The sequence below is a fragment of the Sarcophilus harrisii genome, chromosome 3, assembly GCF_902635505.1.
Source record: "Sarcophilus harrisii chromosome 3, mSarHar1.11, whole genome shotgun sequence".
Classification (NCBI taxonomy): domain Eukaryota; kingdom Metazoa; phylum Chordata; class Mammalia; order Dasyuromorphia; family Dasyuridae; genus Sarcophilus; species Sarcophilus harrisii.
Genome location: NC_045428.1, coordinates 604,978,190 through 605,119,721, shown reverse-complemented (window position 1 = coordinate 605,119,721; position 141,532 = coordinate 604,978,190). Strand labels below are relative to the sequence as shown.

The 141,532-nt window shown below is 41.5% G+C and overlaps 7 protein-coding genes and 1 long non-coding RNA gene across 16 annotated transcripts; 7 read left to right on the top strand and 1 right to left on the bottom strand.

Moving 5' to 3' along the window:
* The first annotated feature begins 605 nt into the window (after positions 1-605).
* On the top strand, positions 606-10,743 carry LOC100918208 (zinc finger protein 2 homolog). Its single transcript, XM_031964017.1, has 4 exons — positions 606-719; positions 1,658-1,796; positions 5,192-5,318; positions 7,882-10,743. Exons 2-4 carry the CDS (start codon positions 1,764-1,766, stop codon positions 9,951-9,953), a joined length of 2,232 nt encoding a protein of 743 aa, XP_031819877.1. The 5' UTR covers positions 606-719; positions 1,658-1,763; the 3' UTR covers positions 9,954-10,743.
* Positions 10,744-25,746: 15,003 nt separating this feature from the next.
* LOC111720182 (zinc finger protein 93-like) lies at positions 25,747-52,903 on the top strand. Of its 6 annotated transcripts, XR_004233540.1 has the most exons (5): positions 26,274-27,109; positions 30,512-30,638; positions 46,579-46,723; positions 51,195-51,310; positions 52,575-52,903. XR_004233540.1 is itself a non-coding variant. In XM_031964061.1 (4 exons), exons 2-4 carry the CDS (start codon positions 27,077-27,079, stop codon positions 38,377-38,379), a joined length of 1,395 nt encoding a protein of 464 aa, XP_031819921.1. In that variant the 5' UTR covers positions 25,747-25,793; positions 26,971-27,076; the 3' UTR covers positions 38,380-38,475. The 6 variants fall into 6 exon arrangements, 5 of the variants coding, with proteins under 5 accessions (XP_031819921.1, XP_031819920.1, XP_031819919.1 ...); XM_031964061.1 differs by lacking the exons at positions 46,579-46,723; positions 51,195-51,310; positions 52,575-52,903 and adding exons at positions 25,747-25,793; positions 37,145-38,475 and having other exon boundaries at positions 26,971-27,109; XM_031964060.1 differs by lacking the exons at positions 46,579-46,723; positions 51,195-51,310; positions 52,575-52,903 and adding exons at positions 25,814-25,889; positions 37,145-38,475 and having other exon boundaries at positions 26,971-27,109.
* A 491-nt stretch (positions 52,904-53,394) lies between these two features.
* On the top strand, positions 53,395-61,289 carry LOC100924741 (zinc finger protein 665-like). Its single transcript, XM_031963965.1, has 4 exons — positions 53,395-53,736; positions 54,801-54,870; positions 56,730-56,856; positions 58,430-61,289. Exons 1-4 carry the CDS (start codon positions 53,501-53,503, stop codon positions 60,772-60,774), a joined length of 2,778 nt encoding a protein of 925 aa, XP_031819825.1. The 5' UTR covers positions 53,395-53,500; the 3' UTR covers positions 60,775-61,289.
* LOC100926302 (zinc finger protein 664) lies at positions 53,846-97,553 on the top strand. Of its 3 annotated transcripts, none has more exons than XM_031964065.1 (4): positions 53,846-53,895; positions 75,409-75,547; positions 78,147-78,273; positions 80,267-81,730. In XM_031964065.1, the coding sequence occupies exons 2-4, from the start codon at positions 75,515-75,517 to the stop codon at positions 81,397-81,399; spliced, it is 1,293 nt and encodes a 430-aa protein (XP_031819925.1). In that variant the 5' UTR covers positions 53,846-53,895; positions 75,409-75,514; the 3' UTR covers positions 81,400-81,730. The 3 variants fall into 3 exon arrangements, with proteins under 3 accessions (XP_031819925.1, XP_031819926.1, XP_031819924.1); XM_031964066.1 differs by lacking the exons at positions 53,846-53,895; positions 80,267-81,730 and adding exons at positions 73,581-73,819; positions 94,776-97,553; XM_031964064.1 differs by lacking the exon at positions 53,846-53,895 and adding an exon at positions 73,582-73,819.
* On the bottom strand, positions 96,736-101,950 carry LOC116423063. The gene is made up of 3 exons (XR_004233549.1): positions 100,193-101,950; positions 97,743-97,779; positions 96,736-97,025 (listed from the first exon to the last, which is right to left on the bottom strand). It is a non-coding gene; the product is annotated as an uncharacterized LOC116423063 (long non-coding RNA).
* Positions 101,951-102,193: 243 nt separating this feature from the next.
* On the top strand, positions 102,194-110,386 carry LOC100928812 (zinc finger protein 883-like). The gene is made up of 5 exons (XM_031961809.1): positions 102,194-103,108; positions 105,712-105,838; positions 107,884-108,937; positions 108,983-109,142; positions 109,395-110,386. Exons 1-5 carry the CDS (start codon positions 103,076-103,078, stop codon positions 110,052-110,054), a joined length of 2,034 nt encoding a protein of 677 aa, XP_031817669.1. The 5' UTR covers positions 102,194-103,075; the 3' UTR covers positions 110,055-110,386.
* An 8,107-nt stretch (positions 110,387-118,493) lies between these two features.
* LOC116423049 (zinc finger protein 2 homolog) lies at positions 118,494-126,152 on the top strand. 2 transcript variants are annotated; one of them, XM_031964005.1, is made up of 4 exons: positions 118,494-118,600; positions 119,512-119,652; positions 121,301-121,427; positions 123,443-126,152. In XM_031964005.1, exons 2-4 carry the CDS (start codon positions 119,620-119,622, stop codon positions 125,605-125,607), a joined length of 2,325 nt encoding a protein of 774 aa, XP_031819865.1. In that variant the 5' UTR covers positions 118,494-118,600; positions 119,512-119,619; the 3' UTR covers positions 125,608-126,152. The 2 variants fall into 2 exon arrangements, with proteins under 2 accessions (XP_031819865.1, XP_031819866.1); XM_031964006.1 differs by having other exon boundaries at positions 118,500-118,572.
* A 6,186-nt stretch (positions 126,153-132,338) lies between these two features.
* On the top strand, positions 132,339-141,316 carry LOC100921081 (zinc finger protein 260-like). Its single transcript, XM_031964004.1, has 4 exons — positions 132,339-132,386; positions 133,197-133,406; positions 136,679-136,805; positions 138,886-141,316. The coding sequence occupies exons 2-4, from the start codon at positions 133,269-133,271 to the stop codon at positions 140,967-140,969; spliced, it is 2,349 nt and encodes a 782-aa protein (XP_031819864.1). The 5' UTR covers positions 132,339-132,386; positions 133,197-133,268; the 3' UTR covers positions 140,970-141,316.
* Positions 141,317-141,532: the final 216 nt, after the last annotated feature.

Sequence of the window (141,532 nt, the reverse complement as noted above, 5' to 3'; positions counted from 1 at the left end):
AGGGAGCCTCACTTCCCCCCCAACGGACGGAGGAATGACTAGCTGTCCGGGGGGGGGGGGGGGGGGGGGGGGGGGGGGGGGGGGGGGGGGGGGGGGGGGGGGGGGGGGGGGGGGGGCGCAGGTCCCGTGGCCAGGGGCCCCGCCCGGGAGAAGGGGGGCCGCGCCCTCCTTTGTAATTATGCAAATGAATGCAAATGATGGAACACAGAACTTGCACATGCACTTTTCCATCGGGAATTTCCCGTCACATCCGGGGCTTTTTGTTGTACGGACCCACGTTCCATCCCCAGCTCACCACAAAGACTTGGGAAGTTGCTGGGAGGAAGGGGCGGACCGAGCCAGCAATAAAATGAGGCTAGATAGTATTCACTATATCAAAGAAGGCCTAGTGACGTCACTCGCCGCCGCCTCCCCTGGGCTGCAGAGCCCAGGGCATGCCGGGAGTCCCCTGGGGCGCATGCGCTGCTTTCTGGGTCCCGGGTTTCTTTCTGTTCTTCCTTCTGTGCTGAGACTGGGGGAGGGCCGGAGAGCAGGAGGCCGAGTGCGCAGGCGCGGTCTGGGACTTCCCTCTTCTTTCTTAAGACTCCTCCCTTTCCGCCCCAGGTGGGCACCGGTCTTGCGGCGGAGTCTGGACGTCTGGTGTGGGTGCGCAGGCTCCGAGCGTGGGCGGGCGCGCGCCTGAGAGGTGCCGGTGCAAGTTGTGCGAAATTGTAGAAGCTGTGCGTGGGGGCGCGTAACGGAGCCGCGTGCGCGCGCGTGGGGGGTGGGGCTGCCCCTGCGGCCTGAGCCTGAGTGATTTCCCCTGTGGGGGGAGGGGCGTGATTTCCCCTGTGGGGGGAGGGGCGTGATTGCCCCTGTGTGGGGAGGGGCGTGCTTGGGCGTTACTGTGAGTTGGGGGAGGCTCTGCTGAGTGTTTCTGGGGAACCCAGCTGACCCCCTCCCCCACTGCGCCCCCAGTATTGCGGGGCCGCCTCACCGGTCGCCAGTGGGCCTTTGCACGCTTCGGGAAAGGTGAGGGTTCCGGAGCTTTACGTCGTTTGCCTCAGTTTCCTCCACTGCAAGAAGGGGGTGAGAGCAGCCCCTCCTCCTTCCTCCCCAATGAGATCCCTTGTGTAAAGCACTAAATGCAGGGCCTGGGACACAGGAGCGCCCCCTACAGGCAGCTCTGAGGGCGGACTCTGCCCAGTTCCTTAGGCCTGGAGGACAGCGGGGGTGTTGGAGGTGAACTGGCAGGAGGGGGAGGAGGACTGAGGCTTCTGCTCCTTGACTGTGTCCCTCCCGGGGGTCCTGGGACCTCTGTCCTCATTTCTGGGGCCTTGGGCAGGAGGGGTCCCATGTCACAGATGGAGAAACTGAGGCAGGCGGGGACCGAGGGTTGTCCAGGGTCACACTGGCCTTGCAGACATTCGGGGGAAGGCCTTGTGATCGCGACCCCATGGGGCTCTTGCTCCCAGGGCTGCCCCTCCCTGCAGGGCAGGAGACCCTAGTGTCCAGAGTGGGGCTCCTGGGAGGGTGTCCCTGCCCCCACAGGGGACCTCTGCCTCTTTTTGCTCCTGGGCAGCAGCAGCCTCTCCCCACCGTCCCTGCCCTCAGAGCGTGCTCTCTCTCTCTCTCTCTCTCTCTCTCTCTCTCTCTCTCTCTCTCTCGTTGTGGGCAGGTCCGCATCCAGCCTGGGCAGAGAAGTCTGACTCCACCCTCCCTCTCTGGGCTCCCTCTCCCTCCCCAGGGCAGCTGGAACAGGACCCAAGCCCGGAAGCAGAGACATGGCCGCCGGCAGCTGGAGCCCCTCATCCCAGGTGAGTGTGGTCCCTGCCCGGAGCTGAGCAGCCTCAGCCCAGGAAGCATCCAAGAGAGCCCAGGAAGCTTCCTCCTATCAGAGGGAGGGGCCCTGGCAGGGCTGGCGGCAGGGCAGGAATCGTCCTCCTGGCACTGCCCATTTCCTGCCCCCTCAGGCCCCACGGCTGCTCCCAGGGCTCTCTGAGTCCCGTCTCCTTTGCCAAGACTTGGATTAAGTCAATAAATGTTTAGAAAAAAGGCTCCTCTGGGCCAAGCTCCATGTGAACCACTGAGGATCCAGAGGAAGGTAAAGAAAAAAAATCAGGTCCTGCCCTCAAGGAGCCTCCCAGGGGAGAAAACATGTCATGAGCTGTGTCCACACCTGCGCTGGGCAGTGTAGACGGGAGCCACTCTCAGAGGGAAGGTTCAGCAGTTTGGGGACCAGGAAAAGCTTGTTACAGAAAGGGAGAATTTAGCCGAGATGTGAAGGAAGCAGGAGGTGAGGGAGGAGGCCATTGCAGACAGAAGAGAAGCCATTGAAAAGGCCCAGGGACAGGGGACAGAGGGTCCTGGTTAAATATAAGCCAGGAGGCCAGTGTCCCTGGGGCAGAGAGGACGACTGAGGTGTGAGAAGCTGGGGCGGGTTTTGTGGTGCCTGCCGTGTGCCAGGAGCCACATAAAGATCGGGAGTCGGGAGTCGGGAGTTAGGGTTACAACCCTAACCATTGATCCTGTTGTGGGAATTGTCAGGGTCCTTGGTAGGGAAAGCCAGGGAGCTCCGGGTCCAGCCAGAGAGTAAACTGTGGTTAATTTATCCACTTCAGGACATGGAGAGACTCCATGAATGGGGGGTTACATTTCCTCAGATGTCACAGACACAGTCTCTCCTCCTTGCCTGACCTGGGCTTTGGGTAGCATCTGTTGGGTCTCCTAGGTAGTTAGTTAAAAAGAAGTTTTAGCTAAGATCAGGTTAGGACCCAGATACAAAAAGGTACATTTGCTTTGTTTTAAATTATTTTCAATTTCATGTCATGACATTTTGTAGCATTCACCTTTATAAGATTCCGAGTTCTAAATTTTCTCCATCCCTTTCTCTTTTCTCTTCCTAAAATGGTGAATAACTTGATGTAGATGTAAACATGCTGTCATTAAAATATATTTCCCCATTAATCAGGGTTGTAAAAAGTGAAACAGTTCAAAGAGGAGAAAAAAAAAGAATAAAGTAACTAAAAGATACATTCTTCGATCACTTTCAGAGTCCATCAGTTCTTTCTTTAGTATGAGGGAAGCCTTTTCCTTCTTGAGTCTTTTACAATTGCCTTAGATCCTTGTGCTCCTGAGAAGAGCCGAGTCCTTCATAGTTGATCACAACACTCTGGTGCTGATTCTGTATACAGTCTTTTCCTGGCTCTGCTCATTTCAGTTTGCATAAGTTTGGATTTTTAGTTCTTTCTGAAATCTGCTTCTTCATCATTTCCTATTTTACAATGCTATTTCCTTATATTCACATACCACAGCTTGTTCAGCCATTCCCCAGTTGATGGAAATTCCCTCAATTTCCCCCATGTCGCCTCTGGGAAAAGGGGTGCTATTAATATTTTTGCTTATATAAGCCCTTGCTCTCTTTTTGTAATCTCTTTGGAATAATACAGACCCAGAGACGATATTGATAGATCTAAAGATTTGCAGAGTTTGTTGCCCTTTGTTCATAGTTCAGAATTCCTCTCCAGAAAGCTTGATGACCACTTCACAATTCCTCTTCAGTGCACTAGTGTCCCAGAATTCCCACATTCTTTCCAGCATTGATCATTTCTTGTTTTATTAGTTAATCTGCTAGATATCAAATGGTTCGTCTGAGTTTTTATTTGTATTTTGCTAATCAAGAATTATTTAGAGCACGTCATTTTCTTACATCATTTTTGATTTCCTCATCTAATAAAAAGTATTCATTTCCTTTGATCATTTCTCAATTCTTACACATTTGACTCAGTTCTCTGTATGTATTTGGGAAATGTGGCCTTCATCAGAGATACTTGCAGTGAAGCTCATTTCCCATCTTTCTGCTTTCCTTGAAAACTACATCTTCACCAAAAGAAGAAAATGTGAATTGAGAGTTCAGGTGTGAAGTCTTTGGCGTAGATATTTATGTCGGAGCAAGAAAACACAGGAACAAAGAAATAAGTGCTCAATTACTCAGGTAGTTTTGTAACATTTGCTAAGTCCTTTGTGCCTTCTTAGACAATAACAGCACTGGAAGTGAGTGCTCTGAGTTTGCTGAAAGTGATTGGGGGTCGAGAGACATTGAAGGGGAAATGTAGCACATTGATAAAAGAAGAGCAGCATAGCATCAAATGAAGTCAGTGATGTTTTCTTCCAAGTTCACTTAGGAAAACTCTTACTACTAGATGTGTAAAAGTCTGGGTCATAAGATTTGGGGCACAGGATTGTACTTCCCAGAGTTAAAGAAGGAAAGAGATTGGGACTGGATAGCAAAAAATAATGAATGGGAAGCAGTCACAGAATAAGGACTGGGTAGTTTCAAAGGTCTCCCCAACCAGGATAACCTGACCTCTGGATGAGCTCTAGAGGGCTGAGTGAAGTTGGAATCAGGGCAAGAATTAACATCAAAGGCCATTTCTTATTCCTTGGAGGTCGGGCACTTACAACCTAGGTCGGCTGCCTGACCTCTGTGACTTCCTGGCTGAGACCTACCTGGGGAATGCAAGCACAGCACTGGATTTCTGGGAGAGGTAGTGTCCCAATTAATTCTCTCTCACAGAACATATTCCATTAATAAGCTCACTTTATGAGAACAGATAAAGCTTCATCACTTGTTGGAAAGAGTCTCATATGAGCCAGTTGACACCATATTCTCTTTAAAATTCTTTTTCTGCTTCCATCTAGTTTAGATTTCATTTTTGACTCATGGGAAACTTGCTAGATAATTTCCTTGTTCTCTCCTCAGTGATCACTGCTAATGGTTTCTTCCCCAGAATACACAGTATTTACTAGGTTCTCCCAAACTCTTTATAGATTTTTTAAAAAAATAAAATCACTTATGACCCTTCTTGTGGGGATGATTGTTACATCATCCTCTCTCTGTCACCTGTACAGGTTCTATAGAATTCATATATTCTTCCTAATTCCATTGGGAGAAGCATTTTATAGTGAGAGATTTTTACAGCCTTTATTATCCAACATGACTTTCATTTCAAATGGAAAATGCTTTTCTCAATATTCCACTGGGCTCTTAATGCCTGGTTCCAAATGTGGGCTCTAACACTCCTAAAGGTTATATGAGTTTTAGGCAATTCCCATTTCTGCTTCAGTTTCCTCGTCTAAGTTGTTGAAGGTTGTACTAGATGAATTGTGGAGGATCTTTCAGGACTGAATCAAGTGATTTTTGATGGTTTAGGAATTGGTGACATTCAAGGATATTATGGTGGACTTCACCGAGGAGGAGTGGGGGTTCCTGGACCCTTCTCAGAAGGAGCTGTACAAGGAGGTCACGCTGGAGAACGTTCAAAATCTGCTGTCCCTGGGTAAGGACCATTTCCTCTCTTTTTTGTTGTTCATCATCAGTGCAAAATGAGGAAAAACTGCACAAAAGTGATCCAAATCATGTTGCATCTCAGAAGATGCATTGAGTGCTCAGTCATCTGAGGGCACCAAGTCTCCATCCATTTTGGTCCTGACTGCAGCCTTTTTGAGTTATATAATTTACCCTCAGATAGCTGACCTTACTGCCACGTTTGTTAAGTAAACTCCCTGAAAAACTGCAAAAAAGAATGGAGAGTGTAATGTTTTTCTCCAAAATATAATGTTCTCTGGGAGCAGGTTTCTTGGGGAGCTTCTGGAGGTAGCCTTAGTTTCAGTTCAGAGTAATAATCACCTTAAATTCAGCCAGGAGTTAAAATTCAGATCCTTTATTGTTTCCTTTTAAGTCTTGTCTCCTTTCTTGGGTCCCATTAGCTTTCTTAGAGGCCTATCTCTCTCCTTGGTTCCAAGAGCTCTTGCTTGCTAGTCCTTTGCCTCTGCTCCCTCCCAATGTCTCCAGGCAGCACAGGGATGGAAAATGGAATGAATCTGACTCTGCCTCCAAGAGTGGGCTTGTGTGTTAGACTTGTGAATCTCCTTGACTCAATCCTGGTTGAGGTTTCTAGCTTATATATGCTCTCTTAAAGGTGTGACTCTTAAAAGTGTGAAAGGTGTGAACTCTATGAATTCTCATAAGTACTCAGTTCATTAGTGAACTAGAGAACTGTTAAGTACCATGCTAAATTAGGTAATTATTGTCTCTATCAATTCCAGTGACTTAGCACCTTGTAAGAATCCTAACAGGAGAGGGTTCTGGTAAGATGGCACAATAGAACAAGAAATATTTAGCTCCCCAAGAATCTCCCCTAAAACAAAAAATGCCTCACAATTCATTTTGACCAGCAAAAGTGACTAAACTCCAGAAGTTGTCAGGATCCTAACAGGATCTTAGGAAGGACTTCATCTCCCTAGGTAGAGATTTGACTCAAATGAAGGGCTACGCACTCTTGGCAGACTCTGCTAAGTTAGCCAAGAGCAAGCCCTGGAGGCATCTGCTTTGGTCTGGGGTCTCAGCCTCCAAAGTTTTCACCTCTGGTACAGTGAGGGTCAGGAAACTGAAGGAGAAGAACAAAGGGCCCTGTTCTATAGAAAACTTCTCACGTGAAGATCTCATGTCTCAAATACTCAAAGGAACAGGAACAGGTTTCTGATGAAGCAATTAAACCTATTTACAGTCTTATGAGCAAATATTTTAACTTACTATTTTTTTAAGGAAAGGCAAATCAAAAACACCATTTTGAATATCATGTTGGGGACTCTAAAATATTATTGCTGAAATAATGAACTGATCCACCCAATTTGGAGAAAATCTTGAAGTATGACGAGTTATATAAATGTGTATACACTTGCCAAATAAAGGAAAAAAGAAGCAAATTTGTATGTTTTAAAAGATTGATAGCAGCTCTCTTTTTGGTGACAAAGAGCTGGAGACTGGGGGTCCCATCAGTTCATAAATGGCTAAAGAATGGAATATGACCCAAGATCAGTGGTTAATAGCTTCAGCAGTGGTTGATGATGGTGTATTGAGAACTTTATAAAACAGTTCAGCCCATGTCTTCCATTATCATGTCTTTATCATTAATCAATGTAGCTTCATTAGCATTGGTCAGCTTAGATAGGTCTTTGGTCCATAAATAGTCATTAGGGCATCATAAAAGAGCTTTGGATTGTAACACTCAATATAAACATGAACTCTATATATCTACCTTCTTTACTTGGCCCAAAATCCAACATGTCGGTAACCTTTGCTTATGCTTTTGGGAGAGTTAAACAATGCCTTCCTAGAGATGGATTAATTAAAGTACTTGTAATCTTCTAAATCATTTTTTTATTTAATACCTTCTGAATTTCCCCATTATTTTCATCAATCCAATTTAGATGTTTACTTTATTCCCAGATGAGTATATGTTATACTATCCAACAAATCTCTGAAAGTGGTCTATTTTGTCTCTGCTCTACAGTTTTCAACTGTGTGTTCACTGTTTTCCCTCTAAATTAGTAAAAAACTATTCCAGTACAAAGAAGACTCTAATCTACTGGCATTAAGTGTTTGGTAGCCATCTTGGCCTTGGGCCCCTGCCTTTGCTGAATGTGTATATTTCATTGGGAGAAGATAAGTCTCTCATTGGTCCATTACTTTGAGATGCACATCTCACATATTATCTATCTCTTTTTATTAATTAATTAATTGGTTGGTTAATTTTACTTATTTATTGCTGAGGCAATTGGGGTTAAGTGACTTGCTCAGGGTAACAAAGCTAGCAAGTGTTAAGTGTCTGAGGCCAGATTTGAATTCAGGTGTTCCTGATTTCAGTGCTCTATCTACTGCACCACCTAGCTGCCTCCAATCTGTTCCTTTTAAAAAAAAGTACATTGTTTGCACTGAGTACACCTATAATGTTTTGTATATTTAGTTTAGTGACAAGCTGCAATGACTTTTGGTGACAGTGCTATTTGTGTTTATATATGTGTATGTCTTTTTGTGTATATATATTTGTTTGTCTTCAGATATAGAGAATGGGTTCACAGTAAATGAGATGAGTAAAAAGCTGGGAATTTTTGTGGAAGAACATGACCTACAAAGATTCAGGGATGATGGTCCCTGTGACTTCAATTTGAAAGAAATGAATGACTTTATTTTCAAAGTAGACAGATACCCAAAGAGTGATTGTGAATTTTATGAAATTGGAAACGGATTCAGATGGACTTCTCTCCTAAATCACTGTAAGAAAATGACCTCAGGAAGTGATTATCTTCAAGGTGGTGAATACAAGAAATCCTTCACTGAAGAGGTAGAACCATTGGTTCCAGGTAATCACTGGGATATAGCTGTGAAGTGCAGTTCAGACATAAATGGCCATCAGAAAAGCAATACTGAAGAAATGCTTTCCATAAGTAATAAAAGTGAGAAGGCTGTCAGTCAGAACTCTGATCTCCTTACTAATCAACAAATGCATATTAGAAAAGAACCTGATGAACATAATGTATGTGAAACAACCTCATCCTATCATTCATCTCTTCCTTACCACCCTAGAATGAAAAGATATGGATATGATCAGTGGGGGAATCCAGCTCTTGCTAGCCCTCAGAAGGTTTATACTGGAGAGGTGTCCCATAAATGTACTGAATGTGGGGGAGCTTTTTATTATGGATCATTCCTGCTTGACCATCAGGGAATCCACCCTAGAGAGAAGGCTTATTTATGTCTTCAGTGTGGAAAGCCTTACATAGGCAATCACTATGGAAGAACTTTTACAGATAGCTCAAGTTTAGCAAAATATAAGAAAACCCACACTGGTGAGAAGGCTTATGAATGTAATCAGTGCGGAAAGACTTTTAGATCAAGCTCCCATCTTGCTACACATCAGAGAATCCACACTGGAGAGAAACCTTATAAATGTAATTACTGTGGAAAGGCTTTCACACAGAGTTCCAATCTTGGTTTACATCAGAGAAAGCACACTGGAGAAAAACCTTTTAAATGTAATCTGTGTGAAAAGGCTTTTATATGTAATTACAGGCTTGCAGAACATCAGAGAATCCACACTGGAGAGAAACCTTTTAAATGTAATCAGTGTGGAAAGGATTTTAGATGCAACTCAAATCTTGCTGCACATCAGAGAATCCACACAGGAGAGAAACCTTTTAAATGTAATCAGTGTGGAAAAGATTTCACACGAAGTTCCCATCTTACTTTACATCAGAGAAAGCATACTGGAGAGAAACCTTTTAAATGTAATCAGTGTGGAAAGGCTTTCACACAGAGTTCCAGTCTTGTTTTACATCAGAGAATCCACACTGGAGAGAAACCTTTTAAATGTAATCAGTGTGGAAAGAATTTCACACGAAGTTCTAATCTTACTTTACATCAGCGAAAGCACACTGGAGAGAAACCTTTTAAATGTAATCAATGTGGAAAGGCTTTCTTACAGAGTTACAATCTTGCTTTGCATCAGAGAAATCACACTGGAGAGAAACCTTTTAAATGTAATCACTGTGGAAAGGCTTTTGGATTCTCTTCCAGTCTTTTTAAACATCAGAGGATCCACACTAGAGAGAAACCTTTTAAATGTAATCAATGTGGAAAGACATTCATATATAATTACCAGCTTGCAGAACATCAGAGAATCCACACTGGAGAGAAACCTTTTAAATGTAATCAGTGTGGAAAGGCTTTCAGATTCTCCTCCAGTCTTGTTACACATCAGGGAATCCACACTAGAGAGAAACCTTTTAAATGTAATCAGTGTGGAAAGGCTTTCAGATTCTCCTCCAGTTTTGTTACACATCAGAGAATCCACACTGGAGAGAAACCTTTCAAATGTAATCAATGTGGGAAGGCTTTCAGATCCTCCTCTAATCTTAGTACACATCAGAGCATCCACACAGGAGAAAAACCTTTTAAATGTAATCAGTGTGGAAAGGCTTTTACACAGATTGCCAATCTTGCTGGACATCAGAAAATCCACACAGGAGAGAAACCTTTTAAATGTAATCAATGTGGGAAGGCTTTTAAACGCAACTCCCATCTTACTAAACATCAGAGAATCCACATTGGAGAAAAATCTTTTAAAATGTAAAGAATTTGGAAAGAATTTCAGATCCAGTTCCCATCTTGCCAAACATCAGAGAATCCACACTGGAATGAAACTTGTTTTTGATGATTGTTGGGTTTTTTGTTTTGTTTTGTTTTGTTTTTGGGGTAGGAGAGGATAGCAGTGGGAAGTGTACTAGCCATAGGATTGTCCTGCCCCTTGATCCTCTAATCTAAATGAAGTCATTATTACAGTAATGATACATGCAATAGACTATAAGGACTGAAAAAGCATTGAAAACTGTTTTATTGAATTCATTACTACTCAAAAAATAAATTTAACCTTTGCAGATTTGTTTCTTGACATATTTTGCTGTTTTGTGTAAATTTAAAATGTTCATTTGTATGAATTCCAAAATTAAAAAAGAAATCAGATATTGATGGTTTCCTATTGTCATTCTCACCAGTGTTGAAGACTTTATTACAAGAAATCATAAAATTATTTTCATGACATTATTTATCTTTTAAATCTAGCTCTTGAATCAAGAATTCTCCTAGCTACACTTGTAGATTATATCTAACATTTTACTTTTATTTTAAAAAGAAATATTTTTAGAGGAATAAAATCCTTGTACCTCTCTCACGTAACTAAAATACAGAATGACAAAAAAAGCAAATCTTCCCATTATAAATCAATGCAAAATCCCAATATTGTCTAATACCAAAATATATTTGTGTCAGATATATTAGAAGATGCCACAAATCTTTTACATTCTAATCTCTGGCATCTTGCTTATGTCTTTTTTTTTTTTTTTTTAAGTGACATTCATTCAAAATTGAGCTAGAATCACCTTTCCTATTCTTTTTTTTTTTTTTTTTTTTTTGCTGAAGCAATTGGGATTAAGTGACTCACCCAGGGTCACACAACTAGGAAGTGTTATTTTTTTTAAAAAATAATTATTTTCCTCCAGTTACATCCAGACCTATATTTTTACATTTTAAGATATTTGAGTTCTCTCTTATTCTCACCCCAAATGAAGAAATTACACAAGTGAAATTATGCAAAACATTTCCATAAAAGTCAAGTTGTGATGGAGGCAGCTAGTTGGTGTAGTGGAAAGAGCACCAGGCCAAATGTGATGGGGTTCTGTTACCACATACTGGGGAGTTTAGGACTCCTAAAATATATTGAGATTATGGTGAGGTATCTCAAAAACAAATTGTAAGTTTATATGACTTCCAGCTTCAGAGGCAAAGCTTTTATTATGTGTAATCTTCTGATTAGCTTTCTGAAGGTCTTGGGACCAGCCTTTGTTTCAGCAGAATAATCACTACAAGAATGAATAGTCAGGGATAAAGTCCAAAAGTCTTTATTGTCTCCTTCACTGTTAGTCTATTTGCCTGGGGCCTGGATAGCTTTCTGGAAGTCCTTCAGATGGGTCTTAGTCTCAGTGGGAGAAGCAGGAGGACAGGCTAGCCACTATGAAGCTGATGAAAGTGGAATGTCTTTCTGAGGCCGAGAGCTGGAGCTCCAGCCTCCAGTCATCTATCTTCTCATAGTCTATCTCTAGGTCTGACTCTGACCTCTTAAATACTCTATTACAATTAAATGCATTCATCATACTGAGTATAAGCCAATCATTACATCATTAGGGAACCATTTTTTTTTTTTATTTTTTTATTTAATAGCCTTTTATTTACAGGATATAAACATGGGTAACTTTACAGCATTAACAATTGCCAAACTTCTTGTTCCAATTTTTCACCTCTTACCCACCCCCACCCCCTCCCCTAGATGGCAGGATGACCAGTAGATGTTAAATATATTAAAATATAAATTAGATACACAATAAGTATACCTGACCAAAACGTTATTTTGCTGTAGAAAAAGAATCAGACTCTGAAATATTGTACAATTAGCTTGTGAAGGAAATCAAAAATGCAGGTGGGCATAAATATAGGGATTGGGAATTCAATGTAATGGTTTTTAGTCATCTCCCAGAGTTCTTTTTCTGGGTATAGCTAGTTCAGTTCATTACTGCTCCATTAGAAATGATTTGGTTGATCTCGTTGCTGAGGATGGCCTGGTCCATCAGAACTGGTCATCATATAGTATTGTTGTTGAAGTATATAATGATCTCCTGGTCCTGCTCATTTCACTCAGCATCAGTTCGTGTAAGTCTCTCCAGGCCTTTCTGAAATCATCCTGTTGGTCATTTCTTACAGAACAGTAATATTCCATAATATTCATATACCACAATTTATTCAGCCATTCTCCAACTGATGGACATCCATTCAGTTTCCAGTTTTTAGCCACTACAAAAAGGGCTGCCACAAACATTCGTGCACATACAGGTCCCTTTCCCTTCTTTATAATCTCTTTGGGATATAATCCCAGTAGTAACACTGCTGGATCAAAGGGTATGCACAGTTTGATAACTTTTTGAGCATAGTTCCAAACTACTCTCCAAAATGTTTGGATTCGTTCACAACTCCACCAACAATGCATCAATGTCCCAGTTTTCCCGCAAGGGAACCATTTTTCTTGTAAGATTAATTCAATCATACTGAACTAGAGAACTATTAATCACCATGCTAAACTAGATAACCATTGTATCATCAATTCCACTGAGTTAACACCTTGTTTTAAGAATCCTTGTTTCAAGTTCACTTCTCCAGAGTTCTGGCCCATTACAATTATGCTGCTGGTAGCAGGCTAAATCCAGATGAGCTTTAAAGAAAAAGGTATTGAGTAACGGCCAAGTGGGAAGGCACACCATAAGGCACAAGAGGCCATTAAGGCATAACCATGAACGCTGGGGAACCTGACACAGATAAAAGGGACATCTGTGTAAAGTGGGTTGGGTCTGGGGAGAGGGGTAATAACTGGGGAATCAGGAAGGGCCTCTTTGCAGAAGTAGCCTCTGAGCAGAACCCAGAAGGGAGGCAGAGGTGGAAGGCAGGCAGCAACTGGGGCACAGGGACAACCCTGGTTGTGGTACCAAGTAGGAAGATCGATTATTACTGAAGGGCAAGAGTGAGTGGGACGCCATTGTGGCTGGAGCAGAAGCCTGGAAAGAAAAGCTGATGAGGGCCCAATGAGGAGAATTACATTTTTTTTTCTGAGGACATCCAGAAGTTTAAGTCAGAAGGGGATGGGATAGGTGTGGGAGGAGAAGAAATAGATTGGAGAAGCATCAGGAGTGAAGAGCTCAACTCATCTTTGGAGCAATTCTCCTTAAGTGGTGCTAGGCTCCTTCTGAGCTCTTTCTAGGTCCTTGGAGGAAACTTCTGGTGCCTCCTATTGGGAAAATTGAAAAAACATGGATCAGAAAAAACTATGTCTTCCATCTTTGAAACCACTAGCCAGCCCAATCCCTTTTTGGAATCTCTTACTTTTCTTGGTTCTCTGTCTTAATTTACTCTTGACAGGCTTCCTATCTGGTCCTATTTGGTTGGATCATCATCCCTCTCCAACCTCTAACTGAGGAGTTTCCCATTTAGGGCCTTCTACTCTTTACTTTCTAAACACTCTCAATAGTCTCATCAAATCTCATGGATTCAATGATCTATTTTATAAAATAATATGGAACCCATTTACCCATGTCTTTCTCCTTCCTATCCTATTTCTATCAAAGACACCTCCACTATTCCAGTTTCTTAGGTTCCTGTCTTGTAACAGATTGCCCAATCATAGTTCAGTCCCTTATTTTTTAGCTCTGCATAGGGGCTGGAAGGTGAGAGGTGGGGGGAATATTTATTTTCATGAAAGCAAAGAAGTTTGTATGAGATTCTGTGCAGGCTGACAGGTTGTTTGCTCCAACCAATCTGCTGGCAGCAAACTTCACATTGTAAACCAGTTCTAATTGTTCATTGAGGAAGAGATCCATATACATCCAAAAAGAGGTTGTGGAGACTGAGTGTGGACCACAACATAGCATTTTCACTCTTTTGTGATATTTGCTTGCATTTTGTTTCCTTTTCACAGGTTTTTTTTTTCCTTCTTTACCCGATTTTTCTTGTGCAACAATATAACTGTATATGTGTGTGTGTATGTATGTATATGTATACACATGTATATAGATAGATATAAATATATATTGAATTTAACATATATTTTAATATATTTAACATGTATTACCTGCCATCTAGGGGGAGAGGATGGGGGCAAGGAGGGAAAAATTTGGAAAAGAAAGTTTTGCAAGGGTAAGTATTAAAACTACCTATGCATGTTTTATAAATAAAAAGGTTTAATAAAATTTAAAAGTAAAAGAAAAAATAATATTAGCTGTGTAGATTTTGTTTGTTCAAAAACTTCTCTCTTTTCCAAATATTTATTAGGTAAACTATCCCTTATTCTCCTGATTTCCTTATACTGTTCCCCTCCTGCCTAAATCATGTACCCCATTTTGACCTTGTTTTACTCTTGTTTTGATGTGGAGCTACACCAAATATCTGATCTGTTGTTTTCCATTTTTCTTGCCAATTTTTTGTGAAATACTGAGTTCTGATCCCAAAAGCTGGAGATTGGGGGTTTTATCAAACAGTAAATTATTATAGTCATTGATTATTGTGTCATTTATATCTATCATATTCCATGGATCTACTACATCAAAACCATATAGTTCAGATGCCTACTGTTTTATGGTAGAGTTTTAGATCTGGTACTGCTAGGTTGTTGTCCTTTTTTTTTTTTTTTTTTTTTTTTTTTGTTCCATTAATTTTCTTGATCTTTTTGACCTTTTATTGACTAGATATAGTTTGTTATTATTTTTTCTAGCTCTATAAATTAATTTTGGTGGGAATTTGATTGGTATGGTATTGAACAAGTAAATTAATTGACTAATTTAAATAGAATTGTCATTTTCATTAAATTAGCTCAATCTACCCTTGAGTAATTGATATTTTCCCATTTGTTTAGATCTGACTTTATCTGTGTGAAAAGTGTTTTGTGATTTTGTTGAAGTTCCTGGCTTTGTCTTGGCAGGTAGATATACAAATATTTTATTTGTCTAGTTATTTTAAATGGAATTTCTCTTTCTACTTTTTAATGCTGGACTTTGTCAGTAACATATAGAAATTCTGATGATTTGTGTGGGTTTACTTCATATCCTGCATTAAGCTGTTAATTGTTTCAAGCAGGTTTTTGGATCACTCTCTAGAATTCTCTAAGGATACCATAATGTCATCTGCAAAATGTGATAGTTTTATCTCCTCATTGTCAACTCTAATATTTTAATTTTTGCTTTTTTTCTTATTGCTAGAACTAAACTTTCTAATACAATATTGAATAATAGTGAAGATAATAGACATTTTTGTTTCACTGCTGCCCTTATTGGAAATGTGTCTAGCTTATTTCCAATACAAATAATGCTTGATGATGATTTTAAATAGATGCTCTCTATCATTTTAAGGAAAACTCCATTTATTCCCATGCTCTTTAGTGTCTTTAATAGGAATGGATGATGTATTTTCAAAAGCTTTTTCTACATCTATTGAGATCATCATATGATTTTTATTAATTTTGTTATTGATATTGTCAATTGTGGCAATAATTTACCTTATATTGAGCCAGCCCTGCATTCCTGGCATAAATCCCACTTGGTCATAATATATTATCCTGCTGCTAACTTGTTCTAATTTCTGTGCTATTATTATCGTTAAAATCTTCAATATTCACGAGGGAGATTGGTCTGTAATTTTCTTTCTCTATTCTGACTCTTCCTGGTTTAGATATGAGCACCATATTTGTGTCCTAGATGGAATTTAGCAAGACTCCTTTGTCTATTTTTCCAAATAGTTTACATAGTATTAGAACCAATTTTTCTTTAAATGTTTGGTAGAATTCACTTGTAAATCTATATAGTCCTGGAAATTTTTTCTTAGGCATTTAGTATCACAGGATAAAGTAGTCAATAACTATAGCAATCTGTTTTTGACAACCCCCAAAACCCCAGCTTTTGGGATAAGAACTCATTATTTAACAAAAACTGCTGGGAAAATTGGAAATGAGTAAGGCACAAACTAGGCATTGACCCACATCTAACACCACATATCAGAATTCTGTTTCTTTAATCCACTTAGGTACTTGCTTCCATTTTATGGGAAAGTTCATCCCATTCACATTCACAGTTATTATTACCAGTTCTATATTTCCATTCATCCTATTTTCTCCTCTTTCCAACTTGTTTCTTCTTATCAGTGTTTTGTTTCTGACCCACCCCTTTCTTCTATCACCCCTTTTCTCTTCTCTTACCCTTTCTCCTAGTGTTTTTGCCTTCCCTTCTATCCAGCCCCTCTTTTTTCTTTTCCCTTTCTCCTCAAACTTCTTTATAGGCTAAGATACATTTCTACACCAAATTCTGTAGACATGTTATTTGCTCTCTGAGCCAAAACTGAGGAGATTAAGATTCAGACAATGTTCACCCTCTTCCTTCTTTCCTTCTACTGTAGTAAGTTTCTTATTCCTTTTCATATGATGTACTATATCCCATTTTGCCTCCCTTTTCCTTTTTTCTTTATACAATCATTTTTCCACTCTTTAATGTCTTTTTCTTTGATTTCATCATATTAGGGTCCACAGCCTTATTATATTGACAGCCTCTAGTTGTATATGCTCCCTCCAACTGTTCTATTAAAAGACACAGTTCTCAAGCTCGACCAGCTGTATCATTTTCCAATCTAGGGATGTAAACAGTTTAACTTTTAAATAATATTTTCTATCCTGCTTATTTTTCATACTTTTTTTTATGCTCTGTGTTTGAAGATCAGAATTTCTATTTTGTTGGAATCCTTACAAAGTGTTAAGTCATTAGAGTTGATAGAGACAATAATTATCTAATTTAGCATGGTTCAGTATGATTGATCTGATCTTACAAAGAGATGTTATGGGCCACCTTTGTGCTGGCTGGAGGCTGAAGAAAGCAGAGGCAGAAGCAAAGGACAAAGAGCTCTTAGCACCAAGGAGAGAGAGAGGCCTCCAAGAAAGCTAACTGGGATTGGAAAGATAAGAAATAAACGTTTGAACTTTTATCACCTGGCTGTGTTTGGGTGATTATTTTAATTGAAACTAAGGCTGCCTCCAGAAAACCTCCCCGAGAAACCTGGTCCCAGGGAGAACCATCTTACATTATATTTTAAAGAAAAAGAACACCACATTTTGGCGCCCTAACAGGGACTGACGTAAAAGCATAAAAGCCTGTACAGCTTGTCTTCCTTTCCACCCTCCTATGCTCCCTCCAGGGAAGAACCCTCTTGGTTTGAGACCCAATGAAATCTGGCTACGATCCATTATAAATCTTTTGGTCGGCTGTCTTTTATCCACATTGTGGTAGATAACCTTTTCAGGATTCACTTTTGCAATACCAACAGCAAAAGAGACAGCCCGAGTGGTCACATTTATGGGTGTGCCACAAGCCATAAAAACAGATAATGGACCCACATATACTTCCAAACATTTTGAACACTTTTGTGGACAGTATAAGGTTTTGCACACCACTGGCATAGCCTTTAATCCTCAAGGTCAGGCAACAGTAGAAAGAAGGAACAGAGACATTAAGACACTCCTCCAAAAACAAAAGAAAGGGGGAGCCACGGGTAACTCTAGAGAACTTCTAAATTTAGTTCTCTATACCATTAATTTTTAAATTTTTGATAAAGATGCACTGGCTCCAGCAGACAGGTTTTATAATCCACCAGAACAGTGTCCAGTGCGAGCAGCTCCACTATCTTTAGATAATCGCCAGGTGATGTGGAGAGATACAGAAAGTGGTGAATGGAAGAGACCAGATAGGCTTACTGCTTGGGGAAGAGGGTTTGCTTGTATTTTTACAGGTGGAGAAGGAATCAGAAGGGTGCCAACAAGCCATATTCGCCTTGTCCATCAGAGAGAAACAGAAAAGGAAAAAAACCTCAAAACAAAGGAGAAGATTTAAGAAACATCTGACACTGAAAGAGCATGGCTGACAATGAGACTGTTAAAAGAACTTTAAAATCTTCATCTTTCAGTTCTTGAAAACCAGCAGGAATCATTGGATTCCTTGAGATGAAAAATTGTTGATGAGACTATTGCAGTGCTTCAGAGCTTACAGGAATTATTGGATTCCTGGCACATGAACTAATGAACAATGGATTTCTTTTGGACTATTTCTAGGACTTATGGACATGTATAAATTCTCATGTTGATTCATGTTGTTACATTACTACTAGCCTGTGTTATATTGCTATGTGCTTATGTATTTTATGTAATTATGTGTAATGCCTCCCATATTGATGGATTTATGTATACCTGTTTCAAGTGAGTCCCTTCAGAAACCTGCTAATCTGATTTGACTTCCTATTTCCTTTGGTGTTTTCATTTCCCTTCCTGAGATGTCAGGGAGGGCATGACTACCTTCTTTTTATGATGTTTTCATTCCTTTTTTGAGCAGTCAGGGAAGGCGTGATCACCTTCTTTTTGGGGTTCTCACCTCCTTGAGAAGTCAGGGAGGTCATGACCACCTATGTTCTAAATCAAAAGAAAAGGGGAGATGTTGGAATCCTTACAAAGTGTTAAGTCATTAGAGTTGATAGAGACAATAATTATCTAATTTAGTATGGTTCAGTATGATTGATCTGATCTTATAAGGAGATGTTATGGGCCAGAAGAAACAAGGTACTAAATGTAACTGATAGAAACAATGCTTGTGTTCACATCTTTAAAGAGCTCATATAAGCAAGAAGTATTTAAGTACTCATTGGACTTCACAAGTCTGGGAGATTCACAAAGTTAACTTTGTAACTTTGTGAATTCACACCTCCCTTGAAGCTCTTAGGCCAGAGAGCACTCTGGGAGGAAACCCATAATCCAACTCCGGGATCCCACAATCCCACTCTAGGAGAAGGAGCAGAAATAGAGCTTCAGGGAGCCAGTCAAGTTAGTTGCATTGGAACATTGCCAGGGGTCGGAGAGGAGCACTCTGGCAGGAAGCCCACAAGCCCTCTCTTGGAGGCAAGAGAGATTCATTCCATCTTCCACCTTTGTGCTGGCTGGAGGCTGAAGAAAGCAGAGGCAGAAGCAAAGGACAAAGCTGCAAGAGCTCTTAGAACCAAGGAGAGAGAAAGGCCTCTAAGAAAGCTAACCGGGCTTGGAAAAAGATAAGAAATAAGCATTTGAACTTTTATCACCTGGCTGCATTTGGGTGATTATTACTTTTAAAACTAAGGCTGCCTCCAGAAAACCTTCCCAAGAAACCTGCTTCCAGAGAAACCTGCTTCCAGAGAGAACCATCTTACATTATATTTTAAAGAAGAAAAACACTACACTATTTAGTTCTGGTTTTTTTTTTTCCCCCAGTAAATATTAAAACTCCTTTACTTCATTGAAGATATATTAACTTCCCCCTGAAAGATGATGCTCAGTCTCACTGGGTGATTGATTCTTGGGTGTAGTCTCAGGTCTTTTACCTTCTACAATATGGTATTCCAGGCCCTTCAGTCCTTTATTGTAGGAGCTGCCAAATTCTGGGTAATTCTGACTGTAGCTTCTTGATGCTTAAATTGTTTTGTTTTGTTTTGTTTTGTTTGTTTTCTGGCAGCTGGAAAGCATTTTTTCTTTGAGATTGTAGTTCTGAAATTTTAAAGCAATGTTTCTTGGGGTTGTCTTTGTGGGATCTCTTTCCAGAGATGATCAATGGATTCTCTCCATGATGATTTTGCCCTTTTGTCCTAATATATGATGATCTCATGAAGATTGCCATCCAGACTCTTTTTTGGCAGTGGTCTTCAGGTAGGCCAATAATTTTTAAATTGGCTCTTCTGGATCTATTTTCTTGGTTAGTTCTTTTTCCAATGAGGTACTTTATATTCTTGTAAAGCGCAGGCAGGGATTAAAGTCCAAATCCTTTATTGTCTGTTTCCAAGTCTTGTCTCCTTCCTTGGGCCTGGTTAGCTTTCTTAGAGGCCTGTGTCTCTCCTTGTTCCAAGAGCTCCTGCCGCTAGTCTTTTGCCTCTACCAGCTTCAGCCTCCAGCCAACACAAAGGTGTAAGATGGAATGAATCTGTCTCAGCCTCAGAAAGCTTCTAGTGTGCTTGCCCTTTCTGGCCCTGTCAGCTCCTCCTTATATGTGCCACACTGAGTATACACCAATCATATCGCTAGGAAATCATCATTTGTTGGAGGATTAAATCAATGCTAAACTAGATTTAACCATTGTCACCTCGTTTCCACTTAGTACCTTGTAAGAATCTTAACACATTCTATTTCACTTTTTCATGGTTTTTAGGTTTTTTTCACTGATTGTTGATGTCTCATATTGTTATTAGCTTCTGTTCACCTCATTTTAGTTTTTAATGTATGATTTTCTTCATTTATATTTTTTTATCTCTTTTTTAAATTTGACCTTTTCAAGGTGTTATTTTGTTAAGTGGATTTTTTTTTTTTTTTTTTTTTTTTTTTGCATTTGTCAACTGTGTTTTTTAAAGAACTGGTGTCTTTAGCGAAATTTTTTTTTGCATTTGGAAAATTGTTATTTTTTGAGGAATTCTTTAATCTATTTATTAAGTGTCATATGTATCAAATTTTTGAGAAATTACTTTACAATTTTGGAAAAAATAATAACAAAATTCATATGGAATAGCAAAAGATCAAGAATTTCAAGGGAATTGGGGGAAAAAAAACTGCAAATGGTGTCCTAGCTGTACTAGACCTAAAACTCTATTAAAAAGCAACAGTCATCAAATCCGTTTAGTACTTGCTAAGAAAGATAGTCAATCAGTGAAATTGATTAGGTTCACAGGACAAAGTCGTCAAGATTATACTAATCTAGTATTTGATAAAAACCAAAGACCCCAACTTTTGGGATAAGAACTCATTATTTAACAAAAACTGCTGGGAAATTTGGAAAATAATATGGCAGAAAGTAGGCAGTGACCCACACCAATGTTATACATCTGGGAATTTATACCAAAATAAGATTGAAATAGGTTCATGATTTAGACATATTGATATTTTAAGCAAATTAGAAGAAAAAAAGATAGTTTACTGTTACAGGAGTAACCTTCTAGGGGCTGCTGGGGATCTAATTTTCACCAGCAGAATAGATCTTTTCATGTGAAAGGATGATGATACAAGGAAACTGAGAGGCATTTGTGTTCTCTGACCTCTCTCCTCTTCCCTCTGATTTATTTTATTCTCAGTTCACAAGCAACATCTCTGTCAAGAAAGGCTGATTTTCAATTCCTTCAATTGTGTTATTATTCACAGCTGGAGGGGCTGCAGAAAATCAACCTGCTCTTTAATGGCACAGTCATCTTTAATCCTTTACAAGCTTTTTCTGGGCTTCATACTTTGGCATGATCCTCAATAGTTTACATCTCAGATCTGTGGAAAATCAAGGAATTTGTGGCTAAAGAAGAACTGGACTACATTATTGAAAACAAAATGGATAATTTTGATTATACTAAGCTTAAAAGTTTTTATACAAACAAAACCAATGCAGAGAAGATTAGAAGGGAAGCAATAACCTGGGAAAAAATTTTTACATTCAAGGGTTCTAATAAAGGCCTCATTTCTAAAATATATAGAGAATGGACTCAAATTTATAAGAGTTCAAGCCATTTTCCAATCAATCTGCAAGTTCAATGTGCAGTTTTTGTGCAGGTCTGTACCAGTGCAGTCCAGGCCCCAGCTCATAGCCTATGAATCAGTAGCAATCCTGGCAGTTTCCAGAACTCTCAACCCAGAGACACCAAAGACCACTTGGAAGATCATCAACAAAGATTTATGAGTAAGGTTAGAGTGCTTTGGGAAATCAGCAAACCAGAAGTGGGAATGGGCAGCATGGACTGTGGTGGTGGCAGCTTCTGTACTTGGCCCACAGGACATCTCTTCCCTAGCTCCAAGGAAGGCCTCTGTTGCTTTAGCATATTAGAACTTACAGCCACAGTAGAGTGGGGACACTCCTTACAGGTCCAGGGTAGGAAATAGTGCTTGTGGTCAGATTCCTAGAAGGATTTCTGAAAGCAGCTGCAAAAAACCCCTGAAGCATGGGACAGTGTACTCTGTACCCTGGGAAGAGAGCAATACTTAAACAAAGAGTTAAAAGTTCCGTAATAGGCTGGGATAATGAACAAACAACAGAAAAAGATTCTGACCATAGCAAGTTACTATGGTGACAAGGAAGATCCAAACACATACTCAGAAGGTAAGAAAGTTAAAACTCCCTTCATCCAAAGCCGCCAAGAAACACAAGGATTGGTCAGAGGCCATTTGAAAAATCCAAAGGGATTTTGAAAATCAAGTAAGAGAGATAGAGGAAAAATGGGAAAAGAGAATTGAGATTGGTGCAAAAGGAAATTCAAAAAGCTAATGAAGAGAAGAATTTCTTTAAAAGCAAAATTGCCCAAATTAGAAAAAAAATACAAAAGTTCACTGAGGAATAGAATTTCTTGAAAAGCAGAATTGAGCAATTGGAAGCTAATGACTTAATAGGAAATCAAGAAACAATAAAACTAAACCAAAAGAAGGAAAAAATAGAAAACAATGGAAAATATCTCATCAGAAAAACTACTGATTTGGAAATATATGCAGGAGAGATAGTTTATTTCCTTCTTTTTTCTTCTAGAGATGGGGTAATTTAATTATTTACATTTTCCTTGGAATATATACTTATTTTCTATTCTTGTTCTTAAGGAAAGATAATTTAAATTGTTGGTCTACCAAAAAACGATGACCAAAAAAAAAAAAGGACCTGGGCATCTTCATTGAAGAAATTATCAAGGAAAGCTGTCCTGGTATTCTATTTAATTACTACTGAATTGGGAAAAAAATCTACTGACCACCTATTGAAAAAGAACACAAGATGAAAATTCCTAGGAATATCATAGCCAAATGTTAGAACTCCAAAGTCAAGAACATATTGCAAGCATCCAGAAAGAAACAATTCAAGTACAGTGGAGCCAGAGTCAGGATGACAAAAGATTTATCTGCTTCTGCATTAAAGGACTAAAGGGGATGTAGAACTCTGAAAAGGTGTACTTAAGACTCAATATGATTGATGAGGTAATGATTCTCTACCTAATGATGTAATTACTCTACTTAAGTACATATACTCAATCTGCTGTGGTGATATAATGCTGCTATAGTTAGCACTTGAGCAGTAATGGCTACAGTTGCTGATGCTCAGTGTGATGTAGTGATATAATTGTACTGGAGTATTTAAAGGAAGTCTCAGACCCAGAAGACTCAGCTGCAGCTCTCAGAGAAAACAGGCTCCAGACTCCAGACCCCAGATTCCACCACATGGTGACTCTCCTGCTTTCTTCACTCCTCCACTAAAATCAAGGACTTGGGATGATCCTGAGGTCCTCCAGTGAGCTAGTCTGAATATTACAAGAGGGCTTGGAATATAATGTACTAGACAATAATGGAGCTAGATTTATAATCAAGAATTGCCTACCCAGCAAAAGTGAGCCTAATCCTTCAGGGAAAAGGTGAACATTTTTTTTTTTAATTAACTAATTTTTGATACACCCTGCTTTATAAATCATGTTGGGAGAGAAAAATCAGAATAAAAGGGAAAAACAGTGGGAGAGAAAAAACAACAGAAAAAAGAAGTGAATATAGCATGTGTTGATTTACATTAAATTTCCATTAGTTCTTTTTCTGGATGCAGATGGCATTTTCTATTCAAAGTCTGTTGGGATTCCCTTGGATCACTGCATCTCTGAGAAGAACCAAGTCTTTCATCAGGTGATCATTGCACATTCTTGCTAGTACTGTACATAGTGTTTTCCTGGTTCTGCTTGTTTCACTCAGGATCAGTTTGTGTAAATCTTTCCAGGGCTTTCTAAAATCAGTTTATTCACCATTTTTTACACAACAGTAATATTCCATTATCTTCATATACAAGAACTTGTTCGGCCATTCCTCAACTGCTTGCCATCTACTTATTTTCAATTCCTTGCCACTACATAAAGAGCTGCTACAAACATTATTGCACATTTGAGACTTTGGGATACAGACCCAGGAGTAATACTGCTGCCTCAAAGGCAATGCACAGTTTTAAAGCTCTTTGGGCTAGCTTCAAATTGCTCCAGAATGGTGGGATGAATTCACAACTCAACCAAAAAAGCATTAGTGTCCCAGTTTTCCCATTAACCCTTCAACACTTATTATTATCTTTTGCTGTAATCTTAGCCAATCTGAGATGTGTGAAGTGGTACCCCAGGATTGTTTTAATTTGCATTTCCCTGATCAATAGTGATTTACAGCATTTTTTCATGTGACTATAGATGGCTTTAATTTAGTTAAAAATTGTCTGTTTATATCTTTTGACCGTTTGTCAATTGGGAAATGACTTGAATTCTTTTTTTTTAATTTTAAAAAATTATTATATTATAGCTTTTTATTTACAAAACATATGCATAGGTAATTTTTCAGCATGACCCTTGCAAAGCCTTCTGTTCCAGCTTTTCCCCTCCTTCCAATACATGCTTAAAATGTTAAAATATAGGTTAAATCCAATATATGTATACATATTTATACAGTTATCTGCTACACAAGAAAAATCGGATCTAGAAAGAAAGAAAAAAACCTGAGAAGGAAAACAAAATGCAAGCACACAATAACAGAAAGACTAGAAATGCTATGTTGTGGTCCACACTCATTTCCCATAGTTGTCTTTCCGGGTGTAGCTGGTTCTCTTCATTACTGAACAATAGGAACTGGTTTGAATCATCTCATTGTTGAAGAGAGCCCTATCCATCAGAACTGGTCGTCATATAGTATTGTTATTGAAGTATATAATGATCTCCTGGTCCTGCTCATTTCACTCAGCATCAGTTCGTGTAAGTCTCTCCAGGCCTTTCTGAAATCATCCTGCTGGGCATTTCTTACCGAACAATAATATTCCATAACATTCATACCCACAATTTATTCAGCCATTCTCCAACTGATGGGCATCCACTCATTTTCCAGTTTCTGGCCACTACAAAGAGGGCTGCCACAAACATTCGTGCACATACAGGTCCCTTTCCCTCCTTTAAGATCTCTTTGGGGTATAAGCCCCGTAGTAACACTGCTGGATCAAAGGGGATGCACGGTTTGATAACTTTTTGAGCAGAGTTCCAAACTGCTCTGCAGAATGGTTGGATTCGTTGACAATTCCACCAACTCCGTGTCAGTGTCCCGGTTTTCCCGCATCTCCAACATTGGTGAATGACTTGAATTCTCACAAATCTGACTCAGTTCATCATACAATTAGAAATAAGGTTCCTATCAGAAACACGGGTCTGAAATTTTTACCTAGTGTTTTGCTTCCCTTCTAATTTTAGTCGTGTTGATTTGTTGGTGCAAAAACTCGTCTCCAAAAATCTGATGGGCAAACTATGCCTTGTTCTAATAATTTCCATTTTGAGCATAGTAAGGATTTTGCTCTAAAAAGCGCCAGCGCGGGCGGGAAAGTGAAACAAACTTGGGGCTTTTACCCCTTCTCAGCGGGGCTGAAGAAGGCGCTTCCAGGGGGGGCCAGAGCCCCGGGTTTCAGGCGGGAGCTCGGAGGGAGCCTCCCTGCCCCCCACGGACGCAGGAAGGAGCAGCTGCCTGGGGGGTAATGGGGGGTGTTTGAGCATGAGCGCGGGTCTCTCCCGGGCCCCCCCTCACGGAAGGGAGGGATGGGGGAAGGGCGCAGGAGAAGGGGGGACCGAACCCACATTTGTAATTATGCAAATGATCTGACACAAAACTCCACTTTTCCATCGGGAATTTCCCGTCACATCCGGGTCTCTTTCCTGTACAGACTCACGTTCCATCCCCTGCTCGTCCCCAAAGGCTCGGGAAGCTGCGGGAAAGAACCGGGGGCGAGCCAGGAATAGAAGGAATCGGGATAAAGTCTTCACTGTGTCAAAGGTGGGCTCCTAGTGACGTCACTCCCGCCTCCGCCCCTGGGCCGCTGAGCCGCAGGGCATGCCGGGAGTCCTAAGAGGTGCAGGCGCCGCTTCCCGGGTCCGGGTTTATTTCTGTTCTTCCTTCTGCGCTGGGAGAGGGGAGGGGGAGGGCAGGAGGGCAGCTGTGCGCAGGCGCGGACTTGGACGTCCCTTTTCCTTGTAAAGGTTCCTCCCGTTCCCCGCCAGTTCGGGCCGATCCTGAGCAGGGGCGATCTGGCGCCGAAGCGCCGGCTCCGAGCGCGGGAGTGCGCGCGCCCGAGGGTGCCCGTGGGAAAGCAGACCTGCAGTAGCTGGGCGTGTAACGGAGCTGCGTGCGTGGGGGAGGGGGCGTGCCCGAGTGCGCGTGGGGGGGCTGCACCCAGGGCCTGAGCCCCGAGAGATTTCTCCTGCGTGGGCTGAGGGGGGGAGGGGCGGGCTTGTGCCTCCCTTTGACTGGGGGCGGGCGGGCACTGCTGAGTGTTACTTGGGGAACCCACTGAACCCTCCCCCACCGAGCCCCCGGTATTGCGGGGTCGCCTCACCGGTCACCAGTGGGAAGGTGAGGATGCCGTAGCTTTACGCCTGTGCCTCAGTTTCCTCCTTTACCTCCCGTGAGCTCCCTTCTGTAAAACACCAAGGACAGGGCCCGGTATACAGGAAGCGCTCTCTACTTGCAGCTCTTACTGTGAACTTTGCCCAGTCCTTTCTTTTTGCCTGGAGGACAGCGGGGGTGGAGGAGGTTTACTGGCTGGAGGGGGAGGGGGGACCGGGGCTCCCACCCAGCTCTGCTCCTTGACCCATTTCCCTCCTGGTGGTCATGGGACATTTCTGGGACCTTGGGCAGGTGGGGGTCCCATGTTACAGATGGAGAAACTGAGGCAGGCGGGATCGAGGGCTGGGCCAGGACCACACTGGCTTCCAGGGATTCTGATGAATCTTGTCATCTTGACCCCATGGGGCTCAGGCTCCCAGGCTGCCCCTCCCTGCAATGTGCAGATCTTGGTGTCCAGAGTGGGGGTCCAGGGAGGGTCTCCCAGTCCCCACAGGGGTCCGCTCTCTGCCTCCTTTTTGAAATCTCAGCCTCTTCCTGGGGAGCAGCCTCTCCCCACCATCCCTACTCTCAGAGTTTGCTCTTTCTCTCTCTCTCTCATTGTGGGCAGGTCAGCATCCAGCGTGGGCAGAGAAGTCTGACTCCATCCTCCCTCTCTGGGCTCCCTCTCCTTCCCCAGGGCAGCTGGAACAGGACCCAAGCCCGGAACCAGAGATATGGCCCCTGACAGCCTGAGACCCTCTTCCCAGGTGAGTGCGGTCCCTGCCCGGAGCTGAGCAGCCTCGGCCCAGGGGGCGTCCAAGGGAGCCCAGGAAGCTTCTTCCTGTCAGAGGGAGGGGGCCCTGGCAGGGCTGGCAGCAGGGATAGAATAGCCCCCGGGCACTGCCCATTTCCTGCCTGATCAGGGCACCCGGTGGCTCCCAGGGCTCTGAATCCCTCTGCTTTTCCAGGTCTTAGATTGACAATAAATGTTTAGAAATTGGCTCCTCTGGGCCAAGCTCCATGTGAACCATTGAGGATGCAGAGGAAGGTAAAGAAAAATCAGGTCCTGCCCTCAAGGAGTTGGGAGAAACATCTCATGAGCTGTGTCCACACCTGCGCTGGACAGTGTAGACGGGAGCCACTCTCAGAGGGAGGTTCAGCAGTTTGGGGACCAGTAAAAGCTTGTTACAGAAAGGGAGAATTTAGCTGAGATGTGAAGGAAGCCGGAGGTGAGGGAGGAGGCCGGTGCAGACAGTCCTGGTTAAGCATAAGCCAGGAGCCCAACGTCCCTGGGGCAAAGAGGACAACTGAGGTGTGAGAAGGCTGGGGCGGGTGTTGTGGTGTCTGCCGTGTGACAGGAGCCTCATAAAAATGGTCTCATTGATCCTGTTGTGGGAATTGTCAGGGTCCTTGGTAGGGAAAGCCAGAGTCGAGGAGCTCAGGGTCCAGCCAGAGAGTAAACTGGTTTATTTATCCGCTGGAGGGTGTGACAGACTCCATCAATGGGGGGTTACATTTCCTCAGATGTCACAGAGACAGTCTCTCCTCCTTGCCTAACCTGTGCTGTGGGTGGGATCTGTTGGGTCTCAGAGAGTTAGAAAGAAGTTTTAGCTAAGGTCAGGTTAGGACCCAGATACAAAAAGCCACATTTACTTGTTTGTTTTAAATTATTTTCAATTACTTGTCATGACAATTGGCAGCATTCATCTTTATCAGATTTTGAGTTGTAAATTTTTCTCCATCCCTTTTTGGCTTTTCCTAAAATGGTGGCCAACTTGATGTAGGTGTAAACATGCTGTCATTTAAAACTTATTTCCCTATTAATCAAGAGTTGTGAAAAATGAAAGATCAAAAGAGAAGAAAAAAAGAATAAAGTAACTAACAGATATATTCTTCAATCACCTTCAGAGTCCATCAGTTCTTTCTTTAGTATGAGGGAAGCCTTTTCCTTCTTGAGTCTTTTACAATTGCCTTAGATCCTTGTGCTCCTGAGAAGAGCCGAGTCCTTCATAGTTGATCACAACACTCTGGTGCTGATTCTGTATACAATCTTTTCCTGACTCTGCTCATTTCAGTTTGCATTAATTTGGTTTTTAGTTCATTCTGAAATCTGCTTCTTCACCATTTCTTATTGCACAATACTATTTCATTATATTCATATACCGCAGCTTGTTCAGCCATTCTCCCTCAAATTACACGAAATTGCCTCCAGGAAGGGGCTGCTATGAATATTTTTGCACATGTAAGCCCTTTCCCTCTTTTTGTAATCTCTGTGGAATAATATAGACCTAGTGGTGGTATTGGTAGATCTAAAGATTTGTACAGTTTGGTTGCTCTTTGTTCATAGTTCCAAGTTGTTCTTCAGAAAGTTTGGATCACTTCTCATTTCCTCATCAGTGCACTAGTGCCCCAGTATCCCCACATTCTTTCCAGCGTTGATCATTTTTTGTCTTACTAGTCAATCTGATAGATGTGAAGTGGTACTTCTGAGCTGATTTTATTTGCATTTTCCTAATCAAAAATGATTTAGAGCCCTTTATTTTCCTACATCTATTTGATTTTGTCATCTAAAAACTGTTCATTTCCTTTGATCATTTCTTAGTTGAGGAACAGTAATACATTTGATTCATTTCTCTATGTATTTGGGAGATGCGGCCTTCATCAGAGAAATTTGCTGGAAAGATCATTTCCCATCATTCTTGAAAAGTACATCTTTACCAAAAGAAGAAAATGTGAATTGAGAATGCAAGTTTCAAAAGTCTTTATCATAGTTATTTATGTCAGAGCTAGAAAACACAGGAAGAAAAAATAACTGGGTCAGCTAGGTGGCACAGTGGATAGAGCAGCAGCCCTGAAGTCAGGAGGACCTGAATTCAAATGTGGCCTCAGACACTTAAAACTTCCTAGTTATGTAAATCTGGGCAAGTCACTTCATCCCCCCAAAAAAGAAAAGAAAAAAATAAGTGCTCTATTATTCAGATACTTTGGCAACATTTACTAAATCCTTTGTGCCTTCTTAGTAACAGGACTGGAAGTGAGTGCTCTGAGTTTTCTCACAGGGATTGGGGGACAAGAGATACTGAAGGGGACATCTAGAACATTGATAAAAGAAGAGAGCATAGCATCAAATGAAGTCAGTGATGTTTTCTCCAAAATTCACTTAGGAAAACTCTTACTACTAGATGTGTAAAAGTCTGGGTCATAAGATTTGGGGCACAGGATTGTATGTCCCAGAGTTAAAGAAGGAAAGAGATTGGGATTGGGTGGCAAAAAATAATGAGCAGGAAGCAGTCACAGAATAGTGATTGGGCAGATTCAAAGGTCTCCCCAGCCAGGGTAGCCTGATCTGGAGAGGGCTGAATCAGGGGCGAGGAATGTGGTATCAAAGGCCCCTTCTTGTGCCTTGGAGGCCGGGCACTTAAGAGTCCAGGTCGACCTCCTGATCTCTCTGACCTCCTGGCTGAGACCTACCTGGGGAGTGCAAGCACAGATTTCTAGGAGACAGTTAATGTCCCAATTAAGCATTCACAGAACACATTACATTAATAAACTCACTATTTGAGAAGAGATAAAAGTTTCATCACTTGTCTGGTAAGAATCTCATGCCAGCTACTTGAGGCCAGATTCTCTTTCAAATTCTTTTCCTGCTTCCATCTAGTTTAGATTCATTTTAGAATCATAGGAAACTTACTAGATAATTTCTTTGTTCTCTCCTCAGCAATCACTGCTAATGGTTTCTTCCCCAGAATACATAATATTTACCAGGTTCTCACAAACTCTTCATAGAATTTTTTTTTTCATATGTAATCACTTAAGACACTCCTTGTGGGGAGGGATGTCTCAAGAACTTCTCTCTCACCTCTATAGGTTCTATAGAATTCATATATTCTCCCTAACTCTTTTGAGGGAAGCATTTTATATTAAGACATTTTCCCCAACTTTTATTATCCAACATGACTCTCATTTGAAATAGAAAATGCTTTTCTCAGTATTCCACTGGGCTCTTAATGCCTAGTTCTAAGTGTGGGCTCTGATACTCCTAAAGATTTTGAGAGTTTTAGGCAATTCCCATCTCTCTTTCTGCTTCCTCCTCTAAGTTGATGAGGATTGGACTGGATGAATTCTGGAGGATCTTTCAGCTCTAAATCAAGTGACTTTTGATGGTTTAGGAATTGATGACAATCAAGGATATTATGGTGAACTTCACTGAGGAGGAATGGGGGCTCCTGGACCCTTCTCAGAAGGAGCTGTACAAGGAGGTCATGCTGGAGAATGTCCAGAACCTGCTGTCCCTGGGTAAGGACCATTTTCTCTCTTTTCTTGGTGTTCATCATCAGTTCAAAATGAGCACAAAGAGCACACAAATGAAATAAACCGTGTTGCATCCTAGAAATTGAATTGAGCACTCAGTCATCTGAGTGTATCAAGTCTCCATCCATTTTGGTCTTAGCTGGAGCCTTTTTGAGTTACATAATTAACCCTCAGTCAGGTAGCTGATATTACTGCCACATTTGTTAGGTAAACTCCTTGAAAACATGCTAAAAAGAATGGGAGAGGCAAAATAGGACAGGAAACACTTAGCTCCCTAGGACCATCCCCTAAAGCAAAAAACAAATGCCTCAAAATTCATTTTGAGCAGCAAAAGTGACTAAAATGCCAGAAGTTGGCAGGACCTTAATAGGATCATAGGAAGGATCTCTTCTCCCTAGATAGAGATTGGACCCAAATGAAGAGCTAGGCACTCTAGGCTGACTCTGCTAAGTTAGCCAAGAGCAAGCCCTGGAGGCATCTGCATTGGCCTGGGGTCTCAGGCTCCAAAGTTTTCAGCTCTTGCAAGGTGAAGGGCAGGGTGAGGTAACCGAAGGAGAAGAACAAAGGGCCCTGTTCTAAAGAAAACTTGATAGATGAAGATCTCATATCTCAAATACTCAAAGGGATGGGAACAGGTAGTTTCTGATGAAGAAATTAAAACTCTTTATGGCTATATGAGAAATATTCTAACTTATTATTGATTAGGGAAATGCAATCAAAAACCCCATTTTGATATCATGTTGGGAACACTAATATATTGCTGAAATTATAAACTGATCCACTCAATTTGGAGACAATTTGGAATGATGTCGAAAGACTTATAAAACTATATACCCTTTGTCTCCAAAATACAATATAAGGTCTGTTTGCCAAAATAATTAGGGAAAAAAGAAGCAAATTTATATGTTTTAAAAGATTGATAGCAGCTCTTCTTTTGGGTGACAGAAAGCTAGAGACTGTGGGGATGCCTGACCTTTCTAATGGACCCTTACAAATCCCCTTTCTTTCAAAGCGGGCACCGATCATCCCATACCAAGCTACTTGGCATCAGCTATAGTTTGCTTGATCAACAAGAGTGCTGAGTACCATGCTCAAAGAGGCAGGAAGCAACAGACCTCCATGCCCAAGGAGAGAAGATACCAAAGAGGCAGGATGTCAATGAGATAGGATGTCACAATTCTCACAATTCTAGTACAATTGCCACAATTCTAGTTTGTCACAATTCTAATGCACTTGCATACGTGACACTTGTCACAATTCTATTGCACTTGTATACATCTTTTGAAAGAAATCACAGATAAAGGTGCAAAACACAAAGGTGCACATAAACAAAGTCATGTCCTGTAACACTGTCTCAACATTAACAGGTGGGGATGTTGGTTTTTCACCCGCTAATTTAAAAGCATAGTCCTTAAATAGAAAGCATAGGGCAAAGCCTCTCCCTGGGCCATCAGATGGCGAATAGCCATGGGAGAAGCAAACAGGCCCATTGTTCATTTACAGTCTGTTTATATTGCATATAACGCAAGACAGTCCATTCAGCTGCCACACTGGAGCTGTGCCTGCTGTCTCTGGTGTCACGGTCAGGAGGGACATGGCTGCCATCAGCATCTGGAGGGCTGCTGACATCTGGATGGTCCCTCTGGGCTGTTGTCTGGTCTTTCTCTTGGATCCCCAGGTCACAAATGTCTCTGGTGGGGACCCATTCCTCTGCTATTAGGTCTGCATCTAGAATGAAAAGGGAATGTACCCAGGGCCCCAAACCCTGACCTAATTTGGACCTTTCCAAATGCCATCCAAGCCTTTCCACATCACTGTGGGAAGAAAGTTCTTGTCAAAAAGAGAAACAAAAGTCAGTCAATCTGTCACTTAGCTGCACTTTCTCTGTATATCAGAAGTGCATTGCTAAGGTAAAATCCAAAGAATTTTAAGATGTAAAACCAAAATAATTTAAAAATATAAAATCAAAATAATTTAAAAATGTAAAACCAAAATAATTTAAAAATGTAAAACCAATATAATTTAAAAATGTAAAATCAAAATTTAAAAATTGCAAGCAATCACATGTATGAATTGCCACATCTCAGGCATATCCCAAAATTCCCTTCTCTTGTTTAAAAGAGAACATCTTGGGTATATGAATAGTCTGTCCAGTAATGACTTGACTAGTAGGATTATAATAAATGCCAATGGAATGGACAAAGTCAAATTCAATGCAAAAAGACCTAAAGGCCGAAAATTTATAAGCCAATCCATAACCTGTCTTAAATGCATGTGAGATTCCTACAATGGAAATATGGTTGATCACATGCCTAACTGCTTCTCCAGACTGGAGTGAAGCCATAAAGAATTGAGAATGGATATCCACAGTAACCTGGATGCTCTGCCTTTTAAAATGAGTAATGTCCATTGGTCTTAACACATTAAATTTCAAACCATAAGGGTTTTGTCCTATAGGGAGCATAGGAGAGTGAAAAGAAAGATAAGCTGTACAGCCTTTTGCCACGCTCCTAGCTTCCCCTATAGTTATCACAATTTGCAAATATAAGACTCTATCAACCTGATTATAAAAGATATGATTGAAAGTCCACTCTGAAAATGGGTGTGGAGGATATAATGTTTATCTGAGTGCTTTCTCACTTGCTCTTGAAATTCTTTAAAGAGCTGGTAATATATATTAAAAACTACAAATTTTGAGCTGTGGCAATTCTTTGTACCACATCTATTGAATAAGCCGAATCAAAAATTATTTTTACATACCCACATGCAAGGCTTAGAGCTGTGGCCAATAAACTTTTCCATTCTGGGATGGTTTCCCAATAATCAATCACACAATCAATTTGTGCATTGATATGAGAGATATATAATTCACCAGGTCTTGTCCCAATAATTTTACTACTTTCTCAATGGCTTTTATTGAAATTCTAACCACAAGCACTGGGTAAAATTTAAGTTTTTTATCTGATTGTGCTGGGAGATTCACCCACTTCATGCTGTCTCCTTGATGAAGGATTTCTATGGGTGCCTTTTTTATAATAAAATTTGATATTTCCAATACTTTTTTAGTTATTTTTTCACCCATATTAGATGAAATCAATCCAGTCTCTTTTAGAGCCTCTAGAGCTTCTTTTTTAAGCTGGTATTGTGAGTTTAAAACACTATTTCCTCTTAAAGGTAGTACTACCTTACTCTTGGAGATACTTTTCTCACAAGGGCAAGGTCATCAGCCACATGCCTTTGATTCAAAGTAGAGCTGTTCTTTAGGCCATGTGACAAGGCCATCCATTCAAATCCTTTATAAGGCTCAGCTGAATTAATGCTGGGCACTGAAAAGATAAATTTCATATTCTCCTTATCTAGGGAAATAAAATTCTTAATCGTAAAAGATCATTCCTCAAGCAATGGAGGAGGTGGAAGCCCAAGCTGAAGAGCTTCTACTGTCTCCATGTGTCCATTTACTTTTCTTGGATCAATATTATGCCTAATGAAATTTGAATTTTTTCATTTTTTAAGAAGTCCCTTGTCCACTGATTAATGGGGGACCTTTCGACTGTAAAATAAATAAATTTTTCCATCTTATATTTAAATTTCCACTTCCAAGAGGTAACACTATTTTTAGCTATTATAGATCCTTTCCTGCTAGACATATAGGTACTTGCTGTGGTCTTTAACCCATTACTAGACCAGCTGGCACCTCTAATAGCTAGCTGTATTATCTACATCTGTGCCTACCAACCTTTTCAATGGTCTGCCATTCATACAGATAATGAGCAAACTCACTCGGCTATGAAAACTTCGGTCCATGATATCCTTAAATTCTTTTGCCTAAAGTCAAAGTTTGATATTAATACTGAATTATATTTCAGGAGTGTGAATCAATAGATCTGATGTTACTTCTCTTCCTCGGTCATAGATCACACACTATCTATACTAGTGATTAAGACAGAAGTTTCCCAAATCATTCTATAAATAAACACTGTTTTATAAATACTTGTAGGGGGTCGGGGAATTAAGCCAACCTGTGGAAATGAAAAATCCATGAGGTGAGCAAAGGGCAGTTCCAACTCTCCAAAGACTATCCTTGCTATTTTATAGATATAAAATTCCACTCTTTCTAACTGCAATATCTGCTTAGAAACTAACTGAGCTGTGTTTTTAAAATTGTTCTGAATACTATAGCAATTGCTGTCCTCAAGATACCACCAATCTTGCCTTGTGCCATAAAGTCTACTCCATTAACTGTTACTATTTGAATTTGAATTGGCCATTCAAGAGGCCAATCAATTTTTGTAACAGATATATCAGCTCCTGGATCGGTCATTCCTAAGAATGGCCTGTTTTCTATATAAATATTACACATGTTTTTTTCTTGCCCAATCACTTGAGTAAAATTTCACCTCACCAAAAGAATGTAATGGGAGTGCTTTAGCAATTGGATGATCTCCCTTTAAGTTAAATGGTTTCACATATTTTAATAGTATGTATAATCATAGGTGCATAGTCTGAAAGTGCGATTACTAATCTATCTCCAGCTTTAAGTTATACCTCAACATGTGCAATAGTCCATGGGTTAATGTTAAAACCCTCAACTGCATTCACCAAATACTGTAAATATTTCTCATCAAAGTCTGATCCTAATCTATCTAGTATGTTTTTGGGGTCCTCATGGGACCCCCTTAGTGGTTTCTCTGAACCGCAGTATTTCTCTTCCTGGTCCTACAAAATTTTGCCATGTGGCTTATCTTTCCCCAAGCAGGGTCAAAGAATTTTCCACCCTCTATTGGCCACTTACATTTCAATAGTGCTTGCTGACTTCTCTAATGGATCCTTACAATGGAGTATGACTTACAGTCAATGGTTAATAGTTTCAACAGTGGTTGATGATGGTGTATTGAGAACTTTATGAAACAGTTCAGCCCATCTCTTACAGAATCACATTCTTATCATTAATCAATGTAGCTCCATCAGCATTGGGCAGCTTAGATCTTTGGTCCATAAATAAACTTCAGAGCATCATAAAAGAGTTTTGACTTGTTACGCTAAATGTAAAAATGAACTTTATCAGCTTTTATTTCATGGGCCAAAAATCTAACTTGTCAAATCTTTGCTTATACTTTTGGGAGAGTTAAACACTGCCTTCCTAGAGATGGATAATCTAAAGTACTTGTAATCTTGTAAATCTTGTAGTGTTCTCACTTTTCATGTAATACCTTCTGAACTTCCCTTTCTTTTCTTTCTGTTTTTTTTTTAATAGCTTTTTTATTTACAAGTTATATGCATGGGTAAGTTTACAGCATTGACAATTGCCAAACCTTTTGTTCCAGTTTTTCCCCTCCTTCCCCTCTCCCCCTCTTCTAGATGGCAGGATGACCAATACATGTTAAATATATTAAAGCATACATTAAATACAAAATAAGCATATATGTCCAAACTGTTATTTTGCTGTACAAAAAGAATCGGACTCTGAAATATTGTACAATTAGCCCGTGAAGGAAATAAAAAATGTAGACAGGCAAAAATATAGGGATTGGGAATTCAATGTAATGGTTTTTAGTCATCACCCAGAGTTCTTTTGCTGAGTGTAGCTGGTTCAGTTCATTACTGCTCCATTGGAACTGATCTGGTTCATCTCATTGCTGAAGATGGCTAGGTCCATCAGAATTGATCATCATATGGTATTGTTGTTGAAGTGTATAATGATCTCCTGGTCCTGCTCATTTCACTCAGCATCAGTTCGTGTAAGTCTCTCCAAGCCTCTCTGAAATCCTCCTGCTGGTTATTTCTTACCAAACAATAATATTCTATAATATTCATATACCAAAATTTATTCAGCCCTTCTCTAATTGATTCCCCTTTATTTTCATCAAACTCATTTGGATGTTTCCTTTTTTCCCAGATGAGTAAATGTGATACTATCCAACAAATCTCTGAAAGCAGTCTACTCCTATAATTTTCTATTGTTTGTTGGCTCAGTTTTCCCTCTAAATTAGCAAAAACTATTACAGCACAAAGAAGACTCTAATCTGTCATTAAGTATTTTGCTAGTCATGTTGGCTTTGGGCCCCTGCCTTTGCTGAATGTGTATATTTCATTGGGAGATGATAAGTCTCTGATTGGTCCAGTACTTTGAAATGGACATCTCACATATTATCTCTCTTTTTTATTATTATTTTTTTCCCTAGAGGCAATTGGGGTTAAGTGACTTGCTCAGGGTCATATAGCTAGCAAATGGTAAGTGTCTGAGGCCAGATTTGAACTCAGTTCTTCTGATTTCAGGGTTGGTGCTCTATCCACTGTACCACCTTGCTGCCTCCAATATGTCTCTTCTTAAAAATGACTTGGGCTGTTAAAAGCCACTGTTTGCACTGAGAGCACCTATGAAGTTTTGTATATTTAGTTTGGTGACAAGCTGCGATGACTCTTATGTAACATTGTTATTTGTGTTTATATATGTGTGTATGTCATTTTTTATATATGTTTGTCTTCTTCAGATGTAGAAACTGGGTTCATAGTAAATGAGATGAGTAAAAAGCTGGGAATTTTTGTGGAAGAACATGACCTGCAAAGGTTCGTGGATGCTCCCTGTGATTTCAGTTTGAAGGAATTGCATGATTTGAATCTCAAAGTAGATAGATATCCAAAGAATGATTGTGAATTGGATGAAATTGAAAAGAGATTCAGATGGACTTCTATCCTAAATCACTGTAAAAAAATGACCTCAGGAAGTGATTATCTTCAAGGTAGTGAATACAAGAAATTCTTCACTGAAGAGGTAGAGCCATTGGTTCCATGTAATCAATGGGATATCACTGTAAAGTGGAGTTCAGACCTCAGTGGCCATCAGAAAAGTGATACTGAAGAAATGGTTTCCATAAGTAATAATGATGAGAAGGCTGTCAGGCAGAGCTCTAATCTCCTTATTCATCAGCAAAGGAATATTAGAAAAGAACCTGATGAACATAATGTATGTGAAGGAACCTCATCCTATCACTCATCTCTTCCTTACCACCCTGGAATTAAAAGATTTGGATATGATCAGTGTGGGAAAGCCTTTGGTTGGAACTCAGCTTTTAGTAACTCAGAGAAGGCTTATCCTGGACAGATGTCTCAGAAATGTACTAAATGTGGGAGAGCTTTTTATTACACATCATTCCTGCTTGACCATCAGAGAATCCACCCTAGAGAGACGCGTTATTTATGTCTTCAGTGTGGAAATCCTTCCATATGCAATCAATGTGGAAAAACTTTTACAGGTATCTCCAGGCTAGCAAAACATAAGAAAACCCACACCAGAGAGAAGGCTTATGAATGTAATCAATGTGGAAAGACTTTTAGATGGAGCTCCCATCTTGCTAGACATCAGGGAATCCACAGTGGAGAGAAACCTTTTAAATGTAGTCAGTGTGGAAAGGCTTTCACAGTGAAGGGCAATCTTGCTAGACATCAAGGAATCCACACTCGGGAGAAACCTTTTAAATGTAATCACTGTGGAAAGGCTTTCACTCAGAGTTCCTATCTTGCTAACCATCAGAGAATCCACACTGGAGAGAAACCTTTTAAATGTAATCTTTGTGAAAAGGCTTTCATAAGTAATTACAGGCTTGCAGAACATCAGAGAGTCCACACTAGAGAGAAACTTTTAAAGTGTAATCACTGTGGAAAGGCTTTCACACAGAGTTCCTGTCTTGCTAACCATAAGAGAATCCATTGGAGAGAAACTTTTTAAAATGTAATCAATGGGGAATATGCCATCTGGAAGAGGGAGTGGGAGGAAGGAGGGGATAATTTGGAACAGAAGTTTTTGCAAGGGTCAATGTTGAAAAATAACCCATGCATATGTTTTGTAAATATAAATTTTATAAAAATAAAATGTTTAAAAAAATATCTTGGGAAGCAGACCTTATAGTGGTATCTTTGGGTCAAGGGGATGTACAGTTTTATTAATCTTTGTTCATAATTCCAGATTGTTCACCAAATTGAGTGGATCAGTTTATAATTTCAGCAACAATATATCAGTGTCCCCAAAATGATCTCATAATGATGTTTTTACTTTGCATTTCTCTAATCACTAATAAATTGGGACATTTTCTCATATGGCTGTAAATCTGTTCCTATTCTTTGAGTATTTTCCAATTAGAGAACGATTCATATTCTTATATTTTTGACAAATTTCTTTATATGTTTGTGACATGGAATCTTTATCTTAAAAATTATGTATAAAAATGTGTTCGTAATATTTTGCTTGTGATCTTGGCTAAATTGGACTTTTTGGTACAAAAGTTTTTAACTAAATGTATTTAAAATTACCTATTTCATACACTATAATGCTCTCTGTCTCGTATTCATTCATAATTTTTTTTTTTTTGCTGAGGCTGTTGGGGTTAAGTGATCTGCCCAGGGTCACACAGAAACTGTTAAGCTTCTGAGGCCAGATTTGAACTCAGGTCTTCCTGACTTCAGGACTGGTGGTGTTCTATCCACTTCATTGTCTAGCTGCCCCCTCATTCATAAATTTTAAAATTATTCATGAGTGTGATAGTCAATGTGTTCTGAGTTTTTAAAAATTTCTTATATCCCCTTTTACATCTAGATTGACCTTCTTAGTAAATATTATAAGATATTACTGTGTGTTCAATTTCTTCCAATCTGCTTTCTAGTTTTCCCCATAATTTTTACTAACGAATTCTCATCACAAAAACTTAATGCTCTACCTTTTTTAGCACAAGATTCCTATAATAATTTCCCACAATGTATTTTATTTCTCTTCCATTCTACTGACCTAATTTTCTGTTAGGCTATAAAAGATAAGATTTTTAAAATTATTATTATCAGTAGGTTATTTTAATTTTTATTCATGAAATGAAACCAGTATTTCCATAATATAGTGTATATATACATATATGTATGTGTGTGTGTGTGTGTGTGTGTAGTAAGGGCACATGAAACACTTGATATTCCTTTTCAATACACAAAAAAGTTATGTAAATTTCTTTGTATTTTCCTTTTTTCCTTCCCTACTCCCCACCTTCCCATACATATGGTTACATATATATGATCTTCTTAAAATACTCCTATTACTTTATATAGCATTCTCTTGGTTCTGCTTATTTCAATCTATTATTTCATGCAAGCCTTTCCATGACTTTGCTCTAGCACAGTAGAACTCCATCACAATCATATACCACAACTTGTTCTACCATTCCCCAGTTAAGAGATATTTCTTCAATGTCCAATTCTGTGCAACCAGAAAGAGTTGTTATAAACATCTTAGAATATAGAGGTTCTTTTCCTTTTCCCCTAATGATCTTGGGAAACAGATCTAATGTTGGCATTGTTGGGTCAAAGGGCATAGGCAATTTCATAAGTCTTTGGGTATAATTAGTTTACTCTTTGCTTGATCCCATCAAAATTGCACCAACAATAATGAGTTTGGATCCCAGTTTTTCCACATTCCCTCCAATATTTGTCACATTCCCCTTCAATTATTTTAGCAAATCTGATAGTGTAAAACAATCTCAAGGTTGCTTTGAACTAGTTTCTCTAATCAATAATGATTTAGAGCATTTTCCCACATGACTATAAATTGGATTTCTCCATTGGGAAACTGCCCATTTATATCTTTTGTCCATTTATAAATTAGGAAAAGACATCTGATATTCTTATAGATTTTACATAGGTCTTAGTATATTTGAGACATGAGATCTTTATCTGAAAAGTTTTCTGCAACATTTTCATCTACAGATGAATTTTGCTATTATTTTTTTGAGTTCAGTAAAATAGTTTTCTGGTAATTTAATTGGAATTTTAGGGAATCTATAAATTAACTTGGGTAAGATTTGTCACTTTTATTACACAGGCTCTGTCTACCCATGAACAATTAATATTTCTTGAGTTATTTAAATATGATTTTATTTCTATAAAGTTTTTTTTTTCCATTCATGGATTTCCTGGATTATCTCTTACAGTGTTTTTAGGAAATTTATACTATCTATTGTCTTATTATCTCTTCTGTCAGGGCTGTGTTGATAATATAGAGAAATGCTGATGTTTTATGTGGGTTTACTTTGTATTCTAATTTTTGCTAAAATTTTTAAATGTTTAAACTAACTTTGAGTCTTTTCAATTCCTTACATATCAATAGATAGTCTTCAAAAAGAAATAGTTTCTTTTCAATGTCGTATTACGCTTGCTAGGATTTCCAATACAATATTGAATACTTTTAGTTACAGTAGAATCCCTACTTCTCATGTGATTTTAGTAGAAAGGATTCTGGCTTTTGCCCATTACCAATAATGCACGCTGATGGCTTTAGGCAACTATTTTTTTTCATCTTAAGAGAAAAAAAATCCATTTGTACTTATACTTCCAACAGATTTTTAATAGAATTGAGTGTTATATTTTACTAAAAGTTTTTGCTTCAGCTGTTGCTGTAATCCCAAGTTTTTTTTAAATTATAGTTATAATCAATTATGTGAGTAATTTTCCTTCTATAATTCTAGCCCTGCATTCCTGATATAAATTCCAGTTGATCACATTGTATCATTTTTGCAATATATTGTAATCTCCTAGGTCACATTTTAAAATTTTGCACTTATATCTTTACTAAAATTGTTTTATAATTTTCTTACTCATTTTTTATTCTTTCTGGTTTAAGTATCAATACCTACCAGTTTAGTGGTACCCCTTCTTTGCCTATTATTTGAAATAATTTATTTAATATTGGAAGTAGGTGACATTTTAAGTGTTTCATAGAATGTTCACGTGAATCTATCTCGCCCTGATGCTTTTTACTTAAGAAACTCATTTACGGCCTGTTTAATTTCTTTTTGTACAATAAAAATATGTATATATTCCATTTCCTCTTCTTTTAATATCTTGAGAATTTTTGGGGGGGGACTAGTGGAAAATTGGATGTCATCAACCTCACACTCTCTTCTGTAGTCCAGACAGCTGGTGATGATTCAAGATGTAGCTGGTGACCTTGGTGTCTGTGATGTGCAAATATCTAACCTAGATCTAAGCGCTATACAGCCTCTGCTTCCCCTGCCTTCCTGTGAAGAATTCTGAATGGCCATTCTCTTTGACAAAAGGCAGGTTTCTTTAGGAGAAGAGGATACTGAAAAAAATGAAGATATGCAAGAGACTTCTACTATTTTCTCCTTTATCTGGCAGCATTGAAATTTCTGTAAGTTTTCGTCTTGAGATCTCTTTTAGAGGGTGAATAGTACATCTCTCACCTGTCTCCTCTCCTCCCCTCTCCACCCTCCCCATCCCCCCCCCAATCTAGTTTACTCTCTTGTTCCAGAATTTCAGGACAATTTTTCTTAGTAATTTTTTGAAATTGCATCTAGATGTTTTTCTTGTTGCTATTCACAACTCTCCAATAATCCAAGAATTCTTATATTATCACTACTTGATTTATTCTCAATTATCCTTTCTTTTTCTAATGAGATATTTCTGTTCTCTTTTATTTTTTTCATTCTATTGTTATTATTTTCATATTTCTTGATAATGTCATTAACTTCTTCTTGCCCGATTCTATTGGCTAAGAAGTTATTTTTACATAAGTTTTGGGATCTTCTTTTCTAATTGGTTATTTTCTTTTCACAATTTAGCTTGATTTTATTGGATTGCTGTTATTTAGTTACTTACATACTTAGTTATGAATTTTTCCTCAATCTTTTTTATTTGATTTTTGAAGTTCTTTTTAAGTTCCTTTAAGAAATCTTTTTGGGCTTGTGACCATTTGACATTTTTCTTGGAAGTTGGAGTCTCTTTTTTAACTTTACTTTCTTTCTCTGAGTATGAACAGATTAGTTGTATCCCCATAGTAGCTATCTATGGTTAGATTATTTTTCCTTTGCAAACTCGCTTTACTTTTATTTTATTTTAAGCCACTTTTTTTAGTATCAGCTCCTTGTCCTGAGGTATGGGGGAGGATACCCCAGGATTGAGATCCTTCTTACTATCACTTGCATGGCTCTTTCTAGTTCCCAACCTTAGGCACTCCTCCCTACCCTTGAATCCAGGCCAGGGTACCCAGCCACACTGTCCCAGCAAATGCTCCCACTCCCTATGGTCTCCAGCCACAAACTTCAGTAGACTTCTCTGCCCAGATATGGAGACCAGGTTCTTTGCTCTCTTGCAAGTCCCCACAGCCAGTAGGGTCCTTGCTCTTTCACTATAGCACTTACCAACTGTGGGCTTCTTTTTCCTTGGTCACAGCTCTAGCCTGGAACCATGTCTGGTCATCACAGCAGGATCTGGTGTCTAGTCAGAGAACAGGGCCCTTTGTTCTTCAGTTGTCTGAGCATACCCCACAGTGTGTCAGAGGTAAAATCTTGGAACCTGAGACCACAGGCCAACCCAGCTGCCCCCAGTGCTTCTGTTGGCTAACTTACCAGAGTCTGGTGCCTAACACTTCAAATCTCTACTAGGCAGATGAGATCCTTCCTAAAACTCTGTTAAGGTTCTGACAACTTCTCAAGTTTTCATCACTTTTGCTGCTCAAAATGAATTCTGAAGTATATTTTTTCTTGTTTTTGGGGAGATTCCTAGGAGCTAAGTATTTCCTGTCCTATTGTGTAATCTTATGAGAATCCTCTCCCATTTTTTTAAGCATGTTTTTCAGGAGCTTGCCTAACAAATGAACACCATTGAAGTGCTCTAAATCACTTTTGATTAGAGAAATGCAAATAAAAACAACACAGAAGTACATCTCACATCTATCAGATTAACTAATATGGCAAAAACCAAAAATCATCAATGTGAAAAAGTGGGAAAATTGGGATACTAATGTAGTGATGAGGAAATGTAAACTGATCCAAGCTTTCTGGAGAACTTGGAATTATAAACAAAGAGCAAACAAACTATGCTAATCTTTACAGCTAGCATATACCACCACTACGGCTGTATTAATCCAGAGATCACAAAAAGAGGGAAAGGGCCTACATGTGCAAAAATATTTATAGCAGTCCTTTTCCCAAAGCAGTCCAAAATTGTGGAAATTGAGGAAATTCTCATCAATTGGGGAATGGCTGAACAAGCTGTGGTATTATGTGTATAATGAAATAGTATTGTACAATAAGAAATGATGAACAGGCAGAAAAAATTTTTGGAAAATAGTAAAAAACCAAACTTATGCAAAGTAAAATGAGCACAACCAGGAAAAGATTGTATACAGAATCAGCAAAAAGTATGAATGGCAGCTCTTCTCAGGAACATATATAATATGTTTTATAATTTGGCAATTATAAAAGACTGAAGAAGGAAAAGGCTATCCAGAACTGATGGACTCTAAAAATGATTGAATCATACACATCATAATTAATAGGGAAATAGGTTTTAAATGATAGCACATATATACCTAAATCAAATTGTCTACCATTTTAGGAAAAAGGAGAGAAGGAGATGGAGAAAAATTTAAAACTCGAAATCTTATAAACATGACTACTACAAATTGTCATGGTGTAATTGAAAATAATTTAAAACAAACAAGCAAATGTACCTTTTTGTATCTGGGTCCTAATCTGATCTTAGTTAAAACTTTATAGTAGTCTAGGATCAGAGAAATGTAAATTAAGATAACTCTGAGATACCACTACACACCTCTCAGATTGGCTAAGATGACAGGAAAGGATAATGACGAATGTTGGAGGGGACGTGGGAAAACTGGGACACTGATGCATTGTTGGTGGAGTTGTGAATACATCCAGCCATTCTGGAGAGCAATCTGGAATTATGACCAAAAAGTTATCAAACTGTGCATACCCTTTGATCCAGCAGTGTTTCTACTGGGCTTATACCACAAAGATATTTTAAAGAAGGGAAAGGGACCTGGATGTGCAAGAATGTTTGTGGCAGCCCCTTTGTAGTGGCCAAAAATTGGAAACTGAGTGGATGCCCCTCAATTGGAGAATGGCTGAATAAATTGTGGTATATGAATATTATGGAATATTATTGTTAGGTAAGAAGTGACCAGCAGGAGGATTTCAGAAAGGCCTGGAGAGACTTATGATGCTGAATGAAATGAGCAAAACCAGGAAATCATTATAGACTTCAACAACAAGGATATACGATGATCAGTTCTGACAGATGTTTCCCTCTTCAACAATGAGAGGATCCAAATAAGTTCCAATTGATCAGTAATGAACAGAACCAGTTACACCCAGAGAAAGAACACTGGGAAATGAGTACAGAACACAACATGGCATTTCCACTCTTTCTGTTACAATTTGCTTGCATTTTTGTTATTTTCTCCTCAGATTATTTTTATATTCTTTGAAAATCCTATCTTTCTTGTGCAAAAAGATAGCTGTATTAATATGTATACATATATTGTATTTAGCATATACTTTAACATATCTAACATGTATGGGACTACCTGCCATCTAGGGGAGGGGATGGAGGTAAGGGGGGGAAAAGTTGATTTGCATATGTATATAATATATAATAATATATATATAATATATGTATATAATACATATATATACATATAATAATATATAATAATAATTTTTAAAATTAAAAATAAAAACATTATTCTAAACAAAAAACAAAAAAACAATCTATGAGACCCAACAATTCTATCCAAAACATAGCTTATGTAGGGAGGGCTGTCTCTGTGACATCTGAGGAAATGTAACCCCACATTCATGGAGTCTGTCACACCCTCCAGTGGAGGTTTCTCCTCCCCTGGAGCTTTGGAAAGCTGGATCGGCTGATCTCCCTGGGGCTGCTTCTTCATTGGATTCTCCTAAAATTCCGTCCCTCCAGGAATAGCCTTAAATTACTTCCAGGAAAATCTTTATCCCTTGACTAGGAGATAGGTTCAAGCCTCAAATTCTTTTGTGACTTTGCAAAACTGTCCTGGGACTTTTGGGGTTCCATTCAGTCATGGAACCAAAATGATGAGATTAGGGTTCCTGGTGCTCAGGGAGTTAAAGGTGAGGCTAGTGGCAGATTTGGGGTTCAGAGGTTTGGTTCCCCTAAATCCCCTTGGGATTCGATGCATGATAGAGAGTTCTTGGAACCCCGCTTCTGGCGGCGCAGGGGTCCTTCATTAAGGAATTTACAAACCCCAAAAGCTAGACTGGCAAAAAGAAGTTTATTATTGGCATTAGGGAGTCAGCCTTTGCTATGCATGAGCAGAAAGACTGAGTTCCTTAGTGGCAACACAGAGGAGTAAAATTTGTGGTAGAGAAATCAAGACAGAGAGGTATAAAGTCTTGTTAGAGAAATAGGTGAGGATAAAGAGAGGGTAATGCTTAAAGAGAATATTATTCCAGCAGGCAGAGGCTGCTATGCCAGGAAGAGAGAGAGTTTCCTTGGCATGGCATATTAAGTCCTCTGTGAGGATTGAGCCCCAAGTTGCCACTTTTATAAGGAAATCGGAGACAGAAGTTTCAGTTGAATGAGATTCCCTCAATGCTGTCATTGACCCCAGGCCAAGATGAGACCACTTACTGGGAGTAGTTTTGCTGACTCAAAACTTTGAGTCAGCAATAGGGGTCGAAAATCTTGGAACTGAATGCTTCAACTAGTCTCACCAAGATCAACCACTTTATCTTGGTTCCTTGGGGTGCATCTCACAGAGGAGGATTCAAGGAGAATTTCTCCTTGAAGGAGTTTTAGAGTGTTTCAGGATCCCTTCATCAGCAGCAGATGGAGGGAAAGCTCAAAGACAAGGGTCATTGAGACTGCTCCTGATCTTAACCCATCTGGGATCCCAAAGCCTAAAACCTTGGGGGGAGGACATACGAGCAAAGGGAAGGAGTTAGGGAGGGAGGCAAGCCCTCTTCCTGCTCAGGCCCAGCTCACTTCCATGCTGGACTCTCTCTGCTCCCTCCTGGGGTACATAACCTCTCCCCCGAGGATGGGGCAGGACCATTGATTGTCCCAGTCCTGAAAACTCTGTCTCGTTCAGGCAGGTCAGCATCCAGCTCCTGAAAGGAAGGCTCAGACCCCATCCTCCATCTCTGAGGACCGTTTCTCTCCCTATCACAGCTGACAGAGCACCCAAGCCCAGAACCAGAACCATGGCCCATGGCAGCCAGAGCTCTTCATCCCAGGTGAGTGCAGTCCCTGCCCAGAGCTGAGCAGCATCAGCTCAGGTGGAGTCAAGGAGAACCCAGGAAGCTTCCCCCTGCCAGAGACAGGGGGGCCCTGACAGGGCTGACAGCAGGTAGGAATCACCCTCCTGGCACTGTCCATTTCCTGCCCCCTCAGGCCACCCAGCTGCTCCCAGGGCTCTTTGTGTCCCTCTCCTTTACCAGGTCTCAGATCAAGTCAATAAATGTTTAGAAAATAGCATCTCTGTGCCAAGCTCTGTGCTAACCACTGAGGATGCACAGGAAGATGAAAAAAAATCAGATCCTGCCCTCAAGGAGCTTCCTGGGGCAGAGAGGAGGACTAAGGTGTGAGAAGGCTGGGGCGGGTGTTGTGGTGTCTTCCATGTGCCAGGAGCCTCATAAAGATCATCTCATTGATCCTGTTGTGGGAATTGTCAGGGTCCTTGGTAGGGATAGTCAGGGAGCTCAGGGTCCAGCCAGAGAGCAAACTATGGTTTATTTATCCACTCGAGGGTGTAACAGACTCCTTGAAGGGGGGGTTACATTTCCTCAGATGTCACAGACACAGCCTCTCCTCCTTGCCTGATCTGGGCTTCGGGTGGGATCTGTTGGGTCTCATAGCCAGTTAGAAAGAAGTTTTAGCTAAGATCAGGTTAGGACCCAGATACAAAAAGCCACATTTACTTGTTTGTTTTAAATTATTTTCAATTACTTGTCATGACAATTGGCAGCATTCATCTTTATCAGATTTTGAGTTGTAAATTTTTCTCCATCCGTTTCTCTCCTTTCTTCCCAAAATGGCAGGCAATTTGATATAGGTATAAAGTGCTATGCTATGATTTAAAATATATTTCCCTATTAATCAGAGTTGTGAAAAATAAAACAGGTCAAAAGAGGAGAAAAAAAGTATAAAGTGACTTAGAAATATATTCTTCAATCACTTTCAGAGTCCATCAGTTCTTTATTTAGTGTTCTTTATTTTATTTATTTAGAAAAAAAGCCTTTTCTTTCTTGAGTCTTTTATAATTGCCTTAGATCATTGTGTTCCTTAGAAGAGCTGAGTTATTCATAATTGATCATCATACTCTGTTGCTGATTCTGTATTCTATATTTTCCTGGCTCTGCTCATTTCAGTTTTCATTAGATTTGTTTCTTAGTTCTTTCTGAAATCTACCTCTTCATTTCTTATTATACAATAGTATTTCATTATATTCATACACAATAGCTTGTTCAGTCATTCCCCAATTGATGGGAATTCCCTCAATTTCCACAATGTTGCCTTCAGGAAAAGGGCTGTTGTGAATATTTTTGCACGTGTAAATCCTTTCTCTCTTTTTGTAATCTCTTTGGAATAATACAGAACTTTGTGGTGCTATTGGTAGATCTAAAGATTTGAACAGTTTCGTTGTCCTTTGTTCATAGTTCCAAGTTCCTCTCCAGAGAGCTTGGATCACTTCACATTTCCTTTTCAGTGCACTAGCATCCCAGTATTGCCAGATTCTTTCCAGCATTGATCATTATTTTTCTTATTAGTCAATCTAATAAATGTGAGGGTGTATTTCTGACTTGTTTTTATTTGCATTTCCCTAATCAAAAAATGATTTAGAGCACTTCATTTTCCTATATTATTTTTGAATTTGTCATCTAAAAATTGTTCATTTCCTTTGATCATTTCTCAGTTTAGGAATGGTTTTTATTCTTAAACATTTGACTCAGTTCTCTATATATTTGGGAGATGTGGCTTTCATGAAAGATAATTGCAGTAAAGCTCATTTCCCATCATTTTGCTTTCCTTGAAAAGTATATCTTTACCAAGAGAAGAAAATGTGAATTGAAAGTTCAACTATGAAATCTTTAGTATAGCTATTTATGTCCGAACAAGAAAACATAGAAAGAAAGAAAAAAAAAAAACAACTGCTCTATTAATCAGATAGTTTGGTAACATTTGCTAAGTCCTTTGTGCCTTCTTAGACAGTAACAGGACTGGAAGTGAGTGCTCTGAGTTTTCTCAAAGTGATTGGGGGACTAGAGATACTGAAGGGGACATTTAGTACTGATAAAACTACTAATACTTATCAGGATAAAAATCCTGATAAAAGAAGAGCAGCATGTCATCAAATGAAGTCAGTGATGTTTTCTCCAAAATTCACTTAGGAAAACTCTTAGTACTAGATGCAAAAAGTCTCACTCATAAGATTTGGGGGACATGATTGTACTTCCCAGAGTTAAAGAAAGAAAGAGATTGGGACTGGGTGCAAAAAATAATGTGGGGGAAGCAGTCACAGAATAAGGATTGGGCAGATTCAAAGGTCTCCCCAGCCAGGACAGCCTGACCTCTAGATGGGCTCTAGAGGAGTGAGTGAAGCAGGAATCAGGGCAAGAATGTGACATCAAAGGCTCCTTCTAATTCCTTGGAGTCTGGGCATTTAGAGTCCAGTTGGCTGCTTGACCTTTCTGACCTCCTGGGTGAGACCTACCTGGGGACTGCAAGCACAGGACTGAATTTCTGGGAAACAGATAGTGTCCCAATTAATCTTTTCTCACAGAACATATTCCATTAACAAGCTAACCTATGAGAAGAGATAAAGCTTCGTCACGTATCTGGAAAGACTCTCATGCCAGCCAGTTCAGGCCAGATTCTCTTTAAAATTCTTTTTCTCCTTCCATCTTGTTGAAATTTCATTTTAGATTCATAGGAAATTTACTAGGAAATTTCTTTGTTCTCTCTTCAGTGAGCACTGCTAATGGTTTCTTCCCCAGAATACATAGTATCAGAAAATCCACACTGGAGAGAAACCTTTTAAATATATTCAACGTGGAAAAGCTTTCATAGCTAGAGCCAGTCTTGCTTTGCACCAGGAATTCCACACTGGAGCCAAACCTCCTAAGTGTGGTGATTATAGCACAGCTTTGACTTGTCATTTTTAGCCTATCTAAGAGAAGAGGGTCCCCACTTGAGGGAGACTTTATACACATGACAACGTGGTAATTAATACCTTCCAGCACCAATCATCTCTTAATTCCCACCTCAGAATTCATGTAAGACAAAATCTGATCATTATTAAGGATAAGGAAAGACACTCAAATGGAATTCTTCCCTATTGGAGAGATCACATTGAGCAGCAGATCCCTGGGCACTCAGTGGGGAAAGGCTTTCAACTAGAGATCATCTCTTACTTTCTCTCTGAGGATTCCTTGAAAAATCATAGAAATAGACATGTGGCTGTGCTTTTCTCTGGAGGAGGAAGATCAGCACAATCTTACTCTAGTGGAAGGAAGATGGATAAACGTCATGCTTGTAGGAAGGGCTTCTCCTACAGGTGATACTTGACTGTCCTTGGAGAAATTCTGCTGGAGATGAAACTTGGGGATCTCATTCACAAGGGAAAGCCTCCTTCTGCAGCACAGCCTTCAGTAAACTTTCAACAGAATGTTCATGAAATAGCCCAATTTCCATCCTGCTGTGAGGGGAGGGGAATTACATAAAACAGCCTACAGGAGAAACTGAGGCAGAGTTCTGAGCCAAAACCTCTTTATTAGAGGAGTCTGGTTCCCTGCTAAGTAGACCCCAGAGCTGGCTGTCCCATCTGAGGTGCTCCTTCATTCAGGGCTCTGGAATACAAGTATCCTGTCAGTAGAACAGCATTTCATCGGTTACTGTAAAATGCCTTGGCTAAAATATGGATACCAGCAGGGCCAGAGGGTTTCAGGATGGCCAGTGTAGGAAATCTATCCACTGACTAGATGGTCATAAGCTGGATGATATCCCTTGGCTTGGGCCAGGGAAGATGGGAACTTTCAGTGATCAGGAGATGGATGAGCCATTCCTGAGGTTGGGCAAGTGCAGACCATCCATCCCCAAGAATATTTCAGGGAGAACTTGGGGGCTTCCCACCATGACAGGTTGGCATGTGGGGAAACAGGATGGAGAGAGTTCTTGTCGTCATTCTCACGATAGTGAACTTAGGGAAGTCGGCCTCGGGCCTGTTAGAGAAATAGTTTCTATTATACAAGCCTTAAGTCTGCCCAAAACCTCTAACAGAAGGTCCATTCCTATGTAATTCCTACAACGGTGAATTGCTCATTCTTGTTCTATTAAATGACTATTAAATGTTACTAAATGAAAAATCAGGAACAATCCTCTAACATAAAATCATAATGGACTGATTAATATTGATTCATGGTTGAGGGGGGTCCCCAGTAAGTCAGCTTTCTCACTGCGCATAAAACTCCGTACATGTAATGGTTTTTCTCTGAAATCCCACTGTTCATCAGGGCTCCTAGATTGTTCTTGATGGTCACAGACTATGATTCCTTCAGCCATTCCCCAATTACTTGGTGTTTGTTTTCTGTGGTTTCTGCCACAAAATATTCTTGTACAAATGTTTTGCTAACTGGACATGAATTTCTGTGTCTGTCTTTCTGCCGCTCGGTGGTGCCCTGGATTAAATGTTATGTTTGAAACCACAAGGCCCAAGATCCAGTTCCTTCTCTGGCCCTTCCTGGCCTCTCATGTAACCTGATCCTGCCGGAGTTTCCCCATCTGTGGAATGGGGAGAACAAGGGCCTCTGCTTCCCAGGGTGGAGGTGAGGATTACATCAGACAATAATTATGGAACACTTTGCAAACATGAAATCACTTTGGAAATCCTGGGTGTTTTTATGATTTTCTTTCCTTGATCCTTGGTGTCAAAGTAAAGTCAGTTGCTAAAACATGAGGACATTTAAGTCTAATTGATAATCTGAAGAGAGGAGTTACTTGAATGAACAGGGCACTCGATCAGGCAATACTTGCAGCCCCATCCTGGCTCTGATGCTTCATACTCTGTAACTCTGGGCAAGGAACAAGTCTGTCTCCCTCACCTCCTGCCTGAAATGGGGAGGGGGAGCCTCAGGGGCTTCAATGTGCCGTTCCCCCTCTAAGTATATGATTTTATCCAAAGGAGAGTCCTGTGTCCTTTACCCCCACACTCCCCCTATATTCTAGCACAGAGATCCCAGAACCAGATCTACAGTTATGGCAGAACTGAGGAAGAAAGGTCTTGGGCAACAGAAGAAACTGGGTATGAGAAGGACCAAGGAAGATGGGAGGAGTGAGCTCATGGTCACTTAATCCAAAGCCCTCCCTTAGGAGGCCAGTACTTACTAAGACCTACTCAGGGTTGGAAACAGCAAAAAGCAGCCTGGCAGAGAACAGAAATGGCCCCTATGGGGATGGAGCGCTCGGGGGCCCAGCTTAACTCCTGAAGAACAGGTGACTGAGAAAGAAACGGTGCCCCTGAAGTCATGAGAGGGATCCTTATAAGAGCAGACTGACAGTCCCTCAGGAGGCAGCAGCATGCAAAGGGGTGTGTGTGTGTGTGTTCACACATCTGTGCGGGGGCGGGGCTGGTTTGGGCACATTTGTGCACACGCCTTTTGGGATCATTTTCATTGAAAATGTTCCCTTTTGACCAAGGGAACCCTGATACTGTCCTAACCTTGGTGGGGAGGGGGAGAGAAATTCTCCTCTGGGATAAGCCCATCTCGGGAAATCAGGATAAAGTGTTTTCACTGTGTTATCTTGGTGGGTCTAGTTGCACCCTCCATTGAGTTGAGTCCAGGACCCCTCCCAGTAAGTGGTCTCATTCAACCAGAAATCTAGGCCTGGGGGTAGTGAGGTCATTCACTGAAACTTCAGTCTCAGATCTCTTGTAAAAGGGACAATCTGGGGCTCATTTCTTTGCAGAGGCAAAAAGCAGGACCCTGGCAGGCCAAGGGACCTCTCTCCTGCGGAGCTGCCTGCAAGGGCCCCTGCCCACTGTGAAGACATTGTCTCATCAGCATTCACCCCTCTTTATCTCCCTGCCAGGACTGTGTCACTTGGAGGTCAGCCTTCCTAGCAAAAGCAGCGTCCTGCGGTGCCAACAGTAACTTCCCTTTTTGCCACAAACTCTTAGGATTGGTGAATTCTTTCATGCACGACCTGCAGCGACCAGAAGGGCTTCCTATAACTCCGCCTGCCACTAGACCCCATCACTTTCCTCTCCAGCTCAGGGGCCACGAACAAGGTGCTTCCCCCTGTGCTCCAGCATCTGGATGACGGGTGTCCGTCTGTGCCTAAGCCCCCACTCTGCAGCCCAGGACCCTTCTGGAGCCCTCCCTGCCCCCCTCCCCACAGCTGGAAAAGGTCCGGGGGGGGCGACATTACTGAGGTTAAAACAAAAAGCCAGAGGCCTCCTGAAGGATCCTGAGCCTTGCTGTGACCTCCCCACCCCACAGCCCCCCCCCCAGTTCTCACGGCGGAGGAACCTGGGGCCGGGGGCGGGCGCCGCCCCAGCGCCGGGCGGAGGCACGAGGACGCCCCCGCTCCGGGCCTCGGAAGGAAGCTCCAGGAGCCGCAGGTTCCGCAGCGCGGCCGGACCCGCCCAGGGGGGATTCGCGGGATGGGCCGGGAAAGAAGCGGAAGATTCGCGGTTCCCCAGAAATCTCCCGGCGCCCCCCGGGGGCTCCCGCTTCCCCGACAGGAGGCGCCCGAGGCAGCCTCTTAGAAACAAACAGGGGCTTTTACCCCTTCTCAGCGGGGCTGAAGAAGGCGCTTCCAGGGGGGCCAGAGCCCCGGGTTTCAGGCGGGAGCTCGGAGGGAGCCTCCCTGCCCCCCACGGACGCAGGAAGGAGCAGCTGCCCGGGGCTGGGGGGTGAGCACGAGCGCGCTTCTCCCGGGCCCCCCTCACGGAGGGAGAAGGGGTCCGCGCCCTCCTCAGTAATTATGCAAATGAGCTAACGCAGAACTTAGACATGCACTTTTCCCTCCGGAATTTCCCGTCACATCCGGGTCTCTTTCCTGCACCGACCGCACAGGTCACCCCCAGCTCCTCCGCAAAGGCTCGGGACGCTGCTGAAATCGACATAAAGTCTTTACAGCGTCAAAAAAGGCCTCCTAGTGACGTCACTCTCGCCTCTGCCCCTGGGCCGCTGAGCCGCAGGGCATGCCGGGAGTCCCCGGGGCGCAGGCGCCGCTTCCCCGGTCCCAGGTTTGTTTCTGGTTTTCCTTCCGGCTGGGGAGGGGAGGGCGTCTCTGGAGGCGGGGCCGGGCTTCTGCTTCCATCTGAAGGCTCCTCCCTTCCGCGGAGGTGGGCGCCTTGGCGGCGTCTGGAGCTCGGGTGCAGCTTGTCCAGGCTCCCAGTGTGGGGGTGCGCGTGCGGGAGCCGGTGCAGAGTGCGGGAGCTGGGGGGGGGGGGGTGAAAAGAACTGGTGCGCGGTGGGGCCTGAGTGCGGGTGGGGTCTGTGCGGGGCGCGGGGGGGGGCGGCACTGGGGCCTGAGCCCTGAGAGATTTCTCCTGCATGGGATGAGGTGGGGGAGGGGCGTGCTTGTGCATCCCTGTGGCTGGGGGGGAGGGGCACTGCCTGGTGTTCCTTGAGGAACCCACTGACCCCTCCCCCACCAAGCTCCCCGTTTTGCGGGGTCTCCTCAGCAATCACCAGTTTGCACACTTGGGGTAGGGGGGAGGGTTCTGTAGCTTTCCGCCCTTTGCCTCAGTTTCCTCCAGTGCAGAAAGGGGTGAGAACAGGCCCTCCCTTCTCTGAAGCCCTGAGGGCGGGGCCTGGGACACGGGAGCACTCTCTGCAAACTTTGTCCCGTCCTTTGCCTTCACCTGGAAGACTGGGGGTGCAGGGGGTTCCCTGGCAGGAGGGGGAGGGGGACTGGGGCTCCCATCCTGCTCCTCGCCTTGACCGATGACCCTCCCGGGGGTCCTGGGACCTTGGGCAGGTGGGGGTCCCATGTTACAGATGGAGAAACTGAGGCAGGCAGGGACCGAGGGCTTGGCCAGGTCACACTGGCCTTCCAGGGATTCGGGGGAAGGCCTTGTGGTCTTGTCCCCATGGGGCTGAGGCTCCGGCAGTGCAGGAGACCTTAGTGTCAGAGGTGGAAGTAGGGGGAGGGTCTCCCTGCCCCCACAGGCGAGATCTCTGCCTCCTTTGAGCTGAGACTTCTCCTCCTCCTCTCTCTCTCTCATTGTGGGCAGGTCAGCATGAAGCCTAGAAAGGGAAGCCTCAGACCCCGGCCTCCCTCTCTGGGCTCCCTCTCCCTCCCCAGGGCAGCTGGAACAGGACCCAAGCCTGGAAACAGAGACATGGCCCCCGGCAGCTGGAGCCCCGCGTCCCAGGTGAGTGGGGTCCCTGCCCAGAGCTGAGCAACCTCGGCCCAGGGGGCGTCCAAGGGAGCCCAGGTAGCTTCCTCCTGTTGGAGGGAGGGGGCCCCGGCAGGACTGGCAGCAAGGCAGGAATTGCCCCCCTCTGCCCATTTCCTGCCCCTCAGAGCACCCAGCAGTTCCCAGGGTTCTCTGAGTCCCTTTCCTTTGCCTGGTCAAGATCAACTTAATCAAGAGGAGCCAGAAAATAGCTCCTCTGGGCCAAGCTCCGGGGGAACCACTGAGGATGCAGAGGAAGGTAAAGAAAAAAAATCAGATCCTGCCCTCAAGGAGCCTCCCAGGGGAGAAAACATGTCATGAGCTGTGTCCACACCTGCGCTGGAGAGTGTAGATGGGAGCCACTCTCAGACGGAGGTTCAGCAGTTTGGGGACCAGGAAAAGCTTGTTACAGAAAGGGAGAATTTAGCTGAGATGTGAAGGAAGCAGGAGGTGAGGGAGGAGGCCATTGCAGACAGGAGAGAAGCCATTGAAAAGGTCCAGGGACAGGGGACAGAGGGTCCTGGTTAAATATAAGCCAGGAGGCCAGTGTCCCTGGGGCAGAGAGGACGACTGAGGTGTGAGAAGCTGGGGCGGGTGTTGTGGTGTCTGCCGTGGGGCAGGAGCCACATAAAGATCATCTCATTGATCCTGTTGTGGGAATTGTCAGGGTCCTTGGTAGGGATAGTTAGGGAGCTCAGGGTCCAGCCAGAGAGTAAACTGTGGTTTATTTATCCGCTGGAGGGTGTGACAGACTCCATGAATGGGGGGTTACATTTCCTCAGATGTCACAGAAACAATCTCTCCTCCTTACCTGACCTGGGCTTTGGTGGGATCTGTTGGGTCTCAGAGAGAGTTAGAAAGAAGTTAGGACCCAGATACCCAAAGGTGCATTTGCTTGTTTGTTTTAAATTATTTTCAACTTCATGTGAGCACCAATGGTAGTATTCATGTTTATAACAATTGGAGTTGTAAATTTTTCACCATCCTTTCCCTCCTTTCCTAATAAAAAGGTGGGCAACTTCATATAGGTATATATCCGTGCTGTCATTTAAAACCTATTTCCCTGTTAATCAGAGTTGTGAAAAATGAAACAGATCAAAACAGAAGGAAAAAAAAGAATAAAGTAATTAAAAGATATATTCTTTAATCATTGCAGAGCCCATCACTTCTTTATTTAGGGTGTGAAAAGCCTTTTCCTTCTTGAATCTTGTATTTGCCTTAGATCCTTGTCCTCCTGAGAAGAGCAGAGTCCTTCATAGCTGATTACCTAACTTTGTTGCTGATTCTGTATACAATCTTTTCCTGGCTCTGGTCATTTCACTTTCCAATAATTTGGTTTTGTTGTTCTTTCTGAAATCTGCCTCTTTATCATTTCTTATTGTATAGTACTATTTCATTATATTCATACACCACAGCTTGTTCAGCCATCCCCCACTTGCTGGGAATTCCCTCAGTTTCCACAATGTTGCCTCCAGGAAAAGGCTGCTATGAATATTTTTGCACGTGTAGGCCCTTTACCTCTTTTTATGATTTCTTTGGAATATTACAGACCTAGTGATGCTATATTTGATCTAAAGATTGGCACAGTTTGGTTGCTCTTTGTTCATAATTCCAAGTTGCTCTCCAGAAACCTTGGATCACTTCTCATTTCCTCGTCAGTGCCCCAGTATTCCCACATTCTTTCCAGCATTGATCATTTTTGGTCTTATTAGTTCATCTGATAGATATGAGGCAAATCCCATTTCTGCTTCAACTTCTTCCTCTATCTTAATAGAGAACTAGATAAATTCTAAAGTCCCTTTCAGCACTAAATGACGTGACTTTTGATGGTTTAGGAATTGGTGACAATCAAGGATGTTGCGGTGGACTTCACTGAGGAGGAGTGGGATCTCCTGGACCCTTCTCAGAAGGAGCTCTACAAGGAAGTCATGATGGAGATTGTCCAGAACCTGCTGTCCCTGGGTAAGGACCATTTCCTCTCTTTTCTTGGTGTTCCACATCAGTTCAAAATGAGCACAGAAGTAATCCATACTGTGTTACATCCCAGAAACTGGATTGAGTGTTCAGTCATCTGAGGGCACCAAGTCTGCATCCATTATGGTGCTGGCTGTACTTTTTTGAGTTACATAATTAACCCTCAGTCAGGTGGCGGATCTTACTGCCACATTTGTTAGATAAACTCTGTGAAAATGGGCTTAAAAGAATGGGAGAGGTTTTTGGTAAGATGGCACAATAGGACAGGAAATACTTAGCTCCCTAACAATCTCTCCCCTCCTCCCCCCAAACAAAAAATAAATGCCTCACATTCATTTTGAGCAGCAAAAGTGAATAAAACTCCAGAAGTTATCCAGACCTTAATAGGATTTTAGGAGGGATCTCATCTCCCTAGACAGAGATTTGACTCAAATAAAGGACTATGCACTCTATGCACACTCTGCCAAGTTAGCCAAGAGCAAGCTCCAGGGGAATCTGCTTTGGCCAGGGGTCTCAGCCTCCAAAACTTTCACCTCTGGCACAGTGAGGGGCAGGATATGCAAAGCAAAAAGATTATTTTAATATCATGTTGGGGACACTAATATATTGTTGCTGAAATTATGAACTGGTCCAAAGAGTTACAAAATTATATGTGCCCTTTGACGTCGATATAATCTATTAGGTCTATTTGCTAAGATATTTAGGGAAAAAAGTAAAAAAAAATGAATTTTATCTGTCTTTATTACTGGGGCAAAAAAACAACATGTCTGTAACCTTTGCTTATAGTTTTAGGAGAGTTAAGCACTGCTTTCCTCCAGATGGGTAATCTAAAGTAATTGTAATCTTGTAAATCTTATAGAGTTTTCATTTTTCATTGAATACCTTCTGAATTTCCCTATTATTTTCATCAAACTCATTTGGATTACTCATTACTTTTTTCCCAGATGAGTAAATGTGGTACAATCCAACATATCTCTGAAAGCAGTCGACTTCTTCTCTGCTCTATAATAATTTTCAACTGTTCCTTGGCTGAGTGTTCCCTCTAATTAGGAAAAACTATTCCAGCACAAAGAAGACTCTAATCTACTGTCATTAAGTATTTGGTAGTCATCTTGGCCTTGGGCCCCTGCCTTTGCTGAATGTGTATATTTCATTGGGACAGGACAATTCTCTAATTGGTCCAGTACTTTGAGATTCATGTCTCCCATATTATCTATTTCTCTTTTATTTTTATTATTATTATTATCATTTTTGCTGAGGCAGTTGGGGTTAAGTGAGTTGCCCAGGGTCACAGAGCTAGGAAGTGTAATTATCTGAGGCCAGATTTGATCTTCCTGATTTCAGGGCTAGTGCTCTATCCACTGCACCACCTAGCTGCCTCCAGTCTGTCTCTTCTTAAAAATGACTTGGGTTATTAAAAGCCATTGCTTGCACTGAGTACACCTATGAAGTTTTGTATATTTAGTATGGTTACAAGCTGCAGTGATTTTTACATTACATTCCTATTTGTGTTTATACATGTGTGTATGCCTTTTTGTGTATTTATGTTTGTCTTTTTCAGATGTAAAAACTGGGTTCACAGTAAATGAGATGAGTAAAAATCTGGGCATTTTTGTGGAAGAACACGATCTGCAAAGATTCATAGATGATGCTCCCTTTGACTTCAATTTGAAGGAATTGCATAATTTTATTCTCAAAGAAGATAAATATCCAAAGAGTGATTGTGAACTGTATGAAATTGGAAAGAGATTCAGATGGTCTTCTGTTCTAAATCACAGCAGGAAAATGACCTCAGGAAGTGATTACCTTCAAGGTAGTGAATACAAGAAAGGCTTCACTGAAGAGGTAGAGCCATTGGTTCCAGGTAATCAATGGGATATAGCTGTGAAGTGCAGTTCAGACCTCACTGGGCATCAGAAAAGTGATACTGAAAAAATACTTTCCATAAGTAATAATGTTGAGAAGGCTGTCAGTCAAAACTCTAATCTCCTTACTCATCAGCAAATGCATATTGGAAAAGAACTTGAGGAACATAATGTATGTGAAGTATCCTCATCCTATCACTCATCTCTTCTTTACTGTCCTGCAATTAAAAGATCTGCTTGTGATCAGTGTGGGAAAGTCTTTGGTTGGAATCCAGCTCTTGATAGCTCGCAGAAGGCTCATACAGGAGAGGTATCTCATAAATGTACTGAATGTGGGAGAGCTTTCCATTATACCTCATTCCTGCTGAACTATCAGAGAATCCACTCTAGAGAGGAGCCTTATTTAAGTCTTCAATGTGGAAAGCCTTACATATGCAATCAATGTGGAAAAACTTTTAAAAATATCTCCTGTCTAGCAAAACATGAGAAAACCCACACTGGAGAGAAACCTTTTAAATGTAATCAATGTGGAAAGACTTTCTCTCAGAGGGCCCATGTTGCTTTACACCAGAGAATCCACACTGGAGAGAAACCTTTTAAATGTAATCAATGTGGAAAGACTTTTAGATTCAGTGCCAATCTTGCCAGACATCAGAGAATCCACACTGGAGAAAAACCTTTTGAATGCAATCAGTGTGGAAAGACTTTCACATGCAATGCCAGTCTTGCTACACATCAGAGAATCCACACTGGAGAGAAACCTTTTAAATGTAATCAGTGTGGAAAGACTTTCACATGCAGTGGCAGTCTTGCTGCACATCAGAGAATCCACACTGGAGAGAAACCTTTTAAATGTAATCAATGTGGAAAGGCTTTCACATGGAGGTCCTATCTTGCTTTACATCAGAGAATCCATACTGGAGAGAAATCTTTTAAATGTGATCAGTGTGGAAAGGCTTTTACATCCAGCTCTGATCTTGCTAGACATAAGAGAACACACACTGGAGTGAAACTTTTTAAATGCAATCACTGTGGAAAGGCTTTCACAGTGAAGGGCAGTCTTGCTACACATCAGAGAATCCACACTGGAGAGAAACCTTTTAAATGTAATCAATGTGGAAAGACTTTTACATGCAGTGCTAGTTTTGTTGCACATCAGAGAATCCACACTGGAGAGAAGCCTTTTAAATGTAATCAGTGTGGAAAGACTTTCACATGCAGTGCCAGTCTTGCTGCACATCAGAGAATCCACACTGGAGAGAAACCTTTTAAATGTAATCAATGTGGAAAGGCTTTCACATTCAGCTCTGATCTTGCTAGACATAAGAGAATACACGCTGGAGTAAAACTTTTTAAATGTACTCACTGTGGAAAGGCTTTCACACAAAGTGCCAATCTTGCTGCACATCAGAGAATCCACACTGGAGAGAAAGCTTTTAAATGTAATCAGTGTGGAAAGGCTTTTACACGAAGTGCCAACCTTGCTGCACATCAGAGAATCCACACTGGAGAGAAACCTTTTAAATGTAATCAATGTGGAAAGGGTTTCACATCCAGCTTCGATCTTGCTAGACATCAGAGAATCCACACAGGAGAGAAACCTTTTAAATGTAATCAATGTGGAAAGGCTTTCACGTCCAGCTCCGATCTTGCTAGACATCAGAGAATCCACACTGGAGAGAAACCTTTTAAATGTAATCAGTGTGTAAAGACTTTCAAATGCAGTGCAAGTCTTGCTGCACATCAGAGAATCCACACTGGAGAGACACCTTTTAAATGTAATCAATGTGGAAAGGCTTTCACATCCAGCTCCGATCTTGCTAGACATCATAGAATCCACACTGGAGAGAAACCTTTTAAATGTAATCAGTGTGGAAAGGCTTTCACATTCAGCTCCAATCTTGCTAGACATCAGAGAATTCATACTGGGGAGAAACCTTTTAAATGTAATCAGTGTGGAAAGACTTTCACATGCAGTACCAGTCTTGCTGCACATCAGAGAATCCACGCAGGGGAGAAACCATTTAAATGTAATCAATGAGGAAAGGCTTTCACATCCAGCTCCGAACTTGCTAGATATAAGAGAACACACACTGGAGTGAAACTTTTTATATGTAAAAAGTGTGAAAAGGCTTTCATAGCAAGAGCTAGTCTTACTGCACATCAGAGAATCCACACAGGAGAGAAACCTTTTAAATGTAATCAATGCGGAAAGTCCTTTATATCCGTGAAACTTTTTTTTTCTATTTTGGATAGGACAGATTAACAGTGGGAATTATACTAGCCATAGGATTGTTCCTCCTTTGATCCTCTAATCTAAAATAATAAGGAATGCATTATTACAATAATAATACATGCAATAAAACAGAAGGACTGGGAAAGCCTTGAAAAATGGTTTATTAAATTCATTATAACTGAAGAAAGAAATTCAGGGTTTGCAGATTTGTTTCTTGAAATATTTTTCTGTAAATTTAAAATGTTCATTTGATTTCATTTGTATGAATTTCAAAATTAAAAAGGAAATCAGATATTGATGGTTTCCTGTTATCATTTTCACCAGTGTTGAATATATTATTGCAAAAATTATTACAAGAAATCATAAAATTATTTTCATGACATTATCTTTTAAATCTAGATCTTGAATCAAGAATTCTCCTATCTACATTTGTTGATTATATCTAACACTTTACTTTTATTTTAAAAACAAATATTTTTATACAAAAAAAAAAAATTGGTGTACATCTCTTACTTACTGAAATAGAGAATGACAAAAAAACCAAATCTTCCCATTATAAGTGTTAATAATTGATGCAAAATTCCGGTCCTGTCTAATCCCAAAATATATATATATATATGTCTCAAATATATGCTTGAGCAATTTTTATTTAGGAGATGACGTAAATCTTTTCTATTCTAATCTCTTGCATCTTTCATGTCTTTTTTTTTTTCAGTATCATTCATTCAAAATTGAAGTAGAATCCCCATTTCTGTTCTTTTTCTTTTCTTTTTTTTTTTGGCTAAAGAAATGGGGGGTTAAGTGACTTGCTCAACTAGGAAATGTTAAGTGTCGGAGGCCAGATTTGAACTCAAGTCTGTCTTACTGCCTATCTACTCTATGGACTGCATTGCCTCGCTGTCCCCCCTTTCCTATTTTTTAAATGATTAATTTTATTTTCTGTGCCTTTTCCTTGAAAAGCTTTTTTTTTTTTACTTTCTCTTCTTTATCTTGCTCAGCATTCAAACCTTTTAATTTTAGATTCATGGAACTTACTCTGAGTTAGATCTTTTTCATTCTCTCTGTTCCTTGAGGCACTAGGAATTTGGAGGCCTTTTGGATTCTGGTTTTTTTTTTTTTTTAATAATTCATTTATTTTATATTTTGCCTGAGTTACATCCAGACCTTTTTTACATTTATTTTTTAAGATTTTTGAATCTAGGTTCTCTCCCTTATTCTTACCCACAATGAAGAAACTACAAGTGACATTATGCAAAACATTTCCATAAAAGTCAAGTTGTGATGGGGGCAGCTAGTTAGTGCAGTGCACCAGGTCAAATGTGATAGGGTTCTGTCACCATATATGGTGGAGTTGGAGTTGAGGACCTCAAAAGTATATTTGGGTTATGGCAAGGTGTCTCAAAACAAAACATGAGTTTAGATGACCTGCAGCTCCAGAGGCAAAGCTTTTCTTATGCTGCTGGTGGCAGGCTAAATCCATGTGAACTTTAATAAAGAAAAAGGTATTTAGCAACCTTTAAGAGGGGAAGATACAACCTAAGGCATGAGGCCACTAAGGCATGAATTTGAATCTTGGGGATCTGAAACAGGTAAGGGGTATGTAAAGTGTAAAGTGGGTTGCGTCAGGGGAGACGGGTAATAGCTGGGGAATTAGAAGGGGCTTCTTTGCAGAAGTAGCCTCTGAGCAGACCCCAGAAGGGAGGCGGAGGGGGAAGGCAGGCAGCACCTTGGGTACAGGGGTACATCACCAACAAAATCCAACAGCAAGAGATACAAAGAGAAATTCCATTCAAAATAACTGTTGACAGCATAAGATATTTGGGAATCTACCAAAGAAAAGTCAGGAATTGTATGGGCAAAATTACAAAAAACTTTCCACACAAAGTCAGATTTAAATAATTGGAAAAATATTAAGTGCTCTTGTATAGGCCAAGTAAATATAATAAAGATGACAATACTCCCTAAATTAATCTATTTATTTAGTGCTATACCAATCAGACTTCTAAGAAAATATTTTAATGATCTAGAAAAAAATAACAAAATGCATATGGAAGAACAAAAGGTCACGAATCTCAAGATAATTAATGAAAAAAAAAAATCAAATGAAGGAGGGCTAGCTGTACCTGATCTAAAACTATATTACAAAGCAGCAGTCACCAAAATCACTTGGTATTGGCTAAGAAATAGATTAGTTGATCAGTGGAATAGGATAGGTTTACAAGACAAAATAGTCAACTATAGCAATCTAGTGTTTGACAAACCCAAAGATCCTAACTTTTGGGATAAGAATTCATTATTTGACAAAAACTGCTAGGATAACTGGAAATTAGTATGGCAGAAATTAGGCATGGACCCACACTTAACACCGTATACCAAGGTAAGATCAAAATGGGTCCATGATTTAGACATAAAGAATGAAATTATAAATAAATTAGAGGAACATAGGATAGTTTATCTCTCAGACTTGTGGAAGAGGAAGAAATTTGTGATGAAAGATGAACTAGAGACTATTATTGGTCACAAAATAAAAAATTTAGATTACATCAAATTCAAAAGCCTTTGTACAAGCAAAACTAATGCAAACAAGACTAGAAGGGAAGCAACAAACTGGGAAAAGATTTTCACAGTTAAAAGTTCTGATGAAGGCCTCATTTCCAAAATATATGTAGAATTGACTCTAATTTATAAGAAATCAAGCCATTCTCCAGTTGGTAAATGGTCAAAGGACAATTTTCAGATGGTGAAATTGAAACTATTTCCACTCATATGAAAGAGTGTTCCAAATCACTATTGATCAGAGAAATGCAAATTAAGACAACTCTGAGATACCACTACACACCTGTCAGATTGACTAAGATGACAGGAAAAAATCATTGATGAATGTTGATGTAGTGGCTAGAAACTGGAAAATGAATGGATGCCCATCAATTTAAGAATGGTTGGATAAATTGTGGTATATGAATGTTATGGAATATTATTGTTATGTAAGAAATGGCCAGCAGGATGAATACAAAGAGGCTTGGAGAGACTTACAGGAACTGATGCTAAGTGAAATGAGCAGAACCAGGAGATCATTATATACTTCAACAACGATACTGTATGAGGATGTATTCTGATGGAAGTGGATTTCTTTGACAAAGAGAAGATCTAACTCAGTTTCAATTGATCAATGATAGACAGAAGCAGCTACACCCAAAGAAAGAACACTGGGAAATGAATGTAAACTGTTTGCATTTTTGTTTTTCTTCCTGGGTTATTTTTACCTTCTGAATCCAATTCTTCCTGTGGAACAAGAGAACTGTTTGGTTTCTTTGGAAACCCTGGTTAAGCTGGACATTCAAGTGGTAGCACTTTGAAACATGGGACCGAGGTCTCAAAGTTTCTAGACATTTGGGAAAGACTTCAGAGTCTAGAGCACCTTCTTTTTAGACCTTTCTTTCCTATTTTGATGTTTCCTGATGCCTGTTCCACATATTCAGATACTCATAGAACAAGACAGGTTTCTTACTTTTTAAAGATAGGCTTTACCTTTCATTCCACAAATAATGTTGATTTGTAAATTATCCCTACTTTTCTTTGGTCAATTACAATTCACAATATAGAAATAGTCAGGTAATTAAGAAATAATTATTTAGATTATCTCTTAATTGCCAAATCCAATAGAAATTTCTTAGTCTTCATGTTGGATCTTGAACTAATATTACAGGGAGGTAAGATGAAGGAATGGACTTGTTTAACCTGAACATTGAGGGGAATATGAATTGCTATATATTATTTCCCCATCCTCAAAACACCCTCATTCTATACCTGCCAGCTAAAATCTCAATTTTGTCCTCCCTTAAGTGGTAAAGATGCTCCTAGTAAAGGGCATCTACAATAGGTGCATCCTTTTCCTTTCCTCTCTCTTCACTTTGAGTTTACAATTCATCATTCCACAAAAGAAAAAATCTGTTCTCCCCAAAGTTACTAATCATCTCTTAGTTTCCAAATCAATTGGACTTTTCTCAGTCCACATTCTCCTCAAGCTCTAGTTTTTTATTTTCATTTTCATTTTTTTTGTTGTTGTTGTTTTTGCTGAGGCAATAGGGGTTAAGTGACTTCCCAAGGGTCACACAGCTAGGAAGTGTTAAGTGTCTGAAGCTAGATTTGAATTTAGGTTCTCCTGACTTCAGGGCTGTTGCTCTATCCGCTGCTTGCTTTGGAAAATTGTTATTTTTTGAGGAATTGTTTACCTTAATTAATCTACTTATTCAGTGCCATTATGTATCTAACTTTCAAGAAATTACAATTCTAAGAAAAATAATAAGAAAATGTCAAGAATTTCAAAGGAATTGATGAAAAAAATGCATATGGTGTCCTAGCTGTACCAGACCTAAAATTCTGTTATAAAGCAGCAGTCATGAAATCCATTTACTACTGGCTAAGAAATAGAGTAGTCAGTCAATAGAATTGGTTAGGTTCAAAGGACAAAGTAGTCAAGACTACACTAATCTAGTGTTTGATAAAACCAAAGACCACAGCTCCTTCATCCAAAGCCTCCAAGAAAAACAAGAATTGGTCATAGGCCATGTAAGATATCAAAAGGGATTTTGAAAATCAAGCAAGAGGGATAGAGGAAAAATGGAAAGAGAATTGGGAGTGATGCAAAAAGAAATACAAAAAGCTGATGGGGAAAAGAATTCCTTAAAAAGCAAAACTGGCCAAATTGGAAAAAAAAGATACAAAAGTTTACCAAGGAAGAGAATTCCTTGAAAATTAGAATTGAGTAATTGGAAGCTAATGATTTTATAGGAAATCAAGAAACAATAAAACAAAACCAAAAGAAGGAAAAATAAGAAAACAATGTAAAATATCTCCTCAGAAAAACAACTGACTAGGAAATAGGTGCAGGAGAGATAAAGGCAGTAGTTAAAGTTTAAAAAGGACTGGATATATCTGGTTTAAGAACAGAAGTATACCCTGTTATTCAAGAGTTTGACTCTTCAGGTCAAGAAAGGAGAAGATACAGTCCTTTTGATGTGGAAATTATTAAACACTTGAAAAAGGTAAAGGTCAGTATGCAGACACTTTAACATGGATTAATTACCCTTTGATAGCATATGAGCAAATTGCTGCTGCTTCTATCAAAGCATGGAGCTCCCTTCCAGGGCAAAAAGATAGAGGTGAAGACTTCAGGAAAACAGAGCAAAATCCAAATGAACCCTTTTCTGATTTCATGGGACATCTGCAGACAGCTGTCATAGAACTATTGGTGAAAATGCAGAACAGGAATAATGATCAAACAACTTGCTAGAGAATATGCTAATGAGGTTTGTACAAGAATTATTCTTACACATCCTATTACACAAGGATGCTCTTTTATAGGAGATCATGAGACTTTGTGCCACAGTGGGCACAAATGCTTTTTATAACCAGGTTATGATGCAGAACATCGGAAGAGAGGATCCTTCTTGGCAAGGAACTTCCAGAGAGACTCACCAATGCTTTCAATGTGGTAAAGTAGGGCATCTGAAAGCTTAACATTGGCACAGAGATAGAGTGAGAAGACAGGGTGAGAGAACAAGGTGCTAACTCAGTGGAATTGATAAGACAATGGTTATCTAGTTTAGCTTGGTGATTAATAGTTCTCTACTTCAGTATGATTGATTAAATCTTACAAGAAATAATGGTTCCCTAATGATAGGATTGGTTTATACTCAGTATATTGCATATACACTGGGACAAACTCAGCCAGAGACTCAGAGAAGACAGAGGACTGGAGGCGGGACTCAAGCTCTCAGAGCCAAGGAGAGAAATTCATTCTATCTCCCACCTTTGTGGTAGCTGGAGACTGGAGCACAAGCTCTCGAATGGAGATAGACTTCCAGAGATCATCAGGGTGGTCCTCCTCCCTCCCCCACAGAAACCAAGATACACTCCCCAGGACCCCCAGAACGCTATCCTGGGCCCAGGCAGGGAGGCCGGCTCATTCCAATGGGGAGGACACTGGACAACAGTTCAGAGGGGGAAGATGAGCCCAATGGGAAGGGCGGGAAGCAGGAGCGGATAAGGGGAGGAGGGACCCTGGGTCAGACCTAACTCGGACCTGCAGGTGCAGAGATAGCTCCCAGAAGGCAGAGAAATCTCAATTATGAGAGGAGACAGAGATCTCAGCTCAGAGACAGGAGGCAGAGAGATTGCAGAGAGATGGAGATGGAGAGATGTCAGAGAAAGAGGGGCAGAGATCTCAGGTCACAGAAAAGGAGATGGAGGCAGAAAGATCTCAGGTCAAAGAGATGGAGGCAAAAAGATGTCAGAGAGGAGATGGAGAGATCTCAGCTCAGAGAAATAGAGGTAGAGAGATCACAGAGACGAGATGGAGGCAGAGAGATCTCACCTGAGAAAAGGAGGCGGAGATCTCAGCCTACAGAGAAGGAGGCAGAGAGATCTCAGCTTAGAGAGATGGAGGTAGAGAGATCTCAGAGAGAAGGAGGCAAGAGATCTCAGAGCAGAAAAGAGAGTGAGAGATCTCAGATCCAGGTGATTCTGCTTTAGGCCAAGAGGATGTGGGTGGGTCCTCCTAATCCCAGGGGCCCACGTGCTCCATCTCTTGGGAAGGACCCCTCCCCATCCCAGGCTTCCCAAAAGGACTCAGATTATCACACCCCCTACCCCATCACTCAGAACTCCCTTTCCCCATCTCTACTCCCCTCTCCCTTCCTCATTTTCCCTCCTCAGCAGGACCTCTTGGGCCCCCAGCTCTCCCCGGACCCCACAACCACCTTCTTAGTCACACATCCTGCCTCCTACATCCCTTCTGGCTGCCCCAGCCATTCCCCTCCCCCGTCAGGCCCCACCTTCTCTGCAGCCCAGGCTGCAGACTTCCTTCCCCCTCCCAACTCAGAGATGTCAGGATGGGGGAGGGGAGCTCTGAGTGATGGGGTGAGGGGCAGATAGGATCTGAGGCCTTTTGGGAAGATTGGAATCCTGGGATGGGGAGGGGTCATTCCAGAGTGGTAGAGTGGGCGGGGCTCCTGGGATTAGGAGGACCCGCCTATAGCTCCTTGGCCATGAGCAGACTCACTGGGAGCTGAGATCTCTCCATTTCCTGCTCTCTGAGATCTCCCTGCCTCCATCTCTGGGACCTGAGATCTCTCTATCTCCTCTCTGAGCTGAGATCTCTCTGCCTCCTTCTGACACAGTTGAGATTGTTCCACCTTCTGGGAGCTGTCTCTGCACCTGCAGGTCCCAGGTAGGTCTGACCCTGGGCCCCTCCTCACCCTACCCCGCTCCTGCTTCCCACCCTTCCCTTTGGGCTCATCTTCTCCCTCTGACTTCTTGTCCAGTGTCCTCCACATTGGCAGGAGCTGGTCTCCCTCCAAGTTCATGCTCAGGGTCTCCTCCCAGAGGTCCTGGGATATTTTCTTTCCTGAGGGTCACAGCTGCCTGACCTCCCACTTTCCCCATAGTATGGATGTCATATGGAGTCCCCTGATCTTGGGGGGCAGTAAATGATCAGCCCCAATCTTCCAGCTTCCAAGTCTGCCCCATCTCTCTATTCCTGACAGCTTAGAAAACTCCTTTATCCTGCCTGGTCTGAGGAGACCCTCCCTCCTCTCTCCTGGGGTGGAGTCTCTCCCCGGAGGGTGGGGCAGGGTCACTGATTGTCCCAGTCCTGAAAGCTCTCTGTCTCATTCTGGGGGGATCAGCTTCCAGGCCAGGAAAGGAAGGTTCAGACCCGTCCTCCATCTCTGAGATCCTCTTCTCTCCCCAGCCTGGCTGGCATAGGACCCAAGGCTGAAAACAGAGAGATGGCCTCGGGCATCCGGAGCCCCTCTTCCCAGGTGAGTGCAGTCCCTGCCCAGAGCTGAGCAGCCTCAGCCCCGGGGGCATCCAAGAGAGCCCAGGAATCTTCCTCCTGTCAGAGGGAGGAGTCCCTGGCAGGGCTGGCAGCAGGGCAGTAATCACCCTCCTGGCACAGCCCATTTCCTTTCTCTCAGGGCACCCAGTGACTCCCAGGGCTCTCTGAAACCTTTTCCTTTACTGGGTCTTAGACCAAATCACAAAATGTTTAGAAATTAGCTCTTTCCGGTCAAGCTCTGTGCTAATCCTAGGGTGCAGAGGACGGTAAAGAAAAAGAAAATCAGATCTGCCTTCAAGGTGCTCACAGGGGAGGAAACATCTCATGAGCTGTGTCCACACCTGTGCTGGACAGTGTAGATGGGAGCTACTCTCAGAGGGAAGGTTCAGAAGTTTGGGGGACCTGGAAAAAGTTTTCAGAAAGGGAGAATTTAGCTAAGATGTGAAGGAAGCAGGAGGTGAGGGAGGAGGCCGTTGCAAACTAGAGAGAAGCCCTTGAAAACATCTAGGGACAGGGGAGAGAGAGTCCTGGTTAAGCATAAGCCAGGAAGCCAGTGTCCCTGGGGCAGAGAGGAAGACTAAGGTGTGAGAAGACACCCCAGATATTGTGGTGTCTGCCATGTGCCAGGAGCCACATAAAGATGATCTCATTGATCCTGTTGTGGGAATTGTCAGGGTTCTTGCTAGGGAAAGCCAAAGTCAGAGAGCTCAGGGTCCAGCCAGAGAGTAAACTGTGGTTTATTTATCCATTTGAAGGTGTGACAGACTTCACAAATGGGGGGTTACATTTCCTCCAATGTCACAGAGACAATCTCTCCTTTCCTGACCTGGGTTTTGGGTAGGATCTGTTGGGTCTCATAGAGAGTTATAAAGAAGTTAGGACCCAGATACATAAAGGCACATTTGCTTGTTTATTTTAAATTCTTTTCAGTTTCATGTCATGACAAATTGTAGCATTCATGTTTATAAGAATTGGAGTTGTAAATTTTTCACCATCATTTCTTCCCTTCCTAATAAAAAGGTGGGTAACTTCATATAGGTATATCTGTGCTATCATTTAAACCATATTTCCTTATTAGAGTTGTGAAAAATGAAACAGATCAAAAGAGAAGAAAAAAAGAATAAAGTAACTAAAAGGTTTATTCTTCAATCTTGTATTTGCCTTAGATCAGGGGTCCTCAATCTATGGCCCACGGGTCAGATGCAGAGTGTGAGGTGATACCGAAGTAAGGTGAGTTCCCAGGGCAGGGTGTGTAGTGTGAGGAAGGGGGAGAGATGCAGAAGACGGACAATTGATGGCCCACGGCCTTGTACAGTAATAGCAGCCACCACACCAGACAGGCACGGGGGACGTAAATGCATGCTTGCATGTCACGGCCACTGCAGGGAGAATTCACTGCACCAGTGAAGGTCGGAAGCAGGAGTACAAAGAGTGAGAGAGAGAGCGTGGGAAACAGAAGCATCACGGCGCAGAGGTAGCTTGGAGGAAGTTGGGCAATGCAGTCTGTATGTCTCTGTGTGGGTAAAGTTATTGCTGGTATATTGTTTTTGTAGCACTGTATATATATATATATATATATATATATATATATATATATATATATATATGTATATATTGATATTTTACGAATAGCAATTTGGAATCCCTAGGAAATAATGATGTCAAGAAAAAGAAAAATTGACTCGGAGTGTAGGATATTCAAAGAACAGTGGACTTATGATTACTTTTTCATGCAGTACAAGGAAAGTCTGATATGCCAGAATATAGCGTTTGTGTTCAAAGAATATAATTTGCATGGACACTATGAACCTCAACACAAAAATAAATATGATTGTTTGGTTGGAGAAGTGAGAAAAGATAAAATATTAAAACTGAAAAATACATTGACAACTCAGCAAAATACTTTTGTGAAGCAGAAGAAACTAAACATTTCATCACTACGAGCAAGTTTTCAAGATGCAAAGCTAATAGCAGGCACTGGCAGATCATTTGTGAAGGGAGAATTTGTTAAAGAATGCCTTCTTTCTGTTGCCAAAGAGATGTGTCCAGAGAAGCCCGATTTATTTAGTACATTGAGTCTTTCAGGATCTACAATTACATGGAGGATTGAAGAAATGGGAGACAATCTGCATTGGCATTTGCAAAACTCCATAAAAAAAATTTCATATTTTTCCTTGGCACTCAACGAAAGCAATGATGTTCGTGATTCTGCACAATTTCTAATTTTTATTTGTGGGATGATTGATTATTTTGAAGTCATAGAAAAGCTTGCTGCACAGCAAAGCATCAAAGGAACAACTACAGGAGAGGATATCTATGAAAAGGTTTGCCAAACTATGAATGGTTTGGAGCTGGACTGGGCTAAACTAGCCAGTGTGACAACTGATGGTGCTCCTAGCATTGTGGAGTCTAAGAAAGCAGTAATTGCTCGCATTAACCAAGAGATGGACAAACATAACCATTCTCATCCAATAGCCATACACTGCCTCATGCACCAACAAACGCTGTGTAGTAAATCACTGAAGTGGGACTCTGTTATGAAAATTGTGGTATCTTGTGTTGAGCTTCATTAGAGCTAATGCACTAAATGACAATTTTAGGAATTTCTGTCTGAGCTAAATGTTGAGTATAAAGATGTTCTATATCACACAGAATGTCCATTGGCTGAGTTGAAGGAGAGTTTTGAAACATTTCTATAACTTACTTCCACAGATTACAACTTTTCTGCTTTCAAAAAACAAAGAAGTACCAGAGCTCAATGATGCAGAATGGAAATGGCACCTTGCCTTTCTGACAGATGTAACAGAGCTACTCAACAATTTCAATATGCAACTTCAAGGAAAGGGGAAGCTCATCTGTGATATGCAATCACATGTCAAAGCATTTGAAGTAAAATTAGGTCTCCTCATCAAACAAGTGAAGGAGGAAAACTTCTGCCATCTCCCCACAACTCATAATCTGTTAGCGGAAAACCCTCTGATTGCATTCCCAAACAAAATATGGGTGGATTCACTGGAAAAATTGCAAAAGGAGTTCCAATTTAGATTTAAAGAGTTTTATCTCCATGAACAGGACATGGAGCTTTTCCATAACCCATTTTTTATTGACACTGAAAATGTGGATACAATTTACCAAATGGAAATGATTGTGACTCTCTGAAAGACGTATTCAAGTCAAGCAGCCTTCATAAATTCTATGCATCTCTCCTCTCTGAGACATATCCTCATCTCAGGAACCATGCCCTCAAAATGGCAACCATCTTTGGCAGCACTTTTGTCTGTGAACAGACTTTTTCTAGAATGAAACATTTGAAATCTCCAACCAGACCAAGACTAACGGATGCACACTTACATCACTTGTTACTACTAACAGTGACAAATATGGAACCAGACATTGACCATCTCGTTAGCCAAAAGCAGGCCCATAGTTCCCATTGAAATACTGGTTAAGTTTGTTGATATAACTTTACTTCATTTTAAATATTGCATTTGTTCCCGTTTTGTTTCTTCACTTCAAAATAAGATATATGCAGCGTGCATAGGAATTTGTTCATAGTTTTTGTTTTTACCATAGTCCAGCCCTCCAACAGTCTGAGGGACAGTGAAGTGGCCTCCTATTTAAAAAGTTTGAGGATCCCTGCTCTATTGAATCCAGGACCACTCGTAGTAAGTGGTCTCATTCAACTAGAAATCTAGGCCTGGGGGCAGTGAGGTCATTCACTGAAACTTCAGTCTCAGATCTCTTGTAAAAGGGACAATCTGGGGCTCATTTCTTTGCAGAGGCAAAAAGCAGGACCCTGGCAGGCCAAGGGACCTCTCTCCTGCGGAGCTGCCTGCAAGGGCCCCTGCCCACTGTGAAGACAATGTCTCATCAGCATTCACCCCTCTTTATCTCCCTGCCAGGACTGTGTCACTTGGAGGTCAGCCTTCCTAGCAAAAGCAGCGTCCTGCGGTGCCAACAGTAACTTCCCTTTTTGCCACAAACTCTTAGGATTGGTGAATTCTTTCATGCACGACCTGCAGCGACCAGAAGGGCTTCCTATAACTCCGCCTGCCACTAGACCCCATCACTTTCCTCTCCAGCTCAGGGGCCACGAACAAGGTGCTTCCCCCTGTGCTCCAGCATCTGGATGACGGGTGTCCGTCTGTGCCTAAGGCCCCACTCTGCAGCCCAGGCCCCTTCTGGAGCCCTCCCTGCCCCCCCCTCCCCACAGCTGGAAAAGGTCCAGGGTGGGGGGGACATTACTGAGGTTAAAACAAAAAGCCAGAGGCGTCCTGAAGGACCCTGAGCCTTGCTGTGACCTCCCCACCCCCACAGCCTCCCCCCGCCCAGTCCTCCCCTGGCCTCCTTCCTCATCTCCCGCCTTCCTTATTTCTCAGGACCCCATGCTCTGCTCTCAGCACCCCTCCCCTTCCCACGAGGACCCGGATGTTGAGGGGAGAAGAGGGAAATGGGGCCCAGGTGGTGAATCGGGTACCAGCCCAACCCCTAGACTTGGGGGGAGGGGAGGTCTGTACAAGCGGGTGGGGAGAGTGTGCGATGGGGCCGGGCGTCTGCGGGCTCTCCAGGTGCCGCCTGTCTGGCTTCTCCCTCCTTGTCCATCCCGGGATTCAAACTGCAGGAATAATGTTAGTTACAGTCTCCAGGAAACGCTCCGCAATCGCCCCGCCCCGCGTCAGTGTCAAAGGCGGCCTCTTAGTGACGTAACGCCCCCCCAGCCCCTGGGCCGCTGAGCCGCAGGGCATGCCGGGAGTCCCCTGGGTCGCAGGCGCTGCTTCCCCGGTCCCCCGTTTATTTCTGTTCCTCCTTCTGTGCCGGGAGGGGGGGGGCAGCTGCGAGCAGGCGTAGCCTGGGACTTCCGCCTTCCTCCTTAAGGCTCCTCCCCTTCCGCGCCCGTTCCGGGCCGGTGTTGTGGCCGAGCCTGGAGTCTGTGGCGGTTGTCCAGCCCCTGCGCGCGGGGGCGCGCGTGCCGGAGCGGGTGCGGAAGTGCGGGAGACGCGCGTGGGGCGGGTAACTGAGCCGCGTGCGCGCTGGGGGGGGAGGTGTGTCTGAGTGCGCGCTGGGGAGGGGAGGGAGGTGTGTCTGAGTGCGCGAGGGGAGGTAGGTGTGTCTGAGTGCGCGTGGGGAGGGGAGGGCCAGGTGTGTCTGAGTGCGCTGGGGGGGGAGGGAGGTGTGTCTGAGTGCGCGTGGGGGAGGGGAGGCAGGTGTGTCTGAGTGCGTGGGGGAGGGAGGGCCAGGTGTCTGAGTGCGCGTGGGGGAGGGAGGGCAGGTGTGTCTGAGTGCGCGTGGGGGGAGGGGGAGGGCCAGGTGTGTCTGAGTGCGCGTGGGGAGGGAGGGCAGATGTGTCTGAGTGCGCGTGGGGGGAGGGGGGAGGGGCAGGTGTGTCTGAGTGCGCGAGGGGGGAGGGGCAGATGTGTCTGAGTGCGCGAGGGTGTGGCTCCCCCCAGGGGCCTGAGCGCTGAGTGATTTCCCCTGCTCAGGCTGAGATGGGGGAGGGGACGTGCTTGTGCGTCCCACTGGCTGGGGTGGGGGAGTGGGGGGGCGGACACCGCTGAGTGTCGGAGAACCCAACCGGCCCCCGTTCATCTCTGTTTCCTTCCGTGCAAAAATGGGCCGAGAGCAGCCCCTCCATGTCCCCCCATGAGATCCCCTCTGTAAGGCACTGGATACAGGGCCAGATACACAGGAAGCGCCCCCTACAGGCAGCTCTGTGTAAAGTCTGCTGAGACCTTTCGTTTGCCTGGAGGACCCGGGGGAGGGGGGCTGGAGGTGAACTGGCTGGAGGGGGAGGGGGGACTGGGGCTCCCGTCCAGCTCTGCTCCTTGACCTATTTCCCTCCTGGTGGTCATTTCCGGGACCTTGGGCAGGTGGGGGTCCCATGTTACAGATGGAGAAACTGAGGCAGGCGGGGACCGGGGGCTTGGCCAGGTCACACTGGCCTTCCAGGGATTCGGGGGAAGGCCTTGTGGTCTTGTCCCCATGGAGCTCAGGCTCCCGGGCTGCCCCTCCCTGCAGGGCAGGAGACCTCCTCTCAGCTGAGACCTCTCAGCCTCCTGTCTGAGATCTCGTGGCTACCTCCTAGGGTGAATCCACTCCCCACCGTCCCTGCCCTCAGAGCTCACTCTCTCTCTCTCTCTCTCTCTCTCTGTCTCCCCTCTCTCTCTTTCTCTGTCTCTCTCTGTCTCTGACTCTCTCTGTCTCTGTCTCTGTCTCTGTCTCTCTCTGTCTCCTCTCTCTCTCTCTCTCTGTCTCTCTCTCTCTCTCTGTCTCTCTCTCTCTGTCTCTCTCTGTCTCTGCTCTCTCTCTCTCTCTCTGTCTCTCTCTCTCTCTCTGTCTCTCTCTGTCTCTGTCTCTGTCTCTCTCTCTGTCTCTCTCTCTCTCTCTCTCTCTCTCTCTTTCTCTGTCTCTCTCTGTCTCTGTCTCTCTCTGTCTCTGTCTCTCTCTGTCTCTGTCTCTCTCTGTCTCTGTCTCTCTCTGTCTCTCTCTCTCTCTCCTCTCTCTCTTTCTCTGTCTCTCTCTTTCTCTGTCTCTCTCTGTCTCTGTCTCTCTCTGTCTCTCTGTCTCTCTCTCTCTCTCTCTCTCTCTCTCATTGTGGGCAGGTCAGCATCCAGCCTGGGCAGAGAAGTCTGACTCCACCCTCCCTCTCTGGGCTCCCTCTCCCTCCCCAGGGCAGCTGGAACAGGACCCAAGCCCGGAACCAGAGACATGGCCGCCGGCAGCTGGAGCCCCTCATCCCAGGTGAGTGCGGTCCCTGCCCGGAGCTGAGCAGCATCAGCCCAGGGGGTGTCCAAGAGAGCCCAGGAAGCTTCCTCCTGTCAGAGGGAGGGGGGCCTGGCAGGGCTGGCAGCAGGGCAGGAATCGTCCTCCTGGCACTGCCCATTTCCTGCCCCCTCCGGCCACACGGCGGCTCCCAGGGCTCTTTGAGTCCCTTTCCTTTGCCAGGTCTCAGATCAAGTCAATAAATGTTTAGAAAAGAGCTCCTCTGTGCCAGCCTCTGTGCGAACCACTGAGGATGCAGAGGAAGATAAAGAAAAAAAATCGCCTTGCAAACAGGACAGAAACCATTGAAAAGGCTCAGGGCCAGGGGACAGAGGGTCCTGGTGAAGCATAAGCCATGAGCCCAACGTCCCTGGGGCAGAGAGGACGAGTAAGGTGTGAGAAGCTGGGGCGGGTGTTGTGGGGTCTGCGTGTGCCAGGAGCCTCATACAGATGACTCTCATGTTGCATTGTCTGGGCTAGCTTTCTGGAGGTCGTCCAAACCAGCCTTGGAATCAGCAGGACAGTCACCATGAGGGTAGTCGGGAATAGAACCTAAAGCCTTTATTGTCTCCTTCACAGTCTGTTCACTCTGCCTGCCTGACTCTGCTCCCATTCTCTCACCCTTAAATACCCTAATACAATTACATCATTCCTGCAGCCTGAGTATATGCCAATCTAGAGTGGTTATATCCTGATATCATACTGGATATATATGGGAACTAGAGAACCTTTATCTCATTCATTCCACTAAGTTAACACCTTGTTGTCAGCATCCTTGTTTCAAGTGTACTCCTCCAGAGTTCTAGCCCTCTACATCACGTGATCCAGTTATGGGAATTGTCAGGATCCTTGGTAGGGGTGTGAGGTGGCACTTGTGAGTTGATTTTATTTGCATTGTCTTAATCAGAAGTGATTTGGAGCACTTCATTTGCCTAAATTTTTTGGTTTCATCATCTAGAAACTGTTCATTTCCTTTGACCATTTCTCGAGAAATGGTTTTTATTCTTACACATCTGACTCAGCTCTCGCTATGTGTTTGGGAAATGTGGCCTTCATCAGAGATACTTGCAGTGAAGCTCATTTCCCATCATTTTGCTTTCCTTGAAAAGTACATCTTTACCAAAAGAAGAAAATGTGAATTGAAAATTCAAGTTTGAAAAGTCTTTATCATTGCTATTTATGTCAGAAAGAAAACACAGGAAGAAAAAAATAACTGGGTCAGCTAGGTGGCCCAGTGGATAGAGCAGCAGCCCTGAAGTCAGGAGGATCTGAGTTCAAATCTGAGCTCAGACACTTAACACCTCCTAGCTGTGTGAACCTGGGCAAGTCACTTCATCCCAGTTTCCTCAACAACAAAAAAAGAAAAAAAAATAAGTGCTCAATTACTCAGATACTTTGGCAACATTTGCCGAGTCCTTTGTGCCTTCTTAGATAGTAACAGGACTGGAAGTGAGTGCTCTGAGTTTTCTCACAGTGACTGGGGGGCTAGAGATACTGAAGGTGAAGTATATTGATAAAAGAATGGCAACATAGCATTAAATGAAGTCAGTGATGTTTTCTCCAAAATTCACTTAGGAAAACTCTTAGTACCAGATGTTAAAAAGTCTGGGTCATAAGATTTGGGGCACATGATTGTACTTCCCAGAGTTAAAGAAGGAAAGAAATTGGGATAAGGTGGCAAAGAATAAGCAGGAAGCAGTCAGAGAATAAGGATTGGGCAGATTCAAAGGTCTCCCCAGTCAGGGTAGCCTGATCTCTGGATGGGCTCTTGGAATCAGGGCAAGAATGTGGCATCAAAGGGCCCTTCTTGTACCTTGGAGGCCGGGCACTTAAGAGTCCAGGTCGGCCTCCTGATTTCTCTGACCTCCTGGCTGAGACCTACCTGGGGAGTGCAAGCACAGATTTCTAGGAGACAGTTAGTGTCCTAATTAATCTTCTTACAGAACATATTCCAATAACAAGCTCACCTTATGAGAAGAGATGAAGCTTCATCACTTGTCTGGAAAGAGTCTTATACCAGCTAATTGAGGCCAGATTCACTTTAAAATTCTTTTCCTGCTTCCATCTAGTTTAGATTTCATTTTAGACTCATAGGAAATTTGCTAGATAATTTCTTTGTTCTCTCCTCAGTGAGCACTGCTAATGATTTCTTTTAGAATACATAGTCTTTACCAGGTTCTCACAAATTCTTCATAGAATTTTTTTTCATACATAATCACTTAATACCCTCCTTTTGGGGTGGGATGTCTCATCATCTTCTCTCTTTCACCTCTACAGGTTCTATAGAATTCATTTATTCTCCCTAATTCTATTAAGAGAAGCATTTTATAGTAAGACATTTTTCTAACTTTTATTATCCAATATGAAATTCATTTCAAATGGAAAATGCTTTTCTCAATGTTCCACTGGGCTCTTAATGCCTAGTTCTAAGTGTAGGCTCTGACACTCCTGAAGATTATAAGAGTTTTAGGCAATTCCCATCTCTGCTTTAACTTCTTCCTCTATCTTGATGAGGGTTGAACTAGATGAATTTTGGAGTCCCTTTCAGCTCTAAATCAAGTGAATTTTGATGGTTTAGGAATTGGTGACAATCAAGGATATTGTGGTGGATTTCACTGAGGAGGAGTGGAGGCTCCTGGACCTTTCTCAGAAGGAGCTGTATAAGGAGGTCATGCTGGAGAATGTCCAAAATCTGGTGTCCCTGGGTAAGGACCATTTTCTCTTTTTTTTTTTTGCTGTTCATTATCAATTCAAAATGAATACAAACAGCATAGAAGTGATGCAGACTGTGTTGCATCCCAGAAATTGGATTGAGTGCTCAGTCATCTGAGGGCACCAAGTTTCCATCCATTTTGGTCCTGGCTGCACCTTTTTGAATTACATAATTTACCCTCAATCAAGTAGCTGACCTTATTGCCACATTCGTAAGGTAAACTCCCTAAAAACCTGCTGAAAAGAATGGGAGAAGGTTCTGGTAAGATGGCACAGTAGCAAAGAAGCTACGTAGCTCCCTAAGAATTTCCTCTAAAACAAAAAATAAATAACTCACAATATATTTTGAGCAATGAAAGTGATTAAAACTCCAGATGTTTTCTGGACCTTAATGGGAACTGAGGAAGGACCTCATCTCCCTAGATAGAGATGTGGCCCAAGTGAAGGGCTATGCATTCTGGGCTGACTCTGCCAAGAGCAAGCTCTGGGGTCCCAGCCTCCAAAGCTGTCATATCTGGCACAGTGGGGGCAGGGGCGGGCAGTCAAAGAACAAAGGGCCGTATTCTAGAGAAAACTTCTCAGATGAAGATCTCATGTCTCAAATACTCAAAGGGACAGGAACAGGTTTATGATGAAGAAATTTAAACTGTTTACAGCCATATGAGAAAATATTCAAAATGCAATTAAAAAACACATTTTGATGTCATGTTGGGAACACTAATATATTGTTGCTGAAATTATGAACTGCTCCACTCAATTTGGAGAACAAACTGAATTATGACGATAGACTTATAAAACTATATACCCTTTGTCTCCAAAGTACAATATAAGCTCTGTTTGCCAAGGTAATTAGGAAAAAAGAAGCAAATTTATGTTTTAAAAATTTGATGGCAGCTTTCTTTTTGGGTGACAAAGAGGTAGAAACTGTGGGGATGCTACCAATTCATAAATCTACAATCAATACTTAATAGCTTCAGCAGTGGTTAATAATGGTGTGTTGAGAATTTTATGCAACAGTTCAGCCCATCTCTTCCATTATCACATCCTTATCACTAATCAATATGGCTCCATCAGCATTAGGGAGCTTAGATAGGTCCTTGGGCCATACATAATCTTCAGGCATAAATAAAAGAGTTCTGGCTGGTCATACTCAATGTTAAAATGAACTTTATCTGCCTTTATTTACTGGGCCCAAAATCCAACATGTCTATAACCTTTGTTTATACTTTTTGGGAGAGTTAAACAAATGCCTTCCTAGAGATGGATAATTAAATTTCTTGTAATCTTGTAAATCTTGAGAGTTCTCATTTTTCATTTAATACCTTCTGAATTTCATCATTATTTTCATCAAAACAATTTGGATGTTTACCTTTTTCCTAGATGAATAAATGTGGTACTATCCAACATATCCCTGAAAGTCTGCTCCTTATCTCCTGTATGATTTTCAATCATGTGTTGGCTCAGTTTTCTCTCTAAATTAGCAAAAACTATTCCAGCACAAAGAAGACTCTATAATCTACTGGCATTAAGTGTTTAGTAGTCATCTTGGCCTTGGGGCCCCTGCCTTTGCTGAATGTGTATATTTCATTGGGAGAGGATAAGTTTCCGATTGGTTCAGTACTTTGAGATGCGTATCTCACGTATTATCTATTTGTCTTTTTAATATTATTTTTGCTGAGGCAATTGTGTTAAGTGATGTGCTCAGGGTCACAAAGCTAGGAAGTGTTAGATGTCTGAGGCCAGATTCGAAGTCAAGTTTTCCTGATTTCAGGGCTGGTGTTCTATCCACTGCACCACCTTGCTGCCTCCAATCTGTCTCTTCTTATAAAGGACTTAGGGTGTTAAAAGCCACTGTTTGCACTGAGTGCACCTATGAAGTTTTGTATAGTTAGTTTGGTGACAAGCTGCAATGACTCTTATGTAACATTGCTATTTGTGTTTATATATGTGTGTATGTCATTTTCTGTATGTGTTTGTCTTCTTCAGATGTAGAAACTGGGTTCACAGTAAATGAAATGAGTAAAAAGCTGGGAATTTTTGTGGAAGAACACGACCTGCAAAGGTTCATGGATGCTCCCTGTGATTTCAGTTTGAAGGAATTGCATGATTTTATTCTCAAAGTAGATAGATATCCAAAGAATGATTGTGAATTGGATGAAATTGGAAAGAGATTCACTTGCTCTTCTATCCTAAATCATTGCAAGAAAATGACCTCAGGAAATGATTATCTTCAAGATAGTGAATACAAGAAATGCTTCACTGAAAAGGTAGACCTTTTGGTTCCAAGTAATCAATGGGATATAGCTGTGAAGTGGAGTTCAGATCTCCATGGTGATCAGAAAAGTGATACTGAAGAAATGCTTTCCATAAGTAATAAAAGTGAGAATGCTTTCAGTCAGAACTTTAATCTCATTACTCATCAGCAAATGCCTGTTAGAAAAGAACCAGATGAATGTAATGTGTGTGAAACAACCTCATCCTATCTCTCATCTCTTCCTTACCACCCTGAAATGAAAATATATGGATATGATCAGTGTGGGAAAACCTTTGGTTGGAATCCAGCTCTTGCTAGCCAGCAGAAGGCTCATACTGGAGAGATGTTTTATGAATGGACTGAATGTGGGAGAGCTTTCTATTACACTTCATTCCTACTTGACCATGAGAAAATTCACACTGGAAAAAAACTTTTTAAGTGTAATCACTGTGGAAAAGCTTTTACACAGAGTTCCTGTCTTGCTAACCATCAGAGAATCCACACTGGAGAGAAATCTTTTAAATGTAATCAGTGTGGAAAGTCTTTCAAATTCTCCTCCAGTCTTGTTACACATCAGAGAATCCACACTGGAGAGAAACCTTTTAAATGTAATCAATGTGGAAAGGCTTTTACACAGAGTTCCAGTCTTGCTAATCATCAGAGAATCCACACTGGAGAGAAACCTTTTAAATGTAATCATTGTGGAAAGGCTTTCAGAGTTTCCTCCAGTCTTGTTACACATCAGAGAATCCACACTGGAGAGAAACCTTTTAAATGTAATCAATGTGGAAAGGCTTTTATATCCAGTTCCCATCTTGCTAGACATCAGATAATCCACACTGGAGAGAAATCTTTTATAATGTAATCAATGTGGAAAGAGTTTTAGATGCAGCTCCCATGTATCCAGACATCAAAGTATCCACAGTGGAGTGAAACCTTTTATTTTTTTTGGAGATTTTTTTTTTTTCCTAGTTTGGGTAGGAGATGATAGCAGTGGGAAGTGTACTAGCCATAGGATTGTCCTTCCTCTAATCCTCTAATCTAAAATAATAAGACATTATTACAGTAAGGATACATACATGCAATAGATCAGAAGGACTGAGAAAGTTTTGAAAAATGTTTTATTGAATTCATTACTACTCAAAAAAGAAATTCAGGCTTTGCAGGTTTGTTTATTGAAATATTTTTCTGTTTTGTGTAAATTTAAAATGTTCATTTGATTTTCATTTGTATGAATTTCAAAATTAAAAAAAAACCAGAAGAGACCTTAAAGGAGGGAAAGGGAAACATGTGCAAAAATGTTTACCCTTTTTGTAGTAGCCAGAAATTGAGTTGGAGAATGGCTGAATAAATTATGGTATATGAATGTTATGGAATATTATTGTTCTGTAAGAAATGACCAACAGGATGAATACAGAGAGGCTTGGAGAGACTTACATGAACTGATGCCAAGTGAAATGAGCAGAATCAGGAGATCATTATACAATGCAACAAGACCATATGGTGATCAGTTCTCACGGACATGGCTCTCTTCAACTATAAGATGATTCAAACAAGTTCCAATTGTGCAATGATGAAGAGAGCCATATACACCCAGAGAGGACTGTGGGAACTGAGTATAGACCACAATATAGCATTTTTACTATTTTGTTGAAAAATTACCCATGCATATGTTTTGTAAATAAAAAGCTTTAATAAAATTTAATAAAATGAAAAAAGAAAAAGAAGAAAAAATAATATAATCTGCATTGGTTTTATCTGTGCAAAAACTTCTGTTCTCCAAATATCTGATAGGTAAACTATCCTTTGTTCTCCTTATTTCCTTACAGTATCCCTTATGCCTAAATCATGTATTCATTTTGACCTTGTTTTACTCTTGTTTTGATGTGGTTCTGCACCAAATATCTGATCTATTTTTTTCCAGTTTTCTTGCCAGTTTTTTGTTTGTTTGTTTGTTTGTTTTTTGTGTGAAATACTGAGTTCTGATCCCAGAAGCTGGAGTTTAAGGGGTTTATCAAATAGTAAATTACTTACTATAGTCATTGATTTTTGTATCATATATATCCAACCTAGTCAATGATCCACTAGATCAAAACCATATTGTTCCAGTGACTGCTGCTTTATGTTAGAGTTTTAGATCTGGCACTGCTAGGTTATTATCCTTTGTTGTTGTTGTTTGTCATTAATTTCCTTGACCTTTTGGCCTTTTCTTGATTATATGTATTTTGTTAATATTTTTTCTAGCTCTACAAATTAATTTTGGGGGGCGTTTGGTATGGCACTGAACAAGTAAATTAATTGATTTAGATAGGATTGTCATTTTCATACCCTTGAGTACTTGATATTTTCCCATTAGTTTAGATCTGACTTTATGTGTGTGAACAGTGTTTTGTGATTTTATTGAAGTTTTTGGCTTTGTCTTGGTAGGAAGACATCCAAATATTTAATTTGTCTATATTTATTTTAAATGGAATTTCTCTATTTCTTACTGCTGGGCTGTGTCAGTAACATGTAGAAATTCTGATGATTTCTGTAGGTTTACTTTATATCCTGCCTTAAGACATTAATTGTTTCAAGCAGGTTTTTGGATTATGTCTAGAATTCTCTAAGAATACCATCATATCATCTGCAAAATGTGATAGCTTTATCTCATTACCTTTTCTAATATCTTTAATTTCTTTTTCTTTTCATATTGCTAGAAGTGAAATTTCTAATACAATACTGAATAATAGTGGTGATAATGAAGATCTTTGTTTCACCCTTGCACTTATTAAGAATGTGTCTAGCTTATATCCAACACAAATAATGCTTGATGATGGTTTTAGATAGAGGTTGCCTATTATTTTAAGGAAAACTCCATTTATCCCTATGCTCTCTACTGTCTTTAATAGGAGTGGATGATGTACTTTGTCAAAAGCTTTCTCTTCATCTATTGAGATCATCCTATGATTTCTATTCATTTTGTTATTGATATGGTCAATTGTGGCAATAATTTACCTTATATTGAGTCAGCATTGCATTCCTGGCATAAATCCCACTTGGTCATAGTGTATAATTTTGCTGGTAAGTTGTTCTAATTTCTGTGCTATTATTATAGTTTAAATATTCAATATTTATGCGGGAGATTGGTCTGTAATTTTCTTTCTCTGTTCTAGTTCTTCTTGGTTTAGATATGAGCACCATATTTGTGCTTGGCAGGACTCTTTTGTCTATTTTTCCAAATAGTGGTGGTGGCAGCTTCTGGACTTGGCTAACAGGATGTCTCTTTCCTAGCACTAAGGAAGGCCTTTGTTGCTTTAGCATATTAGAACTTACAGCCACAGTAGAGTGGAGACACTCCTTACAGGTCCAGGGCAGAAAATTGTGCTACTAGTCAAATTCCTAGATGAATTTCTGAAAACAGCTGCAAAAAAACCCTGAAGCTTGGGACAGTGCACTCTGTACAAGAGAGCAATACTTGAAGAAAGAGTCCAGCAATAGGCTGGGATAATGAACAAACAACAGAAAAAGACTCTGACCACTAAAAGTTACTATGATGACAAGGAAGATCCAAATACATACTTGGAAGATACAAAGTCAAAGCTCCTTCATCCAAAGCCTCCAAGAAAAACAAGAATTGGTCAGAGGCTATGGAAGAGATCAAAAGGATTTTGAAAATCAAGCAAGAGAGATAAAGGAAAAATAGGAAGAGAATTAAAAGTGGTGCAAATGGAAATACAAAAAGCTAATGAGAATTCTTTAAAAAGCAGAATTGGCCAAATTGGAAAAAAAAATGCCAAAGTTCGCTTGAGGAATGGAATTCCTTGAAAATTAGAATTGAGCAACTGGAAGCTAATGACTTTATAGGAAATCAAGAGACAATAAAACAAAACCAAAGGAAGGAAAAGATAGAAAACAATGAAAAATATCTCAGCAGAAAAGCAACTGACTTGGAAATAGATGTAGGAGAGAGAATTTATTTCCTGTTTTTTCTTATAATTTCTAGAGATTGGTTAATTTAATTAATTACACTTGACTTAGAAGATGTATTTACTTATTTTCTATTCTTGTTCTTCAGGAGAGATAATTTAAAAGTTTTTGGTCTCCTGGAAATTCATGATGAAAAAAAAAAGAAACTGGATATCTTCATCCAAGAAATTGTCTAAGAAAGCTATCCTGTGTTGGAATCTTTACAAAGTGTTGTCATTAGAACTGATAGAGACAATAATTATCTAATTTAGCATGGTTTAGTATGATTGGTCTGATCCTACACGGAGATGTTATGGGCCAGAACTTGAAATAAGGTACTAAGTGGAATTGAGGAGACAATGTTTAAATCTAGTTTAGAATTGATTTAATCCTACAACAAATAATGGTTTCCCAGTGATATAATGATTGGTGTGTACTCAGTGTACAGCATATAAGCAAGGAACTCTCAGGGCCAGAGACAGAAGCCCACTCTCGGAGGCGGAGACAGATACATTCCATATTCCATCTTTGTGCTGGCTGGAGACATTTGGAGGGAGCTAGGGTCTGAAGCTCAAGACTTTGAAGGACTCAATAAAGGACTGGATTTTAACTTCTGGCTGCATTTGAAGTGATTATTACTTTGAACTGAAACTAAGGCTGCCTCCAAAAACCTCCCCAAGAAACCTGCTCCCAGAGAAAACAATCATATACAAAAGAAGAGAACACCGCAGTCCTGATATTCTGTTTAATTTAAAGAAATCTCCCAACCACCTTCTGAAAGAGAACCCAAGATGAAAATTCCTAGGAATACTAAAGCCAAATTTTAGAGCTCCCTAGTCAAGAAGAACATATTGCAAGCATCCAGAAAGAAACAGTTCAAATACAGTGAAGCCACAGTCATGATGACACAAGATTTATCAGCTGCTGCATTAAAGGGCTAGAGGGTTTGGAATATACTAGAGAACAATGGAGCTAGGATTACAGTCAAGAATCACCCAGCAAAAGTGAGCCTAATCCTTCAGGGAACGTGGACATTTTTTTAATAAAAAAATAAAAATTTTTGATACTTTGCTTTATAAATCATGTTGGGAGAGAAAATTCATAACAAAAGGGAAAAACCATGGGAGAGAAAAAAACAACAGAAAAAAGAAGTGAATATAGCATGTGTTGATTTACATTAAATTTCCATAGTTCTTTTTCTGGATGCAGATGGCATTTTCTATTCAAAGTCTATTGGGATTACCTGAGATCACTGCACCACTGACAAGAACCAAGTCTTTCATCAGGTGATCATTGCACATTCTTGGTAGTACTATATCCAGTGTTTTCCTGGTTCTCCTTGTTTCTTTCAGGATCACTTTGTATAACTCTTTCCAGGCCTTTGTAAAATCAGCTTTGTCACCATTTTCTATAGGACAATAATATTCCATTATCTTCATATACAACAACTTGTTCACCCATTCCTCAACTGCTTGGCATGTATTCATTTTCCAATTCCTTGCCACAACACAAAGAGTTGCTACAAACATTATTGCACATTTGAGACCTTTGGGGTACAGACCCAGGAGTAACACTGCTGCATTAAAGGGAATGCACAGTTTTATAGCTATTTGGGCATAGTTACAAATTGCTCCGGAATAGTGGGTTGAGTTCACAACTCCACCAAAAATGCATTAGTGTTCCAGTTTTCCCACTAACCTTTCAATACTTATTATCTTTTGCTGTAATCTTGGCCAATCTGAGATGTGTGAAGTGTTACCCCAGGATTGTTTTAATTTGCATTTCTCTAATTAATAGTGATTTATGGCACTTTTTAATATGACTATAGATGCCTTTAATTTAACTAAAAATTGTTTATATCCTTTGACAATTTATCAATTGAGAATGACTTGAATTCTAATAAATTTGATTCAGTTCATTATATAATTAGAAATAAGGTCACTATCAGATACAGTGGTCTGAAATTTTTACCTAGCGTTCTGTTTTCCTTCTAATATTAGCTGTGTTGGTTTTGTTTGTGTAAAAACTTCTTTCTTCTCCAAAAATCTGATAGCAAACTATCCCTTGTTCTCTTAATTTCCTTATAATATTGTTGTGCCACAGTTTGCTTTTATTGTTCTGCCTCGGTTTCTTTTCTTTTCTTTTTTTTTTTTAATTTAATAGCCTTTTATTTACAGGTTATATGCTTGGGTAACTTTACAGCATTAAGAATTGCCAAACCTCTTGTTCCAATTTTTCATCTCTTACTCCCCACCCCCTCCTCCAGATGGCAGGATGACCAGTAGATGTTAAATATATTAAAATATAAATTAGATACACAATAAGTATACATGACCAAAACGTTATTTTGCTGTACAAAAAGAATCAGACTCTGAAATATTGTACAGTTAGCTTATGAAGGAAATCAAAAATGCAGGTGGGCATAAATATAGGGATTGGGAATTCAATGTAATGGTTTTTAGTCATCTCCCAGAGTTCTTTCTTTTTTTTTTTTTTTTTTGTTGTTGTTGTTTTTTGTTGTTTTTTTTTTTTTTATTATTTAATAGCCTTTTATTTACAGGATATATGCATGGGTAACTTTACAGCATTAACAATTGCCAAACCTCTTGTTCCAATTTTTCACCTCTTACCCCCCACCCCCTCCTCCAGATGGCAGGATGACCAGTAGATGTTAAATATATTAAAATATAAATTAGATACACAATAAGTATACATGACCAAAACGTTATTTTGCTGTACAAAAAGAATCAGACTCTGAAATATTGTACAGTTAGCTTATGAAGGAAATCAAAAATGCAGGTGGGCATAAATATAGGGATTGGGAATTCAATGTAATGGTTTTTAGTCATCTCCCAGAGTTCTTTGGGTATAGCTAGTTCAGTTCATTACTGCTCCATTAGAAATGATTTGGTTGATCTCGTTGCTGAGGATGGCCAGGTCCATCAGAACTGGTCATCATATAGTATTGTTGTTGAAGTATATAATGATCTCCTGGTCCTGCTCATTTCACTCAGCATCAGTTCATGTAAGTCTCTCCAGGCCTTTCTGAAATCATCCTGTTGGTCATTTCTTACAGAACAATAATATTCCATAATATACATATACCACAATTTATTCAGCCATTCTCCAACTGATGGGCATCCACTCTGTTTCTAGTTTCTGGCCACTACAAACAGGGCTGCCACAAACATTCGTGCACATACAGGTCCCTTTCTGTTCTTTATAATCTCTTTGGGATATAAGCCCAGTAGTAACACTGCTGGATCAAAGGGTATGCACAGTTTGATAACTTTTTGAGCATAGTTCCAAACTACTCTCCAGAATGGTTGGATTCGTTCACAGCTCCACCAACAATGCATCAATGTCCCAGTTTTCCCGCATCCCCTCCAACACTCATCATTATTTTTTCCTGTCATCTTAGCCAATCTGACAGGTGTGTAGTGGTATCTTAGAGTTGTCTTAATTTGCATTTCTCTGATTAATAATGACTTGGAGCATCTTTTCATATGACTAGAAATAGTTTCAATTTCTTCATCTGAGAATTGTCTGTTCATATCCTTTGACCATTTTTCAATTGGAGAATGTCTGCCTCAGTTTCTTTAATTGTCCTTCCTGTTTCCCAAAATTGTTTTGCCTCAGTTCCTTGAATTGTTCTGCTTCAATCCCCCTTGTTGCAACCCCCTTTTTCTGCTCATTAGAACTGAGATAATTAGGATTGTGGAGATCTGACATTCCAGAAGATAAAACTCCAGATGTTCTATCTCAGATACCTAATTGGCATTGTCTCTATATCTAAGTCCCACGATTCCTGGATCTAGTTGGACACTTCCTAAGTCCTCCCAATTAGTTAGAATTTATAGTCCTATCTTTAGCCTGTCAGAACCTGATTGATGGTCCCTTCTTGGAGATTCCTGATTACCAGAGTTTTGACTTCAACTCCCCCCCCCCTTACCCTGCCTCTATCTACTAAGCTTAGAGACATAAATGTTTCTTGGGAAACTCACATTTCCTGCTGGATGTTTTGTGACATCAGCCCTGGCGGCAACATGCCCCCAACACAACCTCTCCCTCTCAAATAAATTAAATACTTTCAAATCTCTATCTTGCCTCAGTTTCTCCAGCATTACAATATCACCCTTATGCCTAAATGGTGTACACATTTTGAGCTCGTTTTGCTCTGGGGTGTGAAATGTAGATGCATGCCAAATTTCTTCTGTATCTGTGTAAAGGGCAGGAACTTTGGAGAAATATACGGAAGGCTCAGTAAGATTGATTTAAACAAGGTGTAAGTCAGTGGAATTGATAAGAAACTGGTTATCTAGTTTATCAGCTGAATTCTCTAGTTCAGTATGATTGATTTAATCTTAGAACAAATAATAGTTCCCTAGTGATATAATGATTGGTTTATACTCAGTATACTGTAATGATGTAATTGAAATAGAGCATATAAGCTGGGACAACTCAGCCAGAGAGAGGGTCTGAGACGAGAACACTTGAGGCTGGAGCTCAACTTCTTCAACTCAGCGAGACAGTAGGAGTGGTGGAGGTTCCCAGGCAGGACTGGAAGGGGGAGGGGCTGCTCAGGGTCTAGGCCTCCCATCCAGCTCTGCCTTTTGACCCTTTTCCTTCCTGGTGGTCTTGGGACATCACTCAGCAGTTCTGGAGCCTTTGGGAGGTGGGGGCCCCTGTTACACTTGGGGAAAATGATACAGGCAGGGATGAAAGTGTTGGCCAAGGTGTCATACTAGACTTCCAGTGAAGGCCCTGTGACCTTGGGCTCATAGGGCTCTGCCCCCAGGGCTGGTCCTCTCCCCAGAGTGCAGGAGATCTTAGTGTCCAGTGTTGGCTTCTGGGAGGATTTCCCTGCCCCTACAGGTGAGATCTCTTTCTCCTTTGAGCCTTAATCTCTCTGCCTTCTCTCAACTGAGCTCTCTCTGCTTCCTTCTTTCTGAGATTTCTCAGCCTCCTCCTGGGGTGCAGCCTCTCCCCACTGTCCCTGCCCCAGGAGGTATCTCTCATTATGGGCAGGTCAGCATCCAGTCTGGGTAGAGAAGCTCAGACCCCGTCCTCCCTCTCTGGGGTCCCTCTCCCTCCCCAGCCCGGCAGGCAGAGGACCCAACCCCGGAATCAGAGACATGGCCCTTGATAGCCAGAGCCCCTTGTCCCAGGTGAGTGCAGTCCCTGCCCAGAGCTGAGCAGCATCAGCCCAGAAGGTGTCCAGGAGAGCCCAGGAAGTTTACTCCTGTTAGAGGAATCACCCTCCTGGTGCTGCCCATTTCCTGCCCGCTCAGACCTCATGGCTGCTCCCGGGGCTCTATGAATCCCTCTCCTTTGCCAGGTGTCAGGACCCATCAATGAGCATTGAGAATGTGGCTCCTGGGTGCCAAGCACTTTTTAACCTTCTTTTCCCTCCCCAATAGGTTGGCAAAGTAATGGTCCCTTTAGTCCCTGAGTGAACCCATCAGGTTTGTCTATAACAACTCTGTACTGTGTAGACAGGAGGCACTCTCAGAGGGAAGGCTCCACCATTTTAGGGACCAGGAAGGTCTCTTTTTTTTCCAGAAGGTGAGATGGGAAGGAGGCTGGGAGCCCAGAGGAAGAAGGAGCACATTCCCAGGATGAGAGAAGGCCCTGGATGCCAGAGTTATGGCTCTGGCTCAACCAGAAGTCAGTGTCCCTGGACCCAGGAGGAGGCGGGAAAGAAGGTGGGAGAAGACTGGCCCGGCTTTGGGGGCTGGTTCTGTGGTATCTGCCATGAGCAGGGGGCCATGGAAATAGGATCTCCCTTTATCCTGTTGTGAGAATTGTCAGGATCCTTGCTGGGAACGCCCAGAATAAGGTAGCACAGGATCCAACTAGAGGTTAAACTGAGTTCTATTTATCCACTCAGAACGGTGACCTTTTCCATGGGTGAGTGAGGAACATGCATATCTCACACTGCCACAAGTGACATAGACACAGATTCTCGTCCTGAGCCTCCTTTGTCTCTGCTAGGTTTTGTCTTGTACTCGGACTCACAAAGAAGTTCTGGGTGAGATCTGGTTAGGGCACAGAGAAAGGAAAATGAGACATTATACAGAAAAGAACAAAATATGTGGGTTTGTGCATTTAGAATTTGAAAGGTCTGTACAGAGGTTTTCCCCAAAGCTCCATAGAGCAGGCCAAGGACAAATGTAGCTGCTTGGGTAGTCCCAAAGTTACTCAACATTTGCCTGTCAGGCAGAATAATCCCACTGGAAGTGACTGCATGACTCTTCTTAAAGGGATTAGCAGAAGGAACAGAATAAAGGGGCCATTGAATGTATTGACATTGAGCACAGCCAGTGTAGAATCAAGTGGACTTAGTTACGTTTGCTTAAATATTCAGAAGAGCTCCATTTGCTGGCTAAAAGCCTCAGTGGTATGTGTTGGGGGACATGAGTGCACATGGTGTGATTGTGTTTCCCAGAGTTCCAAGGAGGAAGGAGATTGGGAGGGAGTGACCTAAAGATGGCCAGACAACAGCACTAGGGGGGATGGTGGAAGTTAGGTACCATTGAGAAATCTCCCCAGTCAGGAGGGCCTCTGGGTGGGCTGAGAGCTGAGGGAAGCAGGAGTCATGGCATGAAGGGGGCCCCAAGACCACTTCTATGAGGGGTAGTCAGGGAGAGCACAGGTCAGTCACCTGATCTCTCTGACCTCCAAGCTCACACCTACCAGGGGAGTGCAAGCACAGCCCTGCATTTCTAAGAGACAATTATGTCAAGGAAAAGAGGCACTTGTTCTCCTCAGGGCTTCTACTGGGAAGAGGTTCTAGGCAATGTTTGCTCAGGAAGAGGGAACCTGTGGAAACCAGAAAAGGCTCTTGTAACTTATGTGAGCAAAGAACTTCCCCAAAGTGGCTAAGAGGCCCGTTTTTCCTCAATCCTGAGGCACCAAGCTTCTCCTCTTTCTCCATTCATACTCATGGCCAAGATCAAATTTTGACAGTAGACTCTTGTCTACTAATAGAAATGGCTCTTGGGAAAATTGAGATTCTGGAAGACATACCATCCCTCAGTGTAAATCTAATTTTATGGTACTGAGTTCCAAACTAAATAATAAGGTTTCATTCATCTCCAACCCCAAGTGATAAAATATGACATTTTAAGTGAAGAAGGAAATCCTCCTTTCCCCATATTTACTCTTTTTTTTCAGTAATTCAGTATTGAAGTCTCTGAATCCATTCCATAAACGGGTGAAGGCAATGATAAAATAAAGAGAGCAGATGTTTTTGACCATGACCCATCCTGCCCTATGTCATCCCAGCCTTTCATGCTAAGAGTAGAGAATGCTGCTTCACTTGGCTGCAAGCAGTCTCATACTACTCCATTGTGGACATATTGGGAGCAATATATCTCTAGTATACTTCTCTTGCTTTCATCTAGTTAAAAATATTTTATAATTTCAGCAAATTTACCTTTTTTTTTTTTTTTTTTTTTTTGGTTTCTTCTTTTCTGAGTGATCCATTTTCAGGTTCTATTGACTCAGAATATAAAGTCCTTGTCAACTTCCCCCAAACTCTTCGTAGAATTTCCTTAATATGTCCCTTATGACACTTCTAATGGGGAAGAATTTCCCCTCCCCTTCTCTCTCTTACACACATTCTCTTACCTCACTGATATGTCACTGACATTTTCCCTCCTTTTATCAGGACAGGCATTGTACAGTAAGAAACTTTTACAAGCTTTTAGTTTTCCAACGTGATTCTTACTTCAAACAGAAATGGCTTTTCTCAGTATCTCATTGAGTCCTTAATGTCTGGTTGTAAAGTGTTGGCTATGACAGTCATAAAGGTCATGTGATTTTTTTTTTTTTTTAAGAGACATCTCAACCCTGGTTCAGTTTTCTCCTCTTGGTTGATGAAGGTTGGACTAGACAGATTCTAGAGTCTCTGCTCAAATCTTATGCCTTTTGATGGTTTAGGAGTTGGTGACCTTCAAGGATGTGATGGTGGACTTCACTGAGGAGGAGTAGGGGCTCTTGGATCCTTCTCAGAAGGAGCTGTACAAGGAGGTCACACTGGAGAATGTCCAGAATCTGCTGTCCCTGGGTAAGGACCATTTCCTGTCTTAGTTTTAGTTGTAAGGCCAAATACAGGATAAACAGGAAAGAATGGATGCATACTCTGGTACATCTCAGCCTTAGGCGCTAGGTCCTCTGGGTGCTCCAACTCTCCATCCACTTTTTTCTTGCCTTGTACCTTTTTTAAATTGAATTATTTATATCCATTTCAACAATTGAAGCCATAGATGACTCACATGATCAGTGTTCATTGTCAGGAAAAACATGATTTTTGATGTCTTGTTGAGTCATTCAATTCCATTTGTTCAATTCTACTTTTTAGTGAATTTCTTCCTTCAGTTAGCTTTTTTAAAATTACCTTTTGAATTTGGCAGTTGAACTTTTAAATGATTTGTTTTGTTTACTGGATTTTTTTTCCCCATTTCACCAATTCCATTTTTTTGGGAATTCTCTTTTCCATTTCACCAAGACTGTTTTGTTTTTTTTTAATAGCTTTTTATTTATAAGTTATATGCATGGGTAATTTTACAGCATTGACAATTGCCAAACCTTTTGTTCCAATTTTTCCCCTCCTTCCCCCCACCCCCTCCCCTAGATGGCAGGATGACCAGTAGATGTTACATATATTAAAGTATAAATTAGATACACAATAAGTATACATAACCAAAACGTTATTTTGCTGTACAAAAAGAATCGGACTCTGAAATATTGTACAATTAGCTTGTGAAGGAAATCCAAAATGTAGGCAGGCAAAAATATAAAGTTTGGGAATTCAATGTAATGGTTCTTAGTCACCAATGCTGTTTTTCAAGGAGTTCTTTTCTTTTTCCATCTTGCCAAATCTGTTTTGAGAGGAGTTGTTATCTTCAGATCATTTCTATTTCTTTAGCCATTCCTCAATTGATGGCCATGTACTTATTTTCCTATTCTTTGCCACTCAAAAAGAGGTTCTACAAGTACTTTTCCCCATTTGGGTCCTTTTCCTTCATTTATGATTTCTTCGGTATTCAGACCCAGTGGGGTTACTGCTAAATCACAGGATATGCAGAGTTTTATATCCCTTTGCTCTAATCCCAAATTGCTCTCCATAATGGGTGGATCTGGTAACAACTCCACCAACCGCATATTAGCATCCTAGTTTTCCCTCATACCTTCTAACATTCTTCATTATCTTTTCCTATCTTTTCTTAAGTGCAGGCGGACATAAATAGAGGGATTGAGAATTCTTTGTAATGGTTCATAGTTATCTCCCAGAGTAATGAACAATATTCTTATAAATTCTTTATTTTCAATGTCAGACTTTTATCATAAAACTTACTTGATCTCTATAACTTGCTCCATTTGTTTTGAATAAATAATGATTTTCCACCAGAATAATTGTGAAAAAACATCTTTTATCTTCTAATTCTACAAAACTTTAAAAATGTAGGTGTGAAGTGATCTCCCATGATCTTCTGAGAGTGCTACAAAAGTGTTCAGCCCATCTCTCCAGGATCCTGTTGGTATCACTGATGAATGTGACTCCAGCAGCACTGAGTAGTTCAGCTTCACCCTATCAGGTCTTTGGCCCATAAATAGGCATTGTAAAAGTAGTCAACACAAACCTGAATTTTATGTGGCCTCTTACTGAGCCCAGAATTCTGGATCTCCCAAGTTTTGTTTGCACTTAGCTTTTTGTGGAGTTAAATTCTGGCTTCTTAAATGATTGAGGGAACTTACTTGCAAGTCCTGTAGAGTTCTGAGTTTTTGTTTCATACCATCTGAATTCCCCACCATTTGCATCAGACCAGTTTTGTTATTTCCAAGTGTTCTATCCCAGATGAGTACTGTATGACAAATTTCTGAAAGTTGCCCAGACCTTTTCAGCTGAAATGTTGCAAACCTTGCTGCTTCCAAGTTAGAAACAAACTGTTCTCCCATGGAGAGTCACTTTAATCTGTTGATATTGAATCTGGCTGTTATTTTGGCCTGTGGCTGCCCCTTCTATTGAAGGGCCAATATTCTGTGGTGTCCATCTCCTAGATCACTTTCACATCCTGTAGATCTCTTCTCCTTACAGAGAAAAAGTCAATAGACTTTTTTTTTTTTGCCAGTTTTTGCTACAAGAATATATCCATGAAGTTTTATTCTATTGAGGTTAGTAGGGAGAAGGGCATGAGCTACCTAAGTCTTAAGTCGTCATTGCTTTTGCTTTCAATTATCTGTGTATAACTTTTTGTGCCTTTGTGTTTGATGGTTCATTTTCTTCAGATGTGGAGCCAAAGTTTGAAAGGAATGAGATGTCAAGAAAGCTGCAACTTTTTGTGGAAGAATGTGACCTGCAAAGATTCATGAAAGATGGTCCCTGTGCCTTGACTTTGAGGGAAATACATGCCCCTGACATCCAAGTAGATAACTCAAAGTCTGACTGTGAATTGGATGAAAGTAGAAGGAGATTCAATCTTCTTTCCTAAATCACTATAAGAATATGAATTCAGGGAATAACCATCTTCTGGATAATGAATATCAGAAATGTTTTCCTGGACAGGTAGAGCTTTTTGATTCCCAAGAGAAGCCTGCTAAAATTCTAATGAATCCAGATAATCAATGGAAAATGTCCTTCAGCAAGAGTTCAGACCTCACTAGACATCAGAAAAATGGTCATGGGGAAATGTTTTGTATGGGTAGTCAAGATGGAAAGAACTTGAGTCAGATCTCTAAGCTCATTACTCAGCAGGCAATTCAGAGAAGAAAGCAACCTGATGAATATAGTGAATGTCAAGAAATATCATCCCATCATTCATCTTTTCCTTATGAATCTAGAGTTGATGCTGGAATGAAAAAAGCTTCATTTGGTGAGTGTGGGCCAGCCTATAGTTGGACCTCAGACCTTGATAGATCTCAGAAGATTCATCCTGGAGAATTTTATAAATATAATGAAGGTGGGAATATCTTCACACAGCAATTCTTTCTAACTACATGAGGGAATCCACACTGGCGAGAAACCTTTTGAATGAAATCACTGTGAAAAGACTTTTGCATCTAGTTCCACTTTTAGTTAGCATTAGAGAATCCACACCGGAAAAAAACCTTATAAATGTAATCAGTGTGGAAAAGTATTCAGATGTAATTACAACATTACAGAACATCAGAGAATCCACACAGAAGAAAAGCCTTACAAATATAATGAATATGGAAAGGTTTTCATACAGACTACAGGTCTTGCTTTACATTACAGAATTCACACTGGAGAGAAACCTTATAAATGTAATCATTGTGGAAGGACTTTCAACTCTTTGTTTCATCTTCCTGAACTTTAGAGAATCCACACTGGAAAGAAACCTTTTGAATGTAATCCATGTGAATAGGCTTTTACATGCTGTGCCTGTCTTGCTACACACCAGAGAATTCACATTGGAAAGAAACTTTTGAAAGCATTCATTGTGAAAAGTCTTTTGCACAGAAGTGAAATCTTGTTGAACATCAAAGAACCCACACTGGAGAGAGGTTTTGAACGTAGTCAGTGAGGAAAGGATTTTACACAAAGGTCCTTTCCAGCTTGACATCAGAGAATCCACCCTGGAGGGAAAACTTATAAATGAAATTAATGTGGAAAGGCATTTAGCTACAAATCCAAGATTGGTAAACATCAGAAAATCCCCACTAAGGCAAAGTAGTATGATAATAATAAATGTGAAATACTTCCACAAAGAGTTCCCATCTGGCTGTATATGAGGCAATCCACACTGGAAAGAAACCTTGTAAATGTATTCAATGAGGAAAGGCTTTCAGACAAATGATCCTGTTCAACATCACATAATCCACACTGGAGAAAAGTGTTTTGAATGTAGTCAATGTGGAACAATTTCACTTGAAGCTCCAGTCTTGCTGAATATTAGACAATCCACAGTGGAGCCAAACCTCATGAATGTGGTGAATATAGCACAGCTTTGAACTTATCATTCTAAGCATATTTAAGAGAAGAGGGTCCCCACTTGAGGGAGACCTTATGCACATGACCAACATGGTAATACCTTCCAGCACCAATCATCTCTTATTTCCCACCTCAGAGTTCATGTTAGAGAAAAATCTGATCATTGTCATGGATAAGCAAAGACACTCAAATGGAATTCAATGGTTTTTCCCTATGAGAAAGATCACGTTAAGCAGCAGATTCCTGGGCACTCATGGGAGAAAGGTTTCAACCAGAGATCATCTTTTACTTTCTCTCTGAGGATTCATTGAAAAGTCTTAGAAATATGTTCATGTGGCTGCACTTTTCCCTGGAAGAGGGTGATCAGCAGGCAACTTTATTGCTTAGTAGAAGGAAGATGGATAAAGGCTGTGCTTGAAGCTTCCTTCAAGGGCTTCTAGAGCTGATACTTGACTGCCCTCTGGAGAAATCCTGCTGGAGATGAAACTTGGGGATCTCATTCACAAGGGAAGGTCTCCTTCTGCAGCACAGCCTTCATTAGATTTTCAACAGAACGAAATATTCATGAAATAGCCCAAATTTCCATCCTATTGTGAGGGGAGGAAAATCACACAGAATAGCATAGAGGAGAAACTGAGGCAGAGTTCTGAGCCCAAACCCTTTATTAGAGGAGTCTGGTTCTCCTCTATGTAGACCCCAGACCTGGCTCTCCCATCTGAGGTGCTCCTTTTTTCTCAGCTCTATTACAGGAATACAAGTATCCTATCAATAGAACAGCATTTCATTGGTTATTATAAAATGCCTTGGCTAAAATACAGAAACCACCAGGGCCAAAGGGTTTCAGGATGGCCAGTGCAGGAATCTCTCCACTGACTAGATGGTCATAAACTGGATGATCTTCCCCCTTGGTTTGGGCCAGGGAAGATGGGGTCTTTCAGTGATCAGGAGGTGGCTGAGCCATTCCTGGGGTTGGGCAAGTACAGATTGCACATTCCCAAGAACATTTCTAGGACGTATGGACAATTCCTCATAGTGATTCGTGTTATTTGTTACATCACTACTAGCCTGGATTACTATGTGCATATGTAATTATGTATAATACCTCCCAAGTTGATATTATGTATACCTGTTTCAAGTGAAACCCTTTAGAAACCTGCTAATCTGATTTGATTTCCCATTTCCTTTGGTGTTTTCATCTCCCTTCCTGAGATGTCATGGAGGGCTTGATCACCTCCTTTTTTGGTGTTTTCACCCTTTTTTGAGGAGTCAGAGAAGGCGTGATCACCTCCTTTTGGGGTTCTTACCTTCTTGAGAAGTCAGGGAGAGTGACCACCTTATGTTCTAAAACAAAAGAAAGCGGGAGATGTTATGGGTCAGAACTCTGAACTTCTTACAAGGTATTAAACTTAGTGGAATTGATGATACAATGGTTATCTAGTTTAGTTCTTTGGTTCTTTGTGATGGGCCAGAATTTGAAACCAGGTGCTGTCAGTGGAATTGATAGAGACAATGGTTATTTAGCATGGTGCTTAACAGTTCTCTAGTTCAGTTTGGGTACTTAGTACTTACTATAGTTCTACAAGATTCACACTTTTAAGAGAGCATATATGTGCTAGGAGTTTCAACCAGGATTCAGTTGGGGAGATTTAGAAGCCAGAGAAGGTGGCAGAAGCTTAAGCTCTCAGAACCAAGGAGAGAAATAGGCCTCTAAGAAAGCTAACCGGGCCCCAGGAAAGGAGACAAGACTTGGAAAGAGACAATAAAGGATTTGGACTTTAATCCCTGGCTGTACTTGTGGTGATTACTGAAGTGAAACTAAGGTTGCCTCCAGAGACCCCCAAGGAAACCCCAATAAGAGATTACATTTTAAAGAGACTATTACAGTGCTCAATATTTCTCTAAGTTCAGTATGATTGATTTAATCTTACAACAAATAATGGTTTCCTAGTGATATGATTGGTTGATACTCAGTGTAGAGCATATAAACTAGGAGCCTCTGCTAGGTTCAGTCAGAGAGAGGTAGAGAAAAAGAAGAAACAAGAGAATTGGAGGCAGGAGCTGAAGCTTAAGCTTTCCGAGCCAAGGAGACAAATTCATTTCACCTTCAGTCAGGCTTCTGGTGACTGGACTGGCCACCTGCACTTCCCCTGCTGAGACCAAGGCCCTTCTGAAAGGTTTTCCAGAAAGCTGCCCACCCCCAGGCAAGGAGACAATAAAGGATTTGGACTTTAACACCTGGCTGTTCTTGTGGTGATTACTGAACTGAAACAAAGGCTGGTCTCAAGACTCCCAGAGACCCCAAGAAAACCCAACCAGAGAACGTTACAACAGACTCTGATTTCTTCAGCCGTTCTCCAATTATTGGGTGTTTACTGTGGTTTCTGCCACAAAATATCCTTGTAAAAATGCTTTGCTAACCAAACATGAATTTCTGTAATCTGTCTTTACGCCGCTCGGTGGCGCCCTGGATTAAATGTTGTGTTTGGAACCACAAAGCTTGAGTTCCAATTCCTTCTCTGGCCCTTCCTGGCCTCTCATGTAACCTGATCCTGCCTGAATTTCCCCATCTGTGGAATGGGGAGAACAAGGGGCTCTGCTTCCCAGGGTGGAGATGAGGATTACATTGGACAATAATTATGAAACACTTTGCAAGCATGAAATCACTATGGAAATCCTGGCTGTTTTTATGATTATCTTTCCTTGGGTCCCTGGTGTCATAGTAGTCAGTTGCTAAAACATGAGGACATTTGAATCAACTTGATATTTTGAAGAGAGCCGTTACTTGAATGAAAAGGGCACTAGATTAAGCAAAACTTGCGGCCCCATCCTGGCTCCAGTGCTTTGTAGCTCTGTAATGCTGGGCAAGGAACAAGGCTGTCTCCCTTGCCTCCTCTGTCAAATGGGGAAGGGAGCCTCAGGGACTTCCATGTGCCCTTCCCCCTCTAATTGCATCCAAAGCAGAGCCCTGTGTCCTTTACCCCCACACTCTCCCTAAAATCTGGGACTGAGATCCCAGGACCAGATCTACACTTGTAGCAGAACTGAGGAAGAAAGGTCTTGGGCAACAGAAGAAATTGGGTATGAGAAGCACCAAGGAAGATGGGAGGAGTAAACAAACTCGTGGTCACTTACTCCAAAGCCCTCCCTTAGGAGGCCAGTACTTACTAAGAACTACTCAGGGTTGGAAACAGCAAAAAGCAGCCTGGCAGAGAACAGAAATGATCCCTGTGGGGATGGAGCGCTCGGGGGCCCAGCTTAACTCCTGAGGAACAGGTGACTGAGAAAGAAACAGTACCCCCAAAGGCATGAGAGGGATCCTTATGAGAGCGGACTGACAGTCCCTCAGGAGGCAGCAGCAGAGGTTTCCTATAGCCTTTCCCACATACCAGGCCTTCCTTCTTCAAGGTGCCCTTCCAGGTCCTCGGAGAGCCCAGAGCCCGTTCTCCAGGCTTTCCCTTGCCTCTCCCTCCCTGGAGGTGCCTTCCACTTCTCCCTCCAGGGTTTTAACTTGGCCCTTCCAGGCTCCCCATGGATGAGGATGTTGTTCTCCAACTGCTCACCCTGGCTATAAAGTGGCCAGAGTCAGCCGTGCAGAAGGCAGTGCTCCTGGGCATCTCTGCTTCCATTGTGGGCATCCCGGACATCAGGGTGGGATGGTGAGTGAAAGCCGGGAAGAAGGCTCAGAGGGGGATTAGGCTGAGAGATGAGGAGTTCTGACCCTGAAATACCCCAGTGAATATGGAATAGTTACTACCTGGAGGCACGTGGAGAGCTGGGGCCATGCTTTCTATATTGTATTCCATGAGATCACCAAAGAGCCCCCTGTGCTGCTCACAGAAGCCCCCTGGCCCAAAGAAAAGAAAGGGTGACACGGATCATGTTTGAGACCCTTAGCCCCTTGCCCCATTCCCTGCCATCCTGCCTGGCTGCCTCCCTGCCTCTGGCCATACCCCTGGGGTTGTGAACAACTCTGGGGATGATGGGGCCCACCCAGTGCCCGTGTTTGAAGGTGACATCCTTCCAGGAGCCAAACTCCTCCTGGCTCTGACTGGCTGAGATCTGACAGACTCCAGCATGAAGATTTGGACCCAGGACGGTTTCCCTCCTGCAGCTACTGAGAGCTAGAAGGTGTGATATCACGAGCTCAGGGCCCCGGATGTTGTGCAGGAGCCGGCCTTTGCCCCATGCAGCTGCCTCTGGAAAAGAGCGCTGAGCTCCCTGAGGGTCAGTCATCGGCCTTTGCGCGGCTAGAGCTGGAGCCCGAGAGCTCTCTTCCTGTGAGTGCACCAAGCTCCCTTCAACTCCACCGGGTGTGAGGTCAGGACGGAAGGCTCGTCTGCCCATCCCCGGCGGCCGGGGGTCATCGGCCCATACCCAGGCCTTGCTGGGGGGAAGCACAGAGACGACTGGCCCAGCCCCCAACCCGGTGAAAATCAAGCTCCTCCCCCACCCGCGCACACGCCCCCTGCTGGCTCCCTGCCCTTCCCAGCACGTGGGCGTCAGGAAGCTGGGGCGGCCGAAGCACAAATGGTTCTAAATGGGCTCCTCCTGGTTTGGGGGTTTTGTCTTTTTTTCCCCAAAACTCATGACAGGCTAATTCCATCCCCTCCCCCCACAAGAGATCAGATCATTGAGGTTTATGGAGAGGGACCACAAGCAGCGCGGCCGGACCCGCCCCGGGGGGATTCGCGGGATGGGCCTGGAAAGAAGCGGAAGATTCGCGGTTCCCCAGAAATCTCCCGGCGCCCCCCGGGGGCTCCCGCTTCCCCGACAGGAGGCGCCCGAGGCAGCCTCTTAGAAACAAACAGGGGCTTTTACCCCTTCTCAGCGGGGCTGAAGAAGGCGCTTCCAGGGGGGCCAGAGCCCCGGGTTTCAGGCGGGAGCTCGGAGGGAGCCTCCCTGCCCCCCACGGACGCAGGAAGGAGCAGCTGCCGGGGGGGGGGGGGGGGGGGGGGGGGGCTGAGCACGAGCGTGGGTCTCTCCCGGCCCCCCCTCACTGAAGGTCCCGTGGCCAGGGGCCCCTCCCAGGAGAAGGGGGGCCGCGCCCTCCTTTGTAATTATGCAAATGAGCTAACACTGAACTTCCACGTGCACTTTTCCCTCCGGAATTTCCCGTCACATCCGGGTCTCTTTCCTGTAAGGGCCCCACATTCCGTCCCCAGCTCATCCCCAAAGGCTCGGGAAGCTGCGGGAAAGAAGCGGAGGGGGGGGGCGGGGGGGCGGAGCCAGGAATAGAAGGAATCGGGATAGAGTCTTCACTGCGTCAAGAAAGGCCTCCTAGTGACGTCACTCCCGCCTCCGCCGCTGAGCCGCAGCGCATGCCGGGAGGCCCAAGAGGTGCAGGCGCTGCTTCCTGGGTCCCGGTTTTATTTCTATTCTTCCTTCCGCGCTGGGAGGGGGGAGGGCAGGAGGGCTTCTTGCGCAAGCGCGTCCGGGGACGTCTCGCTTCCTTCTTGAGGCTCTTCCCCTTCCGCACCATTTCGGGGCGGTCTGGTGGTAGAGTGGGAATCTGGTGCGGGTGTGCAGGCTCCGAGTGGGGGAGGGGAGGGTGTGAGGGACGGGGGCTGGTGGGGAAGTTTTGCCAAAGTGCGGTGGCTGCGTGGGGGCGTGTAACAGCGGCGCGCGTGCGCGGGGGGGGGGGGGGGGGGGGGGGGGGGGGGGGGGGGGGGGGGGGGGGGGGGGGGGGGGGGGGGGGGGGGGGGGGGGGGGGGGGGGGGGGGGGGGGGGGGGGGGGGGGGGGGCGGCGCTGCGCTGGGGCCTGAGCCCTGAGTGAGTGCACCTGCTTGGGGGGAGGTGGGGGAGGGGCGTGCTTATGCGTCCCTGTGGCTGGGGGAGGGGGGCGGGCACTGCTGAGTGTGTCTTGCGGAACCCAACTGGCCCCTCCCCCACCGAGCCCCCGGTATTGCGGGGTCTCCTTACCGGTCGCCGGTGGCCCTTTGCACACATTGGGGGAGGGGGCGGGTTCTGTAGCTTTACACCGTTTGCCTCAGTTAACTCCAGTGCAAAAAGGGGGTGAGAGCAGCCCGTCCCTCCCCCCCACCCCACGTATCCCTTCTGTAAAGCAGTAATTCCAGGGCCTGGGATACAGGAATCAATCTCTACAGGCAGCTCTGAGTGCAAACTTTGCCCGGTCCTTCCGTTTCCCTGGAGGGCTGTGGGGGCTGGAGGTTTATTGACAGGAGGGGGAGGGGGACTGGGGCTCCTATCCACCTCTGCTCCTTGACTGATTTCCCTCCTAGTGGTCCTGGGACCTCTGTCATCATTTCTGGTGCCTTTGGCAGGTGTGAGTTCCATGTTACAGGTGGAGAAACTGAGGCTTGGCCAGGGTCACATTGGCCTTCCAGGGATTCGGGGGAAGGCTTTGTGATCTTGACTCTATGGGGCTCATGCTCCCTGGGCTACCCTCCCTGCAGGGCAGAAGATCTTAGTGTCCAGAACTGGGGGTCCTGGGAGGGTCTCCCCGCCCCTACAGGGGACCTCTCTCTGCCTCCTCCTGGGGAGCCGCCTCTCCCCACTTTCCCTGCCCTCAGGACTCTCTCTCTCATTGTGGGCAGGTCAACATCCAACCTGGGTAGAGAATCTTCAGACCCTCTTCTGCACCCCGGCTGGCAGAGGATCCAAACCCGGAAGCAGAGACATGGCCGCTGGCAGGGGGAGACCGTCTTCCAAGGTGAGTGCGGTCCCTGCCCGGAGCTGAGCAGCCTCAGCCCAGGTTAAAGTCCAAGGGAGCCCAGGAAGCTTCCTCCTGTCAGAGAGAGGGGGGCCTGGCAGGGCTGGCAGCAGGGCAGGAATCGTCCCCCTGGCGCTGCCCATTTCCTGTCACCTCAAACCACCCGCCTGCTCCCAGGGCTCTCTGAGTCCCGTCTCCTTTGCCAAGACTTGGATTAAGTCAATAGATGTTTAGAAATTAGTTCCTCTGGGCCAAGCTCCATGTGAACCACTGAGGATCCAGAGGAAGGTAAAGAAAAAAAATCAGGTCCTGCCCTCAAGGAGCCTCCCAGGGGAGGAAACATCTCATGAGCTGTGTCCACACCTGCGCTGGAGAGTGTAGACGGGAGCCACTCTCAGGGGGAAGGTTGAGCAGTTTGGGGACCAGGAAAAGCTTGTTACAGAAAGGGAGAATTTAGCTGAGATGTGAAGGAAGCCGGAGGTGAGGGAGGAGGCCATTGCAGACAGGAGAGAGGCCATCGAAAAGGCCCAGGGTCAGGGGAAAGAGGGTCCTGGTTCCCATAGAAGTTTTTAACTGAGATCAGGTTAGGAGCCAGATACAAAAAGGTACATTTTGCTTGTTTGCTTTAAATCATTATTACTTGTCATGACAATTTGTAGCATTCATCTTCATAAGATTTTAAGTTGTAAATTTTTCTCCATCCCTTGCTCTTCTTTCTTCCTAAAATGGTAAGCAGTTTGATATGGGTATAAACATGCTGTCATTTAAAACATATTTCCCTGTAAATCAGAGTTGTGAAAAATGAAACAGATAAAAAGAGGAGAAAAAAAGAATAAAGTAACTACCATATATTCTTCAATCACTTTCAGAGTCCATCAGTTCTTTCTTTAGTGTGAGGGAAGCCTTTTCCTTCTTGAGTCTCTTATAATTGCCTTAGATCATTGTTCTCCTGAGAAGAGCCGAGTCATTCATAGTTGATCATCACACTCTGTTGCTGATTCTGTATTCAGTCTTTTCCTGGCTCTGCTCATTTCAGTTTCCATTAGTTTGGTTTTTTATTTCTTTCTGAAATCTACCTCTTCACCATTTCTTATTGCACGATACTATTTCATTATATTCATACACCACGGCTTGTTCAGTCATTCTCCATTTGATGGGAATTCCCTCAATTTCCACAATGTTGTCTCTGGGAAAAGGACTGCTATAAATTTATTTGCACATGGAAGCCCTTTCCCACTTTTTGTAATCACTGTGGAATAATACAGACCTAGTGGCGCTATTTTTAGATCTAAAGATTTGAGCAGTTTTGGATCACTTCACAATTCCTTTTCAGGGCACTAGCATCCCAGTATTCCCACATTCTTTCTAGCATTGATCATTTTTTGTTTTATTAGTCAATCTGATCGATGTGAGGGGGTACTTCTGACTTGTTTTTATTTGCATTTTCCTTATCAAAAGTGATTTAGAGCACTTCATTTTCATACATTATTTTTGATTTTGTCATCTAAAAACTGTTCATTTCCTTTGACCATTTCTCAATTGAGAAATTGGTCTGCAGGGGACATCTAGTACATTGATAAAAGAAGAGCAGCATAACATCAAATGAAGTCAGTGATGTTTTCTCCAAAATTCACTTTGGAAAACTCTTAGTACTAGATGTGTAAAAGTCTGGGTCATAAGATCTTGGGGGCATTGATTTTACTTCCCAGAGTTAAAGAAGGAAAGAGATTGGGATTGGGTGCAAAAAATAATGAATGGGAAGCAGTCACAGAATAAGAATTGGGCAGATTCTAACATCTCCTCCGCCAGGATAGCCTGACTTCTGGAAGGGCTCTAGAAGGCTGAGTGAAGTCAGAATCGGGGTAAGAATGTGGCATCAAAGGCCATTTCTTATTCGTTGGCGGTCAGGCACTTACAACCCAGGTCAGCTGCCTGACCTCTCTGACCTCCTGGCTGAGACCTACCTGGGGAGTGCAAGCACAGCACTGGATTTCTGGGAGAGGTAGTATCCCAATTAATCATTTCACACAGAACATATTCCATTAATAAGCTCACCTTATGAGAAGAGAGAAAGTTTCATCACTTATCTGGAAAGAGTCTTATACCAGCCAGTTGAGACCAGATTCAATTTTAAATTTCTTTTCCTATTTCCATCATTTTTATATTTCATTTTAGATTAATGGGAAACTTGCTAGATAATTTCTTTGTTCTCTCCTCAGTGATCACTGCTAATGGTTTCTTCTCCAGAATACACAGTATTTACCAGGTTCTCCCAAACTCTTAATAGATTTTTAAAAAATATATATAATTACTTATGACCCTTCTTGTGGTGAAGGATGTTACATCATCTCTCTTTCAACTCTACAGGTTCTATGGAATTCATATATTCTTCCTAATTTCATTGGGAGAAGCATTTTATAATAAGAGATTTTCACCATTAAATACCTGGTTCCTAGTGTGGGCTCTGGCACTCCTAAAGGTTATATGAGTTTTGTGCACATCTTATCTCTGCTTTAGTTTCCTCCTCTAAGTTGCTCAAGGTTGGACTAGATAAACTCTGAAGGCCCTTTCGGCTCTAAGTCAAGTGACTTTTGATGGTTTAGGAGTTGGTGACAATCAAGGATATTATTGTGGACTTAACTGAGGAAGAATGGGAGCTGCTGGACCCTTCTCAGAAGGAGCTGTACAAGGAGGTCACGCTGGAGAATGTTCAGAATCTGTTGTCCCTAGGTAAGGACCATTTCCTATCTTTCTTGCTGATCTTCATCAGTTCAAAATGAACACAAACAACAGAGAATTAATCCATACTGTGTTGCATCTCAGAAGATGCAGTGAATGCTCAGTCATGTGAGGGCACCAAGTCTCCATCCATTTTGCTACACCTTTTTGAGTTACATAATTTACCCTCAGTCAGGTAGGTGACCTTACTGTCACATTTATTGGTAAACTCCCTGAAAACCTGCTGAAAAGAATGGGAGAGGGTTCTGGTAAGATGGCACAATAGGACAGGAAATACTTAACTCCCTAAGAATCTCCTCTAAAACAAAAAAATCAATGCCTCACAATTCATTTTGAGCAGCAAAATCACCAAAGTCCAGAAGTTGTCAGGATCCTAACAGGATCTTAGGAAGGACTTCATCTCTCTTGGTAGAGATTTGGCCCAAATGAAGGGCTGGGCACTGTAGGCAGACTCTGTAAAGTTAGCAAAAAGCAAGCCCTGGGAGCATCTACATTGGCCTAGGGTCTCGGCCTTCAAAGCTTTCACCTTTGGCACAGTGAGGGGCTGATCAGATAATTGAAGGAGAAGAACAAAGGGCCCAATTCTAGAGAAAACTTCTCAGATAAAGATCTCAATTCTCAAATACTCAAAGGGACAGGAACAGGTAGTTGCTGATGAAGAAATTAAACCGATTTACACCCTTATGAGAAAATAGTCTAACATTATTGATTAGGGAAATGGCAAATCAAAAACACCATTTTGATATCATGTTGGGGACTCTAAAATATTGTTGCTGAAATTATGAACTGATCCACTCATTTTGGAGAACAATCTTGAATTATGATGAAAGAGTTATAAAACTGTGTATATTCTTTGACTCCAAAATACATTATAAGGTCTGTTTGCCAAGATAATTAAGGGAAAAAAGAAGCAAATTTGTATGTTTTAAATGATTGACAGCAGTTCTCTTTTTTGGGTGACAAAGAGCTAGATTATGGGGATGCCATCAATTCATGAATGGCTAAAGAGAAATGGAATATGACCTAAGATCAGAATTAATAGCTTCAGCAGTGGTTGATGATGATGTATTGAGAACTTTATGAAACAGTTCAGCTCATCTCTTTTATTATCACATCCTTATCACTAATCAATGTAGCTCTATCACCATTGGGCAGCTTAGAGAAGTTTTTGGTCCATAAATAGTCTTCAGCACATCATAAAAGAACTTTGCATTATTACACTCAATACAAACATTAACTTTATATATCTACCTTCTTTACTGGGCCAAACATCCAACATTTCTGTACCCTTTCCTTATACTTTGGGAGAGTTAATCATTGCCTTCCTAGAAATGATCTAAATTACTTGTAATCTTGTAAATCATTTTTTCATTTAATACCTTCTTAATTTCCCCATTATTTTCATCAAAACAATTTAGATGTTTACTTTTTTCCCAGATGAGTATATGTGGTACTATCCAACAAATCTCTGAAAGCTGTCTACTACAGACTACTACTTCTGCTCTACAGTTTTCAACTGAGTGTTGGCTCAGTTTTCCCTCTAAATTAGCAAAAAATTATTCCAACACAAAGAAGACTCTAATCTACTGGCATTAAGTATTTGGTAGCCATCTTGACCTTGGGCCCCTGCATTTGCTGAAAAAAATATTTCATTGGGAAAGGATCAGTTTCTGATTTGTCCAGTACTTTGGGATGCAGGTGTCACATATATCTTTTTTTTTTACCCCTATGGCATTTGGGATTAAGTGACTTGCCCAGGGTCACAAAGCTAGGAAGTGTTGTGTCTGAGGCCGGATTTGAACTCAGGTCTTCCTAATTTCAGGGCTGGTGCTCTATCCACTGCACCACTTAACTGCTTCCAATCTGTCTCTTCTTTAAAATGACTTGGGGTATTGAAAGCCATTGTTTGCACGTACACCTATAAAGTTTTGTATATTGAGTTTGGTGACAAGCTGCAATGACTCTTAAGTAACATCATTATTAGTGTTTATTTATGTGTGTATGTCTTTTTACATATATATGTTTGTCTTCTTCAGATGTAGAAATTGGGTTCAAGGTAAATGAGATGAGTAAAAGGCTGAGAATTTTTGTGGAAGAACATGATCTGCAAAAGTTTATGGATAATGGTCCCTGTGACTTCTATTTGAAGAAAATGCATGATTTTATTCTCGAAGTACATAGCTATCCAAAGAGTTATTGGGAAGTTTGTGAAATTGGAAGGAGATTCAAATGGACTAATATCCTAAATAACTGTAAGAAAATGACCTCAGGAAGTGATTATCTTCAAGGTGGCAAATACAAGAAATGCTTCACTGAAGATGTACAGCCCTGGGTTCCAGGTAATCAGTGGGACATAGCTGTGAAGTACAATTCAGACCTCCGTGGTGATCAGAAAAGTGATACCAAAGAAATGGTTTCAGTAAGTAATAATGATGAGAATGCTTTCAGTCATAACCTTAATTTCATTACTTATCAGCAAATGCATATTGGAAAAGAACCTGACGAACATAATGTATGTAAAACAACCTCATCCTATCACTCGTCTCCTCTTTACCACCCTGGAATGAAAAGACATGGGTATGATCAGCGTGGGAAAGCCTTTAATTGGAATCTAGCTCTTGCTAGCCCTCAGAAAGCTCATACTGGAGAGGTGTCTCACAAATGCAATGAATGTGGGAGAAGTTTTTATTACGGATCATTCCTGCTTGATCATCAGAGAATTGACCTTAGAGAGAAGCCTTCTTTATGTGTTCAGTGTGAGAATCCTTACGTATGCAATCAATGTGAAAGAACTTTTACAGATATCTCCAGTCTAGCAAAACATAAGAAAACGCACACTGGAGAGAAACCTTATGAATGTAATCAATGTGGAAAGACTTTTAGATCAAGCTCCCATCTTGTTAGACATCAAGGTATCCACACTGGAGAGAAACCTTATAAATGTAATTATTGTGGAAAGACTTTCACGGTGAAGGGCAATCTTGCTAGACATCAGGGAATCCACATTGGAGAGAAACCTTTTAAATGTAATCAGTGTGGAAAGGCTTTCATATGTAATTACAGGCTTGCAGAACATCAGAGAATCCACACTGGAGAAAAACCTTTTAAATGTAATCAATGTGGAAAGGCTTTTAGATGCAACTCAAATCTTGCTGCACATCAGAGAATCCACACTGGAGAGAAACCTTTTAAATGTAATCAGTGTGGAAAGGATTTCACACACAGTTCCAATCTTGCTTTACATCAGAGAAAGCACACTAGAGAAAAACCTTTTAAATGTAATCAGTGTGGAAAGGCTTTCATATGTAATTACAGGCTTGCAGAACATCAGAGAATCCACACTGGAGAAAAACCTTTTAAATGTAATCAATGTGGAAAGGCTTTTAGATGCAACTCAAATCTTGCTGCACATCAGAGAATCCACACTGGAGAGAAACCTTTTAAATGTAATCAGTGTGGAAAGGATTTCACACACAGTTCCAATCTTGCTTTACATCAGAGAAAGCACACTAGAGAAAAACCTTTTAAATGTAATCAGTGTGGAAAGGCTTTCAGATTCTCCTCCAATCTTTCTAGACATCAGAGAATCCACACAGGAGAGAAACCTTTTAAATGTAACCAGTGTGGAAAGGCTTTCACACAGACTGCCCATCTGGCTTTACATGAGAGAAATCATACTGGAGAGAAACCTTTTAAATGTAATCATTGTGGAAAGGCTTTCAGATTCTCCTCCAGTCTTGTTACACATCAGAGAATCCAAACTAAAGAGAAACCTTTTAATTGTAATCAGTGTGGAAAGGCTTTCATACATAATTACAAACTTGCAGAACATCAGAGAATCCACACTGGAGAGAAACCTTTTAAATGTAATCAATGTGGAAAGGCTTTTGTGTCCAGCTCCCATCTTGCTAGACATCAGAGAATCCACACTGGAGAAAAACCTTTTAAATGTAATCAATGTGGAAAGGTTTTTAGATTCTCATCCAGTCTTGTTACACATCAGAGAATCCACACTGGAGAGAAACCTTTCAAATGTAATCAATGTGGAAAGACTTTCAGATTCTCCTCTAATCTTGCTACTCATCAGAGAATCCACACAGGAGAGAAACCTTTTAAATGTAATCATTGTGGAAAGGCTTTCACACAGAGTTCCATTCTTGCTAAACATCAGAGAATCCACATTGGAGAGAAACCTTTTAAAATGTAATCAATGGGGAAAGTTTCAGATGGAGCTCTCATTTTGCCAGACCGCAAAGAATCCACATTGGAGTGAAACTTTTTTTTTTTGACGATTGTTGGTTGTTGTTGTTTTTTTTTTCTTCCTATTTTGGGTAGGAGAGGTTAGCAGTGGGAAGTGTACTAGCCATAATATTGTCCTTCCTCTGATCCTCTAATCTAAAACAATACAGAAGGCATCATTACAATAATGATACATGTAATAGAACAGAAGGACTGAGAAAGCTTTGAAAAATGCTTTATTAAATTCATTACTACTCAAAAAAAATTCAAACTTTGCAAATTTGTTTCTTGAGATATTTTTCTGTTTTGTGTAAATTTAAAATGTTCATTTGATTTCATTTGTATGAATTTCGAAGTTAAAAAAGAAATCAGATTTCAACAATGAGAGGATCCAAATCAGTTCCGATTGTTCTGTAATGGACAGAACCAGCTACATCCAGAGAAAGAACATGCGGGAATGAGTAGGGACCACAACATAACATTTCCACTCTTTCTGTTATTGTTTGCTTGCATTTTGGTTTTTTCTTCTCCGTTATTTTTATCCTCTTTCTAAATCCGATCTTCCTTGTGCAACAAGATAATGGTATAAATATGTGTACATATATTGTATTTAACATATACTTTAACATGTATGTGACTACCCGCCATCTAGCGAAGGGCATGAAAGGAAGGGGGGGGGGGGGAGTTAAAACAAAAGTTTTTGTGGGGATCAATGTTGAAAAATTGCCCATCTGTCAATAAAAAGTTATTATAATAAAGAAAAAAAAAGATAAGAAAATAAAAAAAAGAAAAGAAAAATTGCCCATGCATATGTTTTGTATTGAAGGTTATAAATGTAAAAAATTAAATGAAAAGAAATTAAATATTGATGGTTTCCTTTTATCATTTTCACCAATATTGAATCATAAAATTGTTTTCATGACATTCTCTATCTTTTAAAACTGTATCTTGAATCAAGAATTCTCCTAGCTACACTTGTAGATTATACCTAACACTTTTATTTTAAAAACAAACATTTTAATAGGAAAAAAGCCCTTGTACCTCTCTCACCTACCTGAAATAAAGAATGACAAAAAAGGAAATCTTCACATTATAACTCCAGTACTGTCTAATCCCAAAATATATTTGTGTCAAATATATTCTTGAATAATTCTTATTTAGAAGATGCTGTAAATCTTTTCCATTGTAATCTCTGGCATCTTGCTCTTGTCTTTTTTTTTTTTTTTCCAATGACAGTCATTCAAAATTGAGGTAGAGTCCTATTTTTTTTTTCTGAAGCAAATGGGGTTAAGTGACTTGCCCAGGGGCACACTGCTGGAAAGTGTTATGTGTCTGAGGACAGATTTTAATTCAGGTCTTCCTGACTTAGGGCTGGTACTCTATCCACGGAACCACCCAGCTGCCCCTACCCCTCCCCTTTCCTATTCTTTAAATGATTAATTTCATTTTCTGTGCCTTTTCCTTGAAAAGATTTTTCTCTATTTCTCTTCTTTGTCATTCGACATTTGTCATTTTATTTTTAGATTTATGGAACTTACACTGACTTAGAACTTTTTCATTCTCTGTGTTCCTTAAGGCATCAGGACTTTGGAGGCATTTTGGCTTCCCTTTTCTTTTTCTTTTAAAATTATTTATTTAATATTTTTCTCCAGTTACATTCAGACCTAATTTTTTACATTTGTTTTTAAGGTTTTTGAGTTCTAGATTCTCTTCCTTATTGTCAACCACAATGAAGAAATTATAAGTGAAATTATGCAAAACATTTCTATAAAAATCAAGTTGTGATGGAGTGGCTAGTTGGTGCAGTGGATAAAGCACCAGCTCAAATATGATGGGGTTCTGTCACCACATATTGGAGAGATGTAATTTAGGACCCCCAAAGTATATTGGGGTTATGGCGAGGTGTCTCAAAACAAATCGTGAGCTTAGATGACCGGCAGCTCCAGAGACAAAGCTTTTATTGTGCTGTTTTGGTGGCAGGCTAAATCCATATGCGCTTTACTAAAGAAAAACAGATGGAGCAACTACCAAGGGGGAAGACACTCCATAAGGCACAAGAGGCCATTAAGGGATGAACCTGACACAGTTAAGAGAGTCATCTGTGTAAAGTGGTTTGGGTCTGGAGGGGGAGGTAATAACTGGGGAAGGGAGGTGTTGTGGTACCAAGTAGGAAGATCAGTTGAGACTGAAGGGTGACAGATTATAAAGAAGGGAAAGGGACCTGTATGTGCACGAATGTTTGTGGCAGCCCTTTTTGTAGTGGCTAGAAACGAAATTGAATGGATGTCCATCAGTTGGAGAATGGCTGAATAAATTGTGGTATATGAATATTATGGAATATTATTGTTCTGTAAGAAATGACCAACAGAATGATTTCAGAAAGGCCTGGAGAGACTTACATGAACTGATGCTGAGTGAAATGAGCAGGACCAGGAGATCATTATATACTTCAACAACAATACTATATGATGACCAGTTCTGATGGACCTGGCCATCCTCAGCAACGAGATCAACCAAATCATTTCCAATGGAGCAGTAATGAACTGAACCAGCTACGCCCAGAGAAAGAACTCTGGGTGATGACTAAAAACCATTACATTGAATTCCCAATCCCTATATTTATGCCCACCTGCATTTTTGATTTCCTTCACAAGCTAATTGTACAATATTTCAGAGTCTGATTCTTTTTGTACAGCAAAATAACGGTTTGGTCATGTATACTTATTGTGTATCTAATTTATATTTTAATATATTTAACATCTACTGGTCATCCTGCCATCTGGGGGAGGGGGTGGGGGGTAAGAGGTGAAAAATTGGAAAAAGCGGTTTGGCAATTGTTAATGCTGTAAAGTTACCCATGCATATAACCTGTAAATAAAAGGCTATTTAAAAAAAAAAAGACTGAAGGGTGAGTGGAAGGCCAGTGTGGCTGGAACAGAAGTCTGGAAAGAAAATGTGATAGAGGTTGATGGGACCCAACAAGGGGGATTATATTTTTTTCTGAGGACATCCAGGAACTGTAGTCAAAGGCTGATGGGTTGGGTGTGGGAGGAGAAGAGACAGATTGGAGAAGCATTAGGAGGGAAGAGCTCAACTCATCTTTGGAGCAATTCTCCCAAAGTGACACTAAGCTCTTTCTAGGTCCTTGGAGGAAACTTCTGGTGCCTCTGATTGGGAAAACTGGGAGAACATGGATCAGAAAACATAATGTCTTCCATCTTTGAGACCAGCCAGCCAGACTCATCCCTTTCTTTTTGGAATCTCTTACTTTACTTAGTGCTCTGACTTGATTTACTCTTTTTTATTATTATTATTATAGCTTTTTATTTACAAGATATATGTATGGGTAATTTTTCAGCATTGACCTTTGCAAAACCCTTTTTTTCAACTTTTACTCTCCTTCCCTCCCTCCCCTAGATGGCAGGCAGACTCATCCATGTTAAATATGTTAAAGTACACATTAAATACAATATATGTTTCTATATCCATACCGTTATTTTGCTGCACAAGAAAAATCGCATTTAGACATAAGGTAAAAATAACCTGAGAAGGAAATAAAAAATGGAAGCAGACCAAAAACAGAGGGAGTGGAAATGCTATGTTGTGGTTCATCTTCATTTCCCATAGTTCTTTCCCTGGATGTAGCTAGTTCTCTTCATTGTTGAACAAATGAAATTGATTTGGTTCATCTCATTGTTGAAGAGAGGCACATTCATCAGAATTGATCATAATATAGTATTGTTGTTAATATAATGATCTCCTGGTCCTGCTCATTTCATTCAGCATAAGTTCATGTAAGTCTCTCCAGGCCTTTCTGAAATCATCCTGCTGGTCATTTCTTTTTCTTTTTTTTTTTAAATAGCTTTTTATTTACAAGTTATATGCATGGGTAATTTTACAGCATTGACAATTGCCAAACCTTTTGTTCCAATTTTTCTCCTCCTTCCTCCCACCCCCTCCCCTAAATGGCAGGATGACCAGTAGATGTTAAATATATTAAAATATAAATTAGATACACAATAAGTATACATGACCAAACTTATTTTGCTGTACAAAAAGAATTGGACTCTGAAATATTGTACCATTAGCCTGTGAAGGAAATTCAAAATGCAGGCAGGCAAAAATATAGGGATTGGGAATTCAGTGTAATGGTTCTTAGTCATCTCCCAGAGTTCTTTCACCGGGTGTAGCTGGTTCAGCTCATTACTGCTCAATTGGAACTGATTTGGTTCATCTTGTTGCTGAAGATGGCCGAGTCCATCAGAATTGATCATCATATAGTATTGTTGTTGAAGTATATAATGATCTTCTGGCCCTGCTGGTTTCACTCAGCATCAGTTTGTGTAAGTCTCTCCAGGCCTTTCTGAAATCATTCTGTTGGTCATTTCTTATAGAACAATAATAATCCATAATATTCATATACCACAACTTATTCACCCATTCTCCAATTGATGGTTATCCATTTAATTTCCAGTTTCCAGCCACTACAAAAAGGGCTGCCATAAACATTTTTGCACATACAGGACCCTTTCTGTTCTTTAAGATCTCTTTGGAATATAAGCCCAGTAGTAAAACTTCTGGATCAAAAGATATTTATAATTTGATAACTTTTTGAGCATAGTTCCAAATTGCTCTCTGGAATGGTTGAATTCCTTCACAATTTCAACAATGCACTGACTTGATTTACTCTTAACAGATTTCCTTTCTGGTCCTATCTGGAAGGATCATCATCCTTCATCCTTCCTGAGGAGTTTACCAAAGAATTTTAGGGTCTTCTACTCTTCTCTTTCTAAACACTGTCAATAGTCTCATCAAATCTCATGGATTCAATCATCTTTTTTATAAAGCAATATGGAACCCATTTCCCCTAGTCTTTCTCCTTTGTGAACTTACCCGTTTCTATTAAGGACACCTCCACTGTTCCAAGTTCTTAGGTTCCTGTCTTTACCAGATTGCCCATTTATAGATCAGTCCTTTATTTTTTAGCTCTGAGTGGAAGGTGTGAGGTGGGGGCAAGATTTATTTTCATGAAAACAAAGAATTTTGTATACCATTCTCTGCAGGTTGACAGGTTGTTTGCTCCAACCAATCTGCTGGTAGCAAACTTCACTTCGTACACAGCCTATAGTAGGAAACTAAATTCATTATTTCTGCTCAAAATAAAGCTGCACCTTATAGGTGATAGGTCTTAAATGAGGCTGGAAACCTGAAACCCTGAGTGTTACTCACCCATCGTTCCCCATTCCTGCAGAAATTGCCTATTATTTTCTAAGTTAATTTGTTTTTAATACACATTACTTTATGAGAAGTTTCCTATTTTTGATAGAGGATAGATTTCCATGATGTCTATGGAAGGTTTCAAAATGTTCCAACCAATCAAATTCATTGCTGATGTTTCTCATTTTTGTCTAGAAGAATTCTCTGGAAACTCTGTTCTGGGCCACAAGGATGGAGGGATTAGTTGATCTGATTTAAGGACAATTAATAGAACTAGAGATCATTACTGATCACAAAAGAAATAGATACTTTTGATTATATTAAATTAAAAAGTTTTTGTACAAACAAATCTAATGCAGACAAGATTAGAAGGGAAGCAATAAACTGGGAAAATATTTTTACAGTCAAAGGTTCTGATAAAGGCCTCATTTCCAAAATATATAGAGAATTAACTCTAATTTATAAAAAATCAAGCCATTCTCCAATTGAAAAATGGTCAAAGGATATGAACAGACAATTCTCAGATGAAGAAATTGAAACTATTTCTAGTCATATGAAAAGATGCTCCAAGTCATTATTAATCAGAGAAATGCAAATTAAGACAACTCTAAGATACCACTACACACCTGTCAGATTGGCTAAGATGACAGGAAAAAATAATGATGATTGTTGGAGGGGATGTGGGAAAACTGGGACATTGATTCATTGTTGGTGGAGTTGTGAACGAATCCAACCATTTTGGAGAGTAGTTTGGAACTATGCTCAAAAAGTTATCAAACTGTGCATACCCTTTGATCCAGCAGTGTTACTACTGGGATTATATCCCAAAGAGATTATAAAGAAGGGAAAGGGACCTGTATGTGCACGAATGTTTGTGGCAGCCCTTTTTGTAGTGGCTAGAAACTGGAAACTGAATGGATGTCCATCAGTTGGAGAATGGCTGAATAAATTGTGGTATATGAAAATTATGGAATATTACTGTTCTGTAAGAAATGACCAACAGGATGATTTCAGAAAGGCCTGGAGAGACTTACACGAACTGATGCTGAGTGAAATGAGCAGGACCAGGAGATCATTATATACTTCAACAACAATACTAGATGATGACCAGTTCTGATGGATCAGGCCATCCTCAGCAACGAGATCAACCAAATCATTTCTAATGGAGCAGTAATGAACTGAACTAGCTATACCCAGAAAAAGAACTCTGGGAGATGACTAAAAACCATTACATTGAATTCCCAATCCCTATATTTATGCACACCTGCATTTTTGATTTCCTTCACAAGCTAATTGTACAATAATTCAGAGTCTGATTCTTTTTGTACAGCAAAATAATGTTTTGGTCATGTATACTTATTATGTATCTAAGTTATATTTTAATATATTTAACATCTACTGGTCATCCTGCCATTTAGGGGAGGGGGTGGGGGGGTAAGAGGTGAAAAATTGGAACAAGAGGTTTGGCAATTGTTAATGCTGTAAAGTTACCCATGTATATATCCTGTAAATAAAAGGCTATTAAATTAAAAAAAAAAAAAAAAAATAAAAAAAAAATAAAAAGAAAAAAAGAATTAATACTCGACACTGAAGATCAGATATCAAGGAAAATTTATTAAAATATAATCTTAAGGAATCATCTTAAAGTTTCTGGTCAGAAGGGGACTCTGTTCTTTTTATGGGAAGAGGAAGCCCAGAGTACAGAATTGGGGGAATCTTTGTACTTGTTCTGTGATGCAGCCCCTCCCTTCAGAGAACAAGTTGGTCCATTTCTTCCAGGTTTCCATCTTTCTGATATGCCCACGACATGTTCCCTTTAATATGTATAAAACATGTTCTGCTCTCTTATCACATATCCCAGTTTCAAAAATGGCAGAAAAGTCCACCTCTGGGGTGTGTTGTTTACTATTCAATTAGCCTACAGAGGCCCAGTAGTGATTTGGTCAAGTCAGGTCATTAACCCCTAGGTTGGGCTGGGTGGGCTATTATCTTAAGTTTGTGGTTTTCTGAAAACAAGACTTTCTGATTGGCTGAATCCACCTGTGCCTTCCTAGGCCTCCTCTCCCACCCTCCATTCCTTGTTTGCTGGAGGCCTCCTCTCCATCACTTAATTATTCTGTGAATCCCAACCTTCTTAACACTCTCACTTTCTGAAAAGCTCTTCAACAATGGTACCCACTAGCCCACACCATCTCAAAACTTGGAACACTGTGGAAACCCAACTTTTCAGCATTTCTTCCAGGTATTTGCGAAATCTCACAGCCAATGAGCCAATGAAGCACGAATGGGTCATTGAGCGCCGAACAACGTAAGGCTTCGTCTCCCAAAGCCCAGAATCCCCCCCAACTTGGAGCGGTTCCTTGGCTCTAATGGCCCATTTCTGCAGATCCAAAGCGCAGGCTCTGGGGTACCCAAGAATGCCGATGCTTTCTGGGGGATGGGCCAGTGAAAACCCTTCTGGATCTCAGGAGACCTTCAGGCCTGGGGGCTTCAGGGAGGGGGAAGGAGCTGGACCCAAGCCTCCTCAGCCCTTGCCCTTCCAAGGCTGACAGAGCTGGTGAAAAGCGCTTAGGATAAGTAATTAGAAAGAAAAAACAGTTCCCCCCAGGGGGCCTCCCCGGTCACGGGCTCTCTCCCCCTTCCTCCTCCCCAGCCTGTGCCTGGCAGGTTGGGCTGTTCTCCAGGCTAAAAGGCACCTTGGACCAGAAGGGCCAGTCCTAGTCCCAGAAAAAGGGAGGCTGCGCAAAATGAAACCATCAATCTGAGGCCCCCCCCACAGCACCCCGCTTCGCATTGCGTCACCTCGCCCCGAGAAAGAAACCGGGCTTCCCTGCCGGCCCTGCTCCTGCGGAGGAGCGGGACTTAGCCCGGGCGGGGCCCCCTCCTCCTGGGGGAAGGGACGCGCGCGCTGGTCCTCGCCAGGAGAAGAATGACGGGGCAACCCCTCCCTCAGCAGGCAGCCTAGGAAGCCTTAGCGTGACTCCCAGAGGCTTCACGCCCCGCCCCTCCCCGGCCCCTCCTTTGCTGAATCCCCGGGCATGCTGGGAGACTGCCGGGGCGCAGGCGCAGATTCCTGAGTCCCGAGTTTTCTCGTTCTCCTTTCAGTGCTGGGGGAGGGGGGGAGGGGAGGAGGGCCGGCTCGGCCTGGAACTTCCCTCTTCCTCCTTAAGCTCCTCCCCTTCCTCCTTAAGCTCCTCCCCTTCCTCCTTAAGCTCCTCTCCTTCCGCACCCGTCCAGTAAATGGGAGCGAGGCAGAGTCTGGAAATCTGGTACCCCTGTGAAGCTCCGAGTGTGGGGGTGCGCGTGCAAGGGAGGGGGGCTGGCGGACAAGTGCAAAAGTGCTGTCGCTGGGCGGGGAACTGAAATGCGTGCTTCCGCGTGGGGGGGGGTTACCTGACGGCTCGTAGGTGTGTAACTAGCTGGGGGCCTCAGCCCCGAGAGATTAAACCCGAGTGGGCGGAGATGGGGGAGGGGCCGGGGCTGGTGCTTCGCTGCAGCTTGGGGGGCTGCTGAGGGTTCCTGGGGGAGCCCAGCTGACCCCTCCCCCACTGAGCCCCGGGCGCCCTTGGCCCTTGTACACTGGGAGGGGGCGGGGAGCCTGAAACTTGGTCCCCGTTTACCTCAGTTTCCTCTAATGTGAAAAGGAGGTGAGAGCAGCCTTCCCTCTATCCTTCCCAATGAGATCACTAAATACAGGAGCGCCCCCTACAGGCAGCTCTTAGCGTGAACTGCCCAGGCCTCCCCTTTGCCTGGAGGAGGGTAGGACCGGGGGAGGAGGTTCCCCTGCAGGACTGGAAGGGGGAGGGGCTGCTCAGGGTCTGGGCTCTCATCCAGCTCCGCCCTTTGACCCTTATCCCTCCTGGTGTTCTTGGGACATCTCTCAGCAGTTCTCAGGTCTGTGGGGGAGGGGCCCCTGTAACACTTGGGGAAAATGAGGCAGGCGGGGAGGAGAGTCTTGGCCAAGGCCACAGGAGACTGCCGGGGATTCCCGGGAAGTCCCCGTGACCTCGCCCCCATAGGGCTCATGCTCCCTGGGCTGTTCCTCCCCCCAGAGTGTGGGAAACCTTAATGTGCAGTGCTGGGTTCTGGGAGGTCTCCCTGCCCCCACAGGTGAGATCTCTGTTCTCTCTGAGATCTCTCGGCCTCCTCCTGGGGAGCAGCCTCTCCTCATTGTCATTTCCCCAAGACCTCTCTCTCATTGTGGGCAGGTCAGCATCCAGCCTGGGTAGAGAAGACTCAGACCCCGTCCTCCCTCGTCGAGATCCTTCTCCCTCCCCAGCCCGGCTGGCAGAGGGCCCAAGCCCGGAACCAGAGACATGGCCCCCGGCAGCCGGAGCCCCCCGTCCCAGGTGAGTGCGGCCCCTGCCCGGAGCTGAGCAGCCTCAGCCCAGGGGGAGCCCAGGAAGCTTCCTCCTGTCAGAGGGAGGGGGCCCTGGCAGGGCTGGCAGCAGGGCAGGAATCGCCCTCCTGGGGCTGCCCATTTCCTGCCCACTCAGACCACCCAAGTACTCCCAGGGCTCTCTGAGTCCCTCTTCTTTGCCAAGTCTCAGAACAAGTCAATAAATGTTTAGAAAATAGTCAAGGCATTCCTACCCATGAGCTGTAACCCTCAGCTTACTCCTGTTCCCATAATCACAAATCATTGTTCCTTGCTCAATAAAGTGGCAGAAAATAGGTGTGTCAAAGGTCTAGGTGGCCTTGGTACTGCCTCTTGGTAGGTTCCCATAATGCAGCTTATTTCAGTTTGTGTCAGTTTGGTTTTTTTAGCAATCTGCCTCTTCATCATTTCTTATTGTTCAGTACTATTTCATTATATTCATATATCACAGCTTGTTCAGGTATTCCCCAGTTAATGGGAATTCCCTTAATTTCCACAATGCTGCCTCTAGGAAAAGGGCTGCTAAAAATATTTTTGGACATGTAAGCCCTTTCCCTTTTTTTGTAATCTCCCACAGACCTAGAGATGCTATTGGTAGTTCTAAAGATTTGCACACTTTGGTTGCCCTTTGTTCATAGTTCCAAGTTGCTCTTCAGAAAGCTTGGATCACTTCATAATCATTTCACAGAAATTGGGATTGGGTGGCAAAAAATAATGAGCAGGAAGCAATCACAGAATAAGGATTGGGCAGGTTCAAAGGTCTCCCCAGCCAGGATAGTCTGACCTCTGGATGGGCTCTAGAGGACTGAGTGAAATAGGAGTCAGGGCAAGAATGTGGCATCAGAGGAAACTTCATGTTCCTTGGAGACCAGGTACTTACAGCTCAGATCAGCTGCCTGACCTCTGACTTTCTGAGTGAAACCTATTTGGAGAAGACAAGCACAGCAATGGATTTCTAGGAGACAGTGTCCCAATTAATCTCTCTCACAGAACATATTCCATTAATAAACTCACCTTATGAGAAGAGATAAAGCTTCATCACTTGTCTGGAAAGTCTCATACCAGATAGTTGAGGCCAAATACTCTTTATAATTCTTTTGCTGCTTCCATCTAGTTAAGATTTCATTTTAGACTCAGAGGAAATTTACTAGATAATTTTTCTGTTCTCTCCTCAGTGATCATTGCTAATTGTTTCTTCCCAGAATACACAGTATTTACAAGCTTCTCACAAATTCTTCATGTTATTTATATATATCATTTAAGACCCTTCTTGTGGAGAGGGATGTCTCATCATCTTCTCTCTTTCACCTTTACAGATTCTATAGAATTCATATATTCTCCCTTATTTCACTAGGAGAACTATTTTGTCATAAAACAGTTTTACAACTTTTATTATCCAACATGAATCTCATTTCAAATGGAAAATGTTTTTCTCAATATTCCATTGGTCTCTTAATGCCTGGTTCCAAATGTGGGCTCTGACACTTCTAAAGGTTATATGAATTTTAGGGAAATCCTGTCTCTGCTTCAGCTTCCTCCTCTTAGTTGATGAGGGTTAGAGTAGATGAATTCTGGAGGCCCTTTTTAGCATTAAATCAAGTGACTTTTTGATGATTTAGGAGATGGTGTCATTCAAGGATATTATGGTGGACTTTACTAAGGAAGAATGGGGGCTCCTGGACCCTTCTCAGAAGGAGCTATACAAGGAGGTTATGCTGGAGAGTGTCCAGAATCTGCTGTCCCTGGGTAAGGACCGTTTTCTCTCTTTTCTTGTTGTTCATCATCAGTTCAAAATGAGCACAAACAGCACAGAAGTGATCCACACTGTGTTGCTTCTCAGAAGATGTATTAAGTGCTCAGTTATCTGAGTGCACCAAGTGTCCATCCATTTTGGTCATGGCTGCACCTTTTTGAGTTACATAATTTACCCTCAGTTAGATAGCTGACCTTACTGCCACAGTTGTTAAGTAAACTCCCTGAAATCATTCTAAAAAAGAATGAGAGAGGCTTCTGGTAAGATGGCATAATAATAGGATAGGAAATAATTAGCTCTCTAAGACTCTTCCCCTAAAACAAAAAATCAGTGCCTCACAATTCATTTTGAGCAGCAAAAGTGACTAAAACTCCAGAAGTAGTAGGGACCCTAACAGGATCTTAAGAAGGACCTCATCTCCCTAGGTGGAGATTTAACCCAAATGCAGTTCTATGCACTCTAGGCAGACTCTGCTGAGTTAGCCAAGAGCAAGCCCTGGGGGCATCTGCATTGGCCTGGGGTCCCAGCCTCCAAAGATTTCAACTCTGGCACAGTGAACTTCAGGGTCAGGCAATTGAAGGAGAAGAACAAAGGTCCCTGTTCTAGAGAAAACTTCTCATTTGAAAATCTCATGTCCAAAATACTCAAAGGGATAGGAACAGTAGTTTCTAATGAAGAAATTAAATCTATTTATAGTCTTATGAGAAAATACTCTAACTTATTATTGATTAGGGAAATGCAAGTTAAAAACCATTTTGATATCATGTTGGGAACACTAATATATTGTTGCTGAAATTGTGGACTGATACACTCAATTTGGAGAACAATATGGAGTTATGACAACAGAGTTATAAAACTGTGTATACTCTTTGACTCCAAAATACACTAGAAGGTCTGTTTACCAAGATAATGAGGGAAAAAAGAAGTAAATGTATATGTTTCAAAAGATTAATGGCAGCTCTCTTTTTGGTGATAAAAAGCTAGAGACTAGAAATGCCATCAATTCATGAATGGCTAAAGAGGAATGGAATATGACCTACGATCAATGATTAATAGCTTCAGCAGTGGTTGATGATGGTGTGTTGAGAACTTTAGGAAACAGTTCACTCCATCTCTTCCATTATCACATCCTTATCACTAATCAATGTAGCTCCACCAGCATTGGGCAGCTTAAATAGGTTTTTGGTCCATAAATAGTCTTCAGGGCATCATAAAAGAGCTTTAGATTGTTACACTCAATACAAAAATGAACTTTTTCTGCCTTTATTTACTGGCCAAAAATCCAACCTTTACTTAAATTTTGGGGGGAGTTAAATAGTGCCGTCCTAGAGATGGATGATCTAAATTACTTGTAATGTTGTAAATCTTGTAGAGTTCTCATTTTTTTCATTTAATACCTTCTGAATTTCCCTGTTATTTTCATCAAAACAATTTGAATGTTTACTTTTTTTCCTAGATGAGTAAATGCAATACTATGCAACAAATTTCTAAAAACTGTCTATTCCATTTCTGCTCTACAATTTTCAATTTTGTGTTGGCTCAGTTTTCCCTCTAAATTAGCAGTAACTATTCTAGCACAAAGAAGTATTAAGTATTCGGTAGCCATCTTGGCCTTGGGCGGCCCCTGTTTTTGCTGAAAAAAAAATATCATCATCTCTCTTTTTTTTTTTTTTTTTTTTTTTTTTTTTGTCTGATGCATTTGGGGTTAAGTGACTTGCCCAGGGTTACAAAGCTAGGAAGTGTAAGTGTCTGGGGTCAGATTTGAACTCAAGTCTTCCTGATTTCAGGGCTGGTGTTCTATCCACTGCATCATCTAGCTGCCTCCAATTTGTCTCTTCTTAAAAATGACTTGGGATATTAAAAGCCATTATTTGCACTGAGTATGCTTATGAAATTTTGTATATATAGTTTGGTGACAAACTGTAATGACTCTTAAGTAATATTGCTATTTGTGTTTATATATGTGTGATTGTCTTTTTATGTATGTATGTATGTTTGTCTTCTTCAGATGTAGAAACTGGATTCAAAGTATATGAGATGAGTAAAAAGCTAGGAATTTATGTGGAAGAACGTGATCTGCAAAGGTTTATGGATGATGATCCCTATGACTTTAATTTGAAGAAAATGCATGATTTTATTCTTGAAGTCGATCGATATTCAAAGAGTGATTGTGAATTGGATGAAATTGGAAAGAAATTCAGATGGTCTTCTGTCCTAAATCATTGTAAGAAAATGACCTCAGGAAGTGATTATCTTCAAGGTAATGAGTGCAAGAAATGCTTCACTGAAAAGGTAGAGCTGTTGGTTCCAGGTAATCAATGGGATATAGCTGTGAAGTGCAGTTCAGACCTCAGTGACCATCATAAAAGTGATACTGATGAATTGCATTCCATGACTAATAAAAGGGAGAATACTTTCAGTCAGAATTCTAATCTCCTTACTCATCAACAAATGAATATTAGAAAAGAACCTTATGAACATCATGTATGTGAAGCAACCTCTTCCTATCTCTCATCTCTTCCTTACCGCCTGGAAATGAAAAGATCTGGATATGATCAATGTGGAAAAGCCTTGGGTTGGAAGCCAGCTCTTGCTAGCCCTCAGAAGGCTCATACTGGAGAGGTGTCTCGTAAATGTATTGAATGTGGGAGAGCTTTATATTGCGGATCATTCCTGCTTGACCATCAGAGAATCCACCCTAGAAAGAAGCTTTATTTATGTCTTCAGTGTGGAAAGCCTCACATATGCAATCAATATGGAAAAACTTGTACAGATTTCTGCAGTCTAGCAAAACATAAGAAAACCCATACTGGAGAGAAAACTTATGAATGTAATCAATGTGGAAAGACTTTTAGATTGAGCTCCCATCTTGCTAGACATCAGAAAATCCATACTGGAGAGAAACCTTTTAAATGTAATCAGTGTGGAAAGGCTTTCAGGTATAATTACAAGCTTGCAGAACATCAGAGAATCCACACAGGAGAGAAACCTTTTAAATGTAATCAATGTGGAAAAGATTTCAGACGAAATGACAGTCTTTTGGCCCATCAGAAAATCCACACAGGAGAGAAACCTTTTAAATGTAATCAATGTGGAAAGGCTTTCACACAGAGTGATAGTCTTGCTGAACATCAGAGAAAGCATACTCTAGGGAATTCTGTTAAATGTCATCAATGTGGAAAGGCTTTTAGTTGCAAGTCAAGTCTTGCTAAACATCAAATAATCCACACTGGAGAGAAACCTTTTAAATGTAATCAATGTGAAAAGACTTTCAAATTCTCCTCCAGTCTTGCTACACATCAGAGAATCCACACAGGAGAGAAACCTTTTAAATGTAATCAGTGTGGAAAGGCTTTCACACGAAGTGACATTCTTTTAGTCCATCAGAGAATCCACAGTGAAGAGAAACCTTTTAAATGTAATCAATGTGAAAAGACTTTCAAATTCTCCTCCAATCTTGCTACACATCAGAGAATCCACACTGGAGAGAAACCTTTTAAATGTAATCAGTGTGGAAAGGATTTCAGATATAACTACCAGCTTGCATCCCATCAGAGAATCCACACTGGAGTGAAACTTTTTAAATGTAGTCAATGTGGAAAGGCTTTTACCAAGAAGAATGTTCTTGCTGAACATCAGAGAATACACACTGGAGAGAAACCTTTTAAATGTAATCATTGTGGAAAGGCTTTCGTGAGGAGAGCCAGTCTTACTTTACATCGGAGAATCCACACAGGAGAAAAGCTTTATAAATGTAATCAATGTGGAAAAGCTTTCACACAGAGGACCCACCTTGTTGTACATCAGAGAAAGCACACTGGAGAGAAACCTTACAAATGCAATCAATGTGGAAAGGCTTTCCCACAGAGTTCCATTCTTGCTGAACATCAGAGAATCCACACTGGTGAGAACCCTTTTAAATGTCACCATTGTGGAAAGACCTTTAGTTACAGCTCAAGTCTTGCTAAACATAAGAGAATCCACACTGGAGAGAGACCTTTTAAATGTAGTCAATGTGGAAAGGCTTTCAGATTTTCTTCCGGTCTTGTTATACATCAGAGAATCCACACTGGAGAGAGACCTTTTAAATGTAATCAATGTGGAAAGGCTTTCAGATATAATTACCAGCTTTTGGCCCATCAGAGAATCCAAGCTGGAGTAAAAACTTTTTAAAGGTAATCAATGTGCAAATGCTTTCACCAAGAGGAATGTTCTTGCTGAACATCAGAGTATCCATAATAGTAAGAAACCTTTTAAATGTAAACAATGTGGAAAGGCTTTCACACAGAGTTCCATTCTTGCTTTACATCATGGAATTCACACTGAAGAGAAACCTTTTAAAATGCAATCAATGTAGAAAGTGTTTTAGATGCAGCTCGCATCTTGCCAGATATCAGAGAATCCACACTGCAGTGAAACTTTTTTTTTTTTTTGGGTCATTGTTGGCTTCATTTCTCTTTTGGGTGGGAGAGGATAGCAGTGGGAAGTGTAATAGCCACCCCAATCCTTTAATCTAAAATAAAGAAAACTTTACAATAATGATGCCTGCAGTAGAACAGAAGGCCTGAGCAAGTTTTGAAAAATGTTTTATTGAATTCATTACTATTCAAAAAAGAAATCGAAGTTTTGCAGAATTGTTTCTTGACATATTTTTCTGTTTTATGTAAATTTAAAATGTTCATTTGATTTCTTTTGTATGAATTTCAAAATTAAAAAAATATATTCATGGTTTTTTGATGTCATTTTCTTCATTGATGAAGATTTTATTACAAGAAATCATAAAATTAGTTTCATGATAATCTCTATCTTTTAAATCTATATCTTGAATCAAGAATTCCCTTAGCTATACTTGTAGATTATATCTATCACTTTCATTTTAAAAAGAAATATTTTTATAGGAAAAAATTCTTGAACCTCTCTCACCTACCTTAAGTAGAGAATGACAAAACCCCCAGCAAATCTTCCCATTATAAATGTTAATAATTAATGGAAAATTCCAGTACTAATCCCAAAATATATTTGTCGAATATATTCTTGAGCAATTCTTATTTAGAAGATTCCATAAATCTTTTCCATTCTAATCTCTGACATCTTGTTTTTTTTTTTTTTTTTTTTTTTTTTTTTAAGTATCTTATTCAAAATTGAGGTAAAGTTCCCTTTCCTATTCTTTTTTTTTTTTTCCCTTGGCTAAAGCAATCAGGTTTAAATGACTTGCCCATCTAGGAAGTGTTAAGTGTTTGAATCCAGATTTGAACATAGGTCTTCCTCATTTTAGAGCTGTTGCTCTATCCACTGAGCCACCTAGCTGCCCCCACCTTTGCTGTTCTTTAAATGATTAATTTCATTTTCTGTGCTTTTTCTTGGAAAAGATTTTCCCCTGTTTCTCATTGTTCAAATCTCTTATTTTTGGATTCATGGAACTTCACTGAGTAGAGCTTTTTCTTTCTCTGTGTTCCTTAAGTCATTAGGACGTTGGAGGCATTTTGGTTTCTCTTTAAAATATATATATATATATATATATTTAATATTTTTACCCAGTTACATTCAGATCTAACTTTTTACATTTGTTTTTAAGATTTTTGACTTCCAGGTTCTCTCCCTTATTCTCATCCATAATGAAGAAATTATAAGTGAAATTATGCAAAACATTTCCCTAAAAGTCAAGTTGTGATGGGGGCAGCTAGTTGGTGTATTAGATAGAGCATCAAGTGCAATGTGATGGAGTTCTGTCACCACATATTGGGGAGATGAGAATATAGGATCCCCAAAGCATATTGGGGTTATGGTGAGGTGTCTCAAAAGAAATTGTGAGTTTAGATGACCTGCAGCTGCAGAGGCAAAGCTTTTATTGTGCGCTAGTGGTAGGCTAAATCCATATGCACTTTAATAAAGAAAAAGGGATTGAGCAACTACCAAGGGGAAGACACAACATAAGGCAAAAGCGGCCATTAAGGCATGACCATGAACACTGGAGGACCTGACACAGGTAAGAGCGACATCTTTGTAAAATGTGTGGAGTCTGGAGAGGGGGTTAATAGTGGTAGGCTAAATCCATATGCGCTTTAATAAAGAAAAAGGGATTGAGCAACTACCAAGGGGAAGACACAACATAAGGCAAAAGTGGCCATTAAGGCATGACCATGAACACTGGAGGACCTGACACAGGTAAGAGCGACATCTTTGTAAAATGTGTGGAGTCTGGAGAGGGGGTTAATAATTGGGGAATCAGGAAAGGCCTCTTTGTGGAAGTAGCCTCTGAGCAGAGTCCGGAAGGGAGACAGAGGGGAAGGCAGGTAGCACCTGGAGTACAGGGACAGCCCTAGTTGTGGTACCAAGCAAGAAGATGCGCTATGAATGAAGGGCATAAGTGAGTGGAAGCCAGTGTGGTTAAAGCAGAAGCCTAGAAAGAAATTGGGTGGCTGATGAGGGCCCAACAAGGGAGATTATATTTTTTTCTGAGGATGTCCAGGAGGTGAAGTTGGAAGGGGATGGTTTGGGTGTGGGAGGAAAAGAGACAGATTGGAGAAGCATCAAGAGTGGAAAGTTCAACTCATCTTTGGAGCAATTTTCCCAAAGTGTTATTAAGGCTCTTTCAGTGCAAAGAGTTCATGTAGTTCTAGGTCCTAGGAGGAAAATTCTGGTGCCTCTGATTGGGAAAATTGGGAGAACGCAGATCAGAAAACACGATGTCTTCCATCTTTGAGATCACTAGGCAGCTCCCTCCTCTTCTTTTTGGAATCTCTTACTTTCCTTGGCTCTCAGACTTGATTTACTCTTGACATGCTTGTTGTCTAGTCCTATTTGCTTGGATCATCATCCCTCTCCAACTTCCTAACTGAAGAGTTTCCCAAAGTAGTTTAGGACCTTCTACTCTTTCTAAACATTCTCAACAATCTTATCAAATCTCATGGATTCAATACCTTTTTATTTACAAAACATATGCAAGGGTAATTTTTCAACATTGACCCTTGCAAAACCTGTTCCAACTTTTCCCCTCCTTCCTTCCATCCCCTGCCATCTAGGGGATGCACAAGAAAAATCTGATTTAGAAGGTAAAAATAACCTGAGAAGGAAAACAAAAATTCAAGCCAACAATAACAGAAGAAGTAGAAAGGCTATGTTGTGGTCCACACTTATTTCCCATAATTCTTTCGCTGGGTGTGTCTGGTTCTCTTTATTACTGAACAATTGGAACTGATTTGAATCATCTCATTGTTGAAGAGAGCCTCGTCCATCAGAATTGATCAAATGATCTTTTTTATAAAACAATATGGAACTCATGTCCCCAAGTCTTTCTCCTTCTTGAACTTTCCTGTTTCTATCTAGGACACCTCCATTGTTCCAGTTGGTTAAATTCTTGTTTTATAATACATCCCCCAATTATGGCTCAGTCCCTTATTTTTTAGCTCTGAGTGGAGGCTGGAAGGTAAGAGTGTGGCAAAGATTTATTTTCATGAAAACAAGTTAGTATGAGATTCTGTGCAGGCTGACAGGTTGTTTGCTCCAACCAATCTGCTGGAGGCAAACTTCGCTAGTTGGGAAGCTTAAGTTCCTCATTTCTACTGAAAACAAAGCTGCACCTTACAGGTGATAGGTCTTAACTGGGACTGGAAACCACAAATACTGAATGTTGCTCCCACATCAATGTTCCCCATTCCTGCAGAAGTTGTCTAATTTTTTGTAGGTTAATTTATTATTTTTAACACACATTGCTTCATGAGAAGATGCCTATTTTTCATGAAGGATAGCTTTCCATGAGGTCTGCCCCAACCAATCAACTTCATTCCTGATGATTCTCATTTTTGCCTAGAAGAATGCTCTGGAAACTCTGTTCTGGATCACAAGGATGGAGGGATTAGTTGATCTGATTTAAGGAGACTAGAACTAGAGATTATTATTGATCACAAAAAAATAGATAATTTTGATTATATGAAGTTAAAAAGTTTTTGAACAAACAACTAGTGCAGATAAGATTAGAAGGGAAGCAATAAACTGGGAAAATATTTTTACACTCAGAGGTTCTGATAAAGGACTCATGTCTAAAATATATAGAGAATTGACTCAAATTTGTAAGAATTCAATCCATTCCCTAATTGATAAATGGTGAAAGGATAGGAACAGACAATTTTCAGATGAAAAAATTGAAAATGTTTGTAGTCCTATGAAAAGTTGCTTCAAATCTCTATTGATTAGAGAAATCCAAATTAAGACAACTCTGAGATAGAACTACACATTTCTTAGATTGGCTAAGATGACAGGGAAAGATAATGACAAATTTTGGAGGGGATGTGGGAAAACTGGGACAATGATGCCTTGTTGGTGCAACTGTTAATGGATCCAACCATTCTGGAAAGCAATTTGTGTTGGAATCCTTACAAAGTGTTAAGTCATTAGAATTGATAGAGACAATAATTATCTAATTTAGCGTGGTTCCGTATGATCTGATCCTACAAGGAGATGTTATGGGCCAGAACTTGAAACAAGGTACTAAGTGGAATTGAGGAGACAATGTTTAAATCTAGTTTAGAAATGATTTAATCCTACAACAAATAATGGTTTCCCAGTGATATGATGATTGGTGTGTACTCGGTGTACAGCATATAAGCAAGAAGCTCTCAGGACCAAAGAGCACTCTGGGAGATTGAGAGCTGGGAGTGAGTGGACATGACAGTTATGAAGATTCAGAACCAAGATTCAGAGGGAGCTGGAGGCGACAAAGGACAAGCTGGAAGAGCTCTTGGAACCAAAGAGGGAGACAGACCCTACGAAACCTAACCGGGCCCAAGGAAAGAGATAAGACTTGGAAGGAGAAAATAAATGTTTGGATTTTATCAGCTGGCTTCATTTGAAGTGATTATTACATGGAACTGAAACTAAGACTACCTCTAGAAAACCTCCCCAAGAAACCTGCTCCCAGAGAACCATCATATATTATAAAAAAGAAGAGAATACCACAATTTGGAACTCTGTTCATAAAGTTATCAAACTGTGCATACCCTTTAGCCCGGCAGTGTTTCTACTGGGATTATATCCCAAAGAGATCTTAAAGGAGGGAAAGGGACTCCCATGTCCAAAAATGTTTGTGGTAGCTCTTTTGGTAAGGGCAAGAAACTTAAAACTGAATGGATGTTCCTCAGTTGGAAAGTGGCTGAGTAAATTATGGCATATGAATGTTATGAAATATTGTTGTTTAAGAAACGATCAACAAGATGAATTCAGAAAGGCCTGGAGAGATTTACAGGAACTGATGGTAAGTGAAATGAGCAGAACCAGGACATCATATACGGCAAACACAGGGCTATATGATAAAATAAATTCTGATGGATTATTATATTTAATTTATAAAAAGAAGAAATAATAATATTAACTGTGTTGGTTTTGTTTATGCAAAAACTTCTGTCTTCTCCAAATATCTGGTAGGTAAACTATCCCTTGTTCTCCTAATTTGCTTATAGTATCCCCCTTATGCCTAAACCATGTACCCATTTTGACCTTGTTTTACTGTTGTTTTGATGTAGGTCTATGCCAAATATCTGATCTATTGTTTTCCAGTTTTCTCAGTAATTTTTTGTGAAACACTGAGTTCTGATCCCATAAGCTGGAGTTCGGGGAAGTTATCAAACCCTAAATTATTATAGTCAGTGATTGTTGCATCATATATATCTAACCTATTCCATGGATCCACTACATCAAAACCATGTAGTGTCAATGACTGCTGCTTTATAATAGAGTTTTATATCTGACACTCCTAGGTTGTTGTCCTTTGTTTTTTGTTTTTTCTTAATTTCCTTGATCTTTTTGATCTTTTATTGACTAAATATATTTTGTTATTTTTTCTAGCTCTGTAAATTAATTTTGGGGAGAGTTTGATTGATATGGCACTGAACAAGTAAATTAATTGACTAATTTAGATAGAATTGTCATTTTTATTACATTAGCTCAAACTACCTCTGAGTAATTGATATTTTCCCATCTGTTTAGATCTGTTTTTATCTGGGTGAAAAGCGTTTTGTTATTTTGTTGAAGTTCCTGACTTTGTTTTGGTAGGTAAGCATCCAAATATTTTATTTTGTTTACAGTTATTTTAAATGGAATTTCTGTTTCTTACTGCTGGGCTTTGTCAGTAACATGTAGAAATTCTGATTTCTGTGGGTTTGCTTCATATCCTGCATTGTCATTGTTTCAAGCAGGTTTTTGGATCACTGTCTAGAATTCCCTAAGGGTGCCATCATTTCATCTGCAAAATGTGAGAGTTTTATCTCCTCATTGTCTACTCTAATATCTTTAATTTCTTTTTCTTTTCTTATTGCTAGAAGTAAAATTTCTAATACAATAGTGAATAATAGTGGTGATAGTGGACATCCTTATTTCACCCTTGCCTTTATCGGGAATGTCTCTAGCTTCCTTCCATTACAAATAATGCTTGATGATGGTTTTAGATAGATACTGCTTATCATTTTAGGGAAAACTCTATTCCTACGCCCTCCTCTGTAATTATGTAAATGATCTCGCACAGAACTTCCACATCCACTTTTCCATGGGGAATTTCCCGTCACATCCGGGTCTCTTTCCTGTAAGGGCCCCACGTTCCATCCCCAGCTCATCCCCAAAGGCTCGGGAAGCTGCGGGAAAGAAGCGGGGGCGGAGCCAGGAATAGAAGGAATCGGGGATAAAGAAGGGCTTGTAGTGACGTCCTGTGCTGCCCGAGTCCCGGGGCCGCTGAGCCGCAGGGCATGCTGGGAGTCCCTTGTGGTACAGGCGCTGCTTCCTGTGTCCCTAGTTTATTTCCATCCTTCCCTCTGTGCTGGGAGAATGGGGGAGGGGGAGGAGAGGAGGGCAGGGCAGGAGGGCGTCCGTGCGCAGGCGCGGCCTGGGACCTCCCCTTCCTTCTTAAGTCTCCTCCCCTTCCGCACCGGTTGGAACCCACTCTTGTGGCAGAGCTTGGAAATCTGGTGCGCCTACAAGGGAGGGGGTGGGGGGAGAAGTTGTGCAAAAGTGCGGGAGCCGCTGGTGGGGCGTGTAACTGAGCTGCGCCTGTGCAGGGGTGTGTGGGTGTGTGTGTGTGTGTGGGTGTGTGTGTGAGCGCGTGGGCGGGGGTGTGGCTGCACCGGGGCCTGAGCCCTGAGTGAGTGCACCTGCTTGGGGGGAGGTGGGGGAGGGGCGCGCTTGTGCATCCCTCTGGCTTGGGGGGGGTGGGGGGCGGGCACTGCCGAGTGTTTCTTGGGGAACCCAACTGACCCCTCCCCCACCGAGCCCCCAGTTTTGCGTGGTCCCTTCACTGGTCGCCGGTGGCCCTTTGCCCACGTTGGGGAGGGTGAGGATTCCGTAGCTTTATACCATTTGCCTCCAGTGCAAAAAAGGGTGCGAGGAGGGCAGTGGGAGGGAAGGGGGGGAGGACTGGGCAGTGGGAGGGAAGGGGGGGAGGACTGGGGCTCCCATCCAGCTCTGCTCCTTGACCCATTTCCCTCCTGGTGGTCTTGGGACATTTCTGAGGCCTTGGGCAGGGGGGAGTCCCATGTTACAGATGGAGAAACTGAGGCAGGCGGGGACCGAGGGCTTGGCCAGGTCACACTGGCCTTCCAGGGATTCTGATGAATCTTGTCATCTTGACTCCATGGGGCTCAGGCTCCCAGGCTGCCCCTCCCTTCAGTGTGTAGGAGATCTTAGCATTCAGTGCTGGGGGTCCTGGGAGGGTCTCTCCACAGGTGACATCCCACGACCTTCTCTGAGCTGAGCTCTCTTTCTTTTCTGTGCTCTCTCAGCCTCCTCCTGGGGAGCAGCCTCTCCCCCACTGTCCCTGCCCTCAGAGCTCTCTCTCTCACTGTGGGCAGGACATGATGCAGTCTTGGCAGAGAAGGCTCAGACCCCGGCCTCCCTCTCTGGGCTCCCTCTCCCTCCCCAGCCCGGCTGGCAGAGGATCCAAGCCCAGAACCAGAGACATGGCCGCCAACAGCCGGAGCCCCTTGTCCCAGGTGAGTGCGGTCCCTGCCCGGAGCTGAGCAGCCTCAGCCCAGGGGAGTCCAAGGGAGCCCAGGAAGCTTCCTCCTGTTGCAGGGAGGGGGTCCTGGCAGGGCTGGCATCAGGGCAGGAATCGCCCACCTGGCTCTGCCCATTTCCTGCCCCCTCAGGCGGCTCCCAGGGCTCTCTGCCTCCCTCTCCTTTGCCAGGTCTTAGACCAAGTCAATAACTGTTTAGAAAATAGCTCCTCTGGGCCTGTGTGAACCACTGAGGATGAAGAGGAAGGTGAAAAAAATCAGGTCCTGCCCTCAAGGAGCTCCCAGAGAAGGAAACATGTCATGAGCTGTGTCCACACCTGCGCTGGGCAGTGTAGACGGGAGCCACTCTCAGAGGAAGGTTCAGCAGTTTGGGGACCAGGAAAAGCTTCTTACAGAAAGGGAGAATTTAGCTGAGATGTGAAGGAAGCCGGAGGTGAGGGAGGAGGCCATTGCAGACAGAAGAGAAGCCATTGAAAAGGCTCAGAGTCAGGGGACAGAGGGTCCTGGTTAAATATAAGCCAGGAGGCCAGTGTCCCTGGAGCAGAGAGGACGACTGAAGTGTGAGAAGCTGGGGCGGGTGTTGTGGTGTCTGCCGTGTGCCAGGAGCCTCATAAAGATCATCTCATTGATCCTGTTGTAGGAATTGTCAGGGTCCTTGGTAGGGATAGTTAGGGAGCTCAGGGTCCAGCGAGAGAGTAAACTGCGGTTAATTTATCCACTGGAGGGTGTGGCAGACTCCATGAATGGGGGTTACATTTCCTCGGATGTCACAGAGACAGTCTCTCCTTACATGACCTATGCTTTGGGTTGGATTTGTTGGATCTCATACACTGTTATAAAGAAGTTTTAGATAAAATCAGGGCTCAGACACAAAAAGGTACATTTGCTTGTTTGTTTTAAATTATTTTCAGTTTCATGTCATGACAATTTGCAGCATTCATGTTTATAAGACTTTGAGTTAGAAATTTTTCTCCATCCCTTTCTCTCCTTCCTTCCTAAAATGGTGGGCAATTTGATGTAGGTAAATACGTGCTGTCATTTAAAACATATTTCCCTGTTAATCAAAATTATGAAAAATGATACAGATAAAAAGAGAAAAAAAGAATAAAGTAACTAAGAGAGAGATTCTTCAATCGCTTTCTGAGTCCATCCATTCTTTCTTTAGTGTGTGGGAAGCCTTTTCCTTCTTAAGTCTTTTGTAATTGCCTTAGATCATTGTGCTCCTGAAAAGAGCTGAGTCCTTCATAGTGATGGCCACACTCTGTTGCTGATTCTGTATTTAATCTTTTCCTGGCTGTGCCCATTTCAGTTTGTATCAGTTTGGTTTTTAGTTCTTTCTGAAATGTCTGTTCATCATTTCTCATTGCACAATACTATTTCATTATATTCATATACCACAGCTTGTTCAGCCATTCCCCACTTGATAGGAATTCCCTCAGTTTCCACAATGTTGCCTCCATGTAAAGAGGTGGTATAAATGTTTTGCACATGTAGGCCCTTTCCCTCTTTTTTAATCTCTTTGGAATAATACAGACCTAGTGGTTGTATTGGTAGATCTAAAGATTTGCACACTTTGGTTGCCCTTTGTTCATACTTCCTTCCAACATAGTTGCCAGAAAGCTTGGATCAGTTCCCAGTGTCTCTTCAGTACACTAGTATTCCCACCTTCTTTCCAACATTGATCATTTTTTGTCTTACTAGTTAATCTAATCGATGTGAGGAGGTGCTTTTGAGTTGTTTTTATTTATATTTCCCTAATCAAAAATGATTTAGAGCACTTCATTTTCCTACATTATTTTTGACAACATTAAAAATTCTATATTTGGGAAATGTGGCCTTCATCAGAGATACTTGCAGTAAAGCTCATTTCCCATCTTTCTGCTTTCCTTGAAAACTACATTTTTACCAAAAGAAGAAAATTTGAATTGAGAGTTGCGGTGTGAAATCTTTATCGTAGCTATTTATTTCAGAGCAAGAAAACACAAGAACAGAGAAATAACTGCTTCATTACTTAGGTAGTTTGGCAACATTTGTTAAGTCCTTTGTGCCTTCTTAGACAGTAACAGGACTGGAAGTGAGTGCTCCGAGTTTTCTCAAAAAACTTCATTGATTCAGTGTCAAAGAGATACTGATGGAGAAGTCTAGCATGTTGATAAAAGAAGAGCAGCATAGCATTAAATGAAGTCAGTGATGTTTTCTCCAAAATTCACTTTAGAAAACTCTTAGTACTAGATGTGTAAAAGTCTGTCATAAGATTTGGAGGACATGATTGTACTTCCCAGAGTTAAAGAAGGAAAGAGATTGGGATTGAGTGGCAAAAAATAATGAGAGGGCAGCAGTCACAGAATAAGGATTAGGCAGGTTGAAAGGTCTTCTCATCCAGCATAGCCTAACCTCTGGATGGACTCTAGAGGTTCATTGTAGGAATCAGGGCAAAAATGTAGCATCAAAGGCCCCTTCTTGTTCCTTGGAGGCCAAGCACTTATAACCCAGGTTAGCCGCCTGACCTCTCTGACCTCCTGGCTGAGACTTACCTACGGAGTGCAAGTACAGCACTGGATTTCTGGGAGAAGTAGTGTCCCAATTAATCATCTCACACAGAACATGTTCCATTAATAAACTCACTTTATGAGAACAGATAAAGCTTCATCACTTTTCTTTAATCTCTTTAAATCTCTTTTAATCTCTTTAAGATTCTCTTTAAAGAATCTCTTTAAAATTCTTTTTCTGCTTCCATCTAGTTTAGATTTCATTTTAGACTCATAGGAAATTTGCTAGAAAATTTCTTTGTTCTCTACTTAGTGATAACTGCTAATGGTTTCTTCCCCAGAATACAAAGTATTTATCAGGTTCTCACAAACTCTTCATAGAATTTTTTTTTATATATAATCACTTAAGACCCTTTTTGTGGGAAGAGATCTCTCATCATCATCTCTCTTTCACTCCTATAGGTTCTGTAGAATTCGTATGTTCTCTTTTATTCCACTGGGAGAAGCATTTTATAGTAACACATTTTTCCAACTTTTATTATCCAATATGAATCACATTTCACATGGAAAGTGCTTTTTTCAATATTCCATTGGGCTCTTAATGCCTGATTCCAAGTGTGGGCTCTGACACTCCTAAAGATTATAAGAGTTTTGGGCAAATCCCATCTGTGCTTCAGTTTCTTCCTCTTAAGTTGATGAGGGCTGTATGAATTCTGGAGGCTTTTTCAGCACTAAATCGAGCGACTTTTGATGGTTTAGGAGATGGTATCATTCAAGGATATTATGGTGCACTTTACTGAAGAGGAGTGGGGCTTCTTGGACCCTTCTCAGAAGAAGCTGTACAAGGAGGTCACGCTGGAGAATGTACAAAATCTGCTGTCCCTGGGTAAGGACCATTTCCTCTTTTTTCTTGGTGTTCCTCATCAATTCAAAATGAGCACAAACAGCACAGAAGTGATCCATACTGTGTTGCATCTTAGATGTTGCAGTGAGTGCTCAGTCATCTGAGTGTAAGTCTCCATGCATTTCAGTCTTGGCTGCATCCTTTTTGAGTTACATAAATTAGCTCAGTCAGGTAGTTGGAACTTACTGCCACATTTGCTAGGTAAATTCCCTGAAAACCTGCTAAAAAGAATGGGATAAGGTTCTGATAAGATGGCACAATAGTATAGGAAATACTTAGCTACCTAAGAATCTCCCCCAAACAAAAAATAAATTCTCACAATTCATTTTGAGCATGAAAAGTGACTAAAACTCCAGAAGTTGTCAGGGCCCCTAACAGGATCTTATGGAGGATCTCATCTCCCTTAGGTAGAGATTTGATCCAAATGAAGTACTGTATACTCTTGCCAGACTCTGTTAAGTTAGCCAAGAGCAAGCCCTGGGGGCATCTGTATTGGTCTGGGGTCTCTGCTTCCAAAGCTTTCACCTCTGGCACAGTGAGGGTCGGGATCAGGTAATTGAAGATGAAGAACAAAGGGCCCTGTTCTACAGAAAACTTCTCAGATGAAGATCTGGTATCTCAAATACTTAAAAGGAAAGGCACAGGTAATTTCTGATGAAGAAATTAAATTATTTACAGCCATATGAGAAAATATTCAAGCTTATTATTGATTAGGGAATTGTAAATCAAAAATACCATTTTGATATCATTTTGGGGACACTAATATATTATTGCTGAATTTATGAACTGCTCCACTCAATCTGGAGAACTCTCTGGAATTATGACAAAAGACTTATAAAACTGCGTATCCTCTTTGGCTCCAAAATACACTATAAAGTCTGTTTGCCAAGATAATTAAGGAAAAAAAGAAGCAAATATATATGTTGTAAACGATTGATAGCAGCTCTCTTTTTGGTGACAAAGAGATATGGACTGGGGATGCCATTAGTTCTTGAATGGCTAAAGAGCAATGGAATATGACTTAAGATCAATGGCAAATAGTTTTAACACTGGGTGATGATGGTGTGTTGAGAACTTTATGAAACTGATCAGCCCATCTCTTACAGAATCACATTCTTATCATTAATCAATGTAGTTCCATCTGCATTGGGAAACTTACACACATATTTAGTCATTTAATATTCTTCAGGACATCATAAAAGAACTTTGGATTGTTACATTCAATATAATAATGAACTTTATGTGCCTTATTTTCCTGGGCCAAAAATCTAATCTCTGTAACTTTTTGCTTATACTTTTGGGAAACTTAAACACTGCCTTCCTAGAGGTGGATGAACTAAAGTACTTGTAATCTTGTAAATCTTTTATAGAGTTCTCATTTTTCATTTAATATTCTCTGAATTTCCCCATTATTTTCATCAAACCAATTTGGATGTTTACTGTTTTTGCCCAGGTGAGTAATTGTGGTACTGTCCAACAAATCTCTGAAAGCTGTCTACTCCTTATCTGCTCTACAATTTTTAATTGTGTGTTGGCTCAGTTTTCCCTCTAAATTAGCAAAAACTTTTCCAGCACAAAGAAGACTCTAATCTACTAGCATTAAGTGTTTGGTAGTCATCTTGGCCTTGGACCCCTGCCTTTGCTGAAAAAAATATTTCATTGGGAGAAGATAAGTCTCTGATTGGTCCAGTACTTTGAGATGCACATCTCACATATTATCTATCTCTTTTTAAAAATTATTATTATTATTACTTTTGCCGAGACAATTGGGGTTAAGTGACTTGCCCAGGGTCACGCAGCTAGGAAGTTTTAAGTGTCTAAGGCCAGATTTGGACTCTGGTCTTCCTGACTTCTATGATGGTGCTCTATCTACTGTACCACCTAGCTGTCTCTTCTTAAAAATGACTTCGGGTATTAAAAGCCATTGTTTGCACTGAGTACAACTATGAAGTTTTATATATTTAGTTTGGTGACAAACTGCAATGACTCTTGTTACATTACTATTTCTGTTTATATATATGTACATGTCTTTTATATATATATGTATGTTTGTCTTTTTCAGATGTAGAATCTGGGTTGAGAGTAAATGAGATGAGTAAAAAGCTGGGAATTTTTGTGAAAAAACATGACCTGCAAAGGTTCATGGATGATGGTCCCTGTGACTTCAATTTGAAGGAATTGCATGATTTGAATCTCAAAGTAGATAGATATCCAAAGAGTGATTGTGAATTGGATGAAATTGAAAAGAGATTCCGATGGACTTCTATCCTAAATCACTGTAAGAAAATGAACTCAGGAAGTGATTATCTTCAAGGTAGTGAATACAAGAAATGCTTCACTGAAGAGGTAAAGCCATTGGTTCCAGGTAATCAATGGGATATAGCTGTGAAATGCAGTTCAGACCTCCATGGTGATCAGAAAAGTGATACTGAAGAAATGCTTTCTGTAAGTGATAAAAGAGAGCCTATCAGTCAGAACTCTAATCTTCTTACTCATCAGCAAATGCATATTAGAAAAGAACCTGATGAAAATAATGTATGTGAAGCAACCTCATCCTATCTCTCATCTCTTCCTTATCACCCTGGAATGAAAAGATCTGGATATGATCAGTGTGGGAAAGCCTTTGGTTGGAATCCAGCTCTTGCTAGCCCGCAGAAGGCTCATACTAGAGAGGTGTCTCATGAATGTTCTGACTGTGGGAGAGCTTTCTATTGCAGATCATTCCTGCTTGACCATCAGAGAATTCACTCTAGAGAGAAGCCTTATTTATGTCTTCAGCGTGGAAAGCCTTATATATGCAATCAATGTGGAAAAACTTTTACAGATCTCTCCAGTCTAGCAAAGCATAAGAAAACCCACATTGGAGAGAAGTCTTATGAATGTAATCAATGTGGAAAGACTTTTAGATCAAGCTCCTGTCTGGCTAAACATCAAGGAATCCACATTGGAGAGAAACCTTTTAAATGTAATCAGTGTGGAAAGGCTTTCACATTCTCTTCCAGTCTTGGTACACATAAGAGAATCCACACTGGAGAGAAACCTTTTAAATGTACTCATTGTGGAATGGCTTTCACACAGAGTGCCCATCTTGGTTTACATCAGAGAAAGCACACTGGAGAAAAACCTTTTAAATGTAGTCATTGTGGAAAGGCTTTTAGATGCAGCTCAAGTCTTGCTAGACATCAGGGAATCCACACTGGAGAGAAACCTTTTAAATGTGATCAGTGTGGAAAGGCTTTCATAAGTAATTACAGGCTTGTAGAACATCAGAGAATCCACACAGGAGAAAAACCTTTTAAATGTAGTCAGTGTGGAAAGCCTTTCATAAGTAATTGTAGACTTGCAGAACATCAGAGAATCCACACTGGAGAGAAACCTTTTAAATGTAATCAATGTGGAAAGGCTTTCATAAGTAATTACAAGCTTGCAGAACATGAGAGAATCCACACTGGAGAGAAACCTTTTAAATGTAATCAGTGTGCAAAGGCTTTCATAAGTAATTACAGGCTTGCAGAACATCAGAGAATCCACACAGGTGAAAAACCTTTTAAATGTAATCAGTGTGGAAAAGCTTTCATAAGTAATTACGGACTTTCAGAACATCAGAGAATCCACACTGGAGAGAAACCTTTTAAATGTAATCAGTGTGGAAAGGGTTTCAGATTCTCCTCCAGTCTTGTTACACATCAGAGAATTCACACAGGTGAGAAACCTTTTAAATGTAATCAGTGTGGAAAGGATTTCATAAGTAATTACAGTCTTGTGGCCCATCAGAGAATCCACACAGGAGAAAAACCTTTTAAATGTAATCAATGTGGAAAGGACTTCACACGGAGTGCCCATCTTTCTTTACATTGGAAAATCCACACTGGAGAGAAACCTTTTAAATGTAGTCAGTGTGGAAAGGCTTTCATAAGTAATTACAGTCTTGTGGCCCATCAGAGAATCCACACAGGAGAAAAACCTTTTAAATGTAATCAGTGTGGAAAGGATTTCACACAGAGTTCCAATCTCACTTTACATCAGCGAATCCACACTGGAGAGAAACCTTTTCAATGTAATCAATGTGGAAAGGCTTTTACATCCAGCTCCCATCTTGCTAAACATCAGAAAATCCACATTGGAGAGAAACCTTTTAAAATGTAATTAATGTTGAAAGAGTTAAATGCAGCTCCCATATTGCCAAACAGTATCCACATGGGAATGAAACCTTTATTTTTGGTAATTGTTGGATTTTTCTTTTTCTATTTTGGGTTAGAGAGGTTAGCATTGGGAAATGTACTAGCCATAGGATTGTCCTGCTCCTAATTTTCTAATCTAAAAGAATAAGGAAGGCTTTATTACAGTAATGAGACATGAATAGAACAGAAAGACTGGGAAAGCTTTGAAAAATGTTTTATTAAATTAATTAGTACTCAAAAAAATTTTTGTTTTGCATATTTGTTTGACATTTTTTGTTTTGTGTAAATTTAAAATGTTCATTTGATTTCATTTGTATGATTTTCAAAATTAAAAAAGAAATCAGATATTGATGGTTTCTTGTCATTTTCACCAATATTGAAGATTTAAATACAGGAATTCATAAAAAATTTTTTTCATGACATTCTCTGTCTTTTAAATCTTGAATGAAGAATTCTCCTAGCTATAGTAGATTATACCTAACACTTGTTAATGGATTATGTTCTGGGAGAGATGATTAATTGGGACAC

Bases quoted from the DNA above. Each gene is read 5' to 3' on its own strand.
- LOC100918208 (XM_031964017.1), top strand. From the start codon at position 1,764: ATGGCCGCCGGCAGCTGGAGCCCCTCATCCCAG. The intron at 1,797-5,191 runs GTGAGTGTGGTC...TTGATGGTTTAG, and splicing joins GCTGGAGCCCCTCATCCCAG to GAATTGGTGACATTCAAGGA. The intron at 5,319-7,881 runs GTAAGGACCATT...GTTTGTCTTCAG, and splicing joins TCAAAATCTGCTGTCCCTGG to ATATAGAGAATGGGTTCACA.
- LOC111720182 (XM_031964061.1), top strand. From the start codon at position 27,077: ATGGCCCCTGACAGCCTGAGACCCTCTTCCCAG. The intron at 27,110-30,511 runs GTGAGTGCGGTC...TTGATGGTTTAG, and splicing joins GCCTGAGACCCTCTTCCCAG to GAATTGATGACAATCAAGGA. The intron at 30,639-37,144 runs GTAAGGACCATT...TGTCTTCTTCAG, and splicing joins CCAGAACCTGCTGTCCCTGG to ATGTAGAAACTGGGTTCATA.
- LOC100924741 (XM_031963965.1), top strand. From the start codon at position 53,501: ATGCACTTTTCCCTCCGGAATTTCCCGTCACATCCGGGTCTCTTTCCT. The intron at 53,737-54,800 runs GTTTGTTTCTGG...CTCCCTCCCCAG, and splicing joins CGCCGCTTCCCCGGTCCCAG to GGCAGCTGGAACAGGACCCA. The intron at 54,871-56,729 runs GTGAGTGGGGTC...TTGATGGTTTAG, and splicing joins GCTGGAGCCCCGCGTCCCAG to GAATTGGTGACAATCAAGGA.
- LOC100926302 (XM_031964065.1), top strand. From the start codon at position 75,515: ATGGCCGCCGGCAGCTGGAGCCCCTCATCCCAG. The intron at 75,548-78,146 runs GTGAGTGCGGTC...TTGATGGTTTAG, and splicing joins GCTGGAGCCCCTCATCCCAG to GAATTGGTGACAATCAAGGA. The intron at 78,274-80,266 runs GTAAGGACCATT...TGTCTTCTTCAG, and splicing joins CCAAAATCTGGTGTCCCTGG to ATGTAGAAACTGGGTTCACA.
- LOC100928812 (XM_031961809.1), top strand. From the start codon at position 103,076: ATGGCCGCTGGCAGGGGGAGACCGTCTTCCAAG. The intron at 103,109-105,711 runs GTGAGTGCGGTC...TTGATGGTTTAG, and splicing joins GGGGGAGACCGTCTTCCAAG to GAGTTGGTGACAATCAAGGA. The intron at 105,839-107,883 runs GTAAGGACCATT...TGTCTTCTTCAG, and splicing joins TCAGAATCTGTTGTCCCTAG to ATGTAGAAATTGGGTTCAAG.
- LOC116423049 (XM_031964005.1), top strand. From the start codon at position 119,620: ATGGCCCCCGGCAGCCGGAGCCCCCCGTCCCAG. The intron at 119,653-121,300 runs GTGAGTGCGGCC...TTGATGATTTAG, and splicing joins GCCGGAGCCCCCCGTCCCAG to GAGATGGTGTCATTCAAGGA. The intron at 121,428-123,442 runs GTAAGGACCGTT...TGTCTTCTTCAG, and splicing joins CCAGAATCTGCTGTCCCTGG to ATGTAGAAACTGGATTCAAA.
- LOC100921081 (XM_031964004.1), top strand. From the start codon at position 133,269: ATGATGCAGTCTTGGCAGAGAAGGCTCAGACCCCGGCCTCCCTCTCTG. The intron at 133,407-136,678 runs GTGAGTGCGGTC...TTGATGGTTTAG, and splicing joins GCCGGAGCCCCTTGTCCCAG to GAGATGGTATCATTCAAGGA. The intron at 136,806-138,885 runs GTAAGGACCATT...TGTCTTTTTCAG, and splicing joins ACAAAATCTGCTGTCCCTGG to ATGTAGAATCTGGGTTGAGA.